This window comes from Tinamus guttatus, unplaced genomic scaffold (assembly GCF_059628265.1).
Source record: "Tinamus guttatus ecotype Peru unplaced genomic scaffold, ASM5962826v1 Tinamus_guttatus_pri_ptg000208l, whole genome shotgun sequence".
Classification (NCBI taxonomy): Eukaryota; Metazoa; Chordata; class Aves; order Tinamiformes; family Tinamidae; genus Tinamus; species Tinamus guttatus.
The window spans coordinates 3,046,586-3,187,737 of NW_028288742.1; the positions used below are offsets into that span (position 1 = coordinate 3,046,586).

At 39.8% G+C, this 141,152-nt stretch overlaps 7 protein-coding genes and 1 long non-coding RNA gene across 8 annotated transcripts; 5 read left to right on the top strand and 3 right to left on the bottom strand.

The window, feature by feature from the left end:
* Nucleotides 1-844: 844 nt before the first annotated feature.
* Nucleotides 845-16,215, top strand: SLC30A6 (solute carrier family 30 member 6). Its single transcript, XM_010211233.2, has 14 exons — nucleotides 845-890; nucleotides 3,705-3,791; nucleotides 4,254-4,338; nucleotides 5,304-5,346; nucleotides 7,643-7,708; nucleotides 8,174-8,254; nucleotides 9,328-9,363; nucleotides 10,242-10,336; nucleotides 10,872-10,920; nucleotides 12,841-12,960; nucleotides 13,230-13,332; nucleotides 13,598-13,645; nucleotides 14,179-14,247; nucleotides 15,697-16,215. The coding sequence occupies exons 1-14, from the start codon at nucleotides 888-890 to the stop codon at nucleotides 16,192-16,194; spliced, it is 1,383 nt and encodes a 460-aa protein (XP_010209535.2). The 5' UTR covers nucleotides 845-887; the 3' UTR covers nucleotides 16,195-16,215.
* A 5,461-nt stretch (nucleotides 16,216-21,676) lies between these two features.
* QPCT (glutaminyl-peptide cyclotransferase) lies at nucleotides 21,677-33,775 on the bottom strand. The gene is made up of 7 exons (XM_088524173.1): nucleotides 33,650-33,775; nucleotides 29,294-29,440; nucleotides 27,538-27,819; nucleotides 24,764-24,940; nucleotides 23,831-23,930; nucleotides 23,255-23,371; nucleotides 21,677-22,013 (listed from the first exon to the last, which is right to left on the bottom strand). Exons 1-7 carry the CDS (start codon nucleotides 33,773-33,775, stop codon nucleotides 21,868-21,870), a joined length of 1,095 nt encoding a protein of 364 aa, XP_088380299.1. The 3' UTR covers nucleotides 21,677-21,867.
* A 7,172-nt stretch (nucleotides 33,776-40,947) lies between these two features.
* LOC148594747 (uncharacterized) lies at nucleotides 40,948-43,525 on the top strand. Its single transcript, XR_015913329.1, has 2 exons — nucleotides 40,948-41,050; nucleotides 43,424-43,525. It is a non-coding gene; the product is annotated as an uncharacterized LOC148594747 (long non-coding RNA).
* A 514-nt stretch (nucleotides 43,526-44,039) lies between these two features.
* PRKD3 (protein kinase D3) lies at nucleotides 44,040-81,146 on the top strand. The gene is made up of 18 exons (XM_010220613.2): nucleotides 44,040-44,429; nucleotides 55,106-55,244; nucleotides 56,898-57,029; nucleotides 57,783-57,940; nucleotides 59,356-59,545; nucleotides 63,054-63,131; nucleotides 64,720-64,903; nucleotides 66,434-66,554; nucleotides 68,530-68,607; nucleotides 70,224-70,500; nucleotides 73,684-73,736; nucleotides 74,130-74,202; nucleotides 77,077-77,183; nucleotides 77,739-77,900; nucleotides 78,358-78,456; nucleotides 79,264-79,531; nucleotides 79,974-80,059; nucleotides 80,907-81,146. The coding sequence occupies exons 1-18, from the start codon at nucleotides 44,139-44,141 to the stop codon at nucleotides 81,078-81,080; spliced, it is 2,670 nt and encodes an 889-aa protein (XP_010218915.2). The 5' UTR covers nucleotides 44,040-44,138; the 3' UTR covers nucleotides 81,081-81,146.
* Nucleotides 81,147-84,624: 3,478 nt separating this feature from the next.
* On the bottom strand, nucleotides 84,625-89,725 carry NDUFAF7 (NADH:ubiquinone oxidoreductase complex assembly factor 7). The gene is made up of 9 exons (XM_088524293.1): nucleotides 89,474-89,725; nucleotides 89,313-89,393; nucleotides 88,675-88,785; nucleotides 87,447-87,657; nucleotides 86,889-86,947; nucleotides 86,026-86,139; nucleotides 85,755-85,898; nucleotides 85,282-85,455; nucleotides 84,625-84,902 (listed from the first exon to the last, which is right to left on the bottom strand). Exons 1-9 carry the CDS (start codon nucleotides 89,723-89,725, stop codon nucleotides 84,690-84,692), a joined length of 1,359 nt encoding a protein of 452 aa, XP_088380419.1. The 3' UTR covers nucleotides 84,625-84,689.
* A 135-nt stretch (nucleotides 89,726-89,860) lies between these two features.
* Nucleotides 89,861-103,719, top strand: CEBPZ (CCAAT enhancer binding protein zeta). Its single transcript, XM_088524174.1, has 16 exons — nucleotides 89,861-90,013; nucleotides 90,221-91,740; nucleotides 92,767-92,998; nucleotides 93,138-93,309; nucleotides 93,979-94,067; nucleotides 94,778-94,831; nucleotides 95,584-95,686; nucleotides 95,993-96,061; nucleotides 98,241-98,307; nucleotides 99,086-99,186; nucleotides 99,751-99,811; nucleotides 100,613-100,821; nucleotides 101,785-101,868; nucleotides 102,360-102,421; nucleotides 102,504-102,585; nucleotides 103,434-103,719. Exons 1-16 carry the CDS (start codon nucleotides 89,861-89,863, stop codon nucleotides 103,571-103,573), a joined length of 3,198 nt encoding a protein of 1,065 aa, XP_088380300.1. The 3' UTR covers nucleotides 103,574-103,719.
* CEBPZOS (CEBPZ opposite strand) lies at nucleotides 103,265-105,555 on the bottom strand. Its single transcript, XM_088524175.1, has 4 exons — nucleotides 105,429-105,555; nucleotides 103,990-104,034; nucleotides 103,628-103,711; nucleotides 103,265-103,534 (listed from the first exon to the last, which is right to left on the bottom strand). The coding sequence occupies exons 1-3, from the start codon at nucleotides 105,520-105,522 to the stop codon at nucleotides 103,629-103,631; spliced, it is 222 nt and encodes a 73-aa protein (XP_088380301.1). The 5' UTR covers nucleotides 105,523-105,555; the 3' UTR covers nucleotides 103,265-103,534; nucleotide 103,628.
* A 1,061-nt stretch (nucleotides 105,556-106,616) lies between these two features.
* SULT6B1 (sulfotransferase family 6B member 1) lies at nucleotides 106,617-113,114 on the top strand. The gene is made up of 7 exons (XM_010219357.2): nucleotides 106,617-106,821; nucleotides 109,346-109,458; nucleotides 109,712-109,801; nucleotides 110,703-110,829; nucleotides 111,474-111,568; nucleotides 111,849-112,005; nucleotides 112,793-113,114. The coding sequence occupies exons 1-7, from the start codon at nucleotides 106,623-106,625 to the stop codon at nucleotides 112,921-112,923; spliced, it is 912 nt and encodes a 303-aa protein (XP_010217659.2). The 5' UTR covers nucleotides 106,617-106,622; the 3' UTR covers nucleotides 112,924-113,114.
* Nucleotides 113,115-141,152: the final 28,038 nt, after the last annotated feature.

Sequence of the window (141,152 nt, forward strand, 5' to 3'; positions counted from 1 at the left end):
AAGTGTTTTAACATCAGCAGAGCATGGAGAGGCATTCTCAGGTCATCCCTGTTTTAGCACACAAGCAACTGACCATTTTCAACAACACAGTTTCTACAGCTTTGAAGCTGTATCTTATGCAGCTTTCAATGTTGCTTGGAAAAAAATACATCTATATCTAATAGATTTGCAGAGAGGAAAAGAGCTATGGCAGTGCTAGCAGTATTCTCTGTTTTCTATGGAGGATTTAGTCCCATTAGGAAGTGGTGAAACAAAGTCTTTCTTGTAGTAGAGTAGGCTGACTCTCCACATAGCACTCCTTCCTTTTAGTTCTTATAGACACAGACAGAATATAGTAATGCCATTGAATTTTGTATGTTTCGTATGTATTGCTTAAATACAGTGACATTGTCATCAGTGGGGAGAACTTTCAGGCTGAATTTGCCCATGCATACAGACCGCCTACAGCCCAATTTTGCCCCCTTTGTTTTCCTCTGGATCCAGGTGACTGACATTAAGGCACCTGAATGGGCTGAAGTAGCTCCGGGCTTTGGCTGCCTAAGATGGCAAGCTGATGCAAGGGGAAGGGCAGATGAGGGGCTAGAAAGAAGGGAAAGGAGGGAGCTGGGCTAAAACTCGGAAACCAAGAGGCCGCTGAGCACCCCCACTTTCTCCCGACTTGGAGAAGGACTGCAGCCGCCGGCCACAGCACAGAGCCCCCGACCGCTGCCCTCGACCGTTTGGCTGTAACGGCCGCAGCGCGCGCTCCCCGCTCCGCACTACGTCACACCTCCTTCCTCCCCGCGGGTGGTGTGTGTTAAGGCACCGCCTGTTACCGTAGAAACAGAAGGTCGTCCCTGCCTCTTCCGGTTTCGCATGGCGCTGTCTCTTCCGGTGTGGGGAGTAATATGGTGCGTTGCCCGTTGCTTGGGTTTGGGGTTGTGCGTCTTTTTTTGTCAGTTCGGGGCCTGGGCCGGGAGTCCCCAGCTAGGCACCGGCGCGGCCGCAGTGCGGGACGCGTGGAGCTGCCGGCGCCACCCCTGCTGGGCCGCGGTGACGTGTGGGCGGGGGAGGGGCGCCCCTTCTCCGGCGCCGCGAGCCGTTACCACCCCCATCCCCTCCACCCGCGAGCCGTTACCCGCCGCGGGCCGTTACTCCCTGCGAGGTTCCCCTATGGCTTGTGGTTCCTCCAGGTTGGCACACGCAAACGAGTGTCCCCGATGGCGGGTGCGAGGCTGGCAGCGGCGGCGCGGGGCCTTGGTGTGTGCTGGGAAGCTCTTGCTGCTGGTTTCTTATCAGTGTACTCCTCTGGCCTGCCCCTTCTTGGAGCCGCTGCGGGGGCCGCAGGTGCTCTGTCTAGCAGGTGCTGAGGCAGGACCGTGTGTGGTGCAGCTGCTGCTCTGGGCACAAGAGCACAGACCTTCTCCTTAGGCAGTTCAGCATCTTCCCTTACTTCTGAAGTATGGTGACTTTCTTGTTAGCTGTGTTCTTCAGTGTCACTTGAGAATAGTAAGGGCAGAAACTTTCAAGAGGGTAAATGCTTTGTTCTACCAGCTAGCCTGATAATGACAAAACCCTAAGGATTCAGACTTAGTTGGTTTTGAAGGTAATTATTTTTATTAATAGATGGCAGTAGGGGCTGTCTTATTTTCTCTGTGTGAGACTTGTCATGTTTTTTGCTGAATAGGTTGCTGCTTTTTCAGTGTGATGAGAAAAAGAACATGTTCTACAGAAAGTATATCTTGAACAAATGCCTTGTGCCTAATGACGATTAGCTTGAGAAATAGCTCTTAGAAATTCTTCATTCAATACCAGATCAGTTAGGGAACTGAAATGTACGTCAGGACATACAACTCTTCCTGCCTCTACTCTGATGTATCAGTCAAAATATAGAAGTACTCAGTCCTGGTGCTTATGGCTGTCCTCTTAAGGAAAAAAATCTCTTCTCTCAGAAGAGGCACTGAATGTCTCAGCTTTTCTTGTTTGTGCTGAGTGGGTAAATTGACGTTGCTGCCTGTAACAGCCACTGTCACCTGTTGGCACTGATGGAGCAGATGCTTGTGCTCACTGCATTAACTCCACAGCTGTTCTAGCCTCTAGTGGACCCAGTTAAAAAATGGGATAGTTGCCAACCTGCCTAACAGCAAATTCTTCTTCTGTGTTTTGTCGTTGGAATATTAACGTTTGGGTGAACTTAAATGTCGAAGCCCAACATCTACTGAATTAGTAGTTCTGTGCCTCTGCAGAGAGTTCTCACCTGTGGTACAGAATTCCACTGTACTGATTTTTATAACTTTTTCATGTGAAGTCCTTTATGTAAAAAATGATGTGTACCACAATGCGGTTAGTGCTGACAACATGGGAGAGTGCTGAGTGCTAAGAGGATGTAGCAGGCTTCATAAGCAGGTAGTCAGCTGGCTGTTAGAAAGCGTTTCCTGAACCTTTCTCATCTTCTCTGTCCTTACTGAGAAAAGCGTTGTTACGTGGTGCTTTGCCAGTGAAGAAAGTATTGAGCACAGATCTATATTGCCTGAGAGGAAGCTAAACATGAGATTTGTAGTGCTGTTTTCTTAATTCTTGGCACTTGGGCAAACTGTGTTTCTACAAATGCTACCTGTAAATTGGGTGAATCTGTTCTGGTATCCAGCTTATCAGTGTGTCTTATCATCCTTACTAACCAATGTGATAGCTTGGGATCAAACCTGATTTCATCCAGCCTTGAAATCAATGTATATGGCAGCCTATGAATTTCTATTGCAAATCAGAAGGACTTTTCAGGTGAAAAGCTCATTTCTTTTTGGTTAGGGGAGGATGGAGGACAGCCAAAGAGTAATTTAGGTACTCTAGGGAATGGGAGCAGGTGGTAGAATCTGTTCATTTTTCTGTTATCCTGCTTCCTGTCATTCTCGGGAGAACCACCTTGTGCTAGTCACCATAAATCCTGTGACTCCCCAAGAGAGTGCCCGTCTGCATGGCGCTGAAGTGGTGTATGTCGTGCACGCGGGAGAGCGGATGATGGCAACATCTAACATGCACATGTAGGTTAAGCCATGACCAAGGCTGTGTGCAGGCCCCACCGTATGACTGGCCTCGTGGCCAACACATCACAGGCCATCACTTTCGTTTTTCTTGTGGGTTTTCCTCAGCCATCTGATCCAGAAGCTGTCAGGATATATGGTTCTTTGATATGGCCATAATATGTATGCCTGTCTGGTTGGGATGTTGAGTATTGTTGCTCCAAAGTAGATTAAGTGTGCTTATATTTTTTTTCTTCTTTAGTTTGTATTGGTTGCCTTTGGAAACAGTTCATTTTGAAAAACTATGTCTTTACTATGTGTTTAAGTGCATGTTTAAGTAGTTAGGTTTACAAACCTTTTTTATCAATTTGTTAACTGCACTTTAGTATTTTACTGCTTAATAAGTAAACTGGCTTTGTGTGGGAAGTGTGTTTTGATGAGGGGAAAAAAAAATGTACTGTATTGACAGTAGTTTTGTTCAAATAAAAGTGGGGTTTGGTATGCTCAGTGAGCTTGAAATCGAGTTTATATCAAAATACAGTTTGCCAAACCTAAGTAAAAACACTGTTCATGTCATTCCTTGTTTTCCAATATAATAAACATATAAAATGATTGTCAAAAAATATTGTATGTTGTTTTTGCTGATATAAACTATAGTTTAAGGAAAATATTTAATTATGCTTGTGGGTTTTGTTTGTTTTGTTAAAGGGGACAATACACCTATTCCGCAAATCACAGAGGTCGTTGGTTGGAAAGTTAACACATGAATTTAGGTTGGTTGCAGCAGATAGAAGGGTAAGTAGTGTAGGAGCTTCTGCTTGTGTGTCTATTTTTAAAGAAGTAAGGATAAAATGTTAACTATGCTGAGTTAAAATACACTACTAGTTTGGGTGTTCTTTTTCGTTTTGTTTCTTTTGTTTGTTTTTTTGAGAAATACCTGTTTCCTTTATTTTCTATTTGTGCTTTAATTTTTTTTTTAATTTTTTTTCTGCGTAGCTTGAACTGTGGCTCGTGCATCCTGTATCAGTACAGATACTGTAGTAATACTAGATCTGTTGAAAATGTATTTATAGGCCAGAATGGATAGACTCTTTTACTATTAGTGCCTTGAATTGCAATGGCTACTGCTTTTTCAACTTTAGCTGCCTGGCTGCTTGCATGTTGAAATACTGCAATATTCTTTTTAAAATCAGATTGGTATATCATTTTCTTACAACTTCTGTAAGAGGTAAAATGCACATTTATTCTCATTTCCAGTCCTGGAAGATCCTGCTTTTTGGTGCTATCAATTTAATATGTATTGGCTTCCTGCTAATGTGGTGCAGCTCTACAAACAGCATAGGTAGGTGGCTTTTTTTTTTTTTTTTAGCTGAAACTGTGGCTGACTACCATGAGTTTTTTAGCTCATGAAGTTTCAGTGAAGTTCTTCATAATGGAGTTAGGCAACTGAAACATGCCTTCCTTTGAGGTGCCCTGCAGTCAGTTTAAGAGATTTTTTTTTCTTTGAGAAAGGTGTAGGAGTGCAGGTTGGGTGAAAGTCCTTCAAAGCTTGGAATGTTTATGAGATCTCCTGGCTGATTTTCTCCCTGCTGTACCCTCTTTAGCTTTAAGACTGCACCGAGGAAGACATGGGCAAGTCCTTCAATCTCCTCCTGTTGTAGAATGGTAGCAGTGGCCTGTAGAGAGCATCCCTTGCAATTGAATTTCCTGTCGTTTGTAGTGTAGCGAAAGACTTGTAACTATGTTGGGCTAGTTGGACTAGTTCCAACTATTTCACTTTTCGGGATTTGTATATGTCCTACCTTTGTATAGGAGTCCCAGGGTGCTTGTGTCATCTGTAGTTAAGATAGAATGCCCTTTATTTTTTAGATTGTGATACAGGAGTTCTTGTAGTTTCAACATGGGAGAAAGAAGCAGAAAAAATAAAAAATCCATCAAGCTTATTTTTTACTACAATAACATACAGGGGAGATATCTTTTACTTTAAAGAAGCATGTGTTACAAAATTTTCTGAGTTTTCTGTATTTAAGTTCTACCAAGAACTATTTGTTGTTGGTAGCTTAGCACCTTATGCAGTTGGGCACTATTACATGGTTTAATAGAATTAGGCTTGTCATAATCAGCCTGTTTATGAAATGAAATACTGGTGTATTTAGGATATTCATACTATAAATGTTCTCCATAAACATAGAGAATTTATGCAGATAGAAAATAAAGAGCTGCACAAGAGAGATTTAATATGATTTTTTAATGTAGAAGCTGCTTGTATTCTGTTATATTGAGTTTTAATATTTTGATTTTTTACAGCTTTAACTGCTTACACATATTTGACAATCTTTGATCTTTTCAGGTGAGATTTTTTTTTCCATTTAATTTCACAGTTAATTTATGCCAATTTTTTTGTATTTTGTTTTAAATATATGTATATGTATAAATTTGAGTATTTTATGTATGAGTATAAAATAGAGATGGTGAGAAACACCATAGCTATAGTGTGAATGTTTAGAGACAAATTGATTTAGTCAGTTTGTTTTCACTCGTTGATTTAGTCTCCTCCAGTGAAGTCACTAGGACAGTACTTGTGTACAAGCATTGTTAGCTCTTGTCTGTTCTGACCAGTTTCTGAACACTAAAACTGTAGTTTTCCTGTCCAGCACTGAAAGATATTAGGATCTTTTCCTTACTGCCTAAGAAAATGCTAAAAATACAGGAAGGTTTTGGCAAGATTGGTAAGACAAGCATGGAATATATTTGTCTCCTGTAAAATGTAGGTCAGTAGCAGTGGTTGGGAAACAAATTGTGGCACATAATGGGGCAAATAATGGTTTGCAGATAGCTGATCTGTACTTCTTGTAAATATTATGTTAGCCAGCTAGTGAGGAAGTTTGAGTTTTATCACTAAGAAATACATGTGTTTTATGCACTTTGTCTGACTGATAGTAAAGCATTTATAAACCATGGCACACATGAAGAAAGGAAAAGGAAATTATGCCTAGCTTGATATGTGTCACATATCAAGAATGAGAGTTGTGATACATCTGTAATAAATATGTGTGTTATTTCTTTTAAAATTTTTGCGCTTATTAAGTTTTGTCATCTTAAAGTATCTTTTTCATCTTGAGAAGAGTTTTAATGTTTTGTCTCATTGTGTAGAATATTGTTTTATTAATTTCAGGACAGGATGAATACTCTGAGTATTGATATACTTGGTTAATACAGGATGGACTATAAGATTATTCTAACTCACAGCAGGCTCTTTGAAGAGTTTTAAGGGGAAACAATACTCTGGTTCTGCTGTAAAAAGCTGTCTTGTTCTTTTGTTTTTTGTCATTTTCCTGGTCATGTATAGCAGTTTTACTGAGTATATGAATTTACTGTTTTGAATGTAAGCAATATTATTTCCTGTGCTTTTGCTTGTACTCCAAGCAGCTATTGGTCAAGTTGTGAGGATGTGATTGTTAGACTGCTGAGAGGATGAGTTCTTGATCCAGTCTGATTTAAAAATTCAATTAAGAAAGGGCTGCATAAATTCGGAGGTGGCACTGATTTTGCATGGTACTTATAAAAGAAGGGGGTCAGAGAATAAATAGCCATGGGAAATAAGATAATCCTTGAAAAAATCAAGCTGATACCTCAAGGATAAAATAATTAGAATCTTAGAAATTTCATGTGAGGGAGAAGCTTGGAAAGAAAATAGCAAGAGACACCTGTGGCTGTCCCCTGGTGGTCAGTTATAATATAACTGTGTGGCCAAAAAGGCAAATCCATTTTGACCATGTTTGTAGACATAACACACTGTGGAAAAGAATGGTAATACTTTGCCTGAGAAGAATAATGTCCCTAATATAAGGTTTTCCTCTTTCTACTTCTTTTTTTTTTTTTTTTTTTGTAACACTGAGATACAAAGAAAGTAGTGCAAAGGAGTCAGTCCTGTTGTCTTGCTTAGCAGGTTTTCTCTGATTTAATGACCTTTATGGTATTTCTAGGCTTGTTATACAGTTCATAAAGCACATGCAAGAGCATTTACTGGCTGTGTATTTTATTTTCGTAGGCTTTTGTTTGCTTTGTGCTCTTCATTAATGTGTGATACCAGATAGTATTAAACAGACTTTCACAAATCACCTTTCCTCCTTTAGTCAGGTTCTGGGGTACCTTGTCCCATATTCCCTAGTTGCCTTTCAGAAGTTTCTGAAATATGTAAAGATGAGACACTAGCTGCTTCATCATATCAGTATTTCAGCAGAAAAATGCGTTGTATTCAGGTTTGAGATCCTTGATTTAGATCTAAGTGATGTTCCATGTTGAAGGTGGGTGGTAGTTCTCTTAAGTACAGCATACGGTAAGTATGGCATGGAATGTCTCCTAATATAAGGAATTAGGCTGACTACCATCCCACTAAAAGTCATTTGCTGCCTGTTTTAGGGGGTCAGCAGAGACCTCATTGTGTAGTCTGAGCTTTGTTGCCAAACAGTATTTTATGGATGTGTCAGAACCATCCCTACGATAAGGATGGAAGGGTTGAGCTTATGGTAAGATGTTGTGTTCAGACATTCAGTTCTGATGGCAGAAATGTAGAGTTTGTAGATTACCTAGTTTGTAAAGGCTGCATTTGTTCATCATAACACAGTTCTCACCTTTTATTTCAGTTTGGTAACATGTCTAATAAGCTACTGGGTGATGATGAAGAAACCCAGCTCAGTCTATTCATTTGGGTAAGTAGGGCGATTCAGCGTGGCTTTCTAATACAAGATTTGATTATATTTTTGAGTGTCGTTACCTATGTCACATAATTGCCATGGCCAACTGTATGTATGTAAGACAGCCTAAAATTAAGGAGGCCCAAGATTGGTGCTGTAAAGAAAAGGGGAAGAAAGGAGAGGAGAGAAAAAAGAATTAAGAAATGCTTAATTTTAAGATGGAAATTAGAGTCGTTCATGTTTCAGAACCAATTTATTCATAAAATGGGGTATCTGCTTCAGGGAAGATTGAAGTTATGAATTTTCCCTAAAAATTCTGTTTTCTTCCCCTTTATCTTCAATTCTTCTAATTGAAAGAATTCTTCTGATTGAAAGAATTAGAAATAAATAGGTCTATCCTGCTTATTCCTGGGTAGACCAAAATGTATTTGATGTATTACTTGATGTTTAGTGTTTCTAAACTTAGTTCTTAAATTTCAGGTTTGAGAGATTTGAAGTTCTAGCTGTTTTTGCTTCTACAGTTTTGGTACAACTTGGTGCTCTTTTTATTCTAAAAGAAAGGTAGGGATATATACTGTTTTCTTTGATTCTTGTTATGTAAAATAATATGCCTGGTTGAGGAAAAGCCAATGCCTTCAACAAATGTTGTTTTGAGTGAAATATTTTTAGACGAACTTCACTTTTTTTATATTGATTTTTTTTTCTTTTTTTATACTGATTACGACTAGATTTGAGATGAAAAGAATATGAAATTAGTAAATATAATTAAACAACTATCAAAGAAAGAGTCAGTGTTCTAAAAATAAAACTAGATTTTTCAGACATTATGCTAGAAATTTGATTTAATATGTTTCATTGAGCATCTAGACTTCTTAGATTAATAACAGTAAAAAAATACTTTCAACAGTTCTTTGTTTTCTTACTTCATGGAAAAAAAGCAGTTTTGCAGCATTATATTAAGGATTTTTTTTAAAAGGCTTTTGTTAACATCCAGTATTTAAAACTGGGGCAGTTCCCCCGCCTCACTTTTCAGGAGCTCTGTTTTCTCTATAAAGGGCTATGTTAACAACTGAAGGATATTGTACTAGAGACCGATCCATTGCAAATCACTGACAGTACTGTGGATTGTTTTCTGATAAGGAGGTATTATCCAAATTAGATGCAACTTGAGTTTTTTATCATTAGATTCCTGAAATTTATCTTTTCTATGATGCAGTGGAAGCTTGATTCTTATTTTACTGTGGGGAAAAAAAAAGTCCATCTCTCTTTTAATACCCAACATCTACTATTATTGGCTTTGTTAAGTAAAAGACAATAGCCACGATTTTCAAGCTTTGTAGTAGTTAACAGCACTGGTGGAAGCAGCAGCAGTATTTTCTGGCATGTCCATTCACAAACATATTTTGATTGCCTGGGCAGCGTTCATGATACCCAATACCTGTGTTTCCAACTGGAAACAGTTGGAAAATCTAGATTACGCTCTGCTTTATTTCAGTGTTATTTGTTTTCGTGGTTTATAAAAACTACTGTGCTTATCTAAACAATTTATTTTAGCACCTGCAATTTTTTTGCAGCACCACATGTCACAGTTTTTCTTTATGAATGTCAGCTAATCTTCATTTATTTTTCTGTAGCGCAGAGCGGTTTCTGGAACAACCTGAAATACACACGTAAGAAACTATTTTGACCTGTAAAGTTGCATGTTTTTCAGTGTCTTTGTGTTTCCAATTCTTAATCTGTCTTGTATGATTTATGGCAAGTTTATTCAATTCCAAGTGGGTTTTGGTATCTAGATATTTGTTTCAAACTAAATGTAAGCTATATGATAAACAACACTCTTGAAGGACAATTGAAATGTAGTCCATATAGTTTCTTAAGTTATGATGGTTTAGTCACATATTGTTGGGTTTGCTCATTTAACTACTGGTAATTTTGGCAATTTATTTACTCCTATTTCTTATACTTTAATGTGGTTTCTGGAAGACATGAGGCATTTACTGTCTGTAAGCTTCTGGCCTCCTATAATTTGACAACACTTGGGGCATCCAGAAGATAAGAAGTTATGGATTTTTTTTTTTGACGGATGAGGCCTGGGTAGAGAAGAGAAAGCCAACTTACTGCTCATGCTGTAGGAGAGGCTCCAGAGTGAGCTCATCAGTTTCTTCCATAGGAAACCAGGCTTCAGTAGCCCTACTGCTGAGGGAATAATGTGCTTATATCTTGAGAGGACTGTGCTTATATCTTGAGAGGACAAACTGTGTGTACGCACATTCAGTTGAGAACTGTTTTCTCAACTAAGCATTATGAACACTATGTTTAGCCTGCTGTGATAACATTGATGTACAATGTTTGTTGATCTCCTGTATTTCCCTGAAATGATAATATGCTGCTAGTTATTAAGTGTTACGCTATTTCCTCTTAGTCTTGTTTTCAGTCCTAGTGGAAGTTACCCAATAAAGTATTTTGTTATTGCAGATGGTGACTCCAGCTTTATTTCATGTATTGTAGGGCTAATGAGATGAAAATGCGTCTTTCTTTTTTTCCTTAGGGGACGGCTGCTGGTTGGTACCTTTGTGGCTCTCTTTTTCAACTTATTCACAATGCTTTCCATTAGGAATAAGCCTTTTGCTTACGTCTCTGAAGGTATGTGATAAGCTGTGACAAGAATTGATAAAGTTTGTGTTACCTGTTCTTATGAAGGCATAGCTTGTCTAGTAACTTTTTTTAACTAGCAGGTTACATACTACTATTCTCTTTATGGGTATAACTCAAAGCAGCTTAGAATTATCTTAAAAATCTTCTCTAGTTTGTTTATACTGTTCTCTCAAAGTAGTACAAAGTCATTAATACAATAAACTGAGTTATCATTTTAATGATGGAATGTGATCAAAATGTGATCACATGTGATCAAAACTTTAAAGATAAATACATAAGCATCTGTCTATAATCTGCATTTATTTGTATTTAATCAGTTCAATATAGCTAAATGCATTTTACTTACTAATTGCCTGGAAAAGTCACACTTTCTGTTTTTTCAAGTGATAGTGGATAGTTTTTTCAAGTGTTTTTTCAAGTGAGTTACACATACTCATTCACGGTGCTCTAGGTTCTTACCTTAAAGCAGAACTTGAAGGATATAGAAAGCTTTATTAAGGGACTTTATTATGTTCTTTTGCAGCTGCCAGCACAAGTTGGCTTCAGGAGCACGTTGCGGATCTCAGTAGAAGGTAAAGATCGCAAGGTTTCTCCAAAATCGCTAACTCTTAGAAGGCAGTAGGTGTTTTGTGCATTAGCATTTTAGAACAGGTACTGAGATACAAACGGCTAAATATTTCACCTCTTTTAAGATAGTGTTGTTTATTTTAGATATGGCATATGGATTCTAGCCAAAACAATGTGTCTCTTATTTTCCATATGTATCGTCTAATAGAACTGCATATTTTTACCTAACTTTTCTCTTGAGGGTGTTCAGTACATTGTATGTTATTCTCTTTGGATGAGGCTGAGGTAAAATAGATTTATTTTGTACAGACATGAACTGTATTTCCCAACAACTGTTTCCTACCTGAGAAATGTGTCTTCTAGCAATTTGTGTTTCATTATTTGTAAGCAACTAGGGCTGTTTCCATTTAAATACAACATGTGAAATACAGTGCTCACTTAAACATTACTAAGAAAACTCCTCACCAGTCTTCCAGGACTGAAGCATTGTTTGTCACTAAGCTGTTAACTCTCTTGCTTGTACTGAATATCTGAATGCCAGATAACATCACTTACAAATACTGTCAGATACTGCATATGTTTATTTTGACGCCTATGGATCCTTCTGAGTAATTATGTTCTCACTATGAAAATAAGAATGTTAACTTCTGTTGTGTTACATGCAAAGTGTGCTTTAAAGGCCATCTGTTTCCATGTTGTAATTGTGCATATAGTTGGGGAAAGGAGAAAACATTGGTGTGTTCAACACAAAAGAATTGATTTTTGTAAGACTGTGGTGTTTAAATCATCAGACTTGCATTCTGAAAAACACGACTTTGAAGTGGGACTGATAGGACTGCCTGAATACAAGGAGTTTCAATTTAGAAAAGCATGGATAGTAATTGCAGAGAATAGCAGAGTTTTTCTTTAATGGTGTGGTAATAGAGTTTTATGAGCAAAACCACACAGAAGGATAGCTTGACAGGCTTAAAGATCAAGTGCCTAGGCATAGGTATTCAAATAACCTATATACACTTACACCAACAATTTATTTTTTTAAAATTAAACTATTAAGCTAGCATTTATTTATGTGGCTATTTTAAACATCCTCTATGAATCAATGCTGTTTACGAAATAACTGCACCTATATATAATAATTGAAGTAAAATTCTGACAGAAATGGATCAGCACGCTATGTCCCAAATTGGTTGGTCCAAAACAGAGCAACAAAGAATTTCATGTTGTCTTTTCCTCCAGGTTTTGGAATACATGACATGTACTTATGTTCATGGGGAAGTGCAGAAACCTTTTTCTCTATCCCTCCCCACCCCCACCCCCCCTTTTTTTTTTTCGCCTCATCTTATTCAGGTAGCTGACTTCCCCCCGTACTTTTCAGACTTGCATGTTTCTCCATGAATTGGCCTTGAGTTTAGCACATTTTTGAACACCAATAAGGCAGATGGATTGAAGACTAGTAGTACAGTTTAAATCTTATATAAGTGATAGCAATATCTGAAATTATAAAGTATACATGTATACAGTTGACACAGCTCTATGTTGTGTACAGCTGTCACAGCTAGGTCTGTCACTAAGAAAAATGCATCTAAAGCTATGTGTTCAATATGTAGGAAAAAGTGTATTAACACTATTTTAGTATACAGTTATAGATGGAATGATAGACTTAAAAGAAATATAAGATGCAAGAGCCACTTAGTGTTCTCAGATATGAGAGAGAATATAACATGGCTCTAAACTTGATTATTTTTTGCTGGCATCACACTATTGTAAAACTTTGAACAGAATTATGAGCTTTAATAGTCCTTATATACTGTTTTCAGAGACTGTAAGATGTATTTTAAATCTAGTGTTAAAATAATATGTGTAATTCTTTTGGATTTTGTAGTGATGCTGAACGGTCAACTGACAACCACTTGTTTTTGTTGCAGTATTTGTGGAATTATCCCAGGACTGAGTAGCATCTTTCTGCCACGAATGAACCCCTTTGTCCTGATTGACATTGCTGGCGCTCTAGCCCTTTGCATTACATATATGCTGATTGAAATTAAGTATGTATAGTTTCTTTTTTAATCTTTTTAAAATCTAATCTATGGGAAATAGCATTTTTTGCTGCAAGCAGTGATCTCATCACTGAATTTCATATATAATGGATTATGTGAATATATTCGGCTTTTTACAAAAATGTATAGTTCTGTTAAGTTTGTGATATTGTATATGTGGATATTGTTTCAAAGAAAGAAGAAAAATCAAAAGAAAATTCATATGCCTTTCAAATGCTTAAATACCTGTTTTCTTTAAAATTGTTCTTTTTCTCTAGCAATTATTTTGCTGCAGACACAGCGTCTGCTATAGCAATTGCTTTGATGACATTTGGTACCATGTATCCCATGAGCGTCTACAGTGGTAAAGTTCTGCTTCAGGTAAGACAGTGTCACAAAACAAGTATTTTGTGGCTTCAGTGTTGTTAAATATCCTTATTTTTAAAAATTCATTGTTGAAAATTTGAGAAGGAAGGGTTCCAAGAGGGTTTTATGGTAAGATGCTAAAGGAGTTTTAAGTGCAATATAGGGGAATATTATGGAGTCATAAGAATTTTATTATGCCATGTACTTGGGTGTTTTCCTATTTATAATAGGACCAGTTAATCTTTATTGTAACATGATTTTTCTTTTCTTTGTTTTTAAGACAACACCGCCTCATGTGATTGGCCAGTTAGATAAACTTCTTAGAGAGGTGAGTCAGTTTATAAACATGACACAATGCATGCAGCTAACACTAAGTAAGCATAGAGGAAACTGAAGAGTTTTCTTAAGCTTAAAATGAACATTATTGAACATAGAAAATATGAAGCTTATTATATAAGATGAGCAGTGTCACTCAAATATGTGGAAAAGACTTTAAATGATGCAAGTTTTTATTTTGCTCTTATTTTGAACTAAAGTTGCTGTTGCTGGAGAGATTTTAAAAAGTGAGTGGGGGGAGAAAGAGTAAAGAGGCTGTTTTTATAGAATATCAAGTTGAGAACATGCTGCAAATTGACATCAGAAATTCTGCGTTACTTAAAAATTTTTGGTGAAATTGTGCTTTTACAGGTAGAAAAATAGATACAAATTAGAAGCAATAGACTCGGTCCATTCCGTGTTCTGATAACTTTTCTTTAATTAAAAAAGCTATTATTCAACTACATGAAACTGTGCATTTCTAGAAAGGTATAAAATAATCTTTCTGTTTATTTTTGTATTGCTGGATGTTTGTATAAAAATCAGGTTTCAACTTTGGATGGTGTATTGGAAGTTCGAAATGAGCATTTCTGGACATTAGGTTTTGGCACTTTGGTAAGTTATGTCTGTTCGTTTCTAGGCTCCAAAAAGAAGCATCGGTTACTGTTTTAAATTTTTGAATTTAAATAAAAGTTTTCTTTTGCATTAAAGAAATGTAAAAATTTGAATAAAAAAATGGGTGCTTTTTGTGATTGATAGAAAAACATTCATGTTGATTTTCCTTCATTTAAAGCCTAGTTATTGGTTAATAATGAGCTTTTGATTAAAGAGTGCATTTTAGAATTTTTTTTCTTCTTGTTTGTGAAGAAATTCCCAAATAGCAAGGAAATCCTTCAAAAAGGGTATTAGCATAAATTATTTCTGAGCAGGGGGCGGGAGAAACAATGCAAACCCTCCAGTACCAAAGGTAAATAAGGCTTACAGTAGAATCATATATTTGTAGCAGTTATGGGGGAAGAAAAAAAACAAAACTGCAGTGGTATACTGATATTCTAGAAGATGGAGGAAAAAAATGCAGTTTTTGTGATACGGAGCAGTCATACAGCAGTCATTGAGATATTCATGAACTGATGCAGGTATATCATGACGGTTAAAAGACTAAGACTGTTAGAACTTTTCTCCATTCTTGGATTCTTCTAGTCTCCCCTACTTAAAAAGAAAAAATATATTATGGGCTCTGTTGAATTGCTGATATGGAAATGGCCTTTATTCTCCTATTTTGCCACTCAAAATACTGGGTTGCAGCTTGGTTGGATTGATCACAGACATTTCTGCATGCGTATTTGCCTCGTGGCTTATTTCAGACTTTAGTGAAATGTTCCCGAGACTTGGATATGCTTAGGGCTGCACCTTCTCATACAAAAATTTGCTACATGTCACAGGCTGTGAATCAAATTCTTCATTGAATATGAAATGAAAAAGCATCGGAGGGTCCAGATTTGTTTCTTACCTGCAACAGGAGTTCCATGTAAAAGGGAATGTTACTAAGAGGTACGCAGGTACAGCCAGCTGTACCTCCCAAGAGAAACTCTCAAGCCATGTTAATGGGTGGCAGCACCTCTGTTCTTGCTAAAAGGGTCAGATTTGAGCTATCTGCAGCGTGTGGTGTTCTCTCCCTGCGCCAATAGCACAATGATGATACTTTTTCCTCAGTTTGGAACATGGAGCTTGTGTGTGCTTTGTTCCTCTGCTACGACTCTTATTTCCCCCTAGTTGTTGTCCTTCCCTTTCTTGTCTTCACTTGTTTTATTTTATACTTAAATTCACTTTTAAGATTCTAAAACTTTTCCTGAGTGGAAATCCTGATGGGCTCATGAGAGGTCAGCACATTAGGAAAGGTCAAAATGCAATCTAGTTATAGATCTCCTTGGTGCATGTTTCTCTGTTCAGTCAGTGGTCCCCCCTGAGAAATGCCTTTGCATAGTTCTGTGCAGGGTAACTTTGCTCTTCGTGAAAGCACGTGGTTGGACAGTTAACAGCCAACTTATTCTTATCCTTTTCTAGGCTGGATCAGTACACGTCCGAATTCGGAGAGATGCAAATGAACAGATGGTGCTTGCTCACGTCACAAATAGATTATACACATTGGTCTCAACCTTGACTGTTCAGATTTTCAAAGATGATTGGATCAGACCTACGTTATCATCTGTGCCTATTGCAAACAATATGCTGAACCTTCCGGATCACCATGTTATTCCAATGCCATCTTTGAAAGCTGCCGATAGTCTGAACCCTGTAACGTCCACTCCAGCCAAGCCTAGCAGTCCACCACCAGAATTTTCTTTTAATACACCTGGAAAAAATGTGAACCCACTCATCCTTTTAAACACTCAGACAAGGCCCTATGGAATGGGTTTAAATCATGGATCTGCACCTTACAGCAGTGTATTCAATCAAGGATTTGGAATACCGGGAATGGGAGCAACTCAAGGATTCAGGACTGGTTTTACAAATGTCCCAGGCAGATATGGAACAAACAATTATGGTCAGCCCCGACCATAATAAACACCATTATTTATTGTACTGAGGGTATTGACTTAATTCTTTTATTACCCAATTTTTATGAACATTTGGAATGTGAGAGCATTCTAAATGGCTGGGAACAAGTGCATTGTTCATGTTCATGAAATGGTTAAATTGCTTTTCTTTTTCTCCTTTGCATCAGCAGTAGCCTGTGAAATGGCACAACTATTTTCAAGACTTACGATACTTTACTTTTTATAGCGTGTCTGTTCCCATTCAGCTCCCTGCACCCCAAGAAAGTGTTGAAATGCAGCACAACTCCATGTCAGCAAGCTGGTAACTCTTGTGGAGGAGGGGGAGGGCCTGGGGAAAGAATTGCTTACTGAATGGTGATTAGTTAAGAGGACAGGGCTTTGCAAAGTACACATCCCAGTTCTTCAAAATGTTTTGATTGTTGTATAAATCTGTATTTTGGCAAATTAGCAATGAGTTTTTCCTGGATTGGAAAAATCCATCAGTATTTGTATTATTGCCATTGTGAAAACAAAGTGGTATTTCGGATCCTGAGTAATTTTAAGGGAGCATGTTTCTACATTTTTTTTGTTCATGCTTTTATGGGAGTTCACATGGTTCAGCAACTAGTTTGTAGTTGTAACTGTTCCATATTAGTCCCTGCCTTCTTTTTTTAGGTTTGATAGCAACATTTTTAATATTATACTGAGAAATAAAATATTTCAAATACAAGTTTTTTTTACAAGCACCTCTTGCTTATGGTTAAGCCTACGGAAGATGCAAGATAGATGGCTGTATTGTTTGTGAAGCCAGTATTTGATTTTTGATTGAAAGTATTCTTTGATTTGGTTGTAACTTTCTTTTTCCTTTTTGTATCTTTCCTGTATTTGTTAAGGGGGAAAACTCTGTTTATGTGTCTGATATATCACAGAGTCCAAGTTGGTGATTGCTGGTGATCAGCATCAGTACTAGAGGGGTTAACTTTTGGGGCACACTGGGTACGAGACTGCGTAATTTGTCTCTGCCTTTGCACTGCTACTCTGTTGTACACCCACAAGGTTTTATTTTTCAGGGCTTTTTTTGAGAGCTCTACCCTCTAACTGCTTTATTTTTCTTTATTGCTCCCATGAAAACACCTTTTAGAAATACTTTATTTTTATCTCTCTGACCCTGCAGTGTGAATCTTTTCATTCTCTAGGCAGTAACTCGACTGCACGTTCTTCTGCGTCTTGGCTGTTTGGGAATGGGTTGCCCATTCTTAGTGTTTCACTTGCAACTCAGGGTGCTATATATTGACTTCCACCTTGTTAATTCGTATACAAAGTAAGTTTCTCCATCTGTCCAGAATAGGTAGGGAGCTGCAGTATCTCAGGGATTTGCAGATATTGATACATTAATTGAAGAGAATGGATTTGATAGAAAAAAACTTTTTTTTTTTTTTCCCCTGGTAGACATGAGTTGAAAAACAAAGCAAGCAAAACAGCCTTCATGTGAATCTTCAAGATCTGCAGCCTGTTCACACTGGCTGTGGAGTGCTCTGTTTCTCCTGAGGACGTTGCTTTTCTCTTGGTTTCTCCACCACCCGTGTTTCTCACTCTGGCATGTCGAAGGGGGCCTCACCCTTGCAAGGTGACGTGCTGCAGGACAGTGTCTCCCTGAGAGACTGTGCTGAGAACCACTGGTATTCGGTATACATAAATTACAGGGAAGGAATCTAGTTCTGTACTTCATTTGCAGCAAAAATAACAGTGAGAGTGCTGTGTTAGCAAGTGTAATGGCCTGGGAAACTTGCATTAAAAACCTAGCAAACTTGCAGTACTGATGAGGTTTACCTGAGAGCAGCATTAACGCAGCTATCACCTTCCTGCCTTTGCGTAGTCAGTCTCCTGTTAATGTGCCCTTGCTGCGTGGAAATGCACTGAGCCACAGACCATATGAGCAGATTCTCCTCTCCAGGGTGCTGGGCTAGACTGCGCTCTCTACAATAAATTCAACACCTTAGAGCCAGCAGAATGTTTACAGTGTCCTACTACTCCTGTGTGGCCTGAGAACTGTTCCTTTCTCCAGTTTCATAACCAAACATTGCCACCCTTTTGATGTGTTAAATATATTGTACCATGCTGATTGCATGCCTACTTGTTTTTAGTAGAAAATTAAAGCTTCATTTTGTTAAAAAATGAGGCTTATCTTCGATTTTAAAGTGAGAAGGGAGAATAGAATCCCAGACTCCAGTGCAATATAATCACAAAATATTTTTTTGGAGTGATTGTTTACAATACGTATATAATCTGCAGATGTTACAGATTGGAACAGCTTTTTAGCTGCTTTGTTATTATGAATATATTGAGACTAATATCAGCACAGAGTAAAACACCTCTGTTTGAGGGAAGTAACATCACTATGATCCTTAAAATGACAAGACTAAAAAATGGTCATTTATGTGCAGGATTTTGTAGTTATCTCTCTGTATGCTGATGTTTAAATCATTCTCTCAGGTGATACTTCAGTCTCAAAAGGCAAATGTGTGGAGGTTTAAAACCAAGTGCTTTGCCGGTTCTGCTACCAGTCTAGGCTGGGTACTTGTATAATTCCACCAAAAGAGTTTTTATTGCATTTTGTCTTTTCTAATTGTATTTTACTTCTAGTGTTAGGTGGCCACAATCAGATTTTTAATATGATGAATAAGAACTGCTGATTTAGACTGCCTTCTTTTATGGTTATCCAAAAGCTGATCCAGCTGCAGGAAGAGAAGAGCTTGTCCTCACCTTCATTCCTGTTTGCTAGAGGATTCAGTGTTGGTAGTTCCTTAACCTATTCAGGCTGCTTGTGTAGGGAAATGTCCACTCGAGATGCAATGAAATGCAGCAGTTTTTAGAGAATCTGATGGATGTGTGTGCCATTACTTAGGCGAGGTTTCTTGTGACAAAGTGATAAATGTTGTTCAGCATCTCGCACACGGGGTTGCCCTGAGTAGGAGCTAGAGCTCCTGCTGCAGTGCTGTAGTGATGCAGTGTGTTTTCGTGGCGGCTTTCTCTATTGAGTAATGGCTCTTGAATTCATCTTGTTCTGTGTTCTCTTCCCCCATGTAACAACCACATACAGGCTCTGACACGCTAGTGGGAGATGGGTTTGTAATCAATTGAGATGTGATAAATCCGACTCAAGGAGAAGACTTGTACAACAGCCATCCTGATGTGTGTTAGCTACCAGAGTCCGTGAAATCCTTCGATTGATCTGTTTTCCCTGGAGCCACAATCCAGCAGGGAAGGAGAAACTATCTAGGGATAAGATATTCCGTATAAAGATTGTCTGCTGGAAATCTTGAGAGATTATCTGTACTCTGAAGTACTCTCGGGAGTGGTTAAGAGAGGGCGTCCTTTGGTGTACTTAAAGGATACCCCTTCATGTTTTGAGAACCACTGAATATTTTTATAGCAACTTCTATCTCACTCCTCTCACTCACAGTGAGGAGATTGTGACAAAACTGGTATCTCAGACACTTGGTGTTAACCATGTGCTTAAATTTTGGTCTCAGCTGGCTTTTATAGAGTTTAAAAAGAAGTGAGGCATTTCCACTATTACAACCACCCTCTGATTCTCCCATTTCATAACGAAGCCTCCATTCAGTAATTGTTAAGTTCTTGTAGAACCAGCGTATCTTAACAAGCTCCACCATAGGGCACTCTGCAAATGCAGAATGCATTTTTCAGAGGATCTGCAAATTATGAAGTACCAAAAAGGAGTTCACCTGTAAAAACATAATTAGCCACAAACTCATTTAACATTTCTGAATATAGCCTTTTTATTTTTCCTTTCTATGTTTATACTTTTTTCTCCCTTTTTTTTTTTTTTTTTTTAATCTTTTTTCCTCCTCACTCTGGGGCTCAAGCTGGGTGCCTTATATTGGTCAGAGTAATCAGACTTCAGAAGGATGTTAAGAATAAGGATATTTTAGGATGTTATTCTTGCAGGCCGCAATAGAGGAAAATATGATAGCAAATACTTCAAAAAGCTTGGATTTAATTTTATAACTGTACAGCAATAATTATCTGAAAATAAACACATCTGTCCAATTTTTAGAGCTTTTTTTATTGTGTTTTACTTTGGAATTTGCATGCAAAAAGCCAAAATCATGTGGAAAAATCACAATTGCAGAAAGATGGAAAAACATGAAAAGTGGCATTTCTGTTTGCTCTTGAACAACAAAAATAAACGGAGTTTCTTTTTCAGGCTGTAATATAATAGCGCAGTTTTGCGAATTTGCATTGCTTTAAGTATACTTTTCTATTGCAACTTTAAAATATGCATGTAAATATTTATCTTAGGTTCAGAAATATTTGCTTTTAGCAAGGAGTAAAATACAAGCCAAATTTGATATGATTATAACTCCATAGGTTATCTCCTTGTTAAATCTCTTTGCAGATAGAACTTTCTAATGGAAGAAGCTGCTTGACCAGGAAATACTGATTTTTTTCTGTTTGTTTGTTTTTTTTCCTCCTATCAAATACTCTTATTTTTTCCTCCTCAGGCAAAACTCCCAATTCTCCAGGTAGCTTTTCAATATTGTTCTCCTGCCTCCTCCTAGTAGATGATTTCATTCTAGGTTACATTTTTGTCACAGTATCATGCTAAATTCCTTGAATAATTCCATTAGGGAATTTACAACTGCAGGTTTGTTGAAGTAATTAGTAGCTTTCTCTGACATATGTTGTGGCTGGTCAGTACTGCTAGGAGCTTAAACTGTCTCCTTGCTTCTTATTCTCATGCTTATTTTAGTTTCAATAGGGAATTATTCCACCTTTAAAATCACATTTATATAAAAGTAGTTTCTAAAATGATCCCATCCCTAGTGCGGCTATTTTGGATGTAATCTGTATTGCAAACAGCAGTTTTATTGTTTCTTGTAGGGGATGTGTCAAGGTGTGAATGGATGTTGTGTGTTAGGCCAGGTGTTCCCACACCGCACCTGCTCTTCCATTTATCTCCCCTGTTTGTGGTCAAAGCGTGATGGAAATCCCTACATACTTTATTGTTAGCATCACTTCTCCCTGGCCTCTTCTAGCAAAAAGTCTTAAAGGACAGAAAGAACTGTCTGCTTCTGGGTACTTTTATGGTGGCCTCTTATCTGCGGAGGAGCTCTTGCAATATCCTCTTTGGGGAACGAGGAGGGGAAGTGGAGGGTGGTTACAGATTCCTCCTTTTTGACAGGAATTCTAGTGGCTATTTTCAGCATGAGGTGCTTCAGTTCAACCCAAAGCAGAGGTATGTTTTAATGTGAATTTTGCCTCTCACAGTAATGCTCTCAGTTTCTATTGCTGACCATAGAAAAGTTGGTCACACCTTGTAAAAAAAAAAAAAAAAAAAAAAAAAAAAAAAAAAAAAAAACTGTAGCTAAATACCAAAGTCAAGAGGAATTTCCTCCTGAGATTTTAACATGTAAAATAGTGATTAACCATGTGGAAATAATCCATTTTCTTTTTTTCATTGTTCATAGGCAAGACATGGAAAGATCAAATCCTTTCCAGGCTGAAAGTAGCTCTTATTTAGTGGTATCTTTATATCAAAAAATTGAATCAATTTAGCAAGAGCTATTGCCATATTTGGCTCTGCTTTAGTGTTCCCCAATGCACTTTAAGTTGCAAACATGAAAGTGAGTAAACAGTATTTAAAATAGCATATAATTTGTTGCCAGTGAACGTATCACAGATTGAGATATTCCAGTACAAACACTTGCAGAATTTTGCTGAGATTGTCGATAGTGGTTCTGTCAAGATTTTCTTCTGTGTCCTCCATAGTATGCCATACTTCAGGAAAAGGGGATGGAATCAGGTGTAGGACTGGAACCCCTATGAGGAGAAAGTGAATTTTGAGGAGAAGAAAAAAGGTAAGGTTTTTGGTAAGAAAATGAATATGTTGCCAGTGGGCACTAAAGTCAATTAACTGCTCGATACCAAGTCCTTTTCTCTCTTTTAAGACAGTTGTAGCTAGTAGTTTTACTGCGATACCTGCTCTGTGCTGTTTGATTTGGAATTCTTTGCGTTGTAATTCTTACTACTGTGCTTAGGAGCTAGAGGAGAGCAGAGAAACCCTCGCATCTCCCAGGACCCTACACTGGTTACCATGTTCTTTTTGTAACAGGATTAGGATGGAGCACTTTTTTGAAGCAGTTATTGGTCTTCTCCATAAGTTGTAATTAGGAGCGTCTTAGTAATAGGGCTCCACTCTGTGATACAGATCAGATATTGTCCTCTAAGAAGAGCATTTCTACCTGAAATGCTCTGTATTGCTACATGCACATCTATTAAGCCACTGATATACAATGCAAATATTAGATAAAAGAGGAATTAAATCAACTCTTCTTGATCACTTTTTGGGGGCAGCAGTAGAATGTTTTTTCTTTGCAGCCCGTTTGCTGTTTTATTGGCTTTTCCTATATCACTTATTTCAGTTGCATATTCCTAAGAGCAGCTCCCTTTTTAACTAGACATTAATCATGATATTAGAAAAGGTTTTCATGCATACTGCTTGTTTTTCATGCGTGTGAGAGCTCTGTTGCCTTCATTGGCCCTGGGACTCTGCCTTGCTGCAAACAGTGAAAGAGGTTCATGGAGCTGGAGAGCTGTATTGACACATATTGACTTGCAAGAGTCAATATTTAGACATGTAATAATGAGCATTGCTGTAGATCTGGCAGTAGATCTTTGTAGAATTTGGTAGATTGTGTAGATGTGACCCTTGACTGTTTCCCTGCTCCTAGGAACAGCGTAGAGTGGAGTGATACATTAATGTCCTGGTGTTTCTGAGCTGTGCAGGACATTCTACTGCCAACAGAGATTTCCATCATCTTTACCATGGGAGCTGGGCTTCCACAAGATGAAGACGGATAAGGTTTGTCTCTGCTTTTGATCTTGTATAGTTTCCAAAGTTGTGATTTTTGTAAATAGGACTTAAAATATCAAATTGAATTAATTAATTTTGAAAAGCAGGTTTATACATACCTACTCTTTCACTAAATGGAGTGGCTTCTTCTTTCCCCCCGCCCCTCCCCAAACTTGCCTTTTAAAAACAGTCTTAGAGTTTCCAGTACCTCTTAACAAAAATGGAACGTGGTCATCTTCAACCAAGCCTCGATGTAAATAAGGCCTGAAATACTGTCTTTCAGCAAGATGGTTCTTAAGCAGATTCATGTTGTGTAGCTTTTGTTCTGTAATTCGTAGTGAAAATTGTGATTAGAACTTTAGGACATTGAGAAGCACTTAAACACCTTTGAATTATTTTTCTTCTCATATGAATGCTGTTTCCATCAAGGAAGAAAAAAGTTGGAGACTGTATTTTAATTTATTTAGTATTACATAGCAGAAGACCTCAAGGTTGATTCATTGTTTTACAGACGAGAAAATGAAACTAAAGGAAAACTAAAACACAGAAGTGAATCTGTTTCCAGTAGTCACACTGTGACACTGTAAATTAGTTTCTAAATTTTTATCTTGTCGTTCCTAAATGGGGATTCTCTGAGATATTAATTAAAGTTTTCATACAGGTTTAAGAAGTACCAAAATTAGCATTTACAGAAAAATAACCTCAGGTCCAGTTTACAGCACTTCCTGTTCCAGCTACACTCCGAATTTCCAAAGGCTTAAAAATCCCATATCCTTCTCCTTACCAATTGCTTGAAGCCTTTGAAACCATCGGATAGTGTTCGGAAAATAGTTGGGAAAGACTGGGTTTGGTGCACCAATTAAATCCAGTAGTACAAGCAGGTCCTGCAGAAGAAAGAATCTTTAACCTTAAGATAGAATTCTTTACATTACTGCAGCAGCAGAGAAACCCTTTGGTTCCTGTATAGGTCATGGTTAAGCCTTCAGTAGCTCTGGCCAAGGCCCCAGCTTTGCTGCTGCAGTGCCTGAGGAGATCTCATTAGCAGAGCATAATTCAGATGGGCGTGTGTTGCTGTCTTTCCAAGAAGGAAGAAATGCAGGCTGTTTCTCAGCTCCTTAGGCTGAAATACGGCCAGCTGGAATGGACAGGACCCCCTTGTGTGCAGTTTCTGTGTTACCTCCTTTCAAAAGGGAAAAATGAGTCAGGTGAGAAGGACAGCAGAGGAAGGTGCTTCTGTGCTGGAGAACTATCCAGTCTGCTGAAGGCAAGGAACTTTTACACGTGATGGGATATGGTGACAAACAAGAGAAGCGAGAGCTGGGAAATGAAAATACATAGGAAAGAAGGGATCAAACACCCAGGGTGTTTGTAGGGGCCAGAGGAAAGCACAAAGCCTGGCTCTGAGCTGACACCAAGTCTGGGCCGGGTGAGATTCCTTCATAGACTGTTTTCATTTCTGCTGCACTTCCTAAACAGAGGTAGTTCAAAGTGATTAGAAAGATGGCTATTCTAGTTTGTATTCCAGTTTTTTATGGTTTCCTTTCATACCTGCAGAGAGATCTGAAAAGCTCTCGCCAACTATTTTATCATATTTTCTAATATGTCTACAAGCTTGCTTCTTCTGTTAACTTTGGTGGGTTCAGGGTTTCATGGTAATCTGGCCAAATACTAATTAAAGAAATGCAATTCACTTATTAGGGAGGTGAAAGGCACTTACAATGCCCTGGAGCTGATTTGTGGTGGTTGAGCCAGGCGGGTGTGGAGTAGACACCATTTTTTGAGCTAAGTGTTGAGATCCATAGAGGGAATCGGAAGGCGACCACTGAACAAAGGCTTCTTCACCATCAAAAAAAATAAGCTGAAGTGAAAGGTCTGGTCTTGAGTCTGAGCTGGTCTGTTGGAGGAAGTTAAAAGTAACATAGCTGAGTTTGGACAGATGATGCAATAAGGGGATAGATCCTGTAGCCATATAAGCAACATCACTGTGAATGTATTTTTAAGGCAATCTATATAAACTGCCTTACATTGGGAATCTCATGCACATGCCGATAGTGTAACAGCAGGAGTGCTCAGCTGTTACTGAACATCCATGAGGGTGTCATGGCCCTAGCCCGGAGTGAGTTGTAGTTCTGGTTAAGAGTTTAATTTCAACCTTTAATGGACAGGAGCCGAAAATGTTGAGAGAGGTCTGCAAAACCAGGTAGCTGAATCATCATTTCCAAAAATGAGGGCAACATTTTAACGACAAGAGGGGATGGGAGTGCTACAACTACTTGGTGGCCCCACAGAGGAGGAATCTCTCTGCTCCTGTTCTGTATCCATGGAGGTAAACCGTCTGTCTAAAGCTTATGAAAACTGTGTTTTCTCCTGAAACTTCTGAGAGGGACAAAAAGTGCTCAGTCATGAGAAGAGTGACCCTTTCCTTCCCAGTCACGTGCAGTCCTCCAGGCAGTTTTGCCTTAAGACCAAAGCACAGCGAGTAGTTACACCCTTCCTCTTCAACAGCCACAGTATCACAGCAATAGAAACTGTTGAGAATATGCATGGTTACTGTATATAAAGTCACAAAGGAGCTCTGTGATTTTTATTTATTTATTTATTTATTTTTTAACTTATGCGGTAAGATTTTTTTTTTCTGTGTTTACTAACTGAGGCCTTGTTTGTATTGGGGCCATTTCCTAATTATTTCCAACACTGCTAAACCCCATTCCACTTCCATTCCACTTTATAGTCACTTCAGGGAACTGTAGGCCAGGCAGTTGCCATAAGCATTTGAACTACTGTATCCATTATTTTACTTCACGCAAAGCTGCATGATGTGGTTAAAAAGGTGGGGTCAACTGGCAACAGCCATGTCCTGTGCAGACTACAGCTCCCAAATAGCTGGAGCTGAACCAATGTAAACAACAGCGGAAAACGTCTGGAAAAATTCCCTCCCGTAGGCAAGGTGGTATTGATTATGTTCCCAGTGAGAGATGAGCCTCACTCATAGCAATGCCTTGTCACCCTTTGGCTTCTGCACAAAACAGCTTTTTTGATACGAGTCATTCTGCTTTACATTTTGGAAAAAATTGCAGTAACACTCTCTGAACTTCAGAAAGAGGGATTTGTTGCTGTTATTACGGCTTAACACATTCCCAGGTCTGAATAATGTAATTCCCTGCTTTTTGCTATTAAACTAAGTCTATATAAATAGACAAACACTGACATAAATATCACAACTTCCAGTCAAAATATAAATAGATTTGGCTGAAAACAGAACGGCGTGTTATGCCGCTATGAGCAGAGCGGAAAGGTCGTAGCTAATGTATTAAGCAGATGGATCCCAAAGTACTTTTTGTTAACAGACTGTGCAAATGACAGAATGATAGCCTGTGCAATGTAATTATATTTCCTTTCTATAAAGTATTTTCTTCTTATATGATAAAAAGATTAAATAAAAATATGTATTACTTGCAAAAAAAAAAACAGTGTTTAAATTAATTATTTTTTTTTCCATAGATAACCATCAGGTAAATTTATTCAAAATTAAGCTTCTAAATGAAAGCTTGTGTATGTATTACAGAAATGCTTAGTTTTGTGATTAAAAATATTGTCATATTTTTAATCTTCCAATTCTTAAATATTAGTCTCAAGCCACTAAATTAATTTCTGGAAATAATTGCAGAAAAGTAGGCTTAAATATCTTAACTAATTGTATTCCCTACACTTGATAAAGCAATTGAGACCTTTTAATGTGAAACCTCTTAGTGCTTGCAAATTATCTTCTGTAAACAGTAAATGCAGAACCAGTAGATGGCACTCATGAATCTGCAAAACAGCTTTTGGAGTTTGTAGGATCAGAAGTTTGAATACACAGCAATGGTCACAGTCTGAAGCAGGTTTTCAAAAAATAGGTAAGATGGACTGATAGATAATGCTATTACTTAACTCTTTCTGTGTGCTCAATCATCTGTTTTTTTTCATGAATAAGCTGTTCAAACTGGTGAAGGAAAGCAAGAAGAAAATGTTGAATTTGTTATTTGGTGTAGGGACATGTCAATGTACCTGTCCTCCACAGCAATTTATTAATCTCCCAAATAGAATTTACTTACATGTTTGAAAATTCAAAATACAGAAAGAAATAAATCCTTGTCAGTGACCCAAGACATCACTGAGTATGACATGGATTCTGGGTAGTTGTCTGTGCCTTGTATATGCAAGTTATGATCGTATCTCACTGAGCCTGAGGCATATGCATTATTTGTGTTTTAAGTGTTATTTTTATATAGTATATATTTATTGGACAGTTTTTAGATAGTCAGCCTTTGCATTTAAACATTTTAAAGTGATACTATGTACGTATGTACTATGTACATAGTGATTGGAGAACCAGAAATGTAGCAGAGAAAACGCAGAAGTTCTCTCAGGCCTATTGCTTTGTTGTTGCTGTTTTGGGGTTTTTGTTTGTTTGTTTTGCAAAAACACGTGAAAATGAAGCGGGCAACCTACCGTGATTGACTGCAGCTTGTTATCCAGGGCACGTGCGAGCTCCAGGATCATGGCGCACGGCACGGCCGAATCGGTGGCTCCCACAAACACTCTCCCCTGCCACTGTGGGCCGAAGAACTTGGAGTCATAGTGACAAGCAAGGACTAGGTGGCGTTTTGCAGAGGGGTCAAGGGTGCTGATGATGTTTGAAAACGTTTGGTATCCATACGGTGTGTATCTCTGGAAGGTATCTTCTTCAATTACCCAGCCCGCCTGTAGCCTTTGGAGACGGTGCTTAATGTGCTGCAAATAAAAAAAAAAATCAACCTCCCATAAAAGATGAATATTGTTTGCTTCAAAAAAGTATCGCAAATGAATCATCAGTAGCTACTTAATACTGGCATGTAAGCATTTATGTAAATTTGTGGTATTTGTAATAGATAAGTTTTGTAGCAAAGGATTTAGTTTATGGCCACTTTGTAAAATAAACGAGTCATTCATTGCTACCTTATCATTTTTTTCTGACTGGCTCACTTGCTTTTCATCTTTCCCTCTTGTCTCTTGCAAGGGCAGTCTTTGGAGTCCAATGGTTTTTTGACTGGTTACCCATCAATTTGACACGTTAAAATCTTCACTGTCGAAGTTTCCTGGCTAATGATTTTTCAGGTGTGGCCAGAATAGATCTTATGTTTGCTCCCTCACATACAAGTTTTCAGTTCAACTGTGTCTTTATGCTAAATGTCAAAATTATGGCTACAAAGAACTTGTTGTGGCTATTTCTGACAATTACCATGCATAGATTCATAGAGTAGTAAAAATAACATGCTGTACTTTTAAAAACTTCTACGAGAAGTCTGCCTTCCAAGTAATACTCGTTGTTTACAAGGCTATAAATTAAAGAAAGTTCGAAGCATTTGAAAATAAGTGATTTTAAAAATGAAGTCCTGTAACTGATTTTAAGACAAAAACTGAGGCAACAAGTTGTCATTCAGTTTAGGCAGTTTCCTACCTAAAGACAATACCTCTAAAACCCCCACTATGCCTAGTACACAGTTCTGGCTAACTTTTATTAGAAGGCCATGTCTGTTGAGCAGCTTATTTTTACTGGTCCCTTGAGTGCTTCTTCAAGGCAGATTCCTCTCTCTCTAAATAAACATTAGGAAGAGCCTCCAAGGGGAGGGGAAAAAAAAAAAAAAAACGCTTTAAAAAAGCTTTAAAGACTTGGACTGCTCTTAGTGAAGTCAGTGGGAATACTGCCATAAATTTTAGTGCTAGGACAAATTTCCATTTTGTTTGTGGTTGCCTTCTGAAAGCTTTTATGAAATTGTATGGTCTATCTATTATCTGTAGGAAGAACATAGGGTTTCTGGAACAGATTAAGAGGAATATATAAGCCTGGATACCGTTTCCAATAAGCATTATCCTTGACTTGAACTGGCCTTCTCCCCAAAATGAGCCTCATGCTCTTTCTGTATCCTAATAAATAAGTGTCAGCCATTTTGTACTCTGTTGTGACAGTGGAGATTTTTTTTGCTTTGGTGGGAGTATATTTCTGTACCATGTTGTTATCTTGTATAGGATGATCCTCATGTTTTGAACATGGTTTGTGGTTTTATATCTTAAAAACTTGCTGCATGTTGTAGGCATTTTACATTAGAGCAATGACAGAGTTCATCCTACTGAAAGGAAGAAATTCATCCCTTAGAATAGCAGTCACTAAAGTGACTACCATGGCATAAATAATAGAAGTTCTTAGTGTTTTCTGAAAATATCTTACCTGTCGTACGGCATAATTTCCTGGTGATCCTGAGTATCTCTCTATCAGGAAAGGACGCAAATCATTCTCCCACATTTGGGAAACATCTGTGTTTTCTACAACTGTTTGAATAGTGCTAGAATGTAAAATTTTTGGTTGATGAGAATACTGTAGGAGGAAGAAGAAAAGGAAAGATTGCTGTAGCTATTACTAGTTTTTCATAATCACAGTTTTCTTCAAAATTACCAAATATTTTAACTAGCATTTGTGCTATTTTGATTTGCTGTCCACAAAAGCTATTTTAGTAAAAGCTTTACTCTCAAAAGTTATTGACATTTTTATTTCCTGTGGGGTTTTTTTTACGTTTTTGTGCTTTGCATACAGAATGTGCAGATACGAAAAATGTGGGAGAAGTCTTTACCTACTAGACAGGCAAGCTCAACCTACGATCCTTTTTTTTTCTCTTTTCCTTATGGTCTTGCAGCATGTACGTCCCACAGCCATGTCTGAAACCACATGGCTTTCAAATGACGTTTCTGCTCAGGCCGAACCACGTGTAACGTGTGACACGTGGCTGCGAGCTAGGCCGGCGTGAGGAGGCGCAGCCCCGCGTGAGCTCTGTCACAGGAGCAGCGGAGCGTCGTCGTGGCCGCTGCTCGCGGTGCTGGTGGTGGGCGCGACGACGCGGCACCGCGCGGCTCGGCTGGACGAGCTCAGGTAAATGGCAGCTTTGGGAAGGTCTGTTTGATCTCGAAAGGGGCAGCTCAGCTCCTGCAACAACAGCTAGTGGTGCTGGCACTGATATTGCTCCCGGGTACTCTGGCCCTTTCTGTTGGCTGTGTGTGGACCTGCAGAGCCATTTGGGGCCTTCTCATGAGGATGGCAAATACGTCAAAGACCAGTGAGAGCCACGTGGGCTTCTGGCGTGGTAGCTGAATGCCAGTGTGATACCCTAGGACAGTTCAAACACCCCTTCCGGCCCCTGATTTGAGCCTGACCTATAGCAATAAGCTGCTTGTGATCTTCCTTAGCCACTCATGCTTAATACATTTCTCATAGGATAGGTTATATAGCCATTCCTTATTTCCATCTGAGGAAGATTCCTCTAGAGCTATAATTCAGTGTACTCTGTCTGCATCTCTGCCCTTCAGTGTGCTCTGTCTGCATCTGTTATATCCTTTCTGCAATGAGGAGAGCAAAGGAAAGTGGCCTTAGGAACGCACCACAGCCTTACAGCGAAGCATAATTGCATTCTCTATTTCATTTTCTTTTCCTTTCCTACAAATTCCTAATATTTGACATGCTTTTGGCTGCTGTTGCATTGAGCTGGGGTTTTCATAGATGTGTTTGATAACTCCGTCACTGTGTAGATTAACAAAAATAAAACATGATTCCCCTTCATTTCCCACTCACTCGCTGCTTCACTTCACATTTGTCTGGAATAACTGATGAAACTTATTTATTACTGGGCCAGTGAATGTACTGACCTTAGGGTCTTCCACAGTTCTGCGTAATCGGCTTTCATCTTAACTGCTCTGAACAGGTTAATATTGTTAGAAAAAGTTATTTCTGCCTCACTGTTTCTCCTTTATTTATATGTGTGTGGAATAGAGCAGCACAAGCACAGATGCCTTCTAGAGTCCACTGTAAAACTAACCATTAAATTCTACCCTTCACTTTCTCTTTTCCTAGATGTTTATCCATGTGAGGACCTTTCCTCTAATTCCACCTCAGTTCACTAGTGAAATTAAGCGGAAGAAAGACAGAAAGACACTGAATCCTACAACACCAATTAGATTATAGCTTTTAAGTTTAAGGCTCTAATCACACCAAATTTCAGGAGATATAGTTAGCATTTTCAATGCTAACGATTTCAGAAATTTATGAAAGAAATATCACGTTTCATCTGTTATATTGGAAAGTTGGACTACTAAAAGTTTGCAAATTGTGTTGTAGAAGAGTAAAATGTTTCAACTTTGAAAGACTATTTGCTTTATACAATGAGATTTTATCAGTGTAGAAAAGGCTTAGACATGAGAAAACATGAGAACAGTTTTACTTGGGAGAAAAAAATTAGGTAATTAGATTAGGAAAAAATAGATCAGGTAAAATCTAAAACTGCACCCTTCAGAAAGAGTGTGAGAAGACTAATTAAGGAGATTCAGAAAACACACCTTCATCTGAGCAAGGGAAAGGCTTAATTGAAATGTTTAGTCAGGTCTAGCTTATACATGATAATCATTGTCACTGAATCACTTTGCAAAGAAACATTATTATTAAAGTACATATGTATGAAAACTCCTGAGGGGGAAAAAAAATCATTTTTAATAATGGAAGTACCTTCAAATTCAGGAAGTTATAGAATTACAAAGGTGGTCATGAATTATAAAAGAGCAGCAGTGTGAGAGTTGAGGATGACTCATTTTCTGCGGTGTTGGTCAATCCATATTTCCTCCATATGCTTTGTCCCTGTATTTAGCTACTGCGTGAGAAATGAGGCCATTGTAGGGAGGCAGAGCAATGTATTCGTGGCAGGACTGCTGTTAAGCACTAAGTGCCTAAACAGCTGTGCTGTGCTGCTAAGCTACCTACAACCGCAAGACTTGAAATCTGCAATTAGCCCACCCATAACTTGCTGATCTCAATGTCTGTGAGCTTGATGCCAATTAAGAACTTTTAATCCACATTCCTCCTCCTCAGTGAGCAACACAAGAAGGATGGACCTATCTATAGGCTATAGGGAGAGAATTCCCCTTAGAGCTTTTGATTCTTGCTCCCTTTGGGGAAAAGGTTCAGAATTTGTCAAGGGACAACATTTGATGACAAAGAGGAAGTGGCTCGTGGTTAGCATGTGTAAGGACAGAGGAGCTGGGTGCTCTGGTTCTGCGGTTACAGGATCTTACTGCAGTCATTAGCAAGTCGATTGACTAGCTAGAATGGAATGAGATAAAGTGCCTATTTGTGTGGCTTAAGGGGGAAAAAAAGGAGCTCCGGGGCTACACGCTTCTACGCTGAGTAGTGACTACAGATTTAGCCTTACTTATTTATTCTTATCTGTGTCATATAAAGTAAGATAAAAAAAAATGAGTAAACAGAATTACAAGATTTCTGTTGAATTATTAAAAAAAAAAAACAGTCTTTACATGAGCAGTGAATAAAGTCAAGGAGAAAGGGATTGATTAAGGGGACGTGAGTGAAAACATATGAGGAAAGCCTCATTTTGCTGGTTTTCTCTGGACTCTGATTTGTTGTTGAAGAGCACATTGCCTTGCATTAGCGGAGTTCAGGCAGTACTAGGTGAACTTTGACTTCAACTCTTCTACAAACACCTGACAATGGATTTTCAAAGTGTATTTTCCATTTGGAAATGCCTGAAGCCTTTAATTAAGGGAAAACTGTAATTCCATTATATCTTATGTTCCGCGTGATCGTATTCCTCATGAAGAAATTGTTAGTGTTTTATAATATGTCATTAAGAGCCATTTACTACAAAGAGAAATCAGGTTTGTATTTGCTTATTATTATTTCACTAAACATTATCCTGTGAATGCTTTTTTCACTAGTTCACACACCATTTTAAATTAAAAAGAATATAGTATATTTCTACACAACATTATGATATTATGTGTTTCAGAAAGAATTATAGTAGAAGCAGGAGCTATCAGTACAATCAGTACAATTGTTTTTCTTAGCTAAATGTGAATAATTTCTGGAAGAACCATTTGTTTTCTCAGAATGAATAGTGTCCTTCCCTGAATCACTGTAGTTACAGTAAAAAATGGAGTATAATATATTATTTCTAAAATTATATACAACATACTTTTAGGTTTTGATTCCCCCTGTCCTGTTAATTTTTCCCTTAAACTCAAACAGCTTTCTCTGACATATACTGTCAGTTCCCCGCTGATGTGAATCATATCAGTACTGTGGCAAATTATGTGAATGCTGTTATCCTTCGCTGTTAAATTACATGGAGAAGGAAGCCATGTTATCTTTTACCTGCCTGCACCTTGCAGAGCAGCTGCGCTGCCTAAAATCACAGAATTAGATGCAATCTCAGCTTCATGCTGCCAGCAGCAACAGAAAGGGCTTAGCCCCGCTGCCTACGAGCACTGCTGTTACCATATCAGCTGCTCCCACGTTGCAGCATGAACCGTGACCACGGACTACAAAGATGGGATTTATTAAATCCACGCTCAAGAAAGACCCAGAAGGGTCACATGAAGATGCCTGAGGCTTCCTGGCGGATGGGCAGAGCGGCTGGCAGGTCACTGTGTGCACGATCTAGCAGTGATCCCATAAGTGAGCTAGTCCCAACACCGCAGCAACGTGAGGCGGACAGGAAAGAGCCGGCTGAGAAAGGCAAAAGCAACCCACCTTCTCCAGGGTCCAGTCCGTCTCGGTTTCCCTCGCGCTCACCAGGTGAAGCAGGGAGGCTGCAGCCAGGCAGAGTGCCCCGATGCGCACGGCAGCCGCGGCCTCTCCTCCACCTGCGCCTGCCATAGCCCTCCCGAGCACCAGGGCCCCCGGCGCTGCAGCGGTTCGGCCTGCAGACCACCCTCCCCTTCGCCTTCGCTGCCCCCTGGGAGGCCGGGGGCAGAGGAGGAGGAAAGGGGCAGCGCTGCGGGGAGTGAGGCGGGCAGGGAGAGCCGATTCTGCGGAATGAGGCGCCTTGCTCCCAGCCGCTCATTCAGCCAGAGCCATGCTGGCTACAGCAGCCTTTCCCAGCCCATTTCCCTGGTGAAACGCGCCTTGTCCCCAGCACCACGTCAGCAGCGGCAGGAGAGCTGCATGTGACTAATCCCCAAGCCCTCAGGCAGCAGCCGCCGCACTGAGATCTCTCTTCTTCCACTTCTCTCCTCCCTCTTTTCCTCTCTCCCTCCAGGGATTAGGGGCTTGCGAAAGGAGGCTCAAAGGGGGCTGTGGTTTTCTCACTGTGAGAAATGCTGCGTTTACAAGATTGCCTGTTCTGTGTTTTTACAGATAGCTTGCAAAGGAACTTGGGCTCTGTGGCTCTCCTAGATCTCAATACATTTGAAAATAGACCCTGTAGCTCCAGGCGTTTGAACGAGTCCTCTGTAGAGCAACCTTCAGTTCCGGCTGAGACCGTGCTGCTACCATCATTCACTAATGATGATCAGTTTGAAATGAGTATTTTTGAAATGCAAAGGTCTATATAACTACAAAGAGCTTTAATTTATATTTTAAACGCGCTTTTTGCAATATTTTTAAACCTAGAATTACAATATTAGATAATTTCAATGAAAAGTTCAGATTCTGTCTACAGGCTTTCTAAATTTTGTAATTACATTTAGTAGTTACTGATAAAGCAAGATTTATGGTGAGGGGATATTTTACAAGAGACCAATTAACATGATTAAAACAAACAGATAAGTTTCCAAGCATATAAACCTCTTCAGAACATTTGATATCAACATCCATCTTCTGTTCTGTTATACAGACATTGACTGTTTTGCATCATTAACATTCCATTTAAAGCCTGCAGTTTTCACATTATTCTTACTGTTCATACTTAACACTGCCTAATATAAAGCAAAGTGAAAGGCAAAAGAAAAAGAAAGACAATTAACAAAAATATAAAGGAGGGAGCAAGAGTAATCATTTCGTTGCTCTTCAGCTTCATACTGGAAAGTTGCCTCTCAGAGACAACAACTTCGCAAGTATTCAGAGAGTCTGTGGCACTAATATTAGAGGAATGGAAATAATTGCTGATTTGCAGATTCTGCAAATTTCCTAGAAAGGCTAATAAATCTGCTGCCCAGCATAATTCTTTGGGTATGGTAGTTTTATTGCAGATTCAACATCCTTGTAGATGATACTAACACTATGTCTGTATCCAAATGTTTCAATTATAGTGAAACAATGAGTTAATTTTAATTAATGTCAGCTCTTTACATGAGTGCACACGCTGGCTTTGGCAGAGAGTTGTTCCAAATGTAAGACCATGTCACTGGTGAACATGCAAAATGTCCAGGCAGAAATGGACAATCATTTGATTGCCAAAAAGATCGGTGTGGTTTACAAATATTACCAATGGAGACTTCGGTAAAAGCTGTGACATGTCAGCAGAGATCAAGTCGTGGGAAATTAATTTAAATCCACCTTCCAAGATGATAGATATGGTTCTAAGAGGACTGCAATACAAAACAAGAATCTATTGCCCTTCAATCAGATTTCTTGTGCTTGCATATAGAATCCAGATGTGGGACAAAGTTTCTGGCTGATGCACAGGGTTTTCCTGCAATCTAGCAGAAAGAGAGGGCAGTGTTTGCCAAGAATGGAAGTTTGATTCTGGACTAGATCATACAGCTTTCCTGTAGCGAGTGCAGACCCACTGAGGGCTACGGGTCATTCACAGTATGTGAGCCTGACGAGCATAGTGTAAGTCCGCTGAAGATAGCGTTGATCTCACCTCCACAGTGAGATCTATTCCCTCCATGGAAAACATAGAAAACATGATACATGTTGCACAGGAATGCATTGAGGGGCTGAAGAGGAGATTTAAAAGATATTTTTTTCTTTCTGTCGAACAACACTGTGCTGATGCTTGTGCTCTGTGGCCTCCAGGGATAGTGGAGAGGGCAGGAGGAGCATCGCTCTCCTAGCCCTCCTGCAGGCGCAGGGATCACCAGCCACTTCAGGCAGGGTCTGCAGGAAGTCAAAGGAGGGAGGTCACCCGCACCAAGCTATTTAGTCTTGGAGGGTGCAGTAGTAACTGGGATTTTTTTTTCTCCTCAAAATATTAGTCAGTCCAGGTTATTAACCTGGCTTTGACTACAAGCACAAAAACAAAGAGGAAAGTGGGATAATAAGCAGTAATCCTGCTTCCCACTTAACTGTTAGAGATCTGCACCATTAGCACTGCTAAGAATAATGGCGCTCAGTGCCATGTCCAACACCGGTTGGCTTGTGTAAGTGAGCTCTGTATGCCCATCCAGGGAAAGGGGAGAACCGCAAACCTGGAGAGTGAAGTGGTAAAACTGAACGTGAAGTCAGGGTGCGACAGAGACCTTGTGGGGAAATGCTGAAAGGCAGAAAGCACGTTTAGGGAAACAAGAGGCACTAGATGGAAAGTTAGAAGTGAAAGCTGATGGTGCGACTTCCTGGTTTGAAAAAAATGAGAAGTCCTTCATCTGCTAAAAAGATGAAGATACAGCCAGGCTAAATTCAATCTGGAGCTGATACGAGTGTGTTAGATGTGATTTTCACTGAAGGTGAATGCTTTGTAACAAAACTAAAGTGTCAGAGCTGGTTTTAGTAACATCTGTAATTCTTTCAGCAGTGCCATGTTCTCCGTAGCACTGTTTTCTTGCATTATTGAACTTAAGATACCATTCAGCAAAGCAACATATGTGTCCTTATTTAGCAAAACAACACAACATATTTAGCAGGATAGATGTTTACTCTCAAAATTTAGAGGTGGGGAGAGAGGAGCGTTCATAACTTCCCCAGAAAGTTCCTTGTCTAATGATATAAAAGCTGTGTGTGTGTTAGCCGTGTGTGTGAGAGAGATCTAACTCAAATGTAACAGAAATCAGAGCAGTTCACAGCTGAAAAGGGAATTCTTTTACTACTTAAAAACGAACAAAAAAAAAGGCCATACAAAGTTTAAAAAGATATAACCAAAAGTGTTGAACATTGTTATTTCCAATGCTTTTTAAAGGAAGAACAGTTTATTTAGCTCCACTCCATACTATCAAATTGAAAAGCCGTCAACAAATAGTTTCATGGTTATCTGTTCCATTTTGTACATTTTAATTTGAAACTGAAATAGATGTAATCAGATGTCTTCTAGAGAGAAAAAAATATATATTTGAGGAAAACTATGAAATATTTGTAAATATAAAATCCGTGCATTGTATCTTTTCTTTAACGCTGTTGGTGTGACAGTGCCATCTACCGAATCCCAGCTGCAGAAGAGGAGTTAGAGACAGCTCTGCCAAAGGCTTGCACGAGCCTTTTCCTCCGCTAATGCTGCAGTGTGTGAGCGTTTCAGCCCACACCACTTCTCAGGAGCTTAGGCTGCAACTGCCCTTGTTATGATACCTTAGATATTAACTCTGGAAAAATGCGTTATCAAATGCAGCTGACTTTAAAGCATGTCTCTTTTCTAGGGAATTTGGATTCCTTCCTGCCTATTGCCCTGTTTCAAACATGTTTTTTATGCTCCACTGTTTCAAACAGCAGGCCCACAGCAGGGAGAGGAGCATATTCTCAAATCAGTCGATTTCCATCAAAACCCAGAGTGGAAACACGGCAGAGCGCGTGGGTCTGGAGGTGCCCGGTGCACACGGGCGCCCTGGGAACACGCACTCATTTTCATCTAAGCGAGCCCATCCGATGTTATTTCCATGGACTTGCAGCAGACCCTGTTTAGATTTGAGAGATTCTGCTTCTGTAGGTCAATGTATTTGTAAACTTAGCTTTACTAAATGAAAAATGAGCCCCAAAAGTGAGCCCTAAGACATGTATTTAGGGAAATAACTCACATTTATTCATACTTGTAGGATTATATAATTTGAATAAAGCTGCCTACCTGACGGGCTTAAGGGTTTGTGGGATCATTCTTTAAACTAGTGGTGAATAAGCAAATTCCAAAAGGTCGGGTATACAAAAATGCATAATACAAATATATACTTCATTCTCAGCGGGTTTACACAGGGGACAACTTGATTTCTACTGTTTTGTTGGAGGTGGATCATAGAACAAAGTTCAGTTAAGGGCTCAAACCAAGATGATGAGGTAATTCAGAAACACATCTACATTTCAGGATTTTATCCAAACCAAACCTGAACTCCTAATTCTTTTTCAGTTCTGTTGTAACTACAATGGGGAAATAAACGAACTGAAAAAAAAAGAGGACGAAAGAAATTAATTTTAACATTTTGTCCATTTAGATACTAGTTCCTCTTGCAGTATTTCTTACAAATCTTGCACATCCTGGATAAGGGCATTGCATATGCAAGACCAGTGTCAAGGCAGTGAACAATAATCACAGCAGTACAAGAGTATTGAATTTCCCAAACAAATGCATTAATCCTATCTCCTAGGACACTGCCTTCTTTGTAACCCAGTTAGATAATATGAAAATTATGCAAACGTCAGACTGGTGAATGGAACTGGAAATATAAAGTTTCCATTCACAAATACAAAAATGTCTGAACTGACGTATTTTTAGATTTATTAAACAGCTGCTCCAAATGCAGTCTATATAGAATAAAAATCAATTTTTTTGAAGAGCAAATAAATACAAAAGTTACCACTATTTCCTGGTATGCTGCAGCTATAAGAGACAGCAATTTATAAAATGCATCTGGCTTTGCTAGGGAAAGCTCTGAGGTGTGAAAACAACCAGCAAACTGAAAGAATGATGTAGGTTCTGAAAAAAGAAAAGAGAAGAAAAAAAAAAGGTGAAGAACTTGGCTTAATTCCACAGGAAATTGCAAATGATGACAGTCACTAAAATTATAAAATTACAAAATAGAATGCTTTTACTATCGCTTGGTACAAAAAATGCTCCAATAATTATGCTGTACTAGTGCCCTAATATCTAATGCTGTAGTAATGCTGTGCTGTACAGTCACATAGACTCAGCTGTGCATATATATACAGATGTATACGCTTCTATATGTAGAGAGATGCTGAAATCCAAAGCTGCTTTCATATGTTTCAGACAAATCTTTACAAAAAAAAAGGAACATTTGGGTGCTTCAGCAGCATTCACCGAGTAGAAAGTACCACTAGATAAATAGAGCATTTGCTTTGTTTTGTCTGATGCTCTTCTGTGTTCTCTAATAAATTGATTTTAACTAATCCATCTTCTGTTCAAATTTTTGGAAAAGCAGATATTATGACTTGGGGCAGCAAATTAAATGGCATCAACTGTACTGGATGATATAAAGCTGAGCTTCTTTACAAAAAAGCATAATCGTTGCCCGATGTCTGCAGTAATACCTAATACCCATCTGTTATTGTCCACAAACAGCTATTTTTAGGGCTCTTACTCAGAATGTGAAAAGCTCGCTGCATTTAAAACTCTACAGTATGTCTCCTTGCTGCGTTAAACATCAGAAATCATGTTTATGGAGGCAAGCTCTATATTTATAGTTTTGGTGTGTAGGAGTCTCACTTTAAAGGAAAAAGGAAACGAAGATTGCTCAGAGTTATCTTGTGCAGAACGTTGGCAAGAACATCCTCTATTCATGGAATAGCCTTCATTAAAAAGTCCCAGGGTGTTTTTAGCATTCAAAACCAGTTAAAAGCAGAATCAACCATTAATTTCTACAGTTTTAGTTTAAAGTAATTCCAGATTTCCACAAGAAGCTTCAAGCTAATTACTTATCAAATAAGCTGGCTACAGGCAACACATGGACTTTATTACACTGTCTATCAGCTGCACTACATAATATTTGATGCAAAATAGGGTGAAGTCAGTGGAAAACTTCACTGAGCTTCAGTGGGTTTTAGGTTGGGCCTCGGGAGTACAAGACGAGGGAAATGAAAAACGAACGTTTTAAACAGCACTGTAAATGACAAAGCACCATCAGCTTCTCCATCTTTGACTCGCTGTGCAGAGAATCGGATTTCGTGTTTTTCTTGACACTTTCTCTTTTTTAGTGTTTTCAGCCTGGCATATAATTAAAATATATACCGGACTTCTGTAACTTTCTATCGTAGTGGAATGTTAAGAACAAAACACAGAAAACAAATGCCAAGCGAAGAAGGAAGATTATGGGCTGTCTGTGAGAGGGAATGTTTGGGCTGGAGTGGGGGTACTAATGCAGTTTTGCCTTGTGACCAATTATGTTTAATATTTTTGCTAAACACACATTTGCTAAACACGTTGTGTGCAGCGATCTGCTGGTGATGCGTAAGTGGCACCTAAGCACAGAGTGGGACGACAGGATTTGGGTGAACTAAAGCATTAGGAGAGGGGGACCAAAACGTGAGAACACCAAGCAAAGGGACAACCACATCATGAAGGCCGGGACCCCTGCCAAGAGAGGACCAGGAGGAGGGGGAAACCCCACGCCCGCTGCTCACAGAGAGCCCTCCTGAGCCAGCACATCGGCAGGGCCACGAACGCCAGCGCGCGGCTCCCCTGACAGCCCAGGTCAGGTATTTCCTGTGCGGAGCCGCAGGCCCGGGCCGAGGCCCCGGGGGCGGCCAGGAAGGCTCTGCCGCTGGGGCTGTCCCGCGGCGCCCCCGCGCCCCGCCAAGGCGAACGCAGGTGGCAAGAGGCGCTGCGGGAGAGCCGGGCGCCACCGCGGGACTGCCAAGACCCGAGGCCGGCGCTGGCACAAGTGCGGGCGGGCGGGCGCGCGCTGGCGGGCAGCCAGCTTTGAAGGCGCCCGGAGGCAGGACCAGGCGGGCGAGGTACGATCAGGGCGGCGGCGGCGGCTGCAAGATGGAGCACGAGCCCCGCTGCAGGCGCCGCCCCGCCGCTCCGCTAGCGGTTTAGGGCACCAACCGCCACGGGCGAGAAAAACTAACGGAAACTCTTTCGGCGGCGACCTGCGCATGCGCCACCCCCCTCGCCGCTCCCCGGCGACGCGAGGCACGCCGGGACTTGTGGTTCGCGGCGCTCGGCGGCCGCGGCCGCGGCGGGCGCGCGGGACTACAACTCCCGGCAGCGCCGGCGCCGCAGCCTGTCCCGGGCGGCTCTGGTGCGTGCGGGGCGTCGCGGGGCTGCGGGCGGGTGAGATGCGTGTGAGGCGACTCCGGCCCGCGGGCAGTCGGCGTCTGGCAGGGCCGCAGGTGAGCGCGGCTGTTTGGGGCGCGCGATGTGGCAGTTGGGCACCGTTAGCCAGCGCGGGGCGAGGGGGGTGGGGAGGCAGGGCCGCGGCGGGGAAGGGTGGGGGCGGGCTCGGAAAGTTCCTGCCGCGGCGGGAGCGGCGGCGGCGCCGCCGCCAGCCCCGGCCCGGCCTCCCCCGCAGCAGCTCCGTTCCGGGCAGTGGGCTTGGGGCGTCGGCCCGAGGCCACATCGTCCCCCTGGCAGCTGTGCCGGCAGCGCGGGCCGCCTGGCGCGGCTTTAAACCTGGACGGGACGGGTGGCTCTAACACCAGCACCAGCCCGCACGGGGCTGCGGGACTCGCGGCTACCTCCGCCGCGCCGGCACCTGCGGGCGACCCCGGCGTCCGGCCCCTCCACGAGGGGAGCCCGTCCGCTGCGTGGCGGGGGCGGGTACGGGGGTCCCTCGTGAAATCTAGGGAAGCGCCCAGCTTTGTTGATGAGAAGCGGAGAGGAGTTGCTCGAGTTGCTCCGAGTCCGTATCGTGTCTGGCGGGGCCGCCTAAGGACGAAGGCGAATCCAGCGGCAGATGCTGGAGAGGCTGCCTGGCTTGGGAGCAGCCCCGAAAGGAAGAGGAGGGTCGGTCAGTACTTGGAAGGCGAGAGCGGGCTGGAGAGCAGGCTGTGAGTTGTGCCCAAGGGAAGGAGGGCTGCTGGGTTTCCCTTCGTAGCTCATTTGTCTTTGTAGCTTCTCTGAGTTGTCATCTTATTCCTAATAAAAAAGAAAATGCACAGGATCAGTTATTAATTTCAGTCCCTCTTATATGTTGGTACTTGTAGTCACAAAGCATGAAATTCAGAAGGGAGCAGTGTCTGTCGCTTTCTTTTCATAGAAAGATCCCTTCTTTCCTATGAAGAAAGAAAAGTAAATATCATTAAAGAGTTATATGCAAATAAAGCTGGTATGAAAATAAACCTGGCTTTGTAAATGCAAATGGATCACACTTTTGGTGAATGTAGTTAACATCTTAATTAAATAGGCATAAGCCAGCACTTTCAGTGTGATTTCACTGTCAGAATTTAGCTTGCTGGATTTTACTGAGAAGACCTATCATAACTTTTGGCTTTTTCTTCTTACAATACATTAATTAAGCATTATTCTTTTGTTGTTGTTGTTCTGTTGTTCAGATTCACATTCAGAAAAATGCATGAGCATATTGATTCTGGTATTCTGTATTGATCTGTGCTCCTTTAAAAAAGACTAGTTACATATAGCCTCACTCTATCAGAGTCACTTTTGTATCCACAGCCTCTTTTCCCCCCTGCCCCCCTCTGTGGAAGTAGTGTATGGGGAATGTAGAATAAAATTGTGTAACCCTGTTTTACAGTTCTGGTGTTATCCAGAATGTTAATCAAGCTATTTTCACTTAGCTCTTTGGAAGTAAATGAGAGTAGAGAGTGGTCAGCATTAGATGTTGTAATTTATTTCTAAAGAGTAAATGTTAGGAATTATTTAGTATATTAAAACTTTTGATCAAGTAAAACTTCGGTACTTTTTTTTCTTTCAATTAAAGTGCAAGTTTGACTCGCTTTATTTCTTAATACAGGTGTTTTGTGTCAATCCAGATAAAGCTGCTCAGCGGCACTAAAAACTCTTAGTAGTTGGAAAAGACAGCACATGCTTGATCTGTTGTTGTTGTTTCTAAATATTTGGAATGTTGATTTAGACAGCGCAAGATCTTGTAGCAAATGTTATTGAGCCCATGGTCATGAAGTGCAAAGAAATCCAGATTTGATCATGAGGTGATTTATTTTAAAAGGTTGTGGCAGACTCGCTTCTCGAGCAGACATGTGAACATGAAATTATTCCCCCCACCTCACAGGATCAGTGCTCTTGGACTATAAATAGCTTGCTATAGATAGAGTTTATGTTATATTTCCTGATTACATGTTATATAATGTTGAGTTTTGGCGTTATGGTGTTGTCAAGACTTCAATTTGTTTAATCTATTTCCTTTCCTACTTCCTGTGCTCTTAGCATTTACCTAAAGAGCAGACACATGCTCTACCCTACCTTTTTATTTCTGGTAACAATTGAAGTTAACAGTAACTTCTTAAACAAAGCTTTGATCTACTAAATTGTCATTAATTAAAAGATATGGTAATGTATTTGGAAATGCTATGTTTAGTTTGTCATCTATATTGTACAGTGGGAGAACAGTTAAGTATTAATGTTAATAGCTATTAACCATTACAGTGAGTGTACAAAGTTACTAATTTACAACATATTTAAGTGCAAGAAATTAGTGATCCTGCTGCTTCAAAGTAGAGTAGTTATGATATTGCTATGCAACTTTATGCATTTCATTTGAAGTAATAACTTTATCTTTTTTTCTACAGGCAGAGTACAACATTTCAAAATGCTGGAGATTATCTATGTGAACACAGAGATTACAGTTAATGTGATTGTTTCTTCAAAAATTCTGCTCCTGCATTTCATGAGATAAAATATTTTACAAAAATGAAAGGTTGGAGATCAGTGAAGGTATCAGTTAACCATGTTCTGTGAATCTGGAGAAGAATTTCTGGAGGAAGAATAGATTCATCGAATCCCTGGACTTTTTTTTTTTTTAATTTTAGAAGGATATCTACATGTAGATGAGCATGATTACAAGATATGGTGAAAGAGGATATTTCTAATGAGCTACCAATACTTGTTTCCATTTGATTTTTTTTTTAATAGAAATGAAGGACCAGTATGAAAAAGCAGAGCTGTTTTATTTTTCTGAGGCCTTTATGTAAGCCTCTACTGTCTGGATCTGGTGCTAGAGGAAGGGCAATCTGCTTCTGATCAGCTGATTATAACTGTAGAGAGAGAACCTTTAATTTAAAATAACTTACAGATGAAACTGTTTTGCTCCTTGGCTTGCACAGAATGAAAGGGAAAATTAATTTGTTTTACTGGTCAGGGGTCTTTTGTTGAATTAAGAAAGGGAAAATTAGATTATTCTTTTCTATTATTTTATTTTCCCCTCTCCATTTCAAACCAAGAACTGACAAAACATTTTTGATAGAATTTGACTACTAGGGGACCTCAGCATTCAAAACAAGGCAGATGTCAGCGAACGACTCTTCTCCTCCATCCGTACAGAAGTTTTCCCCGCCTGTATATCATGCTGCTGCACCGCAAACCCCAAGTTTATCTTCAAGCCCCCAGTCGGGGCTCTCCAGTCGACTTTCCAATGGGAGTTTCAGCACACAGAGCCTCACCAACTCCAGGGGCTCTATGCACGGGGTCTCCTTCCTTCTGCAGATCGGTCTCACTCGAGAGACTGTCACCATTGAAGCTCAGGACTTGTCTCTCTCTGCTGTGAAAGACCTCGTGTGCTCTATAGTTTACCAGAAGGTATGATATGACAGTTAACACATTCTGCTCTTCGTAGTTGTTTTGTGATAAACTGACAGCAATAACAGCATGTAACTGGAAGATGCCAAGAACTTTGATACAAAGATAGGCCTGTTAGAAGTTTCCAAAGTTTAAATAGGGAATTTGCCAACTCCCAAGGTGGGAGCTTTTAATTTAAAAGGAGTAAAACCTCCTGTTAAAATCTGTTTTGTGAACTCTGATAAAATAAGATGCAATAATAAACTTCCTGCAAGAATTAATTTTAACAGTATGGAATGTATTTGGGTTTTTTTCCTGTCCTTTCTGTGATTGTCACCTCTGCCTGCTTTTACTGGTTTGTACTCGCTACTGCTTTAAAGGAATAGTCTTGGTAGAGTGTAGCCAACTGTAATCAGAATACTAATTGTGGTCAGAGAAATGCTCTGTAGCCTAAAGACTTGCATGGTCCTGGCTTTTTTTTTCTTTTCTTTTGTTTTTCTAGGCACTAATTGAAAAATAAAACACCAAGTGTTTTCTTAAAATTGCTTTTCCATGTAAGAAATCTGAGATACTCTTTTGAGAGGACTGTTATCAGCATACCTATAGTATCTATTCATAGACAGTTGGCCAAGTGGATAAAAATGGTAACTAACTCTTCAAATGTCTCTTGATAAGCTGCTGCACAGTTCTGATTGTATGACAAGAAGGTAACATTCATCTTGCTGTTTTTATATGCCTGCTTTTTAGGCTAGATGCTACTGACCAAATGGGAAATTAATTGTTTCATATAAATAATTAAGAAGAAGTAATTGCTCTTTTTGCATTACTTTGTAGGGAATTAAATTGCTTTCTCTTTATCTTTCATTTTTGAATGGTATTTATAGTTGAGTAGTTTGATCCTTTTCCCTTAATGCCTTGAGAGAAAATCAAGGTAAACGTAAGAATTTTCATCTGTGTATGCTTTTGTGCGTTTCCCCCCTTCTCACATCTTGCATCTTTCTTTCATGTTTTTAGAAATTAATCAGCAAGCAAACTGATTTCATAATGACTTGTTGGGCCACTAAAGTATGATTCTTAAGAGACAAATTATGTGGATCACTTTTTTTTTGTACTACACAGTTTAGATGCACTTTTTGCAGACTTTTAGGGCCTGCTTTTTCTTTCTGCATCAGTTGTCTCTTTGCATCTGCATATTTCCTGTCTTCTGTCTTGAAGAAAGATGAAACAAATAAAATCACGTTTGTTTTTGTTTTTTCCTGTCTTCTTGGCCGTCTCAGATAAAGTTGAGCTCAAGTTCAGAAACTTGTTATACACTTAGTCTAATCTACCGTAAAAATTATTAGGATTCAGGATCCCTGTTTTCCAGTTTCCATCTGGCTTTGGTTCAGTTTACGCTCTCCAGTAGCTGATGCTACTGCTGGTAGATGGATGCTCAGTAAGAGCATGTTTGTGGACAGCAAATGATCAGGAAATGTGTGTTGGGGAAAAACCTTATATGGCGGACTCAACTTTCATAAGCAGTTTTGCAGCCAGTGTGAAAGTAGCAATATCCTCCCTTTACCCTCTATCTGACAGTACGTCCTGTCTGGATTTTGTTCTTAGCTCAGATGACTGTTGCAAGCACGTGAAGTATTCTTGTATTAATGTAATCTTTCTGTATGTATTTATTTAACACTTGTAACTGTTTTACTGTGTACTGTCATGCATATGGCTGCTTGTTTTTTCCAGTTGAAAGCTTTGAAGGTGTTGGGTTTGCCTGTGGAATTCGGCAGTGTTACCGCTTCCTCTTCCTCTGGCACACACAGCTGGCTCAAGCTGTCTTTTCTTGGCCAGCTCACGGCTCCCAACTTTTGGATAATACCTAGTTTGTTCTTGTGATAACTGGGCAGTTCATAGTGCGTATTTACTTTTGGACTTCCTTTTCCTAATGAAAAAGGAGGCGAAATATCTTTTACATGGAGCTATTCATAACTTTTGTTCTTATTTTAATGGTGTTCTACGAAGGTTAAATGGTAGTTTTCTTACTTCGTAATGTTTTTGGGTTATGTTTCAGTCTCATTGCATTTCTCTACACAGCTGCACTAAAAATACTGTGAGAGAGATCTTGCCTGTTATCATTTTGTTGGGAGCTTGGGTTGCCTGCCTAAATATTTGTAGCAGAAGACTACAATTATGGTATCAGAAATGTTGATTATAATTAAGTAGATCTTGAAGAAAGTTGGATTTAGCCTTATTTTTTTTAAAAAATAACTATCGCATCCTCAGAAGCTCTAGACAAAATGAGTTAATTTTTTTTCCTTAGGGAAAATTGATTTACTGGATGAAAAAGTCCCCCCAAAATGTATGGGAGTTTCAGTTAGAAAAAACAATGTCCTTGACTAATGCATTTGCATAGCCCTTTCTGTACTGCCAGGATTGCTATATTGTTGATGGTCAGCTGTGCTTCCTGTTTCAGAAGCTGCTCTGAGTGCAGCTCAGTCAGGTTTTTGCAGAAGGGTCTGTAAAAGTAGCCTCGGGAGAACTGAAACTAAGAGGCAATAGATGTGCCTCTGTAAGGAGAAGGAGATGAGTAATATCAGTATTTGGCATGTCTCTCAGCTCTGTTCAAAGCTCCCTTAAAGCTTTTATTAAAAGTATTACTATTATAATACAAAAAAAAATACTATTATTATTAAAGTTTAAGGTTAAGTTCAGGGAATGGGCATTCTGCATCGAAATGCTTAGTGGAAGTTTTCAGAAATTCAGAATGTTTCAAAAGATTCTTAATTCCAGTCTCAAATATATCTTCTTTTTTTTATTCCTTATCTAGATTGCTGGGTATTAAAGTAATAGACATAAAATTTTTACAGTCCAAAGAGGAACTAAAGCATGAGCAAATCATATTTCTAGAACAGAGTGAGTGAATGTGTTTGGGAACAGATCAATGTGTAGTGTAACTGACAGGTGGGCAGCATGTGTCTTTGCACAGTGATCAGCTATTACAGAGGCAAATTATTAATCCTGTTTTGTGTTTAGAGACTCTGCTTGATGTTTTCTAATATCAGGAATAGAGTATGGGGTTTAATAGTTTAAAACTGTAAACTTGAATACAGTAGTTCCAGTGTGTGTAAACTGAGAGCAATGCATACGATAAATGCCTGATTAGTCTAGACTTTTTTTTTTTTAATCCTAGTTTAAGTAATAGCTGTGAATAGAGAAAAAAAAATCATTGTTTTGAGCTATTACTTGCATAGCGTTAGAATCTGGAACATTTTTCTTGGTAACCTTTTACTTAAACCCTTCCTGCATCTTTCATGATCTTGAAGTGACTGTTACCTACCTTTCGTCTGCAAACCTTTCTTTCCTCCCTTCTCATTTTCAGTCATTTTCAGTTTAGTCCTTCTTTATGCGCTTTTCTTTAAATGGCTTTGCTCTGAGGCAGGAAATTTCTCTATCTTTGGATGCCTGTGTGAAAATTTTTATTAGCCTTTCTAACTGTTGCCTTTTATTTAACTTAAGTGCTGATATATTACTTACTTATACACTCTGTTTATTAGTTTCCCAGACTGTTTCTTCTAACCATCCTAAGGGCCACCATTTAGCAAAATCGGAGGCATTTCTTAAGTCATATTGGGCAATACACCTCTCAGATTTTTCATCTCTTGTCCTAAGACTGTGCTCTCGTAAGTCATAAGTCTTAAAGAAAGAAAAAAGAAAGTCTTCCTCTTTCTCGGCCCTCACCTATTCTAGTCATGTCTGCTACACTTGTTTCTTGTTTATTTCTTGTTGTCTTATCTAATTTGATCCAGCCTTGTACCTTTTGTGTTTTGTTTTGGATCTCACCTTCCTTGTTTTGCTTCCAAAAATAATTTATTGTCTTCCTTTGACTACCTATTTCATGTCTGTTCACAAACCATTTCCACCAAAAAGGTTTATAATTCTATATCTCTCAACTTACTCTGCCATGTATGGGATGTTTTTTCACTTTTTTCTTTGTTGCATTCTCAGAATTTGCTTGTTCATGTGTAGGGTTGGACCCCACGCCTAGCACCTGTCGCTTGTCTTTATTCCTGTAACTTTTGTGTGTTTGGTGCTAGGAAAAGCAGAGACATTTTTGTCATCTTTTTTTCTCCGTTCCAAAGTGATCACTGCTCTTTTAATTAACCTTGTAATTGTCAGTAGCAGTTCTGTGATTATATTTAACGTCGTGTTTATTTAAATTACTCCCTATGCTTCTCTCTTTTTTTTTTACTTACATTTGACTGTTCTTCCCATGCTGTTTTTTAGTCATCTTTTACGTGCAGTCTTCCTATTCTCATTTGTTTACCTTAAAACTTAAATTAATTTCTTATTAATTAATTTCCTCCATTTTTTTTGAAACTTTATGCTGTTTTGACTTGCTTTCAGGCCTTAATCTGTTAATAACCACCTTAGTAAATAGTTAACCTGGAGTTTCTCTAGTTTTCTACTTTTATTGCTTTTACCAACTTTGTAATCCTGGTACGTTATATTCTGTGGTCAATAATTGGAATAATATGAATGGAATATGATCCCATCAGTACATATGCACTTGTTTTGATAGCCTCAGGTATCATTTTAATGAGACCAGGTGGGATTTTGTTTTTGATAGCTGTACTGTTGACTGAAGTCCTTGGAATGCTGCAAAATTAGCCAGTTTTCTTTGAAGATAAAGTAGGCTTTTGGGCTGAAATTTGAGGAGATATGTCCCAACGTTTTGCTTTGACAAGTAGGGGGAAAAAAAAGGAGCATGACTTGAGAAATGCACAACCATTTGTAGAATTTTCTAACTATATGTCAATTATCAATTGACTGTATGTTTATATTATTTTGTGTCTATAAGAACTGCAGTTTTAAAGGGGATGAATTGCCATAATTTAAGTTGCTGATTATTCTTTGACCGCTGATGAGGAGAGGAGAAAAAAAAAGTGTGTGTTTTAAAATTATTTTGAAAATAATTTAAATTATGTTTATATCAAAAAAGAAAAAAAGAAGAATATAAGTTGTCTCCTGAAGTTTGGGATGCTGTCATGGCAGTAGGGAGTTCTCTGTCCCATCTGTGGCAGAGGAACTGACTTGAAGCTTAGTATGATTTCTTAACCATGAATAGTGGGTTTTTTATTGTTAAAATAGTAAGAAGTAAAAGAAGAACTGTATCACAATAGAGCCACATTACAAATCTCTAATAGTAATAACTTAATTTGGTGTCTTAAATAGGTATCAGTACTGTAAGTCTCTCATTTATAGTAGTTCATAATGCTTATTTTTGAGTGTCCCTAAAATTAATCCAAATCTCATTTTATATTCCTCAATTATACTTGCATTTGCCTTCTTGACTTACCACCAACTCTTTTATTATTATTATTATTATTATTATTATTATTATTATTATTATTATTATTATTATTATTGTATGAGGTAGGGTAGCAGGGAAATAGGCAGGGCAGCATGAGAAGCAAATAAGCCTTTGGGAAGATGGGTGCTGGGGAGCTGATTCTAAGTGGGGCAGATGAGCATTTAGAAGGACAGTAATAGGTTTGCATGCTGGAAAACCAAGCCAAGCAGTAGTCTAAGTGTGTCTAAGCTGAGGCATTTGGTGAAGGAAAGATCTCGGACATGGGGACGTTTGGAACCTAGTTCTCCATGTGATAAAGTGATTTGGAACATGATTTTAAAGAGTGGGAGTGGATAGTTGGGTAGGGATGCGGAATAATAAATTGGAGGGATTGCAGTGAGCTAAGAGACTTTCCAAGGTAATGGGTGTTTTGTACTATTAGTGGATTAACGTTCAGTGGTATGAAGCATTTGTTTTGAGTTATGATAGGTCATGAGATACTGGACCTTGAAACAATATCCGCCTACGCTTTTCCCTAGTGTGAATTTTTGGCGACTGGTCCAGGACTTTGTAAAGTAAGTCCTGGAACTTGAACTAGAGAGATTTTTCAGTTACTGCCAAGATAAAATGAAACCCCAGTTGAATGTTTTGCTCCAGCAATACTGGCGTGCTCTATTTTGAGGTTCTTCTGGGGAAAAAGAAGTCTATAATGCAACTAAAACAGCTGTATTGTAAGTGTTACCAATTGTAGACATGTCTACCATTTTTCTTGCTTTAAATCTTGTAGCAGTAGTATTAGGGATGCTAGAACTCTGCAAGTGCAGAGGTTCTTGCAGACGTTCTTTGTGTGAGTTAGCGGTATTGATGTTCTCACTCCAGAGATGAATTTGGCACTGGCTGTTGCATAAGCAGACTTCCCACAAGTGATTTCCTGTCGTTAGATGCTCTTCTGGAACTGCTACACTGGGAACAGTTTCCATTTTGCTTTTAGGAAATTTAGTAACACTGGGATTAGCAATTTATGTTTGAGTCACTGTGCAGATCATTTTGGCTTTTATGCAGGAAAGTAATAGCTTTATAATCCTGTGAGATAAAATAGGCTTTAAAAATTCCACTTTGAGTTTCATTTTCAAGTTGGCATTATGACCTCTTAACACTTCAAAATAAGTGGATGCTATTTTTCCTTAGTAGTCATGTAACTGAGTATAAGAGAAGCTCTAAAAGCTGTATTGTGGTACAGACAAAAGAATTTGCTAGTGTAAAACTTCAGCATGGTTTAGCTTTGCATAAAATTTCTGCTAAAAGATACCACTTGAAATAAAATCCTTTGTTCACAGATGAAGTTATTTTTCTCTGCTGTTCGGTGTGTAGCCTTCTGACAGAGGTGCTAGCAAGAAGTGCTGTGTTCTCCCGTGTACTGGGGAACAGAGCAGAGAGCACGGTGCTGCAGGGCCTCGGGGCCTAGAGCTCACCCCACTGAAAGGCTTTGGCTTTGATGGGCCCCGCTCAGCTCCTCGGGGCCAGCCGGCCAGGGACGATGCAGGGGCAGAGGGCTGAAATTGGAGCTGACGTGCAGAGAAGGGATTGATGAGAGAATTCTCTTTGGGCTAGGGTCTACGTGTGTTTTTCACAAGGGAATTGGTGGTGGGGAAGGAGAGCAGCGCAAAGGAAGGGCAGGATTTACGGAGCAAATTGAAAAGCCTTGATATCTAACGGAGCTATGATAAGACCCTTCAGCTACGTGTGTGTCTCTTGGAGCTTGGGGCTCTGCATCTTAGTCTAGATGCTGCTAATCAAGCTGAAGCCTATACATGGAGGCATTATATGAGGTTAAACATTGCAGCTATAAAATTCGGGGTTTGCAGACATCTAATGTGTGTACTTGTATCTTTGAGAGAGAGAGAGAGAGGGGGGCAGTAAAACATCTATGCGGTGGGAGCTTATGAAGCTATAGTTGCATTTTAGTTGCAGTTTAGATGGTCACATTTTTAATGGAGAACTGTATGAGGTTCTGATACCAAGAGTTCTAACAGCCTGCAATAGATGATTTGGCTTTTTTTTTCCTATAATATTTTGTTCCACATAATTAACCTGTTGAATGTGCAATTTATTTGAAAAGTAAGATCTTGATTACAAACTTTGGGTTATAGTTACAAACTTTGGAAATCATATTGAAGTTGCTTTCTAAGGAATGCAGCATTAAAATCTGATATATTTAGTTATTATGTTTGCTATTATTAAGAGGATTTGTGAATTTGCCTACAGTATTTGGTTACTGTATAGCTAGTATTTTTTATTAACCAAAATTAATTGGTATATTTAAAGCATTTTAAGAAATACAAGATTTATACATAATAGGTAAATGATGTCAAATACTGAATATATGGTTTAAATAAATGTATCTCGATTTGTGATTGTGATCTCTAGTTAGTGAGGTAGAAAACTGTGATTGGGGATGTCCTGACAAATGCGAGATGGGTTTATGGTCTCAAAGGCTGAAAAGAAAAAGAGGAATAAAGACATATCTCTATCAAAAGGAGACTTATGCCTGGGAAATACATTGTTAAGAAGATCCTTTAGAACTGTTGTTTGCAGCTGAGGCTAAATCTCTGAACCACCAGTTGTCTCTTCTGGCAACTGAAATTCACTGCCAGTATTAATAAAAAGTGTAATATTTATCTGCAGTCAGATACATACTAGATTTGTGGTGATTCTCTTTTATGTTGCAATTAAGTTATTCTGTAACCTGGTGTAACTGATATGCTATAATTAAAAGCTGTAATGAACATAAAGTTGATTGTAGCATTAATGTGATAGCTTGATTTATTGGTTCGCGTTCTGAGTGTGCTGCTTCTTCACTACACAGGGTATATAGTATGAACAACTGAAACTAACCTCACAACACTTATTATAAAAATGTAGATATAACCTGTTTTCTTGTTATTTGAGAAAGTGAGGTTTTATTACTTTTTCCTGAAGATCAAAATTTACAGATTTGCACTTTTCATTTTTTGGAGATGGTGGAAAATTTATTAAGATTTGGTATAAACAGCCATTAGAGCACATGCAGTAGCTGGACAGTGAGAAACTTGTTGTGCCCTCAGCTCTTGCTTTTTTGATCTTGGTACCGATATTCTTGAGCTTTTCATTTTGATCGTGTGTAATTTCAAATTCAGCTCCTATGAAATCCCTTTTTGCATAGAGGGTGATATTTTAGTCAATGTGGAATTTGAATGTCTTGGAAGTTACTATAATTAATGTTGTGTTTTTAATAAATGCACTGTCTACACCAAGAAAGTTGACAAGTTCACTCTTTGAGCAAGCCATAAGCAGATGTATTTCTTAGAGGAATAAAATTTGCTTCAGAAGTTTTGCAGTGTCTGTGTATATGCTTGCATAGGCACTGTAAAATAAATAGAATAAAGTATAATCAAAGCTTGATACGTTCTAAATATAATATGCTTATTTTTATATAGAGCATTTTTGTAGAAAGTTCAAATCTTTTGGAAAATTTTCAAAAGAGTGTGTTCACCAAAAATAAACTATATTTTAATTGGGAGAAAGGTGGAAAAATCTGCCTATATTGGAGATATTGGAAATACATTTTGAGCACTATGAGGGTGAACTGTAATGTCTTCCTGCTGATTACTGTGCCATTAATAGAATAACTTCAGAAGGCACTCTGTGCAAAGCTGATTAGTTATAAATATTTTATACTTTCAGGTAAAGAGTGTAGGCCGCATATTTGACTCCTCCTAGCCTGGTTAATTCTCCTGGTATTTTGAATTGGATTTTAAATCAGAGTAATGAACTGTTTGAGGTATGAAGAAAAGCCATTTCCCACTATGCTGTATCTCTGCATGTTCTGAATATAAACTCCTGTGCGTGCATGCAGAGGTACTGGGACACAGATCTGGACAGCACAGCCAAATCCCAAGCTTTTTATTTGCTTTCCTAATACCAACACTCTTTGGGAGAATTGAAAAAAATGTAATTTTCAGAATATTCATAGCTGTTTGTCACTACCGAGATCAATCCATGGATTAATATACTGAGACAGTGTGGAAAGAGAGGAAGGCATTCAGGTATTTACAAATCACAGGAGGCATTCTGAACAATAGCATACCGGCTGTGCACAGCAAAACAGAGAAGGCCAGCTTAATATTTTTGGTGAAAGCTACCAGAAAGAGGAAATGATTTCTTCTCTGAGAGGGGAGTGAGAGAGCAAAGGGTGTGACGGACACCTTCATTGTAAGTCTTAAGTTTGATAGAAGCAAGTCTTTGGCTACAATAGGCAAATAATAGGCTATGAGCTTCCTGCTGTTTATGTCCTGCTGCTTACTGACTGTGCAAGATCTAAATTACCAAGCTGTAGCTTGTTCTTTACCCGATAAATAATTTTTTTTTGTAAACTATTCCGTATCTTTTTCCACATTCCTTCTCCATTCTTCTGTGAAGCACTTTTGTATGTTGATTCACACCCTGGCAGAGGACTCTAGTTTAAACATAGAGGTCAAGGAAGCGGTTGAGTGGTACTCATAACCCTTCAGGATCTCTTCCTGCTCTTTTACCTCTGTGAATTATTTGTATATGTTTGACATCTTCATTTTAAGAAGTTTTGCTCATGTTTGACAGTATTTTGAAGAGTGAGGAAAATACCAAAGGAGGAAGCCACAGTGAAGTGTCACAGAAAAATGGCCTGTTACTTGGCATATCTCTCCATAAATGGATTTGGAAGCTTGTCGTCTATAACTGGCATTAAATTAATGTTACTCTTCCTGTATTTGCTAGTCTAAACTGTTGTAAAACAGTGCCCTGAATCCTCTCTGGCTTCACTCATCAGTAAAATGCTTCAAGCACTGTTGGATACTTGGATCCAAATATCTGCTGACCAGAATGCTGGTATAATATGGCATTGAAAAGAGTTTCTGATTTTTCTGAATTGCCAAGAGCCAGATTGCCTTTCAGATGACAGACTGGTTATGCATATCTGATAGTTCAGAAACTCGGTGAAATAAACCCCGAAGTATTCTTCTATCCCAGGTTTCCAAAAACTGTGGCCATTTGGGAAGGGAGGCAGGGAAGAAACTCATAGCAGTGGATTTGGTTTGCATTGTTAACTTTCTCTTATAGAATCATAGAATCCTTAAGGTTGTAAGGGACCTCTAGAGATTATCTAGTCCAACCCCCCTGCACGCTGCATTTTACATCAAAAAATGCCTTAGTTCTTGAAAAAGTGAACCAGATCAATTTAGTTTTCATGGTACAGTTATAACAGTCAAAATTTTATAGTTGTTTTTGCAAATGTTCAGTTACAGGATTAGCAAAGACCATGTATTAATTTAGAGTTTGCTTTCTCTTGCAGTTCCCAGAGTGCGGGTTTTTTGGCATGTATGACAAAATTCTGCTCTTCCGTCATGACCTGAACTCAGATAATATTTTGCAACGGATCACGTCAGCAGAAGAGATACATGAAGGAGATCTTGTTGAGGTTGTTCTTTCTGGTAGGTATTGTTATAACAATTCTTTATTCAGTGTATGTATATATTTTTTAATGTAGGTATTTGTATGGAGCAGTTACCAGACTAAGCTCACTGACTGAATGGTCTTATGGTCACTGGTCACTGTTTTGCTGGGGAAGAGATTTGCAAAAATATCCAAGTGACACTGATGACCCAGTGATGAATTTCGTATTGTTTCAATATCGTATTTTAATCCTCTCTTTTTTTTTTTTTTTCTCTCTTGTTTGCCTTTTTTTGTTCTGCAGCTTCTTTATGTTTATACTGCTTTACAGAAGTGTAATTGCTGAATCATAGCTATAAAGATAATGTTAAAAGTTCTCATAGTGTTAGAAAGCAATGTCTTCGAGAAAGTGGTGGTTATTAAACATCTGTTAGTCTTCAAGAAAAGTAGGGGGGAAAACACTAATTTATTATAGTCTTGGATTCTGTAGGTTTTACCAACACCCTGTTGAAGTCAACCAAAAGCCAGCAGTAGATTGCTAGTTATTGAAACTGGAAATAAAAGCTGGACTGGTGCTGAGCAGGCCAAACAGAGCCTGTGTTTTAGAAAGACGGATATCTTGTTTGTCATGAGATTAAATTTCTAATTTGGGTCCATAAAGTATTATTTTTCAGAGTCATAAAACCAAGTTCTGGACTGTGTTGCATGGCCTACTATTCTAAGTATGTTTAGGGTACTCAGTAACAGATCATCTTGATTTGAGCTTTTCATTGTTTCTGGTTAGCAGCACATTTGGAAAATTTGTTACGTGCACGTGCAGTTTGGTTTTGAAAACAGTCTCAAGGTACTTCTTGTTGTCAGTCTGACACTTTCCGTATTAACAGACCAACAGAAACAAAGGCATTTGAAAACACATAAATTTATTTCAATAAAATTCTCACATGTAACATAGGAATCTGAAATGTTAGTGTATAGTTTAATAATCAAGGAATAGTGGAGATGAGGGCAAAGTAACTATGGCATAAAATACAACTCTTTTTGCATTCCAAACAAAAAGGACAAAAATACTTTTAGAAGTGTCTGTGCTTAATCAAGAAAATGGAAACTGTTCTAGCAGTGTTCTGTGTTTCCTGGAAACTTTTTCCACGGTTCTGTTTTGACACAAATGTCAAATTCAGTCTAATAACTATTCTGAAAAAGTCCTTTAAAAGATAAAAATCTAACTTGTCACACTGCCCTGTTTAAAAGTTTTGCAGGATACAAACAACTTGAAAATTTATATTGTTTCCTGAGATGTTTACCTATAAGTTGATCTGCACAAAACCTGTTGGATATTGGATATTCTTTCTTAGTGAGGTTCTCAGTGTGAAAGAAAAATAACTACAAAACCCAAAACCTTGGAGTTAGATATTTTGTTGCCAGTCATACTGTTGACTGGTTGTTGTGGCTATTAGCCTGTGGATTCCAATGATTTTTTCCTCGATTTAAAAAAAAAAAAAAAAAAAAAAAAAACTTGCTAAAAACTATGTAATCTTATAAATACATGTTTAAATGGAATACAATGTAAGACTAATGTCTAAACAGCTCAAATACTGTTCTTCAAGTCTGCTGTTTTAAAAATAACATTCTTTTCATAAATCTGTGTTAATCTTATGGCAAGCAACATAACTTACTGCATTTTTGTTTCTAAAAAGCTTTGGCTACAGTTGAGGATTTCCAGATTCGACCTCATGCGCTTTATGTGCATTCCTACAAGGCTCCTACTTTTTGTGACTACTGTGGAGAGATGCTTTGGGGTTTGGTACGACAGGGCTTAAAATGTGAAGGTAAGTCTTTATATTAGTGTATTTTTGTGTGTGTATGCTTACACCAGATATCAAAAGAAATACAATTTTTTCTTCCATATGTTAGTGTGTGATAAATGTAGCCTTTGATAGTATGAGAAATGACTGTGTATCAGGAAACCCGAGTTATTATCCTGGCTTTAACGCAAACTGTGTGGCCTTGGACAAATGATTTAAAAAGTGCCCTTGTTTCCTACTTAAAAAAAAAAAAAAAGTGTTATCTTAAAAATATGTGCTGTTTGCACAAGGAACACATTTTTTGGAGAGAATCCCAAAGGGGAATCCCTTTCCTTATGGCCTTCATCCAGCAGGACTGCACAATATACTGCGGCCTGCTGTCAGGTAGTAGCAGTGCCTGCTCCTTGGCTTCCTCTTGGCACTTGTGCTCTGAAGTGAGGGAGTGATGAAAGCTTCCTAGTGGGAAGAGAAATGAGGGCAAAGATCAGTTGCTTCAGTCTTAGACCTTTTTTTCTAGAGCTGAGATTACTGAAAGCGAGTAATTTGGGCAAGTAGTGCAAGCAGTTTTTCCTATGAATCACATTAAGAATGCCAGGGGAATTTAAACAGAACAGAACAGTTTAATTTCCATCTTTATCATTTTCCTGGGTTAACTTTTCAACTGCTTTATCAAAATACAAATATTATTTAAATCCTGTGTTTGTTGTCTTACATGTGTTTGGGTGGTTGTTCTCTCTCCCCCTGCTGCCATGTACGTGTGAAAATCTTTTCTTTCAGGTTGTGGATTAAACTACCATAAGAGATGTGCCTTCAAGATCCCTAATAACTGTAGTGGAGTGAGAAAGAGGCGTTTGTCTAATGTGTCCTTACCAGGAGCAGGGCTTTCAGCTCCAAGACCAGTGCAAGCTGAATATACAACCTCTGCCTCTGAAGAGGTATGTGGTGTGAAAGAGGGAAAAAGTGTTTCTGCATTTAAATCTTTTAACTTCTGGGGGGACTATCTATTGTTGTAAGTGGTTTAAAATGACTATGGAGAACTGAACTTACTTACTGTTATTGGGTTTTGTTCATTTTAAGACCTCTGGTGAGTCTTAGACTGTGACATTTACTGATTACTATTATTGCTATGAGAAATAAAAGTAAGGTAGAAGTAAATTTTAACTTCTGTGTAAAATTTTGACATTAATATATCCCTCAAGATAATGTGAACTCTGAGAAGGTTGGTTTAGGGAATGATAAAATACCTTGTCAGATTTATTCTGTAATTACAGTATCAGTATAGAATAGCTACTTGACTGAAACACTACAAATTGTACCCTTTTATGCTGAGAGGAGAGAATGTTCTTGATATATTGTTAGGCTTTTCGAAAAGCTAAAAAAAAGTTCTGTCAAAGAGGATGTAGGTGATGAAGGACTTTCAGTAGAAAAATAGTTTTTCATCAATACTAGCTTTTGTTATAATGACTGCTATATGATTGCCAAGGAATTTTTGGATATACTGCAAGAGATTATTAGATAAACTATACTGAGCATAACAAAAGGCAAATAGCTACTAGTTTGTTTCATTGCTGCTTTTACCATGGGGTAAAAACAGTTATTGAAGATCTTTCCTACTTCTGTCTAAATTTCTGTTTTATAGTCCAATAAATTCTTATATTCCTACTCAAATAATAAATTACATTGATGTTCCTAAGTTACATTATCTTATTTTTTAGCTAGAGGCTAACAAGCCTAGTCTTGAGTCATGAAAGGTAGTCATTTTGATGCTTTGTAACCATTGCTAAGATTTCTTCAGTAAAGGTACAACACTAAGTATTTCTCCTGTCATACATTATCTTATTTTTATTTTTATGTGCCTATCTAATACTCTTTTTTTTTTTTTTGGTCTTGCTTCCAGTGCTTGCCATGAATTTTCAATAATGTCTTACCAGATTTGCAGCTCCACCTTCAACAGTCTTGCAGTGCTTTGGGTCAGATGTGCAATTTGTTTTTATAATTTCTTATAATTCAAGTAACTGTAAAGGTATCCTGCTGAATGCGCAGTAAGATAGTACCATTTTAGTCTTAATTTCCAAAAGTTTTGTTTCAAATTAAACCATTTTAATTTTCCATTTTCCTCCTATACCTGGATCTGTATGTGCTGTCTCTGCATTTCACCAGGCTGCCAAAGCAGTTGTCTTTTTGGCATTTTTAGTTCCTGGAAATAAATAATCATAGATATTTTCCTGCAGGTTACAATTTTTTTTTCCTTTGTCTTTCTGAGACAACTCGAAAGATGAAAACTTCCCCCCCCCTCCCCCCCAAATTGGAACAGTTTTGGTGCAAGTCCTTTATACCTTCTTTATTTCAGCGCTGCTGCCCAGAACCTAGTAAACGGATCCCTTCCTGGAGCGGCCGTCCCATCTGGATGGATAAGATGGTGCTTTGCAGGGTGAAGGTCCCACACACCTTTGCTGTCCATTCTTACACTCGTCCTACCATATGCCAGTATTGCAAACGGCTGCTCAAGGGCCTTTTCCGCCAAGGAATGCAGTGTAAAGGTAACATTTAGTTTTCTGCTGCAGTCATGAATTTCTGTAAAGGTCTGATAATTCAAACTGATATAAGCTTGTATTTTGATTCCCAAATACTGATAAGACTGCAAATACAGCAGTGTAATTTTGAAAAGAATTGCATATTAACATAATTAGAGATCATCTTTTTCATTTTAGTAGACCGGGCATTGTGTGTTTTTTTTCGTTTATGCAAAACGAAGCCTAATCACGTGTAGATTTGGAACACCATAACTGTAGAAGGAAATAAACTGTTGTTAATGTGGTAAAGTGTTCCTTCTGCTAAATAATTATTAGGCCTTGTAGACTACATTACCAATGAATTTACAAGTTTTGTTATACCGTTCTAATAAAGAAATACTGATTATTATCTTTTAGAAGAATTTAAAGATTGATGCCTTTCCTGAACCGGTTTAGATGCCTTCAAGTGTATGTTTTATATCTAGCATATGTTAAGATGTGTGATTTCAGTTCTTGGGGCTCTTCAGTAGTCCTCAGGACTTAACTGTGGTGCTATGATCATCTTTTGGCTCTCTGTCACTGGACAGAGTAGCTAATAGAACAGCTAACAGGTAATGAACAGGCACAGCAGTTTGCACAGACCTATCTGGCCTCTGCTTAGAACTACTGAGAACCTTGGTAGCTTGGGGAGGTTCTGAGGCCGTGCTGAGCTAGAGGGTGCTTGCAGTGGACAGATAAGGGGGCGGCCAGCTTAAGTGATGAGTTGATGAGTTATGTTGCCAGGGAGGAAGCAGGCAGGTGCGAAGCTGAGTGAGGGATAGACAGGATATTCTAAGAGACTGTTCTAAGAGCTTTCAGAGTCTCAACGCAGCAGTGGAGGTGCAGGTGGGCTCTGTGCTGCGTGGAACAGTAGGTCATAGCTCTATAGAAGATGAAAGTTGAAAACTGGTCACTTCTTATATGAAGTGAAAGGCTCATCCTTCTTCTGAAACCTTGGAGTTGGTGAGCAGGTTCAGTGCCCTCCATGCTGAGCAGGAATTCAGCATGGTTTCCAGTGAAGCAGCTGACCTGACAGATCCTTTAAAATGCAAGAACACAGGGAAGAAGCGGAAAGAGATGGTTGTGTAAGGGACAGAAGCATCCACCCGCTGACCTGACCTCTTGTCCAGAGAGGTTTGTTGCCTTCTGGGTGCTTGAATCCCAGATGTTATGGAAGGGCTTCCGAGGCTTGTCTACTCACCCAACTTACCCCCTGCTGCTCTGCCATGTGGGTACCAGTGATGCAAAGGCACCTTGGAAAGTACCAAATGGGATTTCAGAGCTCTGGAGATGGGGAGCATGAATCTGGGGACCCTGACTGTTTTCTCCTTGATCCTGTTTGTGAGGGGGAAGGATGGAAGAGTAGACAGTTACTGCAAGTCAATGATGACTGCACTGCGGATGTTGGCAACAGGATGTTCATTTCTGTTACCATAGTCCTTGTTTGAAAAACAACAGCTGACTGAGAGATGGGATCCCTTTCACTAAACAGGGCACACGTGTCTCTGCCAGCAGGCTGTCCAACCTGGTAAGGGGGATTTTAAACTAGGAAAGACAGGAGAAAGGCGGAGTTATATAGACCACACAGGCAGCAAAACAGGACTTGGGAGGGGATGCCTCCAGCAATTGCATGCAGCTGAGGAAGTGCTTGAAAGACAAGGCTATGATGCTTAAGGGACTGGAGTAGCTCTACTATGAGGAAAAGCTGAGAGAGCTGTGGCCTTTCAGCCTGGAGAAGCAAGGACTGAGTGGGGATTTTATCAAATGTGTGTGAGTGTCTGAAGGGAATGTGTAAAGAGGATGGAACCGATGTGTAAAGAGGATGGAACCAGACTGTCTTCAGTGAGAGTCTCCCTGTGCAAGTTAGTGGCAGTACGTGTGGATGCATAGAATAGGAGCCTAGAGAAGTATTAATTGTACAGACAGCAGATCAAACATAAGTATATTAACAGGCCTTTGTTTTTGCAGCATGAACCTGTATGTTTTTTAATAAACCAGGAACTGATAGCAAACAGTCTATGCATGGGAGAAAGCAGTATGAGAGCGTTCGTCATGCTTCCCCCCAGCTTTCTTGTACATATTTCCAAACCTTGGGGTCTGCTCTGTGTTCCTCAGCATTTTAAGAATCTTGTAAGAATCTTCACCCAAGCTTCTGCTTGGACTCTGAGTTGATCTCTGGAATGCTAAAGCTATGTTTATAATAAAAAATTAAATGTGCCCAGGAACATTCCTGAACACCGAAGTCAAAAGAGACAAAATAGTCTGTGCTCATGCAGAGACTTTCTTAGCCTCCCAACCTGAGTGGTTGTAGGCAAACTAGCTGATGGGAACTTTTCTATGGGATGCTCCAATTCATGAACCAGATCTGTGTGGGTTATTTTGCACTGTGATAGTGCTCTGGGCCAAGGGAGTGTTTTCAGTTTGCCAGAATACCCTTGGTACTGTGGTTCTGTGTACAGTAAATCTTAGCAGCCCTTGGCAGGATATGAAATATCTCTGTTTCTTCCACAGCCTTTCAAAGCAGCAAAATAACCATATTCCGTAATTTGGATGGAAAACAACACTGTGGACAGACTATCATTCTTTTAGGATGCTTACTTTTAGGCACTAGGAAACTAAACTGTACTTGGCTACTCTGTTGCTGAAAAGGGGGAAGATGGTGACTTATCTTTTATTTGGGCTTAAAAGCACAATGAACTCTCTTTGAAGGGTTAAAAGTAGAAAGGAGGTTAAATTATCAGTTCAAACACAGTTGCAGGGACAGTAGAATATTGAATTTGTGGTGTTCATATAGAGCTGAAAAATACAATGGTGCCTGCTATTAAAGGAAATCTCTGTAATGCTAGCACTGTGTACTAGACTTACTGAGCAGGCTGCATCTGATGCCTTGAATGCAAAAGTGTGGTGCATATCCAAGTTAATTCCATCTCCACGTCAAGTTGGAGCTCATTGTGTATTATTCTGTCTGCTTTGTGTCTAAGGAAATGTAGACAGGCAGAAATGGAGCTGCTCTTTAGCCAAATCTCCAGACTGAAGGATCAGGGAGCTGGACTTTGGGATTTACTGTAGAGCATATTTGTTCCATTTGTGCTCCTAGTGGTTCTGATGACTGCAAGCTTTAGCCAACAGGTGGTGAAAAGTGATAGAAATGAGATATTTAGACCATATAGAGGTGTTTAAAAAAAAATGGAACAGAGGGCGGGATAAATAACAGCATAATGGAAAAGTAATTACAGACAAAGCTAGAGAAATAAAGCGTTTTGTACTGGGAAGGGAGGTGCTGACATAATAAATAGCAGTAGCGGAAATCTGAATGTGAAGTCAAGACAAGATTGTAGATTTCCTTCTGGAAGTGATATTGCTGATGCTTTCCTAAGTTATACAGCAATTGGTACATTTGAACAGGAGCATGTGATGGTAGTACTGGATGGTAGATGTTAATGTCTGCTTTATAATGAGTCAAATTATGTTACTATGCTCTTATTTTTTGTTTTAGATTGCAGATTCAATTGTCACAAACGTTGTGCATCTAAAGTGCCTAAAGACTGTCTTGGGGAGGTGATTTTCAATGGAGGTAAGCTGGAAAACATGCTTTCAAATACTGACAAATCTCTGGAGGCTTAACAGGATACATTATCTTTGATTCCTTCATCTTTGAATATTTTAAGACTTTTATTTTAATTCTCCTTTTTTTTTGATTTTTTTAACCTGAAATCACTGATATTGACTAAAACTTGCATATTGCAGTCACTTGCAATTTATTTAATCAGTCTTTCCAAATACAATATGCTTTTCTTGAGATTGCTCATGGGAAATTTTTCTTATCAATTTTTATTTTAATATAATAAATTTAAATATATTTAATAATATATTTAATTTAAAAATATATTTCATGATGAACACATTGTTATCAATTTTTGTGTTCACCATGAAATATATGTTTTTGAATTATTATATTTTTAAATTGCAGTGTCTGAAGGCAAGCACATTCTCATATCCATGCTTTTTAGTGGCCAGAGACAGCATAGCTGTCTCTAAAAAGTAGGAGGGTTTTTTTTGTTTGTTTCTTTCTTTCACACAGTGTTCCCGACTTGCTTCTTTCAATCCTCAAAGTCTAATTAAGATTTTAAAAAGTTAATTTCGGGTTTCATTCTTTCAAATTTCAGACCAGTTTTGCCCAAAATCTTGATCCTTTTCACACATATTTGCTTTTTTTGGGAATAAAACTGGTGGCATTCAGCAGATCACACCACAATGTGCAGCCTGGATCAGAGGCCAGGGCAGCAGCCCTGTTAGTTTCTGCATTTGTTACACAGTATATCCCATCCCTCATGCCGGACTTTTCCAATTGTAAGGCTTTTTCCTGGATCTTGAGGTGGGTGGTCACACACACACACACCAAAAAAAAAAAAAAAAAGAAAAAAAAAAAAAAAAGTTATTGCTGCTGGTGGTTGCTGTTGTAACTGCTTTTCACTGTTCTTGCGGAACTGAGGTGCTAACGCGTATAATTTGGGAACTGCTGTTTAAGATTGTTTTTTTTCTCTGGTGGACATAGGGGTGGGAAGAAGTACAAAACAAACAAACAAAAACCCAAAAGCTGCAAGTGAAAATTATTTGTATTTTTTGATTTTTAACTTTCTACAGCGCAAGTTGTACAGCTTTTGGTAACTTTGAACTTGAACCAATAGTACTAGGTACAAATGAGGTCTGTTCTGCTCCTTTTTTTTTTTTTTTTTTTTTTTCTCCCTCCTGCAGTACCTCTGGACCCCACTTTTTATATAATAATAGTAGCCGTTATTATTACTATGGGCTACAAGGGCAGTGAGAGCAGAGTTAGGTTTCTGTTGGTGGAAAGTTTGCACAGAAATAGTTTTCCTTGGGGTTTGGGTCGCTGCTAGCTGTGAAAAGGTCACTTTGTACTGCTCATTTGTGGAAGAGAGTTACTTTGTGAGATGTGGATTTAGACTTAAGTATTTCACTGTCCAAATGGATAACATCATTAGTTCAGTCTGCATCATTAATCAAAAAGTTGTGGATTTTATGTGTTCTTACTGTACTTTTATGCATACTTGCATAAGTATGAATTGGAGAAGAAGTGTTGCATTTGAGTGTGTAGGTGGGTAGGCACATGGAATAATGTCCAACTCCTGTATTGTTTCTAGAACCTGCTAGCCCAGGCCAGGATCTGGACATGCCAATGGAAGTTGATAGCAGTGAAATGAACAGTGACGGTAGCCGGAGTCTGGATGATGTTGAAGAGCCTTCCCCTCCAGAAGACAAAATTTTTTTTATGGACCCATCTGACCTTGATGCAGACAAAGATGAGGAAGCTGTCAAAACGATCAGGTAAATTACAGTGCAGCTTTCTGAGCTCTGAACATGCTTTCTTCAGTCTTATGAAATCAAACATAGAATAAAGTATTCCTAGGTAGCACAATCTTTCTGCTTATTATATTTGTTTGTTTAACTTGTATGGTTTTTTTTAAACTTTTTCGGTCCCAAGCAAATCTGAAATATAAAGGAAATAATACAGTCTCTTCTAATGGTTAAAAAAAAAAAAAGTGCTATGACTGTTATCAAAGAAATAAAAAATGATTATCAAAGCATAGTAAAGTTAAAGATTTAGCTTGATAGTGCTGTGATTAAGATACTTGTAAAATAGACCTAATTTACTTTCAATTATATATGTGGTGATATAAAAGAAATAACTCTAGATTTAAATGCTTTGATATTCACGTGGTAGCCCCTTGGGCAGCAGTATATTTAACTTGAGTGTGTTTTTTTTTTTTAATGTTTTGCATCAGATAACTGTTATGTGGTTTCTTTAATCAAGTGTGATCTCTACTTTCTGTATTATTATTATGAGTAGTTTCATCCTGATTTTCTTAAAGTTAATCTTAAAAACATAAGAGCAGCTATACTAGGTCAAACCAAAGCCATTTTCGCTTGGTGGCTAATAGCAGATGTGTAAAGATAGAGTGTATAGAGCTACTTTCACAGCTTTCATTGATCTGTAGCTCAGGGACTTCTTGAGTTGGAAGTACTATCTTCTTTGTGTTCAATCTCTAGATAGTATTTTTCCATAATTTCTGATAGTTTCTGAACCTCTTACAGTTCTTTGTGTGCACAACATCCTGTGGCAGCAAATTCGATGGCATAATTACAGTTTATGTAAAATCATCTTTACATTTTGTTTTTTGATTCCAGCTTGTGAGTTAATGAGGCTACAAACCGGTCTGTTAGCAGCCCATTTAGGAGTTATAGTGTAAGCAGCCAATTGGAGTGCATCAAGATGTCAAGGATTGTGAAGTCTTGTCTGCATGACCATTGGTATCACTGAACATTGATAAATTATCTAGTGCAGGTGTAATTTGAGTTAACACATAAATACCTTTCTCAATTTTGATAATTGGAAAGCACACTTAAGTACCTTTAGTGTAACAACAGTGTTATGAAATAGCAGAATTGACTAATATAGACAAGAGAAAATAATAACGATACGGATGTTAATCATAGCTTCATGTTGCATTAAGACCCAAGCGTGCAGTTAGCTGCTCTGAGAGGTGATGACTTCTGCTGGTGCCTTCTTGCTGGTGCTCTTTGTTACTCGTGTTGCTGTAGTGTTAGCACTGCATTGCTTGCATTAGGAGAGCTAGTCATAGTGCACATACCTTGTAGCTCTTTAGAAGCTCATTGCAACCACTGATGATGACCCATTCGTGTACAAATTGGCTGCCTTTGTCAAAGGAATCATTTGTATGGGAAGAAAGATCCTTGTTCCAGAAAATTACAGGCTACATGAATTAGTGTTGCTATTCTAGGGCCTAGGTTCCCAGTACTGTTGAATTTTAAATTGTTAACGTTATTTTTTTCCAGTCCTTCAACAAGCAATATTCCACTTATGAGGGTTGTGCAGTCCATCAAACACACAAAGAGGAAGAGCAGTACGATGGTGAAGGAAGGATGGATGGTCCATTATACTAGCAGAGACAATCTGGTCAGTGCCTTTGTGTTCTTCATATACTACCTTAAATTATTTAGATAAACAGGCATGTTTTGATTCTTATTGAGTCAGTTTACTTTACAGTATCATTTGAAAGTACTTAACCATGATATTCTTTATAAAGCATAATCTGTTGCAACAGAGAAATTGTAGTTTCTTTAAAATTCTTCATGCAACAACTCCACAGTACTTTTGGTTTTCACTTTTTTTTAAAAAAAGGAGAATCATCTCTAAATTGTCTCAAACAAACTGCATGTTTGAGGCTCAAAATAAACATTGAAATCATTTGTTTGCTTATATTTCTTTCTGCCCAAAAGACACTTTTTACTATCTTTTAATTATAGGAAAAACGTGGCAAGGTGGTAGACAGAAGAATGGTGCCAGCAGTGTTTAGGGCAGACCTAGTGCTTGGCTTTCAACATAGTCTTTCAATACAGTCATTACGTTTTTTTCTTGAACTCTTTTGGATGTTCTCACAGAACAGTGATCTTTTTTTCCCTCTCTTTTTTTCTTCCATCAGTCTGAATATTTCATACATGACATCTATTAAAAGGCTTCCCAAATAAAGTATTCTGTTCCAAAGCAAGGAATCTTCAGCCAAGCAAACTCTGAAACCTAATGCGAGGAAGCTTCTGTATTGGGCATTACAGTATCAGCCATTTCCCATGATGCTTCTGCTGTCAGCAATAGGGGGCTATTTTGTGTCTCTAAAACAACTTGGGCTTGACATCAGTTCCATAGGGTTCATTTTTGCAGCAATATCTGTATGCCTCCTGATGGATTAGAGTGTTTCACTATTTGTATTTTGTTCTCATTGTCATTTTTTTCTCCCTTTTTGTCTGTATTCTTATTTTTCTACATTCCAAGACACTTCTTTTTTCTAATAATGTATTAGCAGTTTGAATCCCTAAGTACTTTCCAACCTGTTTCTTAGCCATCTCCTCACCAACAGTCTTCCATGATTTATGATTTAATAAATATCTTGTCCAAAGCAGAGGTTCACCCATATGCCTTGACCTAGTTTCCCCTTAGCTTGGGTTTAGAATTCCATCTAGTTCAATTCATCCATGTGCAAGTTTCCTTTGACTAGCTTATGCAGATAATCTTGGCATTCCCATGTCTAGAATGAAATAAGCTCTGCATGTGGTATAATAAGGGCATTTTTAAACTTTTATAGGATAGAGATAAAGGTCGTTGATTTTTCCATCAGAAAAAAAATTGAACTATAAGAGCACAGGGCAAGCAAAATAAGTTAGATCTATACAGACACGCTAGCTTTCTAAAAGCCTTACATATTTTAGGAATGGTTTTGTGCTTAAAATGTAAGATAGTTATGTGCAGCAATTTCTGGATTTTTTTAATGGAGAAGATACTACTTACTGATGCAGCCTTTCATAAAATGGATATTTGCTATATGTTGTGATTTCTCCCTCTACCCCCAAGATATTTTGTCCATTTGAATTTTATAACCCATCTTTCTTTTCTGCCACTTAAGACCTTTTTATTTTGACAAAAGAATTAAGGACTTGTTCAGCTTTCTTAGTCCTTAAACCCTTGTGACATTGGTATGGGGGCAAGAGAAAGCAAGCAGGGGTTTGACAATTATTAGTAAGTGAAAATAAATTGATTTTTTTTGTGAACACATACACCTTGAGTAAACCCTGTGTAGACTGTTACTTCTAGGAATTAACATCTGTTGTCACTATAGTTACTATAAGGCTGCTTTTTTTTTTTCTTTCAGGTTTGTGGAAATAATTTCCTAAGGCTCATCTTGGGGTTTAAATATACCCAACTAAACAAAAAACCCTCTACTCCCCAAATATTTTAATGTATCTAGTCTAAATACGATGTAGGTTAACATTATTTGATGGTCCTAGTAGTTTAAAGCATTTCTCATTTAAATAATCAGAAAAAAGAATGGTCTTAGCAGTGATTTATTCCTTATATTGTTGTGCTGTATGTTTTGTAGAGAAAAAGACATTACTGGAGACTGGACAGCAAATGCCTCACACTGTTTCAAAATGAATCTGGAACAAAATATTACAAGGTAATTAATGAGCAACAATTACGTTATACTTGTTTTACACAGAATGCTTAATAGACCTGAAATGTGCCTGAAATAGACCTGAAAGGAGTATGATAAGTATTATTTATATTTCCTTTCTAAAATCAAAATTGGAACAGGTTAATTATTGGACAAAGCTTATAAGTATGAAGGACCAAGACTAAGTCTCAGAAACTGCCTCCCCTCTTAATCACCTTGAGTATGTCCCTCCTTGTTTTTTGTGTGTATTGTTCTTCTGAATTGCTTAGCATATTAAGCTTTCTTCCCGATTACTAGACAAGTCTGCTGGCTAGGTAGCCAGCCTACTTAAAAGCTAGGATTTTTGCCTTCTGTAAGCTGTGACTAAAAATTAGCATGGATATGCATTTTATTTTAAAGTTCACCAAAAAAAAAAAAAAAGTCTTCCCAACGGTACAACTGAAAGCTTAAGCAAGTTCTAGTGAAAATGTATTATGTTCCTGACATTATATAAGGGAAGCTTAGCAATAAATTCAGCATGTCTTTTGATAATGTAATATGGTTAGTAGTGGAATATTCAGGAAATGTCTTCAAATATATAAACAGGTTTTCTCCTTGTCTTGCACCTTCAGGTGGGGGCTCAAATCTTGCAGCTTCCTCCTCTATAACATCTCTAAAATCAAGCCTTTTCTCTGTACACCCAGCTAAACTCTTGTCCAGATCCTTTTGATCCCTATCTTGATCAATGCAGTCTTTTCTTCTCAGACGTCTCTGATAATTGTATTGCCCTGTGTGTTCAAAACAAAGCTGGTAAAACACCTTCCTTGCTTTTTACTCTGTCCTGCCACTGCTTTTAGTCCTGCCAACTTGCCCACTCCTTTTTTGTTTGTGTTCGTTTTTAACTGCGTAAGTCTCAGGTTATTTGTCTTTGCTGTTAGACTGCTGTTCAGTGGTTATATCTGCATGTATGTGCTCTCTTTCTTAATAAACTACTATCTCTTATTTCCCCCCTAATACGAGCCTGGTGTTCACCTGCTTGTTCACACCTCTTGAAAGCGATGTACGTTTGTATTACCTCCACACGCGTGGAATGGCCTTCTCCAGCTAGTATAAACTTAAAACCGTTTCTGCCTTCAGATCTGTTCTCTAACACTGCTTATACCTTGCAGTGACAAGGTAGAGAGGTCAATAGGAATTGTTAATATCTACATGAAAGAGAATTTTTATTGAAAATGATGCAGACCTGTAAAGAGGTGCTTGTCAACTAGCTCACCTAATCACATCCCTCATAATGTTTCATCTTCCCCTCCCTGCCACCATCATGGTCATATTTAGTTAAGTTGTGTAAACTTATGCTTATGCATCATTTGTATAAACACAGTATGCGTAGAGAATAATAAATGTACAGAGAGAACTGTGGCGGGGCTGGAAGTCTTTCGAGGAATATATGGAGGAGTTCAGAGGGTTGGGGAGGTCAGTGGTTGTGTACAGTGTGTCATTAGTTGTGAAGCTTGATATTTAATTTCTGATATATTTGCTTTTGATTTCTTTACAAACATTTTAAGTTCAGAACATCAGTATGTTAAAGTATTATCTATGTTTTCATTTTTTTTTTTTTAATCTTTAATATTTTTCTTCAGGAGATTCCACTTTCAGAAATTCTCCAGGTGACTCAGCCTCGAGATTTTTCAAACATGGTGCAGGGCAGCAACCCATACTGTTTTGAGATCATCACTGACACCATGGTGTACTTTGTTGGAGAAAACAATGGCAGCAGCCATCACAGTCCTGTTCTTGCTGCCACCGGAGTTGGACTTGACGTAGCTCAGGGCTGGGAGAAAGCCATTCGCCAGGCTTTGATGCCAGTCACTCCTCAAGCTAGCGTTTGTACTGCTGCAGGACAAGGAAAAGATCACAGTAAGCAGGCAGACGAGGCACTATTATTCATATTCTGAAGCTATTGTTAATACAGATTCCATTTCAGCAAAACGGTTGTATAGAATGAAGCAGATGTATCTGTTCACTGCTGAATTAGGTTCATAATTTTCCAAAACTTTCTAGAAATCAGCCCTCAACTTTGTGGAGGGTGTATGGGGAAACCTTTTCATCTGTTGTAGCATTGAGCAGTAGTTGAGAATCAGATTTTTCAATATGAATACATATTACACAGCTTAATCACAGAAGTATAAGAGCACATAGTGACTTGATGTAAAAAAAAAAAAAAAAACAAAAAAAAAAAAACATGCTTTTAGTATTTTTTTAACCTACTTTAAAAATATATCTAACCTGAAAGAACTAGTTTTGGATGCCTTCTGGTATTATCTACTGTCATGCCTTCAAAAGTGTGAGATATCTCTGTAGCTAAGGAGAAGGAAGGGATCTAGTGATGAGATGTAAATGCTGCCAATGGGAGAAAGAACTGCTGAGCTGCAAGTACTAGGAAAAAATACCCTTTTCTTCCTTTGGTGGCCTCCCTTTCTTTGTCTAGCATAGGATCAAATTCATTATAAGCTACACGCTGTGGTCTCCTCGGGCAGCTCTTGGATTCCTCGCGACAGCATTCACTTGCATCCTGTACTGAGGCTTGTGCTTCCGTTCTCTAGTTTCTTTTGTCTTCCAGCTGCTCCTTCGTCCTCTTTTAGCTATATGCCTGCTGGCAGGGTTAGTTCCTATCTCTGATATCTGCTTACTCTTAATGAGTGGTAACATCAGCAACAGTTAAGAACAAATAGATGCTAATCATAAGCAACTGCATATACAACCAGGGCCTGAAATAGTAAACAAACATGTGCCTGTAGTGGCATTTGTGTTTAATTACAGGAAAGAGAGTTGTATGTGAAATGTAACTTTGTGAAAAGGTCTCTCAAAACTGGCCTTTCATATCTGCAGAACTTCACTTTCAATGTTAATTCCTATACATATACTAAAGCTCTTTCCGCTTTTTAGCGTGTAATATATACTGTTCCTGAGAGACTTGCAAAGATTGTTTACTTTTTGCAGAAGAAAAGAAAAAGATGATTGTGCAGGTATAAATAATCACATTTTTATTTTAGAACTTGGAAGTGATAGGGAATAGAGATAAAGGGATAAAGGCAGTGTGATCAGGATTGCAGGATCATAAAAAACTACTATGAATGTCTGAATGGTGTTTTCACCATTTCTTAGACTAATTGGCAAGTTGCTTTTTAAACGCTGAAATGCCAACAAAGGGTCTGTTTTTCCCCTCATTCTTGCACTCTGTGAGCCATGAAATGTGTTTCCAAAACTCTTAAGAAACTTTAAGACTTTTACTTTAAATAATCCAAAGTCTCAAATACTTCATTCTTAGAATAAAAAGAGGAGGAAAGAAGGACATTGCTAGTACAGGAAATACTTGCAGCAGCAGTGAATTTGTCAGGTGAAAATAGCCAAAAGGCACTAGCGAGTCAATTAATGCCATGTTTTATCAAGGAAGTATCAAAAAGCGTGCTCTACCAGTCTGACCCAGAGGAAAAAAATCCTTCTTGACTCCTGTATCTGGCACTTGAGGTAGCAAAATGCATCATAGGGTGCTTCTGATCTGAGAGGTTGCAGGAGAGATTAAAGGCAGAGGAAAAAATCGGTGAGTTATTACCCGATATAGATTTACACATTGAATGTTAATGAATTCTGGCATTAAGTATACTGATTTCTCTAGATACATGAATACATGACAAAAATACATGACATTTTCAGTCATTATTCTTACATATTTCAGAAACTATGAAAAATCAGCTTATTTGGAGGGAGTAACTCAGCCTCTACCTAGAGTAAGACAACAGGTATTTTCTACTCTCCAGACATCCATGGGCAAGGTTTCAGTGTGTTCTTTTAAGCAGTTCCAGAAACTGTGATGTTTTCATTTCCTCCTTAATTTATTTCAGTCTTGCTGCAGTTTGTCATATGTGTTGTCCTTAGTAATTTTGTATGCTTTTTTGCTTATTTGCCTATTTTTTTTTCATATCTATGTCCTATGCTCTTACTGCAGTGTGAACTTGGCTAGTCTAGAAGAGAGAACAATCATCAGTAGATACATGGATAGCTGTAATTTCAATTTATATTTCATATGCAGTGTTCAGAGAAACTTAATTTCTGAGAAATGTATTTGTGACTTTAAGTCACTTTTTTGACTTAAAGTGCAAGTGATAAAAATCAGATACAGGTATTTTCTTCATTTTCTGACAATTTGCAGAGTAAAAAGTCCAGTCTTAAGTGATAAAGGCTCTTTCCAGAATGCTAATAAATCTGTAGTATATTCTGTATTTACCTGTATGCAAATTTCTCCCCTGTTTTCCAAGAGTTGACGTAGCAAACTTGGTGTCAACTTATCTGAGAAGCTTGACCTTTCTCTTGAAGTCAAAAGAAAAGGGGTGTTTTTGACTTGATGCATCTCTCTCTGTGCATCGTAATGTTATTCCTGTGATGAAAACTGCATGTCTACATCTGCCTGCTGAAAAGTTCTTTATCTGCATCTGATACTTTCACTTGCAGAGTATCAGATTATACCTTTTAAATATGCTTTTAAATTATGGAGATTGATATGAGTCTATAGTTTATTCATGAAACTAAGATTGTCGTGTATGCGTGTTAAATTTTCAGGTCTTCTGTTACTTGCTTTGCCTGACCTGACTTATCTTTGTGCATCATTTATATATATCCTGATGCCGCAGAAAGTTAGTAACCATGTTTAAATATAAATCATCTACTAATCCTTTTAGCTATGTTTTTCTGATACTACCAAAAATTCTTGGTAGTTCCAGGAACTGTGATACAACTACTATCTTATTGTTGCTTTTCATCTCCAGCTCTTTACACTGTACACACTTGTAATGCCCTACTGTTTATGTAATTGGGGATAAGATTTAAAAATGGACATATATTTCCAGCATCCTCCCCTCAGAACAGATAGCTTTACGTAATCAATCTGTGAATCTTGAGTTCAAGAGTATGATGTTTCTGCAGAACATCAGTGATAATTCTTTCACCATGACCAAGTTATAAGTCAGTAAACATGTTTATTTCTTTTTTACAATCAGAGGCTGCACATATTGTTCTCTTATTGTGTTATATTTTCTATTGCAGAGGAGTTATCTCTCAGCATCTCTGTTTCAAACTGCCAAGTCCAGGAGAATGTGGTGAGTCATATATATCATGTAGCAATATTGTTTATTTCTCAGGGTGTTCCAAAGTAATTTATAGTATCTCAAGGAGAAAACAACACCAGGATATACTGTAGCTAAAGAATTCTGTGTTATATATTGAACTAGAATTATCTCCTCACTCAGCCAGCTCTTGATTTATACGAGTGCATGTTCTTGCATGCAGTGCAGCTAAGCAGAACCTCTTCAGGAAAAATACTTTCCTCCTCCCCACTCTATTTGGAGTAATGATGACATCCTTTACCTGGTTTGATTAACATATGATTTTAATACAGCCTAGCTAAGTACTAACCAATAAGCTCATGAGCATTTTGATTATTCTTGATTTTTTAAAAATGTTTTATTTTATTTTATTTTTACATGCATTAGGATATCAGCTCCGTGTACCAGATATTTGCTGACGAAGTTCTGGGTTCTGGTCAGTTTGGCATTGTCTATGGAGGTAAATTATAGTAGATTCCATAATGTATGTAGTTAAGTGGAGGGTGTGTTTGCTTGATAAAATTACACTTTTCATATTTGTTTAGCTGAATCTGGACTGTGTAGGTAAAGTTTATCCTGTTTAAAAAAAAAAAAACTATTAGAATTATTCTGATTTAGTTTCTATGCATTTTTATTTACTTGTTTCTTACAATTCATTTTATATGTTTGATATAATGCATTAACATCAAAAAGAGTTTAGAGAATATATCATATTTTGATATGACATAGGCTATTAGTTATACCTTTTTTAACTGATATCTAAGAAATGCAACTGAAAGCAGTAAGAAGATACATTTTTTCTAGGTTGTGCTTTGACACAAACAAGAGTTTGTTTTGTGGAATTCCTTGCAGCAGATAAAAAGAAAAAACTTAATTTTGAAGAGGTGTCAGTTTGGGGTTTTAGATGTAACTGTATCATCTCTTTATATAAAACCTTATATTAAAACTTCTTTGTAAGTTATGAACAAAATAAAAACTATAAATGTAATATCTGAACTAGGTCACTCTCCTTTTCATCCCACATATTCTATCCAAAGTGTAGAGAAGATTGTAAAGCTGGAAAGGAAGAAAAAAATGGTAACTAATGAACTAAGTGTGGGAGCCTTTCTACTTCTGTCATGTTGCCTTTCTAGTCAGAAAACAGTGTGTTTTCTTCTGTGTGTTAATTGTGCAGTTAAATAGTCTGTTACTTCAGAAAATTTGGATGGTCTGGTTTACATTACTCTTGAGAGGTTGTCTTCCCTTCCACATCCAAAGCTGAAAGAGAAGAGGAAAAAAATAAATCCATCAGATTCTTTTGCTTGTCCCCACACATTACTTAACTGTTGCTGGTGTTTGGGAGACTGGATCTGCTAATTTATAATACTCTCTTCTCCCCAGCTCTTTAAGCTTACTGAAATAATAACAACAAAACATTTTCTTCGGAGAACTAAAATAAAATTAAGGGGGTGCTTTTGCTGTGTCCCTGTACTTTACAGAAAGCATTTTAATTATTACAAGATCTGAGCCCTATTTTTCTCCTATATTCTAAAATTCTAGGCAAAAGTCCAACTTGTACAAGCTGAAAATCAGTTTCTGTTTCTTTCAGTTACAGCTGTTTCCCCCCACTCCTTAGGTTTTTTTTTCCCTTTCAAATTTTTTGATTAGTTTTGAAGGGAATGAAAAATGTGGAGGGATAAAAAGAAACTCTTGGCACTTTCTTACTGATGTAAACTTGCCATGAACCATTGTACCATTGTAATGTTTTGCATAGGAATAGGATTTCTCTTATCCTTTATTCATTTTCAGTTTTAGCTCTAATCTAGTTTCTGTAGTAAGTACTCTGTTGGTTTTGTATTTTACATCTCTTGAAATCTAGTATTTGTCTTCTGGATTTTGCATCTGGTTCATAACTAATGATATTTCTGCTACATTTTGATAGAATTTTTTGAAATTTTTAAATCAGAATTGCTTTCCCAGAATTTGGGAGTTTTAAAATCATGCTAGCCTTAATAGCAATGATTTCCAATATTATTCCTAAAAATTGCTGATTTATTTTTAAGAGATACAGAATGACAAAACTCCCTAGATCAGTTTGTCTTCCCAGACTTAGAGTTTTATGCTGCTTCATGTAACAGTCCACGGTGTAGTTGAATCCCTTTATTAGGATTAATGTAATTTTCTTCTAACTATTTTTTGCTCTTCGGTCTTTAAGTCTATTTGGCAGCCTTGTTACACCCTTTCAGAACTTGAACCTTGTCTCTAAATCGCACGTTTTCTGCAGCGGAGATAAATCTGGTTTTGGCCCTTTATTCCTGACGTTCTTTAAGGCAGGTCCGTTAGCTGCTCCATGGAGCAGCCTTTGGGAGCAATTCCCGTGTCCTGCCCGAGCCCCTGGCCGCCGGCGCCGAGCGCAGAGCAGCAGGTGAGGCCGAGCTGGGTTGGGAGCCAGTGCAGGAAACTCCAGTCTCTGTAGTTCTGCCTAGATGGGAGGCTAGAATCGCCTGTGTTGTAGCTCTGTGTGTGATCCCTCTTCCTGCAGTAGCTTCCAAGCCTGTCTTTGAACAGATACTTACTGTATTTTTGCTACAGACTTGTTTTTCTTAGATTAGTTTTAATTGTAGATTGTGAAGGTCTTTCAGTATGTGATTCCATTCATCTTGCTGATTTGAATGTGAAAGAAAACAGCAGTTACGGAGAACATCTGTAAGTAGTTACAGCTAGTCATTTAGACCTTGAAATATCCTTGTATTGCAAAATGTTTCTCAATCAGCTGTTGCAAGTTGCAGCAAGAAGTGTTTGGCTTTATTAGCACTTTTACCTTAGCATAGTCTTTTAGAACTTTCTGATAGCAATAGTCTGCCGTCTGGGAGTTAATCTTTTCCTCTTCGTGGCACGGAGCTACCCTGCATTCACAGAGTATCAGATATTACCTCCTGTGCACACGGAGCCCATGAAAGCATTTGCTGAAACAACTGGAGAGGACTTTGTAGATTTTCTTCACATTTGTCCTGATTTTTTTTTTTTAATATTGGAGACAGGATTGTGTAGGTTTCAGTAGCACTTGCCAATTTGCAAGTCACTTGTGTGAGGGAAAACTTCACTTGATGTGCCTAGGGTCCGTGTGCTGCCTGACAGCAGAGTAGTAGCCGATTTAAACTTACTTACAGCCTTCCTGTTCGGGCAGATCACTTCTTGTTACTCCTTTACCAGTTGTAAATTTAAATATAAATATTGATGTATTCTACACTTCTACAGAATATACCTGTTTCCTCTAAAAGGAATTTCTGCTGGTATAATTTATAGCTATGAATTGCTTCTGCTTCTTGATATCTGACATCAATTTTCTTTTTAGGAAAACATAGGAAGACTGGAAGGGATGTGGCTATCAAAGTCATCGACAAGATGAGGTTTCCAACCAAACAGGAAAGTCAGCTTCGTAATGAAGTGGCTATTCTCCAGGTATAGAAGTATTTCTAGATCACATAGCAGTTTCTCAAATAAGTCATTAATAAGATTATTTTTAATGTGTGTAAATGCTCTGAATTGATTTCTAGATCTGTGTGACTTCTGAATTCTGTAAGAGGGAATCTCACAAGTGTAGGGATTTCTGAATATTTGATGGAGTAGATAAATCGGTGGTAGTATCCACTCCCTGTAGGAGATTCGCATGTACTTTGGTTATGTGATGTCTCCCTTGGGTAGCACAAAAATGTGATTTTTGGTTGTCTTATCACCACTCCTGGCCCACAGATCTATGGATGTTGTTATTGTGTTCTATAGTCAAGCTACTGAGTGTTTTAACTGTAAAATTGCTTTGTGTAATTAGTGTCAAACAAATTAGTCTTAATGCTGATAGCTGACATATTTCAATAGCTTTTTGCCTCAGGTATTTTGTTTTTCATCTCTAACTCTCCCCTTAAATGCTTTTCAATTTGTAATTCAAAATACCTGCATAATTCACAATATAACTTCATGCTTCAACTTTACTGATGTACTTGTACTAATTTATTTTAGAATTTGCATCACCCTGGAATTGTAAACCTGGAATGTATGTTTGAAACCCCGGAGCGGGTCTTTGTTGTGATGGAGAAGCTGCATGGTGATATGCTGGAAATGATTCTTTCCAGTGAGAAAAGTCGGCTGCCAGAGCGTATAACGAAGTTCATGGTCACGCAGGTTGGTGCTTGGTCCCTCTTTCTTCAGAGGATAGGCTAGACTTGTCTCCCATCATTATTTGGGAGAGGAGTTGAGAGAAGGGGCTTCCTGTACAGTTATTTAGAGAGACAGCACAGGTGCTACCAAGCTGATGGAAGCTGAAAAATAGAGAAAGAATTCTGTATATTTTGCCTTTCTTCTCTAAAATACAAAATTATGGACATCCAAAGGTGCTCATCAGAAAGCTTAGTGTTCAGAAAGACCCAGCTTGTGACCTTCAGGTTAAAAAGGAAAATAAAAACTGACAGTTCTGAATCTTGTTATGGTGGCAAGAGTATTACTTGTGCTGTTTAATTGTTTTAACCCTTAAAGGCTGGGCAGATACAAGTTATTGCACTGCTTAGAGTGTGTGGCTTTAGATATTTAAGACATTTTTAGTCAGCTGACTGGTTTTTGAAATGTTCATTTTATTTTGTAGATACTTGTTGCTTTGAGGAATTTACATTTCAAGAATATTGTGCACTGTGATTTAAAACCAGAAAATGTACTACTAGCATCAGCAGAGCCATTCCCTCAAGTGAGTAAAAATTAGAAAAAGAATAATCTTTCTTTTCATCTGTTTTCACTGTTCTTTGTTAAGGAAATACAGCCACTGCAACTCAACTTGGTTAACTGACTTACTACCTCAAGTAATTGCAGACTATTTCAAGGAAATACTCTAGGTCCCACGAGGTTAATGTTACATGGATTGGATTCAGGAAAGCCACCTGGATGCCCTTGGTGCACTGCTTTCTTGAATACCCTGGGAGGAGGGTTTGTTAACTTGGGTTTAGTGATGGGCTTGATGTGGACCTTCTATCTGTGCAAGACCTTGTCTATACTGCCTTCAAGATAAGAAACTTTCACAGAACCAGGAAGATTTGAGCATCAGTGCAGGCAACAGGTGTTGATACTTCTCTTTGGAGGATTCTGGGTCTCTTAAACCCAGCTAACTCTGGGCAGAAGCTCTGGCAAAAAATCAGCCTGTGATTTCTGCATAAGATTTCCCTGGATGAATGATTAAATACAGTTAAGAGGCATGTGAGCTGGCTGGAATTCATGCACCTTGTTCACTTGGATTCACTATGGATTCTGGATCTCGAGCAGGGTTTATTTTTGCCTGCTCAGTTGTGGCTGTGTGAAGGAAGGCCAGTTCAGATCTCCTCGAGCGTGGTTCATTCACAGCCTCATAAGCCAGTCACTTCAGGCCTTAAATTGTAGTTTGCGTGCACAGGAGAGGTAACTAGCGGCAGAAACAGTACCTAGCAGCACCCTGGTCTCGGGCAGCCGTGTACTTGGGAGATGAACCAGAGATTTCTGAGTTTGAAATATGCTTCTGTTACAGGTGAAGCTCTGTGATTTTGGCTTTGCACGTATCATTGGTGAAAAATCTTTCAGGCGCTCGGTGGTGGGGACCCCTGCTTATCTTGCCCCTGAAGTGCTCAGAAGTAAAGGCTACAACCGCTCCCTAGACATGTGGTCGGTAGGAGTCATTGTCTATGTGAGCCTCAGTGGTACATTCCCGTTCAACGAAGATGAGGATATAAATGATCAGATTCAAAATGCAGCATTTATGTACCCGCCAAATCCCTGGAAGGAAATCTCTACTGAAGGTAAATAACTTTTGTTGTTGTTGTTTGTTTGTTTGTTTGTTTCTGGTATTTTGGATCATTTTCAGTGGGATTGGGAGTCAAGAGATTCAGTAAGAAAAGTTGGTATAAAAACTGTGTTTATCCCAGTCCTTATACTTGCAATTTTCTGTCCTGATAAAAAGTAGACTTAGTTCATTCTTCCAAAAATCCCAATGGAAAAATAACTCTTGCCTGAATATTTGTTGATCACTGATCTCTTAAAATGTGTTTGGTTTAGATTCAAACACAATTAAAGAATTGGATTCAAAATTGGATGCAGAAGTTTATTTTGTACCTTAGGGGGAGCTAAACTCACTTACTGGATTTAAATGTCCCAGAAGTTTACAAGGTTAATTGTTAAAACTCTTGCTGAGTTTTTTTAATTACTTTGAACAAAGTAATTTACTTGTTCTGTTTTTGACAGCTATTGATTTAATAAATAATTTGCTTCAAGTGAAGATGAGAAAACGTTTCAGTGTTGACAAGTCTCTTAGTCACCCGTGGTTACAGGTAAAGCCATCTGCCTCTTTTTTTTTTTTTTTTTTTTTTTTATGCTTATAAAATTTGTGTTCTGTAAGGGTGAATAAAGATTTTTGAATGAAATGCTTCAGGGACTTACAAAGCCTAATACTATTACTTAACAAACATCTGAGGATGGTTTGAACATTTCTGTTCAACACTTCAATATTTTATGCATTCTGGTATTCTGCCCATCTCTTAATGGCTGATTCACTTGAGTGAAATTTTGTCTCCCCTCACCATTCCTTTTCTCATTTCCTACCTGACAGTGCTGTAAAGTTTCCTCTGCTTCCTGCATGCTGGCAATGAGGGGTGCCTGGAGCTCCACTGAATGCTGTTTGGTGCTGAAGTGGATGCACAAGTGTGTGCTGCAGCTTGTAGTCATTTTAGGAGACTGTGGTTTGGAATAGAATTTATATGATTGTTTGACTTGGATTCTTTTCACAGTAGTCTTATAATACTGTGCGTGCATGTATATGTACATGCACACAAATATATTGGAAGACACTGAGGGGAAAATACAAATTGAGTACGAACATCATCCGTAGTATTTCATGTATGTACATATAATGTACATATAAAAACTTAAAACGGTAGTATAGCTTAGATATAGCTTAGTCTAGAAAAATGTTCATAGATTTTACTAGCAGTGTCTTAGATGCTAGCCTCTTTCTTTTTGAACTGTTCTGCATGCATATGCTTGGTTTGACTTTGGAATCCATACTGTTGTTATATTTCCTGGTTATTTATATTAAAAGTAGACATGGCTTAGTTTCTTCTTAGGAATGCTGTGCCGCTGTTTCTTAAACTGCTGTGTTGAATCTTGTTTACTGCTTAGGATTATCAGACTTGGCTTGATCTCAGAGAATTTGAAACGCGCATTGGGGAGCGCTACATCACGCACGAGAGCGACGATCCGCGCTGGAAAGAGCACGCTTCCGAGCACCACCTCGAGTACCCCCAGCACTTCATCATGGCTCCAAACCCGGATGACATGGAGGAGGACCCTTGAGTCACTCGTTAACGCTAACTTGCAGCAAAGGAGGGCACTCCAGACAAACCGAAGATAAGTTTTGGAATGACTTGCTCCTTGAGTGCTGTTCACGTAGTATACAGAACTGCGCAGATACTGCATCGGCATGGGGTAGAGTCTGTCATCTGGCAAGCGCTGCTCTATCTCTGACTTCAGCTACGAATAGTTGCCAGATGGTGGGATAGCCCTGCTGGATAACACGTCACCAGGCTGCGTGGCCACAAGCCCATGCTGGGGTGTAATGTGTACGGACTGATGCTTTGTGCGAGTTTTTCTTTTTTCTTTTTTTTTTTTTTTTGTAGTTTATACAATAAGAATTTTGTAACGGTTTCCTAATCCCTATGTATTAGGCCATAGAGAACTGTTTTCTGTTATTTAGATACATCTCCCATTTACTAGACTGTGCATCACAGAAGGAGACTGTAAAAGGAAATCGGTGTGGAACACCTCGACTAATAGCAAAGCACAGTGGCTTAGGACTGAATACGGCTTCACAGACAAAGGAGTAATTTGCTGCTGTTGAGACAGTTAAATGCATCTGTCTTTGCCCCAACTGAACTTTTTTTCCCAGATACCTGAAGAAAGAAAACCCCACAGCTTCTTACATTCCTCTTGAAGAGCTGGCTGACAATCTAAAAAGATGACAATCAAAGCTATGTTAGTCCTTCCGTGCATGATACAGTGTGCTGCTCTGCAAGGCTGGCACGTGTCTAGGCCACAGGCATTTCACCTTAAAGCGCCCCAGTAGCGCACAGAGAGCACACGAGACCTGATGCTGCACATCCTTCTGCTGAAGAAATTGCTCCTAGCAAAAGGAGGTGGGGGAGAAAAAAACGGGGGGATGGAATTATATACAGCTTTTTCCTATTGCTTTGAATAATTTAACTTGTGATTTTTAAAAGAATTTTTAAAGGTTTCCTGGACTTAGATGTCAAGAGCAGTTTGTATTCTGCTAACTTTTGTCTTTGCTCCGAAGCTTTGAGCAGAGTTACAGTGGCTGCTAAATCAGCAGTTGCACCAGGGCAGCTGGACTGTGGGAGGAAGGGCCTTTGCCTCTCACCTGCAGCCCCTCCTGCCTGCTCTCCATGTTCAGCTTTCCTGTTTATGGGCTGGATGGAGACTCCAAAACCAACTCGTGGTTCAGGTTTTGCATACACCTCAGCTGCTGTATTCCCAGCCACATACTGGACTTGTGGCACAACAGGGTAGAAGCAGCAATCTTGTTTGGAAATAATTCTCTTGGAGGGATAGCCCATCAGGTAAGAGTTGGCTGATGTTTCAAGGAAGTTTGAGGCCTTCTATGTTAAATGCGGATGGATGTAGCAGGAAGATTTGTTTTTTTTTCTGCTGCTTTAAAAATGTGGAAGAAGTGTGTTTGTGTTTTTGTTTTGTTTGTGGGATAACAGCTTTGTGCTGCAGGGATGCTGGATGGCTGTTCATATATTCCTGAGGTGGTGCCAGGCAGCTTAACTAGAGCTTGGCTTAAAATACCTTTCTAGTACTGATACAGGCTTGAGCTGCAAAGGTAGTGGAGCCTTTGGGGTGCAGCTCTTTTCTCCTACAAGTATCGTCTGTGTCTTTTTTCCTACTGTTGTTGAGTTGGAAGTAGTCGAGCAGACTCTGTTTCTAAGCTGATAGATAATCATCCAGTTTTCCAAGGTCGCTACAAGGCCGGCAGCCGCCTCTGGTCGTGCCTCTGGTCATGCCGTTGGCTGGCTGGGTAGTCGATGGGATGTGCAGGGGTGCGTTACCCACCCACATGTCTGGCAGCGCCTCCAACCTGCCCTGCCCTCTCCTGTTGCCTCTGATCTAACTGCTGCTGCCTTTTGCAGGTCTCTGTTACTAAAAACTGAGCCTGCAGGGCTGGAGTCTGTGCAAGACGCTCAGTGCAGTCTCTGTGACAACTCTGTAGGGCCACCCACAGGCAGAGCGTCCCACCTCTCACCCCCTGCACCTTCTCTTCATAGCACCCTTTATTTTCTCAGGTCTGTGCAGGGGCCCTGCCTGGCAGTAGCCCATGCTGCCCCTGCGCTGAGCATTATTCTCACCTTTTTACACTGTATAAAGTGTAAAGGAATTTAAAAGGGGCATAATTTGTCCCTTAACCTTGCTCTCCTGTCAAGGCTGGCAAAGCTTCAGGATTGATGCTTCTCTAAGAGGCACACTATTTTTGTACCTTTGGAACCAGAATAATGACCTCTGAAAGCAGTGGGCTAGTTAGTATTTGCCCAGGTCTGATAAAGGAAGCAGCACTCTTTTTCTGACTTCCACCAATCAAGTGACCAAGTTTCAGTGAAGCCATTGCTCTCTGCCATCCCACCTGGAATAGTGTAGATATATTCTGCTTTTAAACTTTTTTTTTTTTTTTTTTTTTTTTTTTTTAACTGGAGCTGTCATTTCAGGTTTTCCTGCTTTTCTTTAAGGGAAAGAAAACAGCTCAGTTTGAAAAACACAACAGGGATAGGGGAAGGGACAACAGTGAAGTAAAAGGCCTGGCTGGAGTCTGTCCCTTAAAGGCTGTTCTGCTCCAGACCATTAAACAATGAACTATTTATTGTTCAAGTTTTATTTAAAAGAAGGAAAAAGAAAAAAAAAGAGAAAAAAAAAGGGGGGGGCAAAAAAGCAAGCTTTTGGAGTAGAGTGCCTGACAATCCATGCAGGCTGACAGGGACAGATGCTAGAAGCCACAAGCTAATAGTTGAGGAACCAAAAAAATCAGACATATATTAGAAAGTTACTTCATTGAGTAGTTGAAATAGCAGACATTTTATTCCCTTTTTATTCTACCTTTACTGAAAACTCTGACATCAGTAAGATACATTGTTTAATATCCTTACCCCTACATGAATTAAGTTGCATTCATTCAAGAAATAGTGCTATGATGATACTACAAAAAGAAGCTCAAGTAAAATTTATATCCTCAAAAGGACACTGTCAAGTACTTTTATATTTTTATACATCCCCGTGTTTGTAAATATCCTCTGATAAGCTTGAAAATAAAATTTATTTCCCTATTGCACTTGTTTTTTTTATCTGCATGGATTCTCTCTCACTTCAAATGCTCTTTCCTAAAACTTTTATTTCACTTTTGCATGTTATTTGTCTGACCTCAGCTCTGGGAGTTCCTGTTAACAGTAGCTCTGTGCCTAGTACCTCGTTCCACAGTTATCTTGGAGGTACCTTCATGAAGAGTATAGGGGTGTCAATGAATAGTTTGTTGTACAAGCATCTCCGCTGGGTCTATTTAAAGCATCCTCACCTGCCGCTGTCATGGGCCAAGGGAGAACTGCTTTAACTTGATTCCAGGGGTCAATTTAGCTCTCCCCACAACCCTGGGCCTAAGCCCTCAGGCAGGGACTGTCATGAGGAAATTGCCTGGAGGAGTGAAGGGTGACATTTCCCCTGCTTTCAGTTCAAAGACAGCTTGTAAATAATGTAATTCCTTACTGCACATCTAGTTATTTGTTGAGTACAGTACTGCATAGCATGGGGTATGTGAAACCATGAAATGCAGAGGATTCAATTTAGTTTCTTTTGATTATTTTAATAAGTTGCTCCTAAAAGTTTGTACCACCAGGCATTTTGCACTTATTGCAGTGAGAGTTCACTAAAGCCAGCAACAGGGACTAGGGGTGCTCTTGGTTGGAGATTATCTCTCTGGTCAGGCTGTGCAAGTCTGTGATGAGGCAGCAGGGCAAAAAAATTAAAACAATCTCCCATTTTCTTAGGATTCATCAGCATATCATAGCTATGACGTAACTGCTCTTGTGTTGCCATGTCCTGTGAATTCTGGAGGAGCACCTAGAAAGAAAACAGAAGGTGTGTTGCACCTGCCCTGCTTTAACGTATTCCCTCACACCCGGCATCTCCTCATGCATCTTTTTACTTGCACCAATTTAACAGGGGAGTGACATCCAGTGGAAGTGGCAGGTTCCTGCCAGACCTCATACATCAATGCACACTGGCAAACATTTGCATGGGATGCTCCTGGATATAATACAATCAGTTTACTTTGACAGCTCCAGAGCAACTAGCATCTCAGAGAAAGAATATATTTGCTGTCTCAGAAAAATGTTGTGTTTTGAACAGGTTTGTATAAAGTCAGATTATTAAATGAAGCTCTTGCTGCTTCTGAATATCATTTGTGGATTAGAAGTGTATCTCTCAACACTATCGTTACCTGCAGCCGGAGGTCTATGCCCATGTTTTTTAAAAATTCCCGTTGTTTTATGGGGCCTAACGTGGCTGTTCTTCCCTGTGTCATTTTGCGGAGGTAGCTGAAATCCACATCTGCTGTCAGGTCTGCCATACCCGGAGTTTTCAGCACATCATAAGGTTTGTGATTCCGGAATCCCTGGAAAATTAAATGGGAAGAGGGCATTGCTGTACCCTGGCTCCCACAGCAGGGGCTACCCTTCCTCCCAACTTAGTCTTTGCTGAAGTCAGGCATGAGAGCAAATGACTTTGAAATTTTCAGGAAAATGTACAAAGGGTTCAGATTAAACAGTACCACAGGGCTATGTCTTATGGTGGCAGCATAATACATCTTTTACTATTATGCCCACTTAAAACCCTTCTTTTGCAGGAGCTCTTTTATTATTAATGCTGAAAATAAGAATAAGAAGGTTAGAATACAGTAGGTGTACACCTTACCCTGAAAGTGTCCGTTTTGGTTCCATCGTGACCGTAATCGGCAATGAGAGCAGCCCCTCCATCTTTTTCTAGACGATGGGCAAGTCTCTGAACGAGGACCCCAGCCTCAGGACACACTTCCACATGTTCTCTTCTTTCTTCAGGCTAGTGCAGAATTCAAAAATCACAAGGCCAGCATAAGCAAACCTTCCTGCCAAAGTAACTGAGAGGAAGTAAGTGTACCCAAAAGAGTCAATGATCTACATATTAATTTCAGTAGTTATGACCTTACCTGAATAAAGTTTTGCGTCGCAGGGGTGCTGGATGGTGCCAGGACAAACCGGAGCTGGTCAGACACTTCTGGATCTTCATCAACCAGCACTTCACGCCACCCTTTTTCTGTTCTCTGTTTAATGAATGCAGAGTAATGATTTTTCTGTCCTAACGAGGACACAATATCTTATTTGATTCCACTAATATGTCAGACTAGCATGTTTCTCGCAAGAATTTAAAGAATGTAACATGCTACGACCAATTATCTATTCCTATTTAATTCCAAGGGCTGCTTTGGTAAAAGCTGGTGCTAGAACCTGGCCTACAGTCAACAAATTCAGCTTTCATTATACTTAGAGGGATTAAGTGACACTACAGAGAAAATGCTGCCTCTTCTATTGCTAGTACCTTGGCCTAGTGCAATGCTTAAATTGCTAAGGGTTTTTCCTGCTTCTAACAGTGATTTTGATAAACTTATTTATTTATTCTAAACTAATGTTTATTCTAAAACCTAACTAGTTTTGTTGTGGTATTGCCCTTGTTTTGCTACACCTTTTAAATGAAAGACCTTCAGAGTTCAGCTTGTCTTTGGTGCTAGTAATACATAAAATATTGAAATTAAATTCTTATTAATGTAGTATAAATCATAAGAAACTTGAGAATTAAGTAAAATATATATATTTTTACTAAAATATTTTCTAGTCATGAACACTTACTAATTTTACAATTACCAGGTGAATTAAGCTTTATTTTGTCTAGGTTTGGTTAGAAATATTCTACCATAGTCAATGGATGCGTCCAAGGTAGCAGCATAATTCTCTTCCTTAAAGAGGCAAGGTCTCTAACTAGATGATCACATTCACAATTATCTTCTTGCTATACCTGAAACTTATGTATGGGCAGGGCATCAAAAAATTCATGCGCTAAGTAAAAGCTGTAACCTGTGGAAAGGAAAAAGAGAATAAATTCAAGTATTTGTTTCAACATGATGCTTTCATAGTAGTTTCCACTTGAAAGGTTTTTTTTAAAATTAAATATTTAATTAAGCTATTTAATATCACTATGAAATAACTGTCATTATTCCCAACTTGAAAGCATCAAAGACAATGTTTCCACAGCTAGCTGACAATGCATGTTTTCTGGGGATTTGTGAACGCCTGCAGTAATGTTAAGGCAGTGAAGCCAGTAACTGACCCCCACAAATAAGCGCTGAAGTTTACGACGTGGGTTACTGTTGCAAACCAGGACAGTCAGAAGCGGTAGCCATTATGAGAAGCTGAGACAAGATCCTGTCTCAGGCTCACACAGGAACTAGGAGTTAATATGGATGTTATTTACTGTGGAGCTGCTATAAGGGCTAGAAAAGATATCCTCAGTTGTAAAAAAAATGGCAAATGCGAGAGATGACCATCCCTGTAATGAGACCTCCAAGTTCCTCACCTTGTGGTACATCCTGAATGTCTCGGTACCAGGAGATGGGAATTCCAGTCTTGCTAACGCCTTTCATGTAAACAGCATCGTCCCTGGGGCTTGACTGCACCTTCCCTCCTGTCAGCATCTGTGCTTGGATCTCACTGAGTCTGGGACTCACTTCTACCAGATGAATAGAAATATCACATTTACTAAGTAAAGAGGCAAGCTGTTTGAAGACCTATAAACACAAATGAATTCCATTAGGCACAGTCACATGTTATATACATTAAAGGGTTAAGAATGAAAAATAGGCAAGTTGTCTCCCATATTTATATTAAAGGTCAGAGATTCGAGGGCTTTCACTTAGCAAAATCCTCTCACTGAAGGAAACAGGAATTTCTAACTTGATTTTAATAAAAGCTATTAAGCTTCTTCTAGACCAACTGGCAAACAAGACCAAGCGTTATGTAGCAGTAAGCACAGTAATACCATGTGCTCATTTAAAATGGTAATAGGCTTAAAGCAAGTAGTTCCTCTAGTGCTAAGTTCCACCTGCTTCAGGAGATGAGTGCTTCAACCCTCACCAACCAACACCATAAATGAAAGTACTCAGTATTGTGTATTTCACTGTGCTTAGTACAATTCTTTTTCATTAACAAATGTAAATACAATAAAATGTCTGAGGTGCTCGATCCCATTGGCAATCTGCTTTTGAAGTGGAAATATTTTAATTAATATATACCTACACAACAGTGATAGAGCAGAAAGCATTAATTCAGAAGCAAAGCAGTGAAATCCTCAGAGAAAACTATACAAGTTAGCTTCTGTGCTATTCTCCTCCTGCTGCTCTCACTAAGGCCTCCCAGTTACATACAGCAGCACCCTCTTATGTGTTTTTCCAGTTTGAATAATGCTTTCCTATAAATAATTTGTAATCTAATATTCCTGTCCTCCCTTTTTATTAAGTTTTATTTGGAGCTGTGTGTGTGTGCACGCACGCACACGCAAAACACCCAAGCACAAGCCCAAGTTCTACGCTCACCTTGGAGGCCCAGTCTCTTCATTAAAGTAGAAGCAGAAAGTGTCTATTTTAATTACAATTTAAGCTGCAAGTCTACTAAGTGAAATGATCAGCTTCCTAGGGAGAATTTAAACTCTATAACAATCAATATCAATCAACAGTCTCATTCTTTATTTCAGGTTTCAATGTCCTTGGGGAATAAAGCTAGAAATATTGCTTTTTTGTTCCACTTACCCGCAATATGTCATCGGTAAGGCTGCCCCTGCCTGGGCCCAGCTCCACCAGCTGGAATGCCTTCGGTTTGCCAGCAGCTATCCACTCGCTGATGTACCAGATCCCTATCAGCTGCCACAGGGAAACAGCGCAAGCAAGAAACAAGACTTTAGCATTTACAGGAAGCGACACCAGCCCTCTGCCTGATAATAACCAGGGCATTATGCAGTGGTCTCAGGGTTTTAACACAAGATTCCGTGACAAGAAGTTACTGCGATAGATGGCACGGCACCTATTGACTTTCAGCCTGCTCCTCAGCAGGGGCTGTTTGCTGAGCAGAAGCAATGAGTTGGTGAATGAGTTGGACGTTTTCCTGTCTGATGCATCCAAAGGCCTTAAATTATGCCAAAAAGGAGGGTCACTACCCGAGTATGCATGCAAGTATGTATACATGGCCCTTCCTTGAGGACCATATGCTTATGCACAACCAGGCACGAGCCGCACTGATGTTCAGCTCTTTGGAGAATTTACGGAGCTCGAATGGAAAAACAAGGGAAGATCATGATTGTCTTTCTGTAACTTGAGCACACGTGCCCTACGGAAAGGAGCGGCTCTCAGCCCAGGCACCCCGGCCCCCCGCGCCCCGCGGCGGCCGTTACCTCCCCGAACACCTGGCTTATCTCGGGCGAGGTGATGAAGTCGCCGCTCTCGCCGACGCCGCCGCGCCGGGTGTAGTAGCCCTGCGGAGGGGAGCGGCGGTGAGGCCAGGCCGGCCCCGCGCCCGTCCCGCCGACCCCGTCCCCGTGCCCGTCCCGCGCACCTGCCCGGGGTTGGTGAGCGCCTCCCGCATGTACTCGGCCACCGTGAGCGGCCCGCTCGCCCGCACCTTGAGCAGCAGGTGCCGCAGCAGGGAGCTGCCCCCCGCGCCCGAGCACGGCCGCGCCGCCGCCGCGGGGAGCAGCAGCAGCGGCGCCGCCGCCGCGGCGCGGCCGTTGCGGCCGTTGGGGCCGTTGGGGCGGGGCCGCGCGGCGGCCAAGGCGGCGGCGAGCAGCGCGCGGCGCGCGGGCGCCATGGCGGCCACGGCGGGGGCGGCACCGGGGGAGGCGCCCCCGGCCGCCCCGCGCCCGCTCTCCGCGCAGGACCGGCGGCGCCGGAAGCGCGCGCGGCGCAGGCGCGCGGCGGCGGGGGAGCATCCGGCGAGGCGGCGATGGCGGCGGCGCTCTGGGACTTCGGCGGGAGCGAGCCGAGCGAGGGCGGCGGCGACAGCAGCGAGGGCGGCGGCGACAGCGACGGGGCGGAGGGGGAGGAGGATGGCGACGGCTTCACGCTGGGCGAGGTGCTGCGTTTGGGCGGCACCAAGGTAAGGGGAAAGCGAGGGGTGCGCGAGCACGTGGCGGCCGTTGGCGGCGGCCGTTGGCGGCGGCCGTTGGCGGCGGCCGTTGGCGGCGGCCGTTGGCGGCGGCCGTTGGCGGCGGCCGTTGGCGGCGGCCGTTGGCGGCGGCCGTTGGCGGCGGCCGTTGGCGGCGGCCGTTGGCGGCGCGTAACGGCCGCGCGCTGTCGCCCGCAGCAAGACTACCTCATGCTGTACGGCGTGGACGAGGAGCAGGAGATTGTGGATGGTGGGAAGAAGGGCGCCATCGATGACGACCTGAAGCCCGGCGAGCTCGAGGCGTTCGTGAACTCCCTGGGGCTCGGCAAGTACACGGAAAGCTGCCTCGTGGTGGAGGATGAGGACGGCGAGGAGGGTGGTGCTGGCAACCAGAGAAAAGAGAAGCCCATCAAGAAAGGGAAAAGCAAGAAGGAGATTAGTGCTCCTTCATTAGAGGGGAAAAATGTCAAAGAAAGAACGACCAGCAGGAAAGACAGTAAGAAAAAACAAGCAGTTTGTGATGACGACCAGCACCTTTCAGTAAAGAAAGGGCGGCAGGAAGAAGATTTTGAATTTCATGCTAGACAGGTGTTACTGATCAAACCAGGGAGCAAATGGTATGATCTGGAATACACCAGTGAATTCACTTCTGAACCACAAGACCAGGCGCTTCTGTCCAAGTATAAGGCTTTGGCCCAAAAGCTGTACCAACATGAGACAGATTTGTATAAGAATAAGACAAATTATCAGAAAGGGGCCTCTTCTGCCTGGATGAAAACTGTCGTGTCATCAGGTACCTTAGCTGACAGGTTGGCAGCTATGACCCTTCTCATTCAGGACAGTGCTGTCCACAGTCTTCAGTTTGTGGAGAACCTGGTAAACCTCATAAAGAAGAAAGGCAGTAAGCAGCAGAGCCTCATGGCATTGGATACTTTCAAGGAGCTTCTTATGTCAGATCTGCTACCAGACAGTCGTAAACTATCGTCTTTTTCACAACATCCTTTTAACAACATAGGAAAGATGGCAAGTGGGAACAGGGATTCGAGAGACAGACGACTGATACTGTGGTACTTTGAGCATCAGCTGAAACTACAAGTGGCAGAGTTTGTGCAGGCGCTAGAAACGCTGAGCCGTGATTCTCTGACAGCAGCAAAAGCCCGAGCACTGTCTGTCGCTCACGAGCTCCTCTGTAACAAGCCTGAGCAGGAGAAAGTTCTGCTTGTTCTGCTGGTAAATAAGCTGGGAGACCCTCAAAATAAAATAGCCACCAAAGCCTCCTACCTGCTAGAGACTTTACTTCACAAACATCCAAATATGAAAGGAGTAGTGTGCAGCGAGGTGGAGAGGCTCTTGTACCGCTCCAACATTAGTGTCAAAACTCAGTATTATGCTGTCTGTTTTTTAAATCAGATAGTCCTCAGCCACGAGGAAAGCGCGCTGGCTAACAAGCTCATAACTTTGTATTTCTGCTTTTTTCGGAACTGCATTAAAAAAAAAGATGTTGAATCCAAAATGCTCAGCGCTCTTCTAAGTGGAGTGAACAGAGCTTACCCATATGCTGAGACTGGCGATGAGAAAGTGAAAGAGCAGCTGAACACCTTGTTTAAAGTTCTGCATGTTGTGAACTTCAGTACTAGTGTTCAGGCCCTGATGTTACTTTTCCAAGTAATGGACTCTCAGCAGACTGTGTCGGACAGATATTATGCAGCACTCTACAAGTAAGTGATGGGTTTGGGTTTGTGATATTAATTTTGTTTTACAGAGTATCTGCTTTTATTTTAAAGCAATGTTGTAGAAGCATTTTCCTCTGAATGTTTTGCAGTTTCATGTCTTACATGAAAATCTCTGATGTTTTAGAAGATGTCTTAGGAGAAAATGTGTTTTCTTTCACTTAACATGGGAATAAAACAAATGGTAGTGCAAGTCCTGAGAACACCACAATTAGTCCTCATTCACTGCATTGTTTTCTGGTGGTATGTTTTAATTCCAAATGTATTTTGAAACTAGTTGATAACTGCTACTTATGAAGTCACTTCTACAGCTAGTTTGTATTTTAGACACGTACTAGCCTAAGACCTTGTATGTATTTTTTTCATGAGGGGAAAGAATATCTACAGAATGTTTAAATAATTTAAGTTGAATAGTCAGAAAACTTTGTATTGCAAAAATAATTTCTTTTTTTTTTTTTTTGCCCCAGCTGATTGCTGTGAGTCTTTATAGGATACTTATAGGCATCTGTTTAGTTGATAAAAGAGAAGTCAATGCTTGTTCCTTTCAGAACATGTAATGTATTTAGTAGCCTTCCTGTGCATGGTAGCAAGTAAAAAAATGGACCAGAAATTGGGCTCGGCAATGAATAGGTCAATTTTGACTGTGAAACATTTTAATGTTAATCCTTATTTACTTATTTAGAAAGTCTGAATAGATCAGACTGGTTTCTCACTTTGAACATCTTCAGTTTTACAACTTTTTTCATTTGAACTGAATTTCTTTATACATTTTCCTATTTTTTTTTTTCTGTTTGCAGATATATATATGTATTTTTTCCCCTGTATATCCCCTCTATCAATGCGACACTGATGCTGATATTTCAGGGTTGAATATAACATCTGGGGTTTGTTGGAGAACAAGCTATCACTAGTCTTTTAGGTACCACTTTGAAAAATTCAGGTGACTTGTTAATAGCAATTATTCTTCTACATGCATTATGAAAACCAAAATATTTTCTCGTCTGTTTTCTACAGGAAGCTGCTGGATCCTGGTTTAGCAACTTGCTCAAAGCCATCCATGTTTCTTAATCTTGTCTATAAGTCTCTGAAGGCTGACGTAGTGTTACGGCGAGTGAAAGCCTTTGTGAAGAGGCTACTTCAAGTCACTTGTGGACTGATGCCACCCTTTATTTGTGGAGCCCTTTACCTTCTGTCTGAGCTTCTGAAAGTAAAACCTGGGTTGAGGGTCCAGTTACAGGATCATGTGGTACAATTTGATTTCATTATTTCATTGAGCTTTCACTTACCACTTCTAATTCCATAAAAACCTATCTCTACCTTTTTCCTTTTGCAAGTAATTCTTATGCCTGGAAGAGACAGCTCTTCATTAATATTTTGTTTTTTAGGAGTCCGATGAAGAAGAGTGCTTTAATGATCAAGAAGAAGATGAAGAGAATGAGGAAAAGTTTGTGGATGCAGATAAAGAGGAAGGGGAAGAAAGTAGCACACCAGAAAATTCTGCCAAAACAAATGATCCAAATTCAGCACCCTCATGGGTGCATCATCTGAATATGGGAGGTAAATTTGCAAGAAAATCTAATGCATTCAAATGCCAACATTCAATAGTGTTCATCAAGACTTGATGAATTGAAAACTTAAGGGATTAAGCAGAAAATTTAAGAGATTATTTTAAACTTTTCCAGATTGTCTTGTATCAAGCGAATCAACCTGAATTGTTTTTCGTCCTCCCTCCCTTAGCAGTGATGAGGAGGCTGTGTTAATTGTCTAGTTAATTCACTTTACTATGTAGTCACAACTCCATTAAGCTACGTAAATTAGCATGGAGTTTTTTGCTTCCAGATTCAAACATCTTCAGAGTGCTGTAATGAAGCCTAAGATGCCTAGTTACTCCTTTGCTTGTGAAGCTTGCTAGAACATCTAGCTTTGAACCTGCCTCTAGAACTCATCTAGCTTTGAGGCTGCTTCTAGCTTCACTCCCTCGTGAGGACCTTTCAGAAGAGAGATGGTCTCTCCCGGGGCTTCTTTCGAAGCATGTAGGAACTCACCTGTGATCATATGCTAGGGAAGGGCATACTGAATATAACCCCTGTGTGCTTCTGTATGAATCGCTGGCCTACCCAGTTGAAAATGATAGGCAGTTTTACTGTCGTGATGAAGTGAAAATAGTATTCTCATAGAGTAACTTGAGGAAATTCAAAAGATACTTTGTTCTCCTTCCCAACCTAGGGAGAAAGAGTGGAGTTTCATATGATCCTCTGCACCGAAGTCCTTTGTATTGTGGTGCTGAAAGTACAAGCCTTTGGGAGCTGAAGAAGGTGAAGTACCTTGTATTGCTGCTTCTTGTATTTCTTAGTACGCTCCTTGTATTGAAAGAACAAGCCAAGCTTTGTTATTCTTGAGGTAGCTACCTGGGGAAATAACAGAAAGGTTAGAGAAGATGTCGTTCAACTCAGAAAGGACTCGTGTAACAGCGATATTCAGGCATAGGGCATAGAAATTTTAAGTGGAGATTTGAACAATAATATTTTTTGGCTTTTAAGTCTTAGTTTTATATCAAGAATCATAGAATGCTTAAGGTTGGAAGGGACCTCTAGAGGTCATCTAGTCCAACCCCCCTGCACACGCAGGGTCACCTAGAGCACGTGGCACAGGACTGCGTCCAAGCGGGTTTTGAAGATCTCCAGAGAAGGAGACTCCACAACCTCTCTGGGCAGCCTGTTCCAGGGCTCTGTCACCCTCACTGTTAAAAAAAAAAAAATTTCCTTAAGTTCCTGTGGAACTTTTGGTGCTTCAGTTTGTGGCCATTAAGTGAGGACATACTTGGTTAACACAAACAAAAGACTAGACCTATTGAAGCTCCTCAGTTGTTTGAGGGAAAAGCAGATCTAATGTGTCTGAAGTTTGTGTGGTGAATTGGAGAGTGGTCTGAAAGCATAGTGGTGTTGTCAGGAGTCTGAGAGGATGACATGAATCATTCTTGTCTGTATTTCAAAGCAGGAATAAAAGTGTGATGTATGTTTTTCAGCTCTCTGAACATTTTCATCCATCTGTGGCCCTCTTTGCAAGAACAATTCTAGAAGTAAGTACTTGTACTAATCTGTAGCTCAGAACTTTGATTTTTATGTTAGTTGTATTTTCCTATTTTTAAAAATACTTCATAGAGTTTCCTTGTACTCTGCATGTAACTAGAAACGGTGCAACATAGTAATGTGCATTCAGATACCAGTTTTTTCATGGAATTAAAATGTTTTATCTGAGTTGGACTACTTACAGAAATCGCTAACTTTGTAGAAACCTGGATATTTCATGTTTCTTAAAACTGCTTCAGAGTTTTGGCGTATCTTTTTATTTAAAGTGTTTTTTTAATACAGAGAACTATGCTGTTGGAACAAATGCTTTTTTAGTTGTGATTTAGTTCTATGCCATAGAACTACCCAAACATATACAATTAGGCGCTTAAAAGAATTTAGTTTTCACTTGATTATATATTATCCAAGTAGTGATGAGTATAACTGCCTGACTGCAAACAATGAATCTCTTTGTTAATGAAAATGTTTTTTTGTCCGCTAGTTCAGCACATTAAAAGGCAGTTTATCACATTTGGATGTGGTGGTTTTTTGTTAAGAAATATTGAAATTCCAATTATAAAGCCTGTGCAAGAATGTATTAATCTGCAAGACTTAAATCATGAAATATCCTAACTCTCTTTCTTATGAAGCATCATTTAATGTCATGCTTGTATTATATACGTTTGGTTCCCCTAACTCTGTGTATAGTTGCTATATAGCTTAAATGAAGACCTTATTTTTTTTTTGCTTTTTGTTATTTCAGGGAAATCATATTCAGTACTCAGGTGACCCGTTACAAGATTTCACCTTAATGAGATTCTTGGATCGCTTTGTGTACAGAAATCCCAAACTCCACAAAGGCAAAGGTGTGAACTTCTCTGTGCTTAGAAGCATTTAGTCTTGATTATTGATTAACTGTACTGACCAGACTCGTCTCAGGCTGCCAAATAACTGTGCCTGTTTGTGCCTGTCTTTATGTTGGGAGGTGGATGTTGGTAAAAGAGGAGGAAGGGAATTGGTCCATGGGGCTGCAGAAAAGATGTCTGCAATTTAGGACCACCTGCTGAGCAGCAGTACAGAAAATGCTAAGCTACCAGGAGTAAGCAAAGTGAGAGGAGAATTTGTGTAAAGGTTAGTAATACAGTTTGTTGCTGATTTATGTTCCACCACAGAGAACACCAGCAGTGTGGTAATGCAGCCGAAGAAGAAACAGTTTATGAAAAATGTGCAGAATCTCGCAGGTAAGTCAGGCCCTTTGCAGTTACAATTATGTTGGCAAAGGAATTGTAACTGTTGTGATCATCTGTCTTCTATGTGTGTGCTATTTCTGTTAACAATAAAAAACCAAGTAAACAAAAAAACAAATACAAAGTCTGTTCATCACGAGTGCACTGGTTGTGTCTTGCATTCAGGATCTGGTCTAAACTTCTTGCATAAATGGTGCTTGTAGTCGCCACAGTTGAAACTTTGGATCCATTAAACCACAGAGCAAGGGATATAGAGGAACTCAGTTACCTCAGTCATTATTTTCTGCATTCTTGAGTGGGAAAGCATGTTAGTGTTTACTGTTGCGTTTGGCTTTTTATGCAAAATCCTTTTAACACCTCCTCCCCATCTTGTTTTTTCACTAACTCTCAGTTTCTACCATAGTGATTCATTTTTTTAGGCAGTGCATCATGAAGGTAATACCATCTGTTTAGCCATCTCTTTGTGAAATGTATAGCAGCAAAGGACAGAGCTTGCCTTGTTTGTAATGCTCCTACACCTTCTCTGAAGTTCAATTATCTTTCTTTACATTCCCCATAAAGTGAAATAAATTCCCTGGTCAGAATATATTTGCAGTCTTATATAAGCGCTATAGAGTCTTGTTGCCATTTCGCTTGAGACTGGTAATGTAACATGACTTAAAAAAGGCCAGAATAGCCTGTAGAATTTCATCCAGCTAGTGTTATTCTAGGTAGAAGAGTAATATGTAGAGAATTAATGTCAGAGGGAGGTTTGTTTACAAAATACGAACTAAATTTTCTGCTCACAAACATGTCATTCCTATGTTTAGTATCCTAATATTACAAGTACTGTTTTTTGAAGTTCTTATTATCTAAAACTATGTGAAAATCTTTAACTTGTATGCTGATCTCTAGTTAACGTTCTTATTTTTGTTCCCAAGCTATTATATAACATCATTTATTCTTCTTAATGTGACTGAAAAGTGACTTAAAATCTCAGCAAATAGATTTATATAATGGTTTAAATCTCTTTAAGCTCTTTCATTAAAAGATATGGATTACTTTATGCAGTGCCACATCTGCAGTTACTGTTAGGATTAGTATAAGGTATCTTTGGAACTATTATTTTGGTGAGTATCATTCTGCTTCTATAAATAAGACAGCCTTTGTCTAGTCTAACTCCTTCCAGTGATTAAGGGCAGGATTTGGTGGTAAAAACCTATAGTGAAAAAATTAGGGTAAGTGATCAGACGTAATAATCTTTATCTCCTTAGATTAAATTCATATGTGCTAATGAAAGTTGATACCTGGCAATTGGAGTTGCAAATCTTCTTCTTCATTCAGAATAAGTCTATGTTTGTGCTACATTCCCAGGGTTGTGCATCCTATAACTTACCGGGATGTGCCTCCTATAACTTTAGGTCTGATCTGTTACACTGAGCTGATAGTAGTTTCAGAATAGCTCATGTACTTTTAATGACATGTGGTTTTATGGCTATCAAAGCCTAATTGTTTTTACCTAGGATATGTTTTTTGCTGTTGTTTTGTTTTTATTGAATTCCTGAGGTTATTCTGAGTTGAAGGAACGGACTGGTCGTTTAAGTTAGAATTAAGGAAGTTAAATATTTTACCAGTAAAATATCCCCAAAAAAGGGTATTTTAATATGAGTGTAAAAGTCTGTGCTTGTTGTGTATAGCTGGACTCTGCTGAAGTTTAGAGAACTGAGATTGTAAATCCTGTGGTACCTTCTGCTGTTCATTCGAACTGTCCTCTCTTGCGACTGTGTTTTACTCCGTTTTGAGAAACAGAGATGCTTGTCAGTTACAATTTACTGTAATCTGTGCCACGTGAGATCAGATATAGCCCTTTCTCTTTTGATTTGCTTTTGAGGTGGGTGAGGAAGGGGAAGGTGTTGGAGTTAAAAGCTTCTGCCCCAGGAGCTGTATCAGCAGCCTGCTGAATCAGCTACTGCAGAGTATCTGTCTGCCTCGGTTCCCTGGAAGTGCAGGCACCGCGCGGCTTCGTTTCCTTTTCCATCGTGATAAACTGGCCCTGCCTTGCAACTGCTGGAGAGCAGTTGTCCTAAGAACTGTCGTTCTCTTGCCAGGAACTGTCTAGCACAATTTAAAAGAGTAACAAATGATGCTCAGATTGAGGTAAAACCAATTCTGTTTTTACTTTTATTTTTTTCAGTCAACAGTAAGGAGTTCCGTGCCAGAGATGAAAGCACAATCCCAGTGGATGAAGTATTTTTCCACAGGTAATGAAATATTTGTGAACATTCATTGTAGGTGTTAGTTTTGAATGCAGTTCTGCTAAAAAATGCATTTTGTAAATACTGTCTCATATTCCAAATTTTGATTAATTTGAGTGACCTTGTAATGATAGCTGTTCCCACAGAATGTAATTTGAGAATTTTGTCAGAAAAGCCTGGGAAAGAATGGAGCTTACAAAGACAGACAGTCGGTATTTGTGGTTTATACATTGTATAAGTTGACATTTTAGTAGAGAGACCTTAAACAATGAATGATCGTTAATGTCTTGTGTGTTGTAATTGTTATGTATCAGAAGATATTAATTGATATCGGGGCTTTTTTAAAAATTTGAAAAAAATACCTGCTTAATGGGACTATGTCATTTGTGCTAAGTGAGCTGTGAAGACTACCCTCTTTCCTGTTGATCAAATAGTTTTTCCAAACTGTGTTGCAGCAAAGGTAGGCATGAGGGTCCTGCTAATATTTTTTAATTATCCATGGACAGAATTATGAAAGTAAAGAAAAAGTAGTTTAAGAGCACAGCTCTGTCTGAGAAGGTAACAGTGTGTTACATGGACAGTGATTGTAACTGAGATTCCGCTTTTAAAGCTTTGTTTAGAAGTACAGTATTCTTCTGCCCCTGTATGACTTGGGATATGTCTGAAACTATTAAGGTTTTAGTTGGCAAATTGCATGTAAAACAGATAATATGTATTTTTTAATTTGTCATAAGCAACACCAGATGTAATCTTGTGTTTGAGAACAATATGCTACTTATTTCAGATTTTATACGAAGTTTGATAAAGGGAAAGAGAAACAAAAGCGTCAGGAAGATGAAGAAAGTGTGGAAGATGTAGATGATGATGAATTTGAGAGAGCACTCGGTAAGGCCTTGTTTTTCCTTACAATAATAATCTCAATATTTCCTGCTTCTGCAAACATACGAATACAGCTTTTTAAGATAAAACTAATAATGTAGAAGAACCAAATAGAGAATTATGGAAATTAAGAGAACTGGCTCTTCAATTCCCATCCTGTGTTACTCTCCACAGACTGACTAGAAGCGCACCTTGAAACCAGACTTTCCTCTTATTACTTTAGTTGAGAGCTTTTCTAGCAGATGGAAATTGTATAATTTTAAACATAAATTCATGAGTGGCAGTTCATGCCTTGTTGTTCTTTCCCTGATGTAATCTGTGAATTAAATAACTTCTAGCAGTTTGTAACACATATTCTCTCTTTACTACTTGGTCTTTTTTTTTTTTTAAATCTCATAATTTCTGTCATCATTCCTGACCTCAAGGAATGTGCTATTTATTCAGTTACATCTTTGACGAACTTCTGCTGTGGTCTTAGCTCTACATTTGCAATGACTTTATGATGGTTTTGTTTGACTTTGTCTTGTAGTAACTGAAAAATAAACTTTTTTTCTTTTTTTTCCTCTTCAGATACATTTGAAGCTGCTGATAGTGCCATTGATGTTAGCCAGGATGATCTTGATTTTGCAGGGTAAGACTTTGAATCTCTTCTTTCATGCTCCTGCTTTGATATCCCTATAGCATTTTACTCTCCAAATTGAATAGACCTTTTTCAAAAATGCCCGACATGTCGCTTTTCAAAATTGGCAATAGCAGATTAATGCTGCATATCCCTCCTTTCCTACCTCCCCCACAATGGAGCCTTCTGATCCCAGGGTGTTTGCAGTCTCTTGGCTTGAAGTGTGAGACTTGTAGTGGTTTATTTATACAATGCAATGACCCCGTAAGCAAAGTCCTTCTTTTACCTGTTTTTCTCTGTCTCGGCTTTCTGTCTGTGATTTAACCAAGCATAGAAGTAAACAGGATGAGGGAGAATGGCACTGCTGCTTGAAGCAGCTCGTAGGTTGTAACTGGACCTAACACAGTGAATAGTTTGTGGGATCCTAAATCAGAGAGCACAATTCTCAGGAAGTCAGCAGTTCCATTAATGATTAAGTACCTTCCTTTTTGTTTAAAATATGGAGAGTACAGCTTTAAAATCAACGCAGAAAGCTTCTTTTAGAGAGAGAGAGAGAATTAAACTTCCAGTAAAATCTGAAAATTTTTATGAGCTGGAATGGAGTGAGTAAAAAATAGCAAAGAGGAGACAAATCCATAACTGTATATTTCTTCTTTAATTGAAAAGGCTAATTTTCTCACTTAGTAGAGTTGCTAGATTCACAAACCAGCAGTTTGTGAATCTTAAAAGAAACAAAAGCTCTTGGGAGAAAAAAATGTTATCTGAAAACAGTATTTTGCCAGATGATTTGCTGAGCTTGTTATGTATTTTCAGAAACATAAAAAAGGAAACCACAGGCAGTAAAAAAAGTCAAAGAAACAAGAAGTCTGATGCTGACTGGGAGGATTCTGAAGATGAAGATGGGTTCAGTGAGCTGGATGATGAAGAAGTCTCCTTAGGAAGCATGGAGGAAGATTTTGGAGAGGATATTGATGAAGAAGGAGGTGTATTTATGGATGCATCTGATGATGATAACAGCCTAGGTAAAGTAACTATGATCAGAACCTGAAAAAAAAGCAACATCAACCATCATTTTAAATGTGTTATCTAAATATTTAAATTTTTATTTAAATTAATGTTTAATTACCTAGATGGGAGATTTGGCTTTTAAGTTAAGTGACTTAAGTAATGTCCTTCTCTGGACAACAGGTCTTCAGATCAAAAGCAGTTCTTGACTCAAGTCTTGATTTAGGTGACTCGATTTAAAAATTTGCAAACAAGACATCCTTTCTTCTGAAAACATCAGTAGTAAAAGCAACTTTATACACAAATAGCTAGCTACACAAGGCAAAAGCTTTACAATTTTGAAAGCACTAAAAAACTATAAAAAAAAACATGCCTGGAATGTGGTCTTTTTTTTTTTCATTTAGACCTAATTAATGTTGATTTTTAGAGGAAGTACTTTCTAAAACTGTAGCACAAAATAGCTTGCGTAAGCTTACACACCCAAATTTTTATTCACTCCTTAGTGAATAAAACTGGTTGCTGCACCTTCATGGTTTTTATTTTCAATTGAAAGGCTGTTTACTCAGTTAACACTTTGTGACTGGGGAAGCACCTATTAATGGAGTATTTGTACTAATAAGGTCACAGGAAGATGACTGAGGATAAAGTTGGTAAACTATTGATTTAGCTGTTAATATATTGATCCTTCATGAGATTATTACGGTGTCATGCTTACCAAGCAGACCTTCAAAGTTTACATAACGCAGGCTTTTGTTCTGTTCGTCTCCATATTTATCGTTTTGTATTTCTCCTTTCTTGTGCTGTGGAATAAAAGCTATTAAGAAGGGCACACCATTGAATGCTTTTTAAAGTCATGTGGGTTTAATAGATCAAAATTAGAGTGGGTCCACTATGATTTAAACTTTTTATAAAGTAAAAACTCCAACTATTATCGCATTATGACAAATACTTCTGATATATGAATTACTTTTTTTTTCCAGACTTGAGCAATGACAATAAAATCACATCTGTCAATAAAAAGGGCAAGAGAAAGAACAATATTGATTTTGCAGGATCACTTGAAGGTAAGAAAACACTCACATTCTCATGATTTCCATTTGAGAAAGCTTAATACAAATACAGTCTGGAAAACTTTGGATTCAGAGTGGTTTGGTATGTTATTTACAGTCTTGGATTTGGGTTCAGATTTGGATAAACCGTAAATGAAAAGGAGCTGGTGTTACCCTTGACCTCCAACCAGTATGGCCTAGTTCAGGGTAACTTTCCGCCCTCACAGGACTGGAGATTGAAAGAGGTGTGTTTGAGTTTGATGAAGCAAAAGTTGCATGGAATATGGCTATTTAGCCCCAAGTTGAAACACTTCTTCCCCTTCTTTTAGGGGAACGGGAGTAGAGAAGCTTTTTAACACAGCTATCTCAGAGGTCTTAGTAAATAAAAATAACCTTTTAAAACATGTTAAGGTTTTCATTTTAATGTCATTGTGAACTAGAAATGCTGTCTTTAAGAATAATACTTTTTTACTTTATACTTTAATAATAGTATTTTTTTATTGAAGGATCCAGCACAAGAAAAAAGAGAAAGCTCAAAGATGCCACTATGTTGGCATCTGCAGAAGAGGTATGTTTGATCAGTTAAAGAATTCATATATATGCATTTCACCTGTTTATTAGTAATTAAATACTAAAATTTCTCTTTAAAGTTTGGCTACCTGCTGGATGAAAATGCTGGGTCTAAATTTGACAACATTGGGATGAATGCCATGGCGAACAGAGATAACGCAAGTAAGTACATGCTGCAGGGAGCATATATTCCTAACAGTGACAAGCTCCTTTCCCTTCAAATCCTCTACACAAAGACATATATCTGATCTGAAATACACATACGGTCAAAGAGCAAATAACAGTAGTAGCTCAATGTCAGTAAGTCATGATTTCTATTGAAGGATGCTCAGCGCTAATTTTATTTGTGACTACTGGAATAAGTACGGCTTCAAGGAGGAGAAGAGGTTGCAATGTGCCCCTTCCCTGCAAATTAAAAAAAAAAAAAAGAAGAAGAAGAGGAGGAAAAAAAAATAGTAATAGTCACTTCTCCGAGATTCTTCATATGAATTTTGCCTTGAGGAAGAGTGTAGTAGCACTTGGGTCATTGTGAAACATAACGTGTGGCTCTTTATGTCTAGCTATTGAAATTTATCATTGCAGTACCAGTGAAAGAAAAGCAGTTTCCCAGAAAAAACTAATTCAAAAAAATCACAATTAATTAATTTCTAGAACTCCTACAATTAGGTAGCAACAGAAAAATGTTAACAGCAGCAGTAAAAACCTTGAGTACTTCTATATGAGCATGTGTAACGAGTAACATGAGGAAAATGCAAACAACTTACAGAAAACCCCGAGGTGCTGTAATGGTAAGATTATATTTCATGAAATAGAAAAGACTTCATGTCAAAATAAAAAAGGGAAAAAAAAGCAGCTTAAATTTTATTGGCATTTATAAATAGAGTAGCTAAATTAACTTTTACATGATTTATCCATGTTCTATACAATAGTCAGAGGATGGGCACTTCACCGTAATCGTCCAAGTTATTAATCAGTTCCTCATTTCTCATCTTCCTTCTTTCCTCTTACAGGTGTCAAACAGCTCAAGTGGGAAGTAGAGCGTGACAGATGGCTTCACAATAGGGACGTGAAAAGTATTATCAAAAAGAAGAAACAGTTCAGGCACAAAGGGCTGAAAAAGAAGTACAAAGGCAATAAATCAAAAAGATGAATGACATTTTAAAGCGGACATTTTTACAGGAATTTTGTGCCCTGTCCTTCTTACTTCAGTTCTTGCTGCTTAGCCATGTCATTTGGTCATTCTCCCTTATGCCATGGATTCCAGCCCACTCATTGCTTTTGTAATAAACTGAAAAACAGGAAAATGCATATTACTTGTAAGCTCGGCCTGTGTCTGAAGGTAAGCCACTTCAGGGCTGGTTTGGTTGGATGTGCTGTCCTCTAGTTCTGAGGACTATCTGACACTCCAGCCATACCTATACAGAATCATACATGTTTCTGCTTAAACTTACCACAGAACAATAAATAATTATTATAAAAAATAAATGCAATAATAAAATCTCTTTTGGACATAAGATGCAACAGGCGCTCTAGGCATCCCTCTGAAGTCAACAGCTCCTAACCTACCTTCCAGAATTGATGGGAACCTCTTCTGCATGGTGTATCTGAAGTCTGAGAAGGAAGATGAATCAAAGTTAATATACACAACATATTTTAAATCATGTTATTAAATGCACTATTTTTTCTAACTGACTATTTTCCTAAGGTTATTCTACCTTTTTGAGATACCATTAAATGTGATCTGAATTGACTTTTTTTGCGCTCTATCAGTGACTGCATTAAAGGGGCAGCACGGTCATCACTGCTCTTCCTGAGCTTCCTCACAGTGGCAGCCAAGCACAGATTTACCATGAGGCAGGCTCAGCTTCTCACCAGTAACCCCCAAAGGAAAAACCCCCTTACATGAGTTTGGGTGGGTTTTGTGGTTACGTGGGTTTCACTGAATCCTGTGTGCAGCTTCACCACCACACTTGAAAAAAGGATATTACTACATATTATAATTTGTTAGATGCTAGTACTAGCACAACGTGAATGGTATGAACAGGGTCTGGAAATGAGGAAGGTGCTCATCCTGAGCCCAGGGAGCTGCTGAGCTGTCAGATGAGCACACCCCATGCCTGCACAACTACAGCTTAAGAAAACTGCTGCAAAGGGATGCAGAGACTGTGAAGGAGAGCTGAAAATAAGGAGAAACCATGCAAACCCCATTACTGAAACATCCCACTGCTGCTATTCTCCAGAATGTCAGGTACTTCTAAATAAAAATATACAGAAAGAAGGCAAATGACAGTCCACCTGCCTCTAAGCCTGGGATAGCACATACAATCTGACTGTGATGATGAAATTTCTTATTCGACTTGCCCTTGGTACAGGGGAGCTCTGGTGCCTTCCTGGCCCCAGCACCGGGTGCCTCCTACTGCAGAGCCTAAGAGTGGCAGCAGTGCCGGGCTGGAGCGTGGCATCTGTAGAGCCGTGAATGCAAAACGAGGCCACTGCTGCACAGCTCAGACCTACTTACAGTAACTGACTTGGTGACTACCTTATTTGTATGTTGCCTGGGCACTGTGCCAGAAGCCTGAGACATTGAAAGGAACGTAGTCTACACCTCTGGAAAATGTCCGATCATAGAGCCAGCAAAATTTAAAATTGAGCCATGGGCTCCCTTCAAGGCTTCAAACCACAAGTCTGCAGCAGGAGTGATCAGCTCCTACCTAAGGTGGTAACTGCCTCACCTTTCTAAGCTGACACTTGGTATTATTAAAATGCAGAAGATTCAACTTTGCTCGTGGTGGTCTCGTGCCACTTTCCAAAAAGCTTCCCCACAGTTCCGCCTTTATAAAACCTGAACTTGCAGCCCATTCCCCAACAGCTCTCCCTGTGCTTCCATGCGCAGAGCCGCTGGGCGGCAGGGAAGCCGCTCCCGTTCTCGCGGAGAAGCGGGGTCGCCCCAGGCCGCTGGCGCGGCCGCCTCTCCCCGCACCGCGGCGACGCGCGCCCGCCCGCACCTTGGCTGCCCTCCATGCGGCGGTAGAGCAGCATGGCGCCCGCCAGCCCCGCCGCCTCCAGCAGCAGCAGCGCCACCACCGCGCGCCGCGCCATGGCCGCCCCCACCGCGGCCGTTACCCGCGCTAACGGCCGCGCAGGCGCAGCGCCGCCGCGCGCATGCGCGCTGCGTCCCGCCGGTGTGGCGCCGCGCGGTGACGGCGGCGGTGGCGGCCGTGGGAAGTGTGTCTCAGCTGAGCGTGTCTCGCGTTCTGCTCTCTTCGCATCGCACCTCGGTGCCCTGCGGCTGGTGGCAGCCAACAAAGGCAGCAAGGGCCGAGCCGCATCCTTGCGGCAGCTTCCCTGCCGACTCGTGCCCTCCTTGTTACCCAGAGTGGAGCCACCAGGTTTTCTGGACATGGCGCCGTGGGTGCTGTAGGCGAGGCCGCCTTCACCCAGGCCGGGGGTTTGGCAGGGTCCGTGTGGGGCCGAAGGGCAGGACGGTGCTTAGGCAGTTGGGTGTCCTGCTGGAGGGAAGTGTCCTTAGATGCATAAGATCCAGCCCGTTACAATGAGATCCCAATCCTGTCCTGAGGGCACTGAAAAAGATGTACGGTGCAAGATCTGCTATTTATTGGTTTAACATGAAAAAGCTCCCATGCTGGGTATTTAGAAGCTATGTTCACAGCACTACTTCTGAGTATTGGTCTCTCTGTTTTATGGTTTTGATTTTGTTGCTCTGTTATTCACCATTTCTTTTAATCTTTATTATGGGGCTGACTTTATTACCAAAATAAAACTACTTAAGCTTTTTCTTCTTAAGGCTTTTTTTTTTCTTTAAGGGGAAGAATTCTTTTCCTATAAATGTTACGTGAGATTGGATTTACTGTTTCGTGTTCTTTCTCATGGGGAGATTCATATTCAGCTTTTGTTTTCCCTGGTGCCTGAATTTGCCATTATTTCTTGCTCTCCATGGGGTTTTCTACTGAAGCAGTTCCTCGTCTTTATATAAAGAATGGGCAGGATCAGCCCATTTTCTGTTCCCGGGAAGGGAGGAGCAAAAGAAAAAATAAATATATCAGGTTATAAGGGTTCTTATGCGGGTGAAAGAAAAGGTGGGAGTAATATCAAGGGTTTATGCTCCGCCCCTTCAAAATGCCTCTTTATAGGCACTGGTTGCATTAGACCTGCAGTTTCACATGCCACAGCTGGTAAACATGGCTGAGAAGAAGAGCTTTGTTGATGAGATAAATAAGGCAATGGCAAAGTCAGAAGGGCTTCCCCTCAAGGACCTGCTGTTCCTCTACCAGGGGACTCCCTACCCCGTCACAGTGTGCAGTGCAGAAACCTTCCAAGCTCTGGAGAACTTAGAGGCCAGAAGAGACGATCTGGTGCTGGTGTCTTACCCCAAATGCGGTGAATACATTACAAATTACTTGCCGTAGTCAGAGATACTGTAGCTAATCAGCTGACACAACAACAGGAAGAATAACTGATTGTATTTCTATTTATATGGGATTATTGGGCATATATCCTGTTTTATTATAATTATAGTTTATATATTTATCATCTTTCTTTTGTGTGTGGTCTATGTTTTTGAAAAGAAAGTTTTAGCATGCTGAAATGTTCTTTTATTGTTGTTGGCTGATGAAGATATGTGAGAGTAAAGTGTACAGTTTTTATATATCAGTGGGACAAGATAGCTCTGCCAATGTAATAAACTGCATTCTGGGAAGTGTGTTAGTAACAGTGAATGCGAGGAATAAAGTTATGCATGAGACGCTTAATGAATGGGAAGTGACTGGACACAGCATCTTTATTTGCAAAGTTATGAACTTTTTATTGGCATTTTTTTTCAGTGTCAAGGTTGTTTTTGTTTTGACTAATGTGCCTCTTTTAGTAACTATTAAGTTACTGCTACGTCACCGTTGAATCAATGTACTTTAAAACTAAATCTTTTGGCCTGAAATCCGCAGGAGGAGGAGAGAGACTGTAGAAGCTGTGGGGATAAAAATACCCCCTTTCTGCTCCAGGAGGAATTTCTGCTCCAGTAGGAAATCTATTCCAAGGATATATTCCTGCTTTGAGACCAAAGCGGTACCAGCTGAGGGTCTCCAGGGAGAAGGGTTTGCTGCCTACAGAAGACCTTGTGCTAAAGTCCTACCTGATGCAGTCCTGTTAGGCTCTAATCAGGGAGTCTTAAGGTCTAATTCAGCAAGGTGCAGAGCACAAAGAAGTGCTCCTGTTGGCTGGGTTGTGAGCCATAAAGAATATACAGTGTAATTAGAGCTTAGTGTAATTTAAGAATTGTGCCTGTACTGTCAGGGTGAGTATGAAGCAGCTGGGGGACAGACCACGGAACCAATGGATGGAGAGGACAGGCACCAAAGGAGGGAACTGCCACACAAGTGAAAGATGCATCTGTACTGCATGGAGCCCATCAGTCCAGTGGTCTGGGATCCAGGGTTTTTGCTGAACCCTATGAGAATGGGCCACTGATATAGCTTGACTTTGGCTTTGACTTCTCGTGGAGCTTGGAAGAATTCAGAAAATACAACATGGTCCTAACTGCATCTGAGGTTTAATAATTCAGTAAACTTTTCTAGCTCAGGGAGGCATCAGTAGCTTAAAAAGAGGTTTCCAACTTCTAATATTAGGCAGTTTGTTGCAATTGAGCAGTTTTAACAAGGACAAAAAGTCCATTACCAGTTGTTTAGCTCCCTGTGGTCTCCAGGAAGTGTGGCACCCTGTTATCCAGAGGGCCGTGGATGTACAGAAGAGATGGGGAAGCAGGAGGGAGAGAAAATGCTACAACTGTGCAGTACAGTGTAGTTACCATTTGCAGATCTTGCTCTTTGGGAATTTTCCCCTGCTTGAGTGTTTGCTATTATACAAATACAATGCTAACTAGATTTCTTGCCCTAATATCCAGTAGCTTGCAAAATGGAGAAAAAATAAGGCAAGTGGGGAGGATGAAGACTGAAGAGACGATTAAATACTGCACATTAGAGACTGCTGGGCTACCTGTTCTTCCTTGGGGTGATGCTCAGACCCCGTAAGCCACACTGTCACCAGGCAGCACTAAAGATCTCCCTGTGATCCCCTTTCCTTCATGAACCAGTGCAGCTTCACACCTGGCTTCCTCTGCTGGCTTCTCAGATACTTCTCATGCCCCTCAGGCACTTGCCTGCTTTAAACATTAGTGAACATGTCCAATGAAGGACTTGCACTGAGGACCTTCAAAAATTTAGTCTCCCAAAGCTTTAATAATTTTTTTAGTTCCTGCTCTATACGAAGGATTAAGCGAAGTTCCAGTCGAGTCTCACCATATATCTTGTTTTCCCCAATGCAGGTGTGCGTAGCAGAGAAGAAAACTGCGCTGACACAAACCTTGGAGGTGTGGGTGCAGGACAGTGCAGGATGCAGCACTTCTCAGGCATAAGCCATTGAGAAGCCACTAGGGAATATAGAGACTAGGAATTTTAACCTTCACAGTGTGCAGGGGTCTGAGTCAGCTTTACTGCTCCATTTCTGTGGGCCTGATGGGAACCTTCCAAGCACCTCTCCACAAGGATGCAGGGAGGGTGCTGTGGGCCTGGATAATCAGACTCAAAGACTTAGTGTCTTTCACTGCTGCCTTTATTATCTGTCACTCTCGTTTTATGAATCTATTAGAAGAATGCTAAGTATATCATCAAGTCAATGTTACCCCCCTGGGCTTTCCTCATACCACTTATGAGTGAGCCAAGAAAGTCACAGTTAAGCTGTTGAAAATGTTCTCAGCTGACATTATTTTGTTTATAATCATTTGAGAGCTTCGGTAATATTTGTAATTTGACAATGTCTATTGCGCTGAATTAAACTGTGTAATGAGAAGGCTCTGAGATCATGTATAAGCCTCTGATATGTTTTATTTTGTTCTCTGGGTTTCCTGGTCCAGGTGTGAACTGGCTTATCCAGATCGTAAGTGATTTGATATTTACAAGTACCCAGAGTAAATGTGTGAGCACAGAACTACCATTTATTGAATGTGGCGATCCAGATAAATACCAGGTTAGTGAAAAGAAACTATTGAATCTCTTACAATCTGTTGTTTTCTCTCTCCTGCACCCCACAAACCAGTTATGAAAATGAAGTCATGCAGCAAGTAGAGCTATTTCTCCTGAGAGAGAGGGGGAAAAAAGGATAATCTTGGATGACTAATGGCTTTTGATTAGAATTTGTTTCACACAGGCGACTTTCACAGATCACTGCCGCACCCATGTAATAAACCTGTTCTCACTCCTTGTTCTGCTTGTTTCTAAAGAGGATGAAGCAGATTCCGTCTCCAAGGATTTTGGCAACACATCTGAGTTACGATTGCCTCCCCAAGTCTATTTTCAAGAAGAAAGCCAAGGTGGGTGCCTCATATGTCTGACAGTACTCGCATGCAAGAGTAATTTGGGGGCCACATCCTTTTCTTGCACCTGTGCTGGTGTCGTGGAGGGAAAGCAGTTTGGAGACACTGGGAGTATCATGATCCTTGGGCTGACTTAGCATCCATCAACATTTACAGCAGCATTAGGGGTCCTGTAGTTGACACAAACAAGAACAGATCTGGAGGCTGTTGCGGTGGTTAAAAATGAATGGGGTGTCGTACTTTTCTGTTTTATGCCACTTTTTCTGTGCAACCACATCAGGAGTGAATGTGGCAGTGGCATCTCCGGGACACTGACTGCCTCCATGCAAACAGCGAGATTGTTAAAACTGGAGCACTTTGCCTACTCTGACACTGTGTCACTGAGCAATGGGCAGATATATATAGGAGGTAACACAAAAGGAAATTGGTTGAAGTGGTGATTTTATCCGTTTTTTTTTAGTACTTTTTGCTGTGTTATGTGTAATGTGTTTCAGAAGTGTTTATACTTGTCTGAGGATGCAGTCTCTCAGGTTTTCATGTACTTTGCTGCCATGCATTGAAAAATAGAAGATAATTAAAACAGCTGTGAGAATCACACAGAACTTTTCCTAGCAGGGGATTGGCAAATGATTCCTTTCAATTTCCCCAGCCTTAGGCAGCTATGGGATAGGATTCAATGACAAATATTGCAGCCTTTCCTGTTGCTCCTTTCTTCCTTTGGGACATGACCAGGGCGTTTGTAACAGCAGTGTTATAAATTTGTGCTGCATGCCTTAAAATAAAGTATTTTAAGACCCCCAGTAAGTTATTGATTGCAGAATATTTGGTTCTGCTCTCAATTTGGCTGCCTGGGGCAATGAGCAATCTAAAATTGTCAACTTCTTTTCTCCCATTCCAGATATTAGTGTTGTTTCGAAACCCAAAAGACACAGCTGTCTCATTTTTCCATTTCCACAACAATGCGCCGAGTATCCCCAGTTACAGCTCCTGGGATGAGTTCTTCTCAGAGTTCATGAACGGGAAAGGTACTGTTACAGTCACTGAATGTAGCAGAGGAAGCAGCAGCAGGACATGCTTAAAAACAACTAAGTGGGGCTAATGGGAAAGCAGATGTGTCATAATTAATTTACTGATGGCCATATCTCATGGCAGAGGAGGTGACTGAATGACAGAATAGGGGGAGAAGGTCCAAAAGATGCTCTCATTCTGAGCATTTTGTCGTTATGAATAAGGACTCGCACAATAGCTTGATAATGGCTTTAAGCCAAAATTCTGTCACTTAGTGATGGAGGGAATGCTACAGAACTGAAGAGGTAATGAAATAACTTTTTGTTGTCATTACTGTTTCCACATATGATGCCAACACCCCATAAGAAACTTGGATTTTAAGTTCAGACTAGGGTCTGCCTTTGGCTTTTAAGGGCTCTCATTAGTAACTGTATAGCAATGGAGGAGAAGCACACAGAGAAGTTCATATTTGGAAACTATTTGCCTACAAAAGTCCAATGAATTTCTCCATCATTCTGTTGTACTGTACGGTGGCACAGGGAGGCAGAGCTGGTCTGTTTGCTTAGATAAAACTGATAGGCAACAGATGGGATTCCTCAAGCACAGAGAAATTAATGATCAGTAATAAAAGAAGATCAGGTGCATTTTCTTTTCTTTACAGTCAGCTGGGGATCCTATTTTGACCATGCAGTCACATGGAACAAACATATTGAGGATGAAAATATTATGGTTGTATTATATGAAGACCTGAAACAGGTAAAACAGGTGGTGTGTGCTGACAGGCAAAACACATCTGAATCCATTTCCTGAAAAGTGCTGAAATGAACAGCAAAAGGTATTTTGCAGGTATTTCAAAGAGATGAAAATCAAGTGTCTTTAGTAACAAGCCAAGTCTGGTTGTACAAATCTGAGCTCTAGTGCATTGTATAAAACGTATTATGAAGGAAAAGATTGTGGTTTATGTGTATCCCAAGAGGGTTACCCCTTTTTTAAGGGAAGCATGTCATATTACCCTCTTTCACTGTCCTGCTTTCAGAACCTAACTTCCAGCGTGAAGCGGATAGCTGAATTCTTTGGATTCTCCTCAACGGCTGAGCAGATTCAGTCTATTGCCGACAGGGCCACTTTCCAGGCGGTGAAGGATAAGGCTCAGGAGACGCATGGTCCTGTTGGCTCAGTTCTCTTCCGAAAAGGTAAATTTGTTCATGGCAAACAAACATGAGCAGATGAGAATTTGGATTGGTAAATGATTAGTCTTCCTGTATAATTTTCAAGATTATAAATTGTTTAAGAAACACTGATGGTGTTTCAGGGCACTGTCACTTGGTTTCGCCACAAGAGTCAGTATCATTTAGGGAGAGCCCTGTATAATGTGATCATCAGAAGTATCCTATAGGGAGCACATCTTTCAGTCGTGGTATATACAGTAGTATGAACTAAAGTGAAACAAAGCCTTTTTTTGTTTTCTGTAACTACTAGAATAGCCCAGAGACTCCACAGTTTGAGCCATGTCTTTTAACTATGGATCAAGCTGGAGCTCTAGACCTGGACAACTTCAGACAGCTCTTCAAAATGTGGATCAAGGCTAGACTGCAGCTCAGGACAGTGTCTAGTTGCAGTGCACTAAGCTCTTGCAGTTGAAAGTCATGCCTTTGAGCTTTCTGGGTTGGTTTCATCACCAACAGTCAGTTTTTAGAGTCTTCTGTGTGTGTGCAAGGCACGTGCCAAAGCTGTCAAGGCAGACAGACCAGCAGCTTCGTATGCTCTCTGTGCTCACCTTCTATTGAAGACACCAAATGAAAAGCTGAAGAGTGTATTCTTGGGTCAAAGGTTCTTTTCTGGCAAAAAAAAAAAAAAGTGGATTATCTTAAAATATAGAAGGGAGATGGAGTTGTTGCAGTTGTTTGTTTGTTTGTTTTTGCTTTAAGTCATATGGTCCTTATAATCTAGGATTATATTTTACTTTTCTTTATATTGCAGGTGTTGTTGGGGACTGGAAAAATCTTTTCACTGAAGCTCAGAACCAGGAAATGGATGCCAAATTCCAAGTGTGCTTAGGAGGAACTAAGCTGGGAGCAATGTTAAAATATGATGTATACTGCAAGGTCTGAATTAAGAGTTACAGAAAAACATCTCATGTCTGGGCTGCTTTTCATTCACTTTTATGAAATCAAAAAGGAATTAGGACAAGTATCCAATCTGAAATATTTGAAATATCTTGCAATTTGCAGACCTGTCTATTTGATCTTAACTTGCACGAGCAAGCCTTGTTTATTCAGTTGATCCTCTTGAGTTCACTGCATCCTCTTAAATGATCTGTGGTTCTTTTACCTCATCTTGTTTTTTTTTTTTTTTTTTAATTTGATTTTTAGCCATGATACGGTGTTCCTTGGTAGAATCCTTTTTGAAATGGGTATGCATTAGTTGAACCTGCTGAAATCACTGAATAGGTATTCACTATGTTGAAATGATTTTCCAAGAGTTGTTTCTAAACAATCATTAAGTGACGTTTGATTTTTAAACTGTTTTGTAGTATTTCAGAATAAAATGAAATCTCAAAATGTTTTATTGTAATTATGTTTTATCACTTTCTGTGTGTTGATAAATGGCAGGGAAATGTAAAGGAACTGAGTGGTAGAAATTATTTCCCCTTTTCACTGATTCTGTTTTTCTTTCCTGGTAATGTGGTATCTCATAATGTGAGATCTCGTCTTGAGCACTGAAGGAACTGCTCCATCAGAACTTCCTTACAGAGACTGGAGTCCCCCTTCTACATGGGACCTGCTTTGTTGCTTAACCTCAGCAAAGGCTGAGGGAGAAGTGAGAGAGGTCGAAAAGGCGCATGGAGGAGCCAGTGCTACTGTCCAGAGCTGAATTGCATATTGCCAGAAGGCTGGTGCGCACAAGACAACCAAATGGTCTGATAAGGGGCTGCTTTTGAGTCTGAAGTCTTTCTTTGGGAGATCTGTTGAAAATCAGTTTTTGACAGTTCATTATTTTGTCATCAGAGGCATTCCTTTATCTCCAAAAAGAAGGTAAAACTACTCAGAGAAGGAGTATGTGGCTAATGCCAACATGAATGCTAATATAGCCAGTAGAGGAGGTTATAAGTCTTACTGGTATCATCTTAAGTTTTGGAAAAATGGAGTAAACGGTGGAAATACCCCCAGTGTAATATACCTTTATGAGTGTGGGTGAGAACCTGTAAGAGTTTTCTCTTTCTTCAGCCAGTCAAAAAGCAGGTGACACTTTTAAGAGGGGAGTATATGAAAACGCTGTTTTGGTTACATGCTTGTGCAATGGTCACTTACTTTGAAACCTAAAGCAAAACGTGCATGTTTATGTGGTATTACAGTTTACAGCAGGGAAGGAGGGGCTGGAAAACAGAGAGGGAGTGTGATGGGGGAAGAGAAAAATAAGGAGGAGAAACCTGAATCACCCAGCTTGATAGGTCAAATACAGGTTTTTGGTTGGAGCAACTGACATTTGCGTTCTCTTGTAGTCCTGGAGAAAAGGATCCTGCAGTCCTTTCCATGCACGTGGCAGTGTGTCTGGAACGGCGGCTGCTCGCAGGCTGCCCGGCTTGTCTGTAGTGCTGCGGCACAGAGAAACCCGAGGCACAGGTCTCTGGAGGCAGACTTCACCCTATGCTCCTTTCTTCTTCCTTTGCTTCCTTCCTCTTTAGAGGTTTAGGAGCTTCACTCTGAGAAATAATTTTCTTAATCATGGTAAATGCCTTGGCCAAAAGAGGCTTTGCTACAACAAAGTTGAGTAAAGCACATATCTGAATTCTCAGCCTTGCGAAGGTATGAAGCCCTCCAGGCATTAACACAAATGGATGCTGTGAGATACTCTGCTGTGCCCTTTCTTAACTCTTAATAAATCACAACAATTTCCCAGTCATTCAGTGCTAATGGGGCTCCCTTGCTAAAAGTCTGCCAGTGACAGAAATGATTAAGACAGGTTCACTTCGACACAGAGCTGAGAAAGTCTTGTCTTTGCATACAACTCTGTCAGAGCAAAAATCATCCTGCTGTTGTTCTTTAATGTCTTATTCCTCTATCTCACATTCCTATGTTAAGTACTGGTAGGAGAAAATAAACACAAGACTTCCTTTAGAAGGAAAAGAGGGAGAGGAAGGGTAGGTAATTAAGATCACTTTTATCTTTAAAATATGTAATTATGATGGATAATCCTGCAGTCTTTAGGTTGTCTACCTAAAATGACTGCTTGAAAAAAAGGGGAACACACCATGTGGGAAGAAAAAACAAGCTGGGAAGCGAAATTGTTTTCAAAATCAACAGCTGCGATAATTATTTTAAATGAGTAAGCCTGTAAGCAAGGTACCAGCTAGGTATAAGCTCGAAATAAAATACACAAAACCAAACAACATCAGGATTCTGAAGTGGGTTAGTAGCAAACATCTTTAAGTTTCAGGCTAATGGACCTATCTCAGACTCATGTTCTCTATGAGCTTTATGTGTTAGCTGGAGAAAGCAGCTCTGTTCCTTGGATATTTGCCTCAGGTGTAATCGTCCTGCTACAGCAGTAAGCCAGTGTCATTGCTAAGCAATTAATAAAATGAAGTTCAAAAGCTTCTCATTGGGATCATGGTGAAACAGGTGCTCTAATGCCTGTTAATGAGGTTGTTAATTATTGACAATGTGTAGCAGCAAGCCTATCCACTTAAACAACCTTCTTTCTCAATTTAAGATTATAATGAAGTACTTCAGGACAGTTCAAGAAGAGATACTATTACAAGATCATCTGGATCCACCCCAGACCTCTTAAATATTTACACACCAAAGCTTTTGGCCAGCAAAGCTATTCAGACTGGGTTTGTTTAGATAACTGAGGGACTACTTTAGATGTGACATTCTTGAATCCTTTTGTCTTATCTGTACACTCTTCTCATTACATATTCACATGCTCACTAATTACTAGCTAATGATAGGCTTTAAAGAATGCTGAGTGTAAGACTGGCAAGTGTGAGTGTTGTTTAATTTATTTGTAGCTTTCTGCGTTGTTCTATTAAAAAGCATGCAGCTGGGCAACAGGAAAGAAAGTTAAATACGGTGCTGAGATGAATCCCTCAGTGGAGAAAGGGAGGTTTTGTGTCTTCTGCCAGAGCACTTCACATTGGGGGTGCAGTGCTGCCCTGGGAGGTACTTAGGGATGTTGGCATTGCAGGGCTAAATTCAGTAGTGTACAGTGACTGTAGCCATTGACAACAGTTAAACAGAAAAACTCCGACCCAACAGAAAAATGAAACTCCTCGTGACAGAAAATTGTGAGTCACATATTCTTTCAGACAAGCATTTAGAGATAAATTTGGGATTTATCTTTTATATTTATGTTTCTTCTTTGTTTATGTTTTCCTTTTTGTACTTTTTTATTATGGTATTCAGCAGTGAAATTTTAAATAGCATTTATGGAATGTGTCAGATTGTCCAGCTTTCTTCACTCCTTGACTTTTTTTTTTTCCCCTTTATATTGCCAATCATCTCCTTCACACTTACCATTTTTCAGCAGTTATAGGTATTTATTATGCCTACATTAACGGTAATGGGTAAAAGGTACTCCATTAGTACTTTTTCATCTCAGTTTTGCTTATAAGATCAGTAAAAATCATAGAGTAGAAAAGTATACTGAAGTGATATTGAAAAAGAGAAATGGGAGGTTGTCCAGTAAAGAGAAGCATAAATTTATCTTTCATATGCAGGAGATGGCTCCCCTGTGTGTGTGTTCAGTGTCAATAAGACAACCCAAAATGAAGAGAATTCTATTACCAAATTTCAATAAAGGTAAAATGGGATCAAAGCAGACAGAAATGAGCACATTCTTATTTATAAAATGTAAGCATTTTGTATTACAGCATTATGCCACACATTAATTGGAAAGATAATTAATTTTGAATAATAATGCAGTTCTAAGAAAATACAAGGCATATGTGACATCCACAGGAACATCAAATGAGGTGTAGCTGGAAATTAGAATGCAAAATTATTTTATAATGAAGGAGTACATGAAATACAGTATTACCAATCTTACTGTAATATCAAATACCTAGTCTTGTATTCTGATATTGTTTCTCTGGGAAAAATGCTAGCAATTTGACCAGAATTTTGGCTAAAAAATCACTTATAGTGGTGATTTGCACCTTTTGCTCTATTCTTAATACACCACTGAGCTTGGCTACATACACTGAAGGTGTTGAAATAAGCCTGGTGACTGATTGTTTTGAATGTTAATAGTGTCAGGATTGATGCAAAGAATAGAAATAGACGACAACAATGCAATGTATGAAAACATTTTCATTCAATAACAGGTTTGAGTGCCTAACTGAAGCATTCTGATAAAATGTTATTTACATTCAGATATTTATGGTAACGGACCAAACTGCCATTAATTGCCATCATACTTTGTAGTACTTGTGGACTGAGTAATGGCTGCAAAATAAGCACATGTTTAGGACTGACACTGTTTAGATGGTGGCTTGTTAGCTCAGTTAGAACCTGTTTGCTTCAAACTAGTTGGAAAAGGCCTTGATGGGTACCTGGATTGGAGACCAGCTGGTGAGAGAGCAGCACTTGGTCTGAGACTGTGGGGGAGAGTGATGCAAAAAATTATCACCAGCTGATATTGCTGCCTGGGGAGAGGCCAGTCTGTGGTACAGCTGCCTGTGAAGAAGCCAAGAGACCACCCTGGCTCTTCCGTTCCTTGCCACAACAATTTCAAGACCAGCTCCTCTGTGCCTGAGGTAAATAGCATGGTAGATAATAAGGTGACTATAGGTTCTCTGTCCTCTCTCCTCTCCTTGCAAAGCTGTTCAGGTGCTGGAAGAAGGCATGGCAGGGTCATCATGCAAGGACCTGCTCTTCTTGGGTGTTTGGCCTTCTTGTGCCAGGTACTTGAGACCCACCAGCTCTGCAGTCCAGTGAGGAACACCTGGCACCAGGAATTGCCTGGGCACAAGTTTTTTGGTCCTTCCACCCAGCTCCATGAAAATGTAACCAGTAGAAATGTGTAGGAGTTGTGCCTAGTCTTACAAATATTCAAGTTTCTATCTGAACAGTAAGCTTTTCATTAGAAGATTTGGCTTCGGCAGGAACTGTAGAAGCTTGAGATGTTGGAAGATGGGAAATTATTCTTTGATTTTGTTCAAAATGTGAGGAAGTCAGGAAATGAAAGGAGGTTGGGAAGGGAAGCTTATCCTTTTATGAATGATCTGAGCACATTGATATGTATTTGTTGGTCCCTAGTCAGCTCCTTGAGGTTTTGAGTTTTACAAGCAAGTAAAGTCACTTTCACTACTAGAGCATGTATTAGTGTGTTTACTGCCAATGGGGGGTAAACAAGCCATTACTGTGTATTTCTAGGATATTGATATGCAAAATACTCCCATTACAACGGGGAAATTCAAGATAATCGGAGATATTGGCCATGTCCCTGAGAAAAGGAAAAAGCCCAAACTGGAGTGCTTATAATCTTCTTGCTGCTTTCTTTCTCTTGTCAAGGCTAGAGAGTCACTGGAATAATTTCTGAAATTTCCAGGCCATTCTATTATTTTATTCTTCAGGTAAGTATTTATGTTTCGTATTTATACAATTTTCATTTACTTTTAGTCTCCCAACACATTTTACCTTTTTTTTTTCCCTGATGACTTGGATTTTTTTTTCTGACTGTTGCTTATTTACAGTTTAAAAGAACTGTTTCTTCCTTCCCTCCTTCCTTCCCACTTTGCCTCTCTTCAGTTTCAACTTTCAAGCTTCTGAACAGTAGGGTTTTTTGGTTGATTTAAAAGAAACAAACAAACAAAAGTTAGGGATCACCATAGCAAAGTTACCTTATTGTACGAACAGTAGATAAACAGAACACTTGTACATTGAAGCCCTCGCTGTAATTATGTCACTCTAAGCTAAAGCAAATATTTAAAAAATGCAAAATAAACAAGGGTCATTGGCTACCACATCCAAGCAGATCTCAGTCTCATATTCCTTACTGAGTACAATCTTCAAATATATTCCTGCAAACTTTCCCATTTGATCAAGACAAATCAATGCTTGCACGTTTTTAATTTTCACACCAAATTTCTTTTTCTCTTTTCTTTTTCTAATGGGGTTTCACAATAAAACCTCCATTTTTAAAATTATTTTTTTGATTCAGGGTGTAGTATCATTGGTGAGATGCTTTGGTCTAGATCAAAACAGGGACTTGGGCTTTTGAGAAGCGGCTTTAGGAAAGGGAATATCCCAGCTGCAGCCCTCATGGCTTCATTGTGGCCCTGCCTGCCCCCTGCACTGTCCTGCTGGGGCAGGATGGGGCTCAGCGGACCCTTCTGGAAGGTTCCTGACTCTTCTGTGGGGTTCCAGGCCCTTCCTGGCGGCTGCTGGGGCACGTTGGGCTCTCAGGCTGCCTGCGCAGGGGCAGCACCTTTGTGCCTCCCCTGGGACCTCCTGCCCACCAGCCCCATGAGTGAGGCCTGATGGTGGGGCAGCGTGGTGTCACGTTGCTGGCCCTCAGCACGTGCTGTGCCGTGATGGTTGTAGAAGGAAAAACCCCTTTGGCTTCACTGCAGGAGTGCTGGCAGAGTGCAGTGCCTCAGGGCAGAGTGTACCTTACGGCCAAGGGCAGCTGGTGGGCTCAGATTGCTCTGGCAGCCCTGGCACAGCAGCAGAGCCGCCTTGATGCTGAGAGAAAAGAGCAGGGGAAGGACAGGGCAGGAAGGGTGATTGAGGCAGTCAACACAAATTACCTTGGGACTGAGGAAGGAAAATCACCCTAACATGCAAAGACCTTAACCTAGGGAGAAATTCTTCCATGTTGGAGAAATGTGGCTCAGGCCTCACAGGGCAGTTGGGCATAGGTGTGAGGCAATGGGTTCCCCTCTAGGGAGTTATGTTGGTCTTGTGTTAACCTCACCAGTATGAATGATTTCAGGGCAATAATAAATTTGGTCCTTCTTGCTTTCCAAATCCTAATCCCTCTGGGATCTTCTAACAAAAATGCCTACCTTCCGTCTTGGCAGGGAAACCATAGTGTGGTCATGTCAGAGTGTGGCATGAGGGAACAGGGATGAAGGGAAGAACAAACCATGAGGGAGGTAAGGAGAGCAGGTCTGAAGAGTAAGCCTGCACATTGCATGTGCTCCCTACAGAGCAGAAGACTATGCAGAGCAAAGAGCTTTGAAAGCCACTTTTAAAGTGATGCCAATGCGAAATATGTGTAATTTGCAGAACCTTGGCTGAAAACCAAACGCATCGGAGTATTGTGGTTTGGTCCGTCTTCCTTCTGTTGTATAACAGAGAGTAATATCGGTGGTGGAGGAGTAAACAAGGCAATAAACAAATGCCTGCAGCTGTCAAATCTGAGTTTCATTGTGGCATTTAGTTGTCTCTTCAACCCATTTGTTGCCTCTTCTGCCCCTGTGCCCTGGATGCTCCGTTTTTAAATAAGCAGTCTAAGTGGGAGAGCACGTATTTTATACATGTGTGATTTCCTCACTGCAGTGCAATGCAGCAGGAGTCCTCTAGGGTTCCCTCTTGTTGCATTTTTCACTGACAGTGTTTTGAATACCTTGCAGAATTTGACCATACGAGCCATGTCCACAAATGAATTGTGTGCTAAAAGCCCAGGTGCACGGAAGGGGATGAAAAATGTGTTAATATAGAAAGACAACTATGTAATGCAGTAGAATAGGTATCATTATTAACTGCTGTACATACAAAGCTATTTGCCAGCATGACAGACCCTCTAGAATAACAATAATAGAAGCAGCTCCAATTTGCTTCGAAAGGAAAACTGTTCAATGTTCAAAATGTAGTCAAAATCATTGAAGGTGAAAGGAAGAAAAGAGTGTTAAGTAGGGTACAGCGATGCTGTAGCCTTTCTGTAATATAAATGTGAAGGCGAATGCTAACATGCTGAAGAACATTATTTATCAAAAGAATCCCATTTGTGGAGTGTGGAGCAGCTCACTGGGACAAAAGAGAAGTCAAAGTGAAATTAACAGTGCCTGTGAAGTGGTCCTCATGGGTCTCCTGACTGGTGCTGAAATGGGAAGGTAGTATTTTCTGTCCACACGGCTGGAGCCTCTTTTGGACAAGCAATGGATTGGAGATGCCAGATGTCTCATCTGTGGTTGGGGAGGACAGGCTGCTTGTGGGTGTATGGCTGTGCACACATGTGGATGCAGCACTGGTGCCCTGCAAAAGGAAAGCAGGGAATGAGCTTCTTTCTGAGACGGTCCAGAAAACCAAAGGTTATTTTGCATATTCAACTATTGATGTATGCAGTCACTAATCTTCTTAATGGTGAATCTGAGTGTAGTTCCATTGCATTCTGCATTGATAATATATAAATCCCTTCCTGTTCAGAATCAAATATTACACTGCTGAGTTTTGCAGACCTTTGCTAACTTGTATGAACATAGTGGTTGGTTAGTTGACATTTTATTAGGCATGTAACCAATCCAAGGAAATAGAATGTTTTATAGGAATAATTGGTAAATTGTCACGTAGATGTTTTCTGTAAATGGCTTCATACCATTTAGAAGGACAAAAGAAATTGCACATAATTAATAGGTTATTATAAATGATTTGGTACACAAGTATTCATAGCATCAGAAAGGGGCAATTCAGCTCACAATGGAATTCTTCAGAAAACTACAGCTACTTTATTTGCATAAGAAAACATTTGAAATTTGCAGTTGGCTTTGTTTCTTATTTATAATGCTTTATGAAATTGGGACAGCAGTTTTCTGAAGAAATCCGTTATAATTTGAATTGTGTTCACTCTCATGCTGTGAATATTTGGCTATTTATTCAGTATCTTTTTCTGGCCCCTTAAATACAAACCGTCCTAAGGGGATATGTATATATTTATAGCCATTGTTTTATTGTAAACATTATATATTTGCTTAAGAGTGACATACAATCAATATTGTAATCAGAGACTAATTTGGAGAGGGGGAGAAAGTTTAAGCCTGTGTTTTCCTTTGGAGAACATAGCTGAATTTTGGCAACTGTTACAACGAAACACCTCCACAGGTCATGTAACTGGATAGTGACAATTGCTAAAACAAAAGCCCTCCTTTTCTTCCATCTTTAGATTGTAAATGTTATCTGAAATTAAATATGAGAAGGGCTGTCACATTCTGCTCTCAGGTAGGTACCCTCCTTAGGAACGGCTGCGGCTGTGGTATCAGCATCAGTCTGCTGGCGACGAGTGTGACCTGTTCAGTGCTTTCCTGTGTGTGAGGAACACGCTCCAAGCCCCTTTCTGTTGAGGTGGGCAGGCAGGGGATTCACGTTGTGCTTTTGCTCTGTGCCATGGCAACACTGCTCGGGGGGCTGGCACTGCTTTACTCACTGAGTATTAATTTGATTATACCTGTGTGATTACAAAGCCCAGTCAAAATTAGAATATCAGAGGACCTATCAAAATGCCCTTCAGCAAAACATGGCAGGACAATGCCCTGTAAATGTCAGATTACTCTCTGTTTTCTGACAACCCATTTCTACAAACAGAGCAGAAACAAAAATCCCAGTATGTTTGCATACCATTACAGGAGAGAGATACTGAATTATAGGGGAAGTCCTGAGGGACATGACTTCTCCTTAACCATACATAATCCCCGCACTTCTTATCCAAAAAACAGCATTGCAGTAATCCTGGGAAGGAGTTATCATCATTTAGTCAGGTGTTACAGGCCATGAGGAACATACTAGACTTCTCATCTGCTCTTTATACTGCTTCCCCTGAACCACAGAGCCACGTTCCTTCAGAGAGATCCCCAGGGCACCTCGATATCTTGGAGTCATACACTGATTCCTCCCCATTCCACCCACCCCTCCCAAAAGAAAAGAAGGAAAAAGCAGCAAGGTCTGGACCTTTCTGCTTGCCTAAGGTGCTGGAATGATGACTGTGGTCTCTCCTTTTCTTTATGGGGGAGCCTAAATGTGTGATCGGGCACCCAAATTTAATTCCTTCAGCTAGAAGGGTCAAAACCTTCTAGGGTAGAATGGGAAGGGCCAAGTTATAGGCTCCTGTGATGCAAGGGAACTTCAGCCACCCCGCTGCCAATGCTGTTTTATTTAGCTTAATGCAATGGAAATTAATTGGGTGAGTTAGAGGGAACATGACATTCACTGAGTCACTTTATGTGCTGTTGGAAGATGGGAAGTGAGGAGCTAAAACGATTTAGGAGGAGAGAGGGGAAATTTGTGTCTCTCATATCCTGCATAGTACAATGCCAGGGACGATGCAGGGAAGAAAGAACGGCGAGCTGGAGAGCAGACAGGAAAGATGGGAAAAAGAAGAGTTGCTGTTAAACAGAGATGCTGAGCCTCGTTTCCAGAGGGAAGGAATTGGCACTCCTGGAAACAGACGACAGGTACCACTGAGCCCTTGTTGTACGTGTCCCCAGATGCAAGATTGGGACTCGTGCTCTTGTTATGGGATGGGTTCATCATCTTAGACTAAGCAGCAGGATGAGGTTGAAGTAGCTTGAAGAAGGGGAGGGAAATTTCTGATAAACAAATGTTGGGAAAATATAACTGAAGGTTGCTAAGGAATTCTTCAGACCTGCCTGCTGTTTTGGCTATGCCTTTTTGTCCAGCTGTCCTCCTGTAGTTCACAGCATCCAGGGTGCCTTGCCAAAGCTCTCTCTTTCTCCCTGTCTGCAGATGCCCATTCTGTCTCTCTGAATGATATTGCTGTCATTCTGTCATCAGGACAGTACTGCTGTCTTGTCCTCTCTGCTCCGCATGAGCTTGGATACCCTTAAGGGAGCACAGGAAATATTATAAAAGATTTTTTTTTTTCTACTAGGACTTCCTCTGGCACTTTGCTCCTGGTGCTTATAATGAGATGTAGCCTTTTGTGGGGTTAGAGTAACCTTTAATTGCACTGTAATTTCTAGTGTGTGGTGCCTCTTGAGAGTTTCTGGTGAAAGAGATTAAAGAACTTCCAGACCCAGTGTTACATTACATGCATATCTTGGTGTGCAAGAGCGCTGGTAATACCAGCATCTCAATTCTGGGTTCCAAAGCAACTTTTTGTCCTGTCTACTATTTCCAGGGGACAGAATAAAAGCCACAAAGCCATAAGAAGCCACTGACTTCTGATCTTTTGGGAAATGCCTGTTGAAGGGGTCTAATGATGTAATTACAGCTGCTGAAGATTTGTTAATCACCTTAGACCAGCTACAAAAGAAGGGATAACTAAAGGGAACAACAAGATGGGGAAGAGAGGAAAAAGAGAACATGTAAGCAAAAGAATGGGAAGGAGGGCAGTGGCTAGGAGTTAAGAATACAACAAAAATCGAGACCATCAACTCTGTGTAACTGAGTGATACCACCCTAAATCACACGTCATTCCAAGATAGTACAGATGTATTCAAGACACCCATGTTGTAGCCACTATATTTTTATATTTACTGATGTAGTAACCACTATTTTTCCATTGTTAGAAACAATTTGTGCACAATGATTATCCTTGTTTCTCATTATCAATCCTCTAGTCCCCCAACCAAAAGTTAGAACTGCTCTAGCTGCTGTTTATTGACCACCTGAAGAGCAGTCCATCTACCTCATTGTGTTTACTGATTTTTGTTTTGGATTTACTGCTAATGAAATTTGAAAACATTCTAGATGGAGGAGGATTTTAGGATTTGTACTGATGTTGAAAGATAGGTGCTAAGGGGTAGTTAATTATATTATGCTACTTTCCATTACAAATGCATCCCAAATTCTGCTTGCACAGGGAGATGTAGCTAAACCCAGTTTGCCAACGCTTTTCATTTTGAATCAAAAGTAATTGATTTCGCTTTTTCTTGATAAATGCTTCTATTGATTTCTCTGGTATCTGAGGCCCTGCTTTAAGGAAAAGTACTTAAACACTTGTTTAAATCAATCCCCACTCAGAAAGCCTTGTAAGAATAGCCTTAATTTAGGATCTTCCATAGACCATGTGGAGTTCTCCCTGTGTTATTAAACTGTTTGCATTGTAAGACTCTTTGGGTTGGGACCATTAGTCACGGCCATCCTTCATCCACCACTTTGCTCCCTCCAGACGAGTTTTGTAGAGGTTCTGATGAGGTTTAACCTCAAAGTCCCCCAGGGATTGAGCTCCTCAAGGACGAGGGCTCTCTTTGCTCTTCCCACATTCCTTACTCGGGGCTGTCCTGTCCCACAGGGCTGCAGCTGTTCTGGTAGGTCCCACATGGAAGGAGTCCCTGCTGCTCCTGGCCTTCCAGAGCAGCACGAGGGCCAGAAGCTTGTTGCCAAGGAATACCTCTTGTTCCTCCCAACATCCCATAAAAATACGGTATGTTCTGTATGCCAGGTGTTGCTGAGCTATTGAAACAAAGTTGTACCATTATTTTTCAAAAACATACCCTGTTTGCAATTTAATGTTAGGTGAATTATAGTGCCCCAAGTCCCCAGTTAGGAATAGAGTCCAGATGTTGAATTCCCTGAAATGTGGGTATATTTGTATCTGGGGATTGGTGTGTCCTGTTTCAGAGGATGTGACAGGCTGAGTAACATAAATCCAGAGTTTTAACCACGCTCACTCTAACACAGTGTGTTTGTAATTAGGGTTCAGATTTAGGCCCTGGTCCCTCAGAGCCACTTTGCCAAAGCACAATGTTGCTAGACTGATCATTTCTCTTTTCAAATAAACATAGAGACATTTAGTAAAATAACATATATATTTATATTTGTATAGCTGAGTATTTTATACAGAACATCACAGAATGTTAATGAGAGTAAATGACGGGGGGGGGAAAAAAAACAATTCCACAGGCAGGGGCACATTCGTAGGGGCAGAATATACTACAATGTAACTAGAAAGGAACAAAGAGAATCATTCACCCTTGGCTCTCTTGCTGACTGGATTATTCTAAAACCTTGCTCTCTGCTCTGCTCTACAAAATGCCAAGCTCCAACTTCTTTGGAGTCCTCTCACTAGTGCACTCTCATACTGGGTACATGCCACGCTGGGAAACAAAAGTCTGTGTCCTTCTGATCATTTCTGCATTAGCTACCCATAAAATAAGATTGAGGTGAACTGATTTTTTTTTTTACTGAAGACCCTGTTTGGCAAAGAAACAAAGTACGGTGTATTTCAGGATGAAATTTCATCGCTTAAGCCCAGCACTGTGTGAGACTTAACATTCATGTGGGCAGCAACTGCTATTTCTGTTGCTTATCTTCAGGAGATACTTTTTCTTTCATGAGTATAGGAATTGCATCTACAGGGATCAGGTTATCCTAGGATTTGGTGAATTTACAACACCTGAAAGACAGAGGTTTGTCCTGATGAAAGTTTCAGTCTAACACCTAAAAGCTTAATAATGGTGCTAAAACAGTTGAGACATTGTTACATTTGCTTCCTATCAGTTTACATAATTCTAATTGTCCTTCTTTAAGTGAAGTGCAGGCGGGCTTCGCTTGAGATTGCTTATTTAGTTTCTTGGTAAGTCTCCCAAAGTATTTGCTTTTCCTGTGACTTAAAGGTTTGTCGAATGCTCAGGGCTCAACCGTAGTTTTGCCATATCCTTCATTTGTACTGCTAAAGGTCAAGGATTACAGAAATCTGACCTTAATACATGTATGTAATGACATTTTTTTTATCAGGCAAGATCCCCCAAACAGTTAATCTGCTGGAGCTATATAAAAGCCTTGGTGATTTTTAAATTAACTATAGCACTTCAGCATTTGTCAAACTGCATGAGAAACTTAAATACCTCAGAGGGGTTTTGAAGTACTCTTGCCTTCTGGCATCATGTGAAATATTAAGCAACAGAAAGCATTTTGGTTATTTATTTAAAAGATATTTGTGACAGAATGTGAATATATGAATACAGATTTCTGCAGATCCTGTGGGATATTATGGAGACTCTGAGTGTGCCAGGGCCAGGCTGAAAGCTTCAGTTTGCCTGCAGGCAAACTGCATATATATGTGTGTGTGTGTGTATATCGGTATATATATGTAACACATATATATATATATATATATTTTAGTGTATCCTGAGTGCACATTCACTCTTTGCCATCCTTCTGTGGAAGGGACGCTATACGGTGTGCTGTCAAGGGTCCTACAGACACTGTCTGCCCTCTTAGCTATGCAGCTCCTTACAGCTCTGCTTGTAGCTTCTCCAGCCAGAGAGCATGGCTGCTTTTGACACCACCACAGCAGAGCAAGCGGGCACTGCGTTACATACTGAAAATATTCTTGGGTCTCCCTGAAGATGTACGAAAGCAGGCATCCTCCATGCATTTCCCTATATTGAGTTCTTCGCTGTTTTTTCACTGTGTTTATGGTACTCCTCAAAGGCTTGTTGTGATAGCGTGACTGCATGCTGTCCAGGCAAGGACAGCATGTGTATCATATTAGCAACTGCTGCTTATTCTCAGTCAATTCTTGGAGGCCTCTTCCTTGTATTAGTATCTCTGCAGTATTATGGTGACTTTATGAGATTATGAAATGTTAGCGGGATCCTTCAGGTGGATTTGATCTCTGATCTTTGGTAAAGAACCTTCTAAGATACCTGCACCAGAAGAGCCGCTACAGAAGCTCTAATTTTTTTCACAGTTGTATTTTTTTATTTAGAAACTTTAAGTTACTCTGATATTGGAAACAATTCCAGTTTAAATCACACCAAGATGTCAGTGATACTTATTCACTGGACCATGCCTCACTGGAACTTTAGCAGGCTGCTGCAGTGGGTCTTGGCGGTCATAGGGTCGGTTGCCAAACCCCATACCATGAAACTTTGGAGATGGAACAGTGAAAGGCAGTCTCAGGCTTGCACAGAGATCCTAATCCAAAAACAAATTATTTTTGTAAATAAAAGATGATAGACCAGTGTTGCAACCACTGCAACCACTCCAAATGCAAGTACCTGGAACTGCAGTGGAGTATTCTAACTTGCTACAAAGGAAAAGCTTCAGATATAAAAACCTGAGAACCCCTTTTGAGGGGGAATCTATCATTTTATGTGTATAAGAGTCAAACTAAAACTTTGGTGGTTTTATAGAATCGCCCCTGTCCCCATCTATTTCCTAGAAAGGAATTACAGAATCTAATTTATAATCTGAGAGGGAAGAAAATGATTACCTGCCACTAAACAGTGCCCTTGTCTTATGGAAAGCTCCAGCAGGAATTCTTTTCAGGTGGGTAGGGTCTTCCCTTCTTCCAGTACTCCCCAGCTGAGTAATAAAGGGGAAAGGCAGACTAGAGACCAGACTCCCTCTGCATCGATCCCAGTAGCTAGTACAGAATACGAAGGTGTCTGCTTTAAATTGCATCTAAACTGAGCTAGATAAGCAAGTCATTTTTATGTCCTAAGGGAGGATTTTCAGAATTCTATCATGGCTTTAGTTTTGGACTCCGGGTTGTAAAATATTTAATAAACAGGAATTTGAGGAAGTTGTCTTGCCCTACTAGAGCCACACAGATCTCTTCGGTGCTACTGGATAAAGAGCTACGACAGTCTTTGAATGTGGAATCTATCTGCAATAAGAAATTTATATTCATTTTTGTTTAAGAGCAAATTCTGAAATAGATTGAAAACTGGCCATTAACACCAATTTCTGTGTGGGATATGTTAAGTTTCTCTCTACAGTGCTGGACTCAGGGTCCCACTTTGCTCATCCTTTATTCTTCTTTATTGTCCTCTGCTCTCACCTATTTCTTCTGAGTTGCAGACTATTGCTCGTTTAGAGGCGCTAGGCACAACAGGTCCTGCTTTACCCAAGCTCTCATCTGCAGTCAAAGTCTTTATATAGGCTTCTGGAAGCTCATATACCTCGCTGGATGAGTCAGTCTGTGGCCCCTGTGCTGTTTCTGTCAAGCCAAGGCAGCTCTGTCAATTAAAAGCCATATGCCTGCAGGTTTTCAAGATTGATCCAAGACCTAGTGGGTCTCTTCACAGGTTCCCTTGAGCTTTGGATCAGAAATTTAGTGCTTTGCTGATGTTGTCAGCATGGGAAGTGTGCACTCATTCCTGGCATTTCAGTGCACTTTTAAGCTCCTCACTAATTTCTATTTACAGGGTTTGCATTTCAATGATTTATAAAGCTGTGAAATACAAGTAGAATTATGTAGGTTTCCTGGGGATGCAATCCTAGACACACCTGGTCTAATTAGAAACTTAATTTCTCTCCTGAGTTAAAGTCTAAATCCTTTTAACTTTCTGGGGAGAGAGAACAAAGAGAGCTGTGAAGCATTGAACAAATTACGGAAAGAAGGGGATATTGCTGGATGGCAGAGAATCTCCAAAAGGCTACAGCAGCTTTAGGAAAAGGGGGATCAGAGCCTCCATATAGTCTGCAGCAGCTTTCTTAGAGCACGAGGGGCAGTTGTTAGGTATGCAGTTTTGCAGACTCGGCTATAGATTAATCTCTTTGGAATATGAATTGCTGATTAGCCTGTTGCTTCATCTCACTCTGAGTGATTCTACTGTGACCAACTGCTGTGACCCTGTTAGTGCTCCCATAGCATTTAGGAACCTTATTAATAGCTCATTGTAGGGAAGTAATAGTGAGAGGGACAAATATGAAGCAGAATTTATGTCCATAAGGTTGCATTTAAGATAAATTCAGGTCCCTAAATCCTAAATTATGACCTCAGGAGTCTTGCACATCTGCTATATAACCCTGGAAATTTCTAACATGCAGAGGAGCATCCTTGCTTGACTGATGTTTCTCAGGTGTTGATGTTGTGTCTCTGCATTTGTCAAGAGTTATCCTTGCCTTGCCAAGTGAGGCAGATCAGGAAATGACTGATATGTGAATCCTCTGCATGCTCAGCAATGAGATGCTTCCCTGCCTATGGCCTGCGTGATTCTGTGGGTGCTTGTGAACCGGGTCATTGGTAGGAGACTTGATTTTGTGTGAATGACTTGTTTTAATCACAGCTTAGAGAAAGGGTGATGTTGCTCCCTAATATGATATGTTAGTTTTAATGTTTTATCTGAGAGTGCTTATTTGAGTTTCAGTGGTTAAAATATGCCACTGAAAGGCGGTAGACTTGGGTTCTGTTCTCTATTTTCTAGTTGCATTTTAGTCAGTTCTGAATCCAAAATATGGAATGACTGGAAAAAACAGTTTAAAAGAAAGAGTCTACTGAGCTAGCAGAATTAAAAAGGAAATCAAATAAGGATTGAAATGAAATTGAAAAAAAACAAAACAAAACTGTGTTCAGAAACAAACAACATACCATAGCTAATTTCTGCTGTATATCTTATTTTAGGTCCTCAGCTAATACCACTTGCCAGTGTTCTGAATCTTTTCTTGCAGCACTAACTTATGTCCAAATGTTGAACTCAAAAAGCTAACAATAAAACAGTATTCAGAAGAGCAGACAAAACAAAAGGAAGAAGTATGAAGGCAGAGTAACTTATTAAATCAATTCTAAATCAACTTCTTTCTCCAGGCCAGTATAATAGATGGTACCCTTTCACCAGCTCATAGTCTGTGTTTGGCTATATTTTTTTTCCCAAGAAGTTTATTCTAGGAATGAAAGGAGAGAGTAACAAATATCTGCAGCTTTCTTCTTCAGGGAACTCTGCTTCTGTGAGCAGTGTGAACTTCTCGGGTGAAATTACAAACCTTTCCAGGGAATCTTTGATTAAAAAAAGCATATGGGCAATCACTTTCCCTCCACAGGTTATTTACTTTTGTTCTATATTTATTTACTACTGTGGAACACTTATGCTCCTACTATCTACTGTAAGTGCTCAAATTCTGGGAAGGGAAGGCAGCTATTTGGCAGCTTTCATGGGAAGAGTCGTATGCACGCACAACCGATCCTATCAGTGGATTTTCTGCTAAGTGTGTGCTAAAAGCTCATTTGTTATTTTTGACATTTTGATGTTGATTTCCTCAAAATGATGAAAAATTAGAACTTGTCTCCTGGAAGATATAGGAGAGTGCCAAATGTTGACAGTAATTGCCTTGTCAAATAATCAAGAATATCAAGACTTCAGGTAAACAACTTTTCATTTTTTCATCTATGTTATTGTACTATCATTCTCACTTGCTGCCTTCCTCTCCTGGGTTTTTGATTTTGGTGACTTAGACGTGATGTTATTAGTTGTTTGGATGACTCACCCTTTCCAGTGCTGATTTTTTGTTCAGTATATTTTAATATATGTCTTTCCATTCTTGATGCATCCCTGAAGTTTTGAGGTTGAATTAGTTTGAGGAGAAGTGAAGAATGGAAAGAAACTGTGTGCTAGGAACCTAAGGTTTTGCAGGAGGCAGTAGGCAAGACCCTTCTGGTGATTCCCAGACTCCAGTGGTCTCCACTATGAGCCACCTGTGTCTGACTTGGACACAGGCAGGCTGGAGGGTAGGAGTCATCCTACCTCTTCCTACTCTTTGTAATTTGGGTACCCAGCCAAGGCCACACCAATATTGCCCCTCCTATTTGCCTTCTTTTTGATGTCTTTGGTATCTGTGTCACTCCCGTTGGGAATACTACCCTTTAGCCAAAGCTAGTCACAATGAATGACTCTCTGCTGAGTTTCTGAGTCTGCATATGGAAAAATAGTTTGTTTAAAAGCTCCCGTTTTCCAGTAGTGAAACTCAATTTTTACCTGTGGGCAATTTCTTCTATTATCCCTCTCTTTATTGGTTATCATTAACTTAGTTTTAAATAGAAGAAATGGCCTCTTTTGGTCAGTGGGTTAGGACCCAGAATTTGCTGCTTATCAATTTGCTCTGAATGTATGCACGGTGTGAGGCTACTTGGCAGCTCATAATAGGATGAGGAAATTTAAACAGAATTATATGGGCTCCCCAGTGTGTAATACATAATATGATCACTAGATGGCAAAATTACCTAGCTGAAAAATATCTGTATTTTATTCCTAGTTTAGGTTTTATATTCATAACTAGAATTATAATCAGCTGATGAAATGGTCTTTTCACTTATATTATTCGGCCAAGGTGGAAGATTTCCATCAATCTGTAGGATGAAGAAGTAATATCATTGCAAACTTTTGCAGCCGCTTCAGAAATTTAGTGACTATTTAGAGAGCTGCTTCTGTTTGTTCCTGGGCAGTGCGAGGACAGGCCACTCTGCACCAGCAGAAAGCAATGACATGTTGTGTTGCACTTGCTGCTCCTTGGGACACTGCTTTGCAGCTTGGTTCAAGATCCTTTCAGATTACTATTTAAACAATTGATTGTTACCATTTTGTTTCTTAATGAAAATGTGCTTTTGAAGCTGTATCCCACAGTATTAATGTTGGATTTCCACTGTAATGTAAAAATCCAACATCCCTGAAGTTAGTTAGGGACCTTCCGCATTGCTTTGCCTGTTCTGTGAGTGAAGCACGGAGTATGATTTTCGTGTAAACCTTTCAGAGCAAAATATTTCCTAGGTTCTGTGCAAGGGAAGGAATCGAACAGGGGAAGCATCTGATTTTGAACTGTGGTAATGTGTGGTTATATGTATGTGCCAGAAATGGCAAAAAATATCTTACAGCACATGTTTGTGCTGAAAACGTGTCTCGTGTAATTCCCCAAAAGTTTTGCTTGAGAAGTTGGAGGGATTACAGGGCAGGTTTGCTCTGAGGTCTCTGCTATGGACTCTGAGAACTTCCCATCAGAGGTTCTGGTGCAAGTCGTGGTCGGTACCAAAAGGGAGCACCCTGGCACTCACAGCACCCTCGGCTCCTGCGTAGCCAGGCGCCAGGGACGAGGAGAGAGAATTTATTTGAAGCTGCAGAAATGCAGAGGGAGTTTCTGGAAAATGGTGACTTTGGTACTTAAATACAATATTAGAGGGGTAGGTTACAGAAATCATTAGTAAAGTAAGTGTAGATTCTTTCTTAGCTGTAATGGGCCAAAATGAGATTGATCATCTGTGGATTAAAGAAATACATCTCTTAAAATATGCTATAAAGATTGAAGGCTAGGTGGAATAAGACCTCACGGCAGTAGAGAAACCTGTTTTTGCTAATACACTGACAAGTGAACGTTGTAAAATGGTGATTTCAGTACTCCCAAAGAGAGTCACTCCGAAGACTTCAGATTGTTTGCTCCAGATTGACCATATTACACAATAATTTTTTTTTTATGCAAGCTGGAAATTACATCTTGGGAGAAGACTGATATATACATCAGGATATATATTAGATAGCTTGGGAGAAGACTGATATATACATCAGTGTATATATAGATGTGTGTGTGTGTGTGTGTGTATGTGAGATTCTGGTATTAAAAGTAAGGGTAGGGTGCTCCTGATAAGTTATTCCCATTAAATGTAGGAAATAGTTAATTACATGAAGAACATCATCTCCGGTACTGCATATAGTTCTGGTCGCCCATGTTCAGGAAAGATAAACTCACGCTAGAACAGGTACAGCCTCAGGACTACTAAACCCTGTTACACAAGAAGAGACTAAGACAGCTTGTCTAGTTTAACAGGCAAAATGAAGGCTGAGAAGCTGAGTGTTCAGGAGTGACAATGATGGGGAGAAAAGCGGGGAGAGAAGCTCAAGGAAAAAGGTAGCAGCGGGCTGCGGACACAAATAGCCATAGATTCTCGCCGGAAAATATTTCTAGCCATCAGAACAGGGAGGTCTGAATGCACTTTTGATAGGCACAGTGCACGCCAAAGAAACAGATGTTTTTCTGAAATAGATTAGATTTTTATGGAATGGCCTGGTTAACTTTGAGAAGGCTGATCTTTTCAGCTCTCCTAGTTCCTGAAACAAAAATGCAACTAAGATATTTGATGCTCTAATGAATAATCATGCAGCTATGGAATAGACCATGGTTGTAAACTAGTGGCCTTTGGAAAGGGTTATGTGCTCTTAGAGATGTCATACTTGTTATACACTCTCTTCAGGGTTGCTGTGGGAATATTTATTAAGAGCAGCACGAATTGCATTGTGAAGTGGGGTTTTCAAAAGCAGAACTCCATGTATTTGCTGATCCTGGTATGGATTGTATCCTGCATGGAAGCTTGGCCTTATCCCTGCCAAGCTGAAGAGCTTCTCTCAGCAGCAGAATCATTCCTTTTGTGGGGGAAAATTAAGACATAAAATATGAGATCTTAAATATCCATTCATTATTATAAAGCACCAGTGCTCTCCTGTAGTCTGGGACAAATAGAAACTGTTTTGAAAATTGCAGGATGGGATGGAGAAAGCAGGGATACTCCTAGCTCCTACACAGATCTCCGGGTGTGTATGGGGGCATTCCATGTGTTTTCTTTTCTCACTGGTGCATCTAAAAGGCAAGGCACGGTCTTGTCCACTTCTCAGTATGCCTATCACAAGATGATAATTTGAAATGGCCGCTGTTGTATTATCTCCGGTCTCGAATCCTACACTAAGGGAAACTTCAGCAGAAATCAGCCAGGCGATCTGGTCTGTCTTGTGCCTTCTGGGAAGTGCAGAGAGAGAAAATCGGGAGACTGGTTAATATGTTTATATATATATTTTTTTCTTGACACGAATTTAGGTAATGGAAACTCCCAGTGTGTTGAGACATGACTTCAGTTTGTCTCTTCATGGGAACGCTATGCAGAGCCCATAACTTTGCAGAGACATCCACGGGGAGGAGCCCTGCGCCTGCCTAAGGGTCTAGCTCTGCTGTCTTTTCCCCTGCTGAAGGTAGCCCTGTCTTGAAACATAATTAGTTCTGAGGAAAAATTTTATCAGCCTGGTCTTTTGGGAGTGGTAGCATGTAAACACTTATTAAAATGTTATTTTTGGGTCATAATTCTGTCAAGAGTCAAGCTAGACAGATGCAGATAGAGGGAGAGGTTATCACTCTACAGGGACTGCTTGTGTTTCCTTCTGAAGATTTACATCAAATGATGCATTTCCCTTCAGACTACGAGATTGTAGGAGGATAGAGGACATTTTCACATACAGAGCAAGAAAGCATGTAGCCTTTTACACTGTGAAGGATGTAGACAGTGTAGATTTTTATAAGCAAGATTTTCCTTCCTTAAGAAATGAAGGTAATCAGTATTAATTGATACAGGCAACCAGTTCTAGTATAGATATATTTTTTCTCCCTACAACTCAGCTGCTTTTGAGTTAAGGCATTAGAAAAGGCAGAGGAGATGTGTTTTCAGCTCCTGGATCTTCCATAGGCTTTCCGTGTGCCTGGATGAATTGCTTCCCCTCTGCATTTCGGTTTCCTTTTGGTAGAAGGTGCAGCGCAGGGGAGCCCTTTCCGTGAGAAGGACTCTGCTTAGTGCCCTGCTCAGGGGGCCCAGGTTACACACAGGGTATCTAGGAGAACATTTGCATCCAGCTGCATTTACTACCCCTCAGATCTGCAGTTGGGGGTTGGCCCCACAAACCTACTATGCTGCCTGTCACGGATTCCGAGGTGGATGCAGCCCCTTCCCGGTGGAGCGGGTGCCGGCGGGTGCTGAGCTGTTGTGGTTGCAGGGCACCTGCTGCCCTGGCCCTGCAGCAGGGCAGCGAGCAGGGGTACAGCCCCATCCTTCCCATCCGGGTTCATCTGCCCTTGCAGTTTCAATGGCAAAATTTCCACAGCCGTCAACATAGAATCATGCTCTTTGAATATTTTCCCCCCTTATTTATTTATTTTCGAGGATAAGCTGCATTTTAAAATGTGGGTAGGAATTAAAGTGTAACCTTCCAAAATCACCTACCATTACCTATGCCAGCTGAATGCACAAATGCACTTCAAAAGCAGGAAAGCAACATGTTCTTGAAGCCTTACTTTTATCTTTCTGTTGCACATTGCTGAATCAAATGCTCCAGGTAGTTGACTTCACTTAGAAGCTTAATTCTTCTCTCACAAAGCTTTTATAATGGGGCATCCCTAGTAGCCTCATTTTGACCTTGCTTACATAGATTTCACACCCGTGTATCTGCACTGACCACTCCTGATATAGAAGGATGGCTGAACTGGCTCTGGGAAATCAAAATACTTAAGAGAAACTGCTGATATCAATGTTGTCATTACTGGGTACAGGTGCCTGCCTCTGAGGGAAAGATATGCAACTGCTCTCTGTTATTAAGTGAACACATATAGTGCCTAACACTTTCATTTATACCTACTTAAAGCTGCGATCTGTTCCTTCATGCTCTTTAACAGTGAAATTGATAATATCATCATAATTTCATCTGATTGTCCCAGCATGAACAGAGCTGCTGTGATTGATTTAATGCGGAGGCAAATTTGAGGCATGAAATTAGTCGCAGAAGTGGTTTCTTGCAAGTGGACCATAAAAACGAGAATGATTACTATTGTACATTAAGCCACAGGGGTCTCTGTCCTTCGCCTCTGTAGAGGTTTAAATGTGTTGTGGCGCTTTGTTTCATCCATGGCTTTTTAATAATGAAGAACGATTAGGTAGTGGGCACGGAAAGCAGCAGTAGGTGTCAGTAGGTGTGAGTAGGTGTCAAAAGATTTGCATTGCCTCTTAGCTGTTTCGGGCAGCCCCCACGCTGAGGTAAGCATCCTTGCCCATGCCCTCTGCCTAGAAATTGAAGCTGATGTGACTTTGCAACTGCCTGGAGACATCACAGCCCTCAGTGCAATGTTAAAAGGTGATAGCGACCATCAGCAAGTGAGCCTCTAGGGAAGGATTTCAGCTCAATAGAAAAGCAGTCCTTAAGGCAGAAGCTTTGGAGCTAGTGCCTGAGGGAGTGGAAGGAGTTTGAGTATCCAAGAAATGCAGGATCAGATTTGAAGGCTCTCCTCTGCTGCACATGTATAAATGAAGATTGGTTGGCAGCCCAGGAGCTACAGACAGGGAGAGCAAGCACTTCTGTTAAGGCTATGAAGGGAAGCAGGAAGACTGACTCTTGGGGATAAGAGTTTACAGTTTGGGTGTTTTTTTTTTTTCGAGTGAGAGCACAGCTTACTGAGTTTTTCTGTTCAATGTAGGGGAAAGACTTAATGTGCCTGTTTGATCTTGGTGTAGTCTTGTTCATTTTTACTGAAATTCCTTACCCTGTTGGAACATCTCTTCAAGACCTTGGCTACTTGCAACCTTTCCAGCCACAAAGGCAATATTAATCTAATGAAATATGTCTTTTAGATCCTCCTTCTGAAAGTGCCATACAGGAATGGGGATGGTTACTATGCAGAGCCTGAGGAAGTGGCTCACATCCATAACTGAGGCATTAAAAAGGCTAAGATTAGCTGTTCTATCAGGGAATCAAGGATTCCCTGTTTAGTAACCGAGTGGAATTGAAAAAAGAAAGATGATTTAGGTACTGATTGAAGGGTTTTCTTAGGATAAATAGCTTACGGGTTTCTCACTGATGTCAGCTACTGTGATGAGTGGGGGATAGACAGGCTGGGAGGCACGAAGCCAGGACTCCTCCTGCCCTGTCCTGGGCTGCAGTCAGCGGAGCAGTTAGGCAAGTGCAGCACTTCAGATGTGTTTTATTGCCAGGAAGCCTATGGCAGAAAGAGCTTGATCTCCCTCTTCCCTTTCCCCTCACCTTTACCCAGCTTTCATCAATACTGATATTTCTTTCAGGAAAAATTCTCCTTTCTGAGGGCAGCTGAAATTTTTATCGACTGCACAGATAATGCAGGATTGGGTCTTCTGGTTCTGAAGCCTTTTGCACAAATTGGAGTGCTTTTGTTTCTTACAAGTACAATTCATTTCAGCTCCTTCTGGAAAAACTCAACAGGGTGAGAGAGCATCTTACAGTGCTCTATTTATATTTCCTTAGTGACATCCCTGCCATCTTGTCCAGTTGAATAACAAAATCAGGTTTGCAGTTTTGTCTTGAAAGGTAATGAAAATGAACTCCACCTGTCTTTGTTCTGCTGTATAAATTATTAGCCCCGCTGTATGCTTCAGAATCAGAATTTGTTTTCTCTTTTTCAGCTATTGGTGGTGCTGATGTACGGGAGAAACACCATAGCCTGCATTTTGTAGGCAATGTTGATAGCGTGGAGCAGACACTAATACAAATATGGCTATTCAAGTATATAATAAATTAAGCAATGCTGACATGGATGTGATAAGATACAAATAGTTAACATCGAGTTGTTGTGCTTACTGGGGCAGTTTCTCCAGAAGCATAATCAAGTAGCTGATTCTTATGCTATCTCACTCTTCCTTTCCTCCCTCCTGTGTATTTTTTCATCTTCTTTCCAACTTAATTTTCGAGTGTGCTTCTGTCTGCTACATCAGCCTTAGATTCAGAAGACTGGCCTTTTGAGTGGGGGTTGCTTGCTTAAAGACAACAAATAATAAAAATTGTACATGGCTTCCTGTTTTCTGAGAGACAGCGTAGCCCCAAGGGAGCCCTGCTGACTTGCAGCCTCTGAGGATCTGCTGCTGAAAGTCTTATCTCCAGCTCCCGTGTAGATCGTTTTCCTTTGGAAGGTGTTTGACACGGAAGCTCCTCAGTGGGCTGGGAGGTTGTGGAAGCCAAAGCTTGGGAGAGGTTTGTTTGACCTGTCTGTTTATTCTGAAGGTCCTGTCGCAGCGTGCGCCTCTTTCTACCTGGGCCGTGGAGAAGGGATGGAGGAGTGAGGGGTAACCTGTCCTTCAGGCAGCCTGCAGCTATCGTGGCCTGGCAGCAGGCAGCACATGCCTTGCTTGCCTGGGCTTTTGAGCTGGAGGGCTCCTCGTGCGCTCGCGTGCTTCTCGAGGCGCGCGAGGCCTCACAGGACAGCGAGGAAGTGCAGCGGGGAATGTGACGCCGCTTCTGTGAGGAATCCACTGTGACCGCAGAGGTCGTAAGGAAAGCAGCCTTGTGGCTCTTTATTATTTTTCTGTCTTATGAGCCTTTTTCTGAGTTCATAAAGCTCCTTGATGTGAAAGTCAAGGTTTTAGTACAGTGAAGGTCACCCATCTGTGATTTTTGGCTTTGCTGCCTCCGCCCCTTGCTTGCTTGCTTTAAAAATAATAATAATAATAAAAAAGGTTATAATTTGAAGTTTGAGAAGTTTTTTTTATTATTTTTTAATAAGAAGAGTCATGTCTGCCCTGTAAGGAAACACCTGGAAAGTTAACATTTTATGGTGTGCCAAATTAGTTCCTTTGAAACAGCAAGGTGAGGAAGGTCATTGAGTCAGAGGCTCACAGAGGATTGGATTTCTTCAGCTCACTGAAATACCTGCAGGGCCAACAGCAACCTCTTCTCTCTACTAGTAGCTCTGAAGGCAAGATCAGCATTTTACCTTTATTGACCCCTTCTCCCCACCCATTTTCTAGAGATTTATATTGGACTGATTTACAATCCTGAATAGCAGCAATGCTTTGAAAGTCTTGAAGGAACTAACGGTGCAGGAAAGATTTAGCTCTGTATATGGAGTCAGGGGGCCAAATTTAGCCTCAGTGTTATTGTTCTGGGATTTTATTTTCAAACATGCAGAGTGATCTTGTGTGTATCTCTGCATATGCATTGCACATTTTACTTGAATGAACTGCTTTCTAAATAAGAGATATCTATGCGCAAGCTGTGTTTGCGTGAGCTCAGGTATGAATTCTTTAAGGGAGGTTTGGCGCTGGGAAATAATTAAAAAACCTGGATCTTTCAAGGTGGTAAAATCTATCCAGGAGCTCAGCAGCCGATCTGTTTGATATGCATGGCTCTTGCACAAAAAGCACAAACAGGAAATAAATAAAAAGGAGGTAACTTTTTCAGTTATCTTGTGTCAACCTCCCAGAACATCATCTTGACTAATTATAGTTGGTGTTTAATTGGAACACAAACTACTCTCATGAGCTTTTATACTTTAAGACAGAAGCTGGAGCAAGAGGCTGAAACATTATCCACAGTGCTATCGTCACCTCATCTACTTTTCTGATTTATGATTTAAACAAGCAAATAAACAAAATAGAACTTTCTTGACAAGAAATATAATTTGTATTAAACAGATCATTAAGCAACACAGCTGCCTGATACTGAAGTCAGATTAATGACTTTGTATGAGGATTTGCCACAGTCTATTCTTCCAGTTCTTTTATCATTTTACATATTTTAAAAAGCAAGGGCACTGTGCTGATTATCTTCATCTTTTACATGTTAAGAATAGCCTCACCTGCTGAGTTTTTTTTTTTTTAAAAAAAAGCATTGCTCAATAAGCATACTGTCTTTCAGTGCCCTTTTGATATTCTAGCACAAAATTAGGAGATGCTAAATGCTTGGCTATGACAGCTAAATGGGCATTTTTTTAATATGTAAAATGATTCTGATCAGTTAAGCTGATTCTTGAGTTACAAAGTGACCAAAGTCTGCTAATTGGCAGTGCTCTAAATTCTTTAAATGCTGAGGCTAAGCCTAGAAGAGTCTAGAGACTTCAGCAAAAGCTGGGTGGGTACCTCTGCTCCATCCTCTTTACACCCTTCTCTCAGGAATTTTTATACATCGATCAGATCTCCTCTCAGTCTTCCTTAGGCTAAGCAGTCTCACAAGGGCACATTGGAGGCTCGTGGTCACGTTTTTCTCCAGCAGGACACCCAGGTCCTTTTCGGCTGAGCTGCTTTCCAGCAGGTCAACCCCCATCCTGTACTTGTTCCTGTGGTTATTCCTCTCAAATACAGCCTCTCCTAGAACAGACCTCTTCCTTCAAACTGTACCTGGTAAGGAGGAAAAATTCATCTGCACTACGGCCAAGAATGACGTGTTTTTTCTGTGGGGGGGGAATTAGTCCCTGCTCCCTTACATGTTGTGGAGAAAAGCCATAGGGTTTGGGTCCCATAGGATCCCTATTTAGAAGTGACTCAGAGAAGCATCCTTGGATTTCCCTACTGTGGTTCTGCTGTGATCATGATGCTTTGTAAGGAGCAAACAATGACAGAGTTCATGAGGGACTTTGCTGGGTGGCTTGGTGTCGGTTTTAGTCCCAAGCAACATAATAGGACCTCAGTCCTGGGTTTTGAGCCCCACCTTCCCAGTGCAGGAACCACAAAGGAGCATGTGCATACCTCACTCCTAAAGACTGTTTCTTAATTCATTACAGGGAATTTATAATCTAAAATTGCCATGGAAAAAAATGGATTCAATCTGTAGTATTTCATGGAGTGGTTCTTACATTTAATAAGTAGGGGAACAGGAAAACTGTGAAGCATTTGTGACATGACATTATTGTCACTTCTAAACATGAATTCTACTGAATGATTGCTTTCTGCTTTTGAAACTATAGCAGGAATAAGCCTATGGGGAAAGAATATTGTCTTATCACTGTCATATACTGTCTCACAGCTACCCACAGAAAAAGTAGTAGAAAGTATCTTTTGATCACTGGACATAGGTGAACCCATATCAAGAGCACAGCTACCCAATTTCAGATTTAATGTCCTTTTTCTTCTTCGTTTAAACTGTTTACATCAAGTTTTAGCTTGAAGCGCAAAA

What these genes read in the sequence shown, in the direction of transcription:
- PRKD3 (XM_010220613.2), top strand. Translation starts at nt 44,139, where the DNA reads ATGTCAGCGAACGACTCTTCTCCTCCATCCGTACAGAAGTTTTCCCCG. An exon ending in AGGACAAGGAAAAGATCACA is followed by an intron (nt 70,501 to 73,683) that starts GTAAGCAGGCAG and finishes TTTCTATTGCAG; the next exon opens with AGGAGTTATCTCTCAGCATC. An exon ending in TTAGTCACCCGTGGTTACAG is followed by an intron (nt 80,060 to 80,906) that starts GTAAAGCCATCT and finishes TTTACTGCTTAG; the next exon opens with GATTATCAGACTTGGCTTGA.
- CEBPZ (XM_088524174.1), top strand. Translation starts at nt 89,861, where the DNA reads ATGGCGGCGGCGCTCTGGGACTTCGGCGGGAGCGAGCCGAGCGAGGGC. An exon ending in TGATGATGATAACAGCCTAG is followed by an intron (nt 100,822 to 101,784) that starts GTAAAGTAACTA and finishes TTTTTTTTCCAG; the next exon opens with ACTTGAGCAATGACAATAAA. An exon ending in TGTTGGCATCTGCAGAAGAG is followed by an intron (nt 102,422 to 102,503) that starts GTATGTTTGATC and finishes TTCTCTTTAAAG; the next exon opens with TTTGGCTACCTGCTGGATGA.
- SULT6B1 (XM_010219357.2), top strand. Translation starts at nt 106,623, where the DNA reads ATGGCTGAGAAGAAGAGCTTTGTTGATGAGATAAATAAGGCAATGGCA. An exon ending in TTTTCAAGAAGAAAGCCAAG is followed by an intron (nt 109,802 to 110,702) that starts GTGGGTGCCTCA and finishes CTCCCATTCCAG; the next exon opens with ATATTAGTGTTGTTTCGAAA. An exon ending in TATATGAAGACCTGAAACAG is followed by an intron (nt 111,569 to 111,848) that starts GTAAAACAGGTG and finishes TCCTGCTTTCAG; the next exon opens with AACCTAACTTCCAGCGTGAA.
- QPCT (XM_088524173.1), bottom strand. Translation starts at nt 33,775, where the DNA reads ATGGCAGGCGCAGGTGGAGGAGAGGCCGCGGCTGCCGTGCGCATCGGG. An exon ending in ACAAGCTGCAGTCAATCACG is followed by an intron (nt 24,941 to 27,537) that starts GTAGGTTGCCCG and finishes TTCCTCCAACAG; the next exon opens with ACCAGCTCAGACTCAAGACC. An exon ending in CGTTCCATTTTTGTTAAGAG is followed by an intron (nt 22,014 to 23,254) that starts GTACTGGAAACT and finishes TTCTCCTCATAG; the next exon opens with GGGTTCCAGTCCTACACCTG.
- CEBPZOS (XM_088524175.1), bottom strand. Translation starts at nt 105,522, where the DNA reads ATGGCGCGGCGCGCGGTGGTGGCGCTGCTGCTGCTGGAGGCGGCGGGG. An exon ending in CCGCATGGAGGGCAGCCAAG is followed by an intron (nt 104,035 to 105,428) that starts GTGCGGGCGGGC and finishes CTTCCTTCTCAG; the next exon opens with ACTTCAGATACACCATGCAG. An exon ending in GTTCCCATCAATTCTGGAAG is followed by an intron (nt 103,712 to 103,989) that starts GTAGGTTAGGAG and finishes CCTGTTTTTCAG; the next exon opens with TTTATTACAAAAGCAATGAG.
- NDUFAF7 (XM_088524293.1), bottom strand. Translation starts at nt 89,725, where the DNA reads ATGGCGCCCGCGCGCCGCGCGCTGCTCGCCGCCGCCTTGGCCGCCGCG. An exon ending in CATTCAGGATGTACCACAAG is followed by an intron (nt 86,948 to 87,446) that starts GTGAGGAACTTG and finishes TCCTTTCCACAG; the next exon opens with GTTACAGCTTTTACTTAGCG. An exon ending in CCAAAACGGACACTTTCAGG is followed by an intron (nt 85,456 to 85,754) that starts GTAAGGTGTACA and finishes TTAATTTTCCAG; the next exon opens with GGATTCCGGAATCACAAACC.
- SLC30A6 (XM_010211233.2), top strand. An exon ending in AGCTCAGTCTATTCATTTGG is followed by an intron (nt 7,709 to 8,173) that starts GTAAGTAGGGCG and finishes CTTAAATTTCAG; the next exon opens with GTTTGAGAGATTTGAAGTTC. An exon ending in CATTAGGTTTTGGCACTTTG is followed by an intron (nt 14,248 to 15,696) that starts GTAAGTTATGTC and finishes ATCCTTTTCTAG; the next exon opens with GCTGGATCAGTACACGTCCG.